The sequence below is a fragment of the Ixodes scapularis genome, unplaced genomic scaffold (genome assembly GCF_016920785.2).
Source record: "Ixodes scapularis isolate PalLabHiFi unplaced genomic scaffold, ASM1692078v2 PGA_scaffold3__209_contigs__length_174095766, whole genome shotgun sequence".
NCBI lineage: Eukaryota > Metazoa > Arthropoda > Arachnida > Ixodida > Ixodidae > Ixodes > Ixodes scapularis.
This window is the reverse complement of record NW_024609868.1, coordinates 101,719,913-101,864,091: the sequence shown is the minus strand read 5'-3', so window position 1 is coordinate 101,864,091 and position 144,179 is coordinate 101,719,913. Positions and strand designations below refer to the sequence as shown.

The following is a 144,179-nucleotide window of genomic DNA, read 5'->3' as shown; positions in this document are numbered from 1 at the left end:
ATGATGCATACGCAAAGACGATGGCGAAGTATTGGATATCATTATCGAAGTCATCGGACCGATCTACTAAAATTCTCTATTGTCTAAATCGCGAAGCTGTAGAAGTCATCAACAGCAAAACATAGTTGTAACAGTAAGGGGATAATTAAATAATAAATAAGGTTTGGCTCGACATTCTTCTTCCTGTGGATCTGAACAGTTCGAGCCTCACTTGAGACGTTGGTGAATAAAAAAAGTTTCCAGTATATAAATATAAGGAATAAAAGCAAAAGAAGGACACTCATAACAACAAGTATTAGAGCGTCGGTTAAAACAAGGAAATGTAAACGCACGTTTGCCGCGTGTACTTTTCATGGTGCCGTTCAAAAACGCACGGAGCACGGACCGACTGCCGTTTGCTCCGGTGTTCTCCAGATAGACGTCCGCTGATGCCACGGGCAGCAAAGAGCAGAGTACTAAGTAAACCGCGCTAAGGCCCCACTCATGAATTTCACTCTCTCCTCAAGCCCAGAATATCAAGTCTACGTCAGCCACCATTATGTTTTATTTGTAAAAATATCTGCTTGAGATAAGATGCGTCCTGCTGGGGCAAAAGAGGAAGAAGAAGAAAGGAAGACTATTACAATTTTATAGGTACTCGCAAAAAGCTGACTCACAAAAAAGGTAGGGTACGTAGACGGAGCGTTGTCTCGTGTTGTGAAAATGGTCCTAGTCACTATAACCGAGAAGGACATTGTTAATTCTTTTCAGCGCACTAACCGCCTCGAGGTTCTCGAAGAGGCGCACAATCACTGGGTGTCCTCCTCTCCCCGTCTTCGATCGCAAAGAAAATCAAAGGAACTAAAAAAAGCGGAAATGACTTGCCCCCCCCCCCCCCCTTTTTTTTCTTATTGTAGAATTGTTCATTTGGATTTTTTGACATTGATGTTAGGGTCTAAACAAAAGCTCGATTCAGGGGCTTGGTGTTGCAAAAAAAGGGTTTGCGGAACTGAAGAGTGCCAAGCCTCTCTTTGCGCTGGTCGATTCGCGTGACAGTGTCACTGCGCTCGACTTTACAAAAAGAAAAAACTTTATTTAGAATCGGGGGGGGGGGGGGGGGGGGGGCGGGTGGTTCTGACAAAAAAAAATGTAACGGATTACAAGGAATCCGTTACGTAAAATATGTAACGGAATTACTTTAAAATTACTCTAGAAAATATGTAATTAATCCGTTACTAAATTACTGATAAATGTAAGGGATTACAAGTAATTTCGTTACTTGTAACGGATTACGTACAAGTCTGGGAGGGGGGTCCCGTTAAAAAACCATTTTGTGCCTTAAAAAGCTCATCTGCGGGGTACGAAACAGTTTTCCTCGAAGAATGAAGCAGGCCGGTTACCTGTCCGTGGTCTCGACAGGGGAATGTCTTTTGCATTTATGAAGTTGGTGGCAGACTTAGTTTGAAACGGATAGCTAAGTTGAAATATGTTTCCAGCGTCGTGCGTCCCCCGCAAGTGGGATACTAGTCCTGTGGTATTTAGGCCTCCTCTATCTCGTTATACTAACTGCGGACGAAAACAGACTGTGTTTACTCTTTCATGTATACGTCTGCTACCTCGTCAGGGACTGCGCAATTGTTCACCACCCGAAGTACATCCGCGCCATATTTGCTTCATTACATAAGGAACGGACAATGTGACGATAGGAACAAAACTCCATATATGCGAACGGTTAGCGCTGCTAGTGGCCTTTTCGAAATGACCACATTTGAGCGGCCAACGTTAAAAAGTTTTACAATAGTGTAAAAAAACATCGCGTCAGCACTGAGTACGGCGCACGCAAGTTCTCAGCGGAACGCTGCTGAATGCATTAATGTAGAACTAAATGTAAAGGGGAACACAAACGCATACGAAAGTTGTTACAGAACTATCTAGATGTGCGTATGCAAACTGTTCCGAGCAATCCAATTCCTGTATTCAACCAAGCCTATCCCATCACACAAATCTCATGGCTACCTAAATGACGTGAATTTCTTTTTGGGTACTCCCTGTGAACATGCTGTCTCTTTTTTATTTGTATATGGCCGAAAGCTTAAAGTGCATGATTCGCATTTTTTTCCATTTGGGGAAGCCTCGCGCTGTCCCGCGCGTGACGAGAGAAGCGAGAAGGGAACGAAGAGGCCCGCTGACTACGCAAGGAGAAATAGATAGCGAGCATGCGCAGGTATACCTCGTCGCGTTGCGAGAGTATGGCGGATGCGCCATGGGGGGGGGGGGGGGGGGGGGGGGAGGGGGAGGCAACGCTAAAGCAAACGTACAGTGCCTGCTATATGAAATAACAAAACTCTATATTTATCCTGAAATTATCTGGGTGCATGAAAATGTGTTCATTGTGTTTTTGGCCTTTCCAGACTTGGGGGACGGAATTGATGCAGCAAGATTGGATTCTTGCTGTGCTAGAGCTGGCAAATTAAATTCGTAGCACCGTTAGGATAACTACTGCGTTCTTCGTTCTTTTAAATACACGCTCGCTTGAGTCTGATTGTGCGTCCTCCAGGAGAGTTCTGTGCCAATTGATCGTTGATTTTCTTTCTTGTAAAGAACAGGACGCGATGACTGATTCTTTTTAAGCATAGGTATGTTTCGCCAGTGTGGCGTCAATGCACCAGAGTTGACGAAATTGGATATTGCGGAATCGTGTTTGTGTCAGTCAGGACACAACTTAAAGTTGAACTTTGACGCAGCTCTCGTGTGACGGTCTTCAGTTACATAAGTGTCGAACCTGAAATGGTGGCGTGCCAGGCTTAAAATACATTTTGCGGTTAAAAGTCTCAAGCCAGACCGAAAACTCAAGAGGACCGCCTGTTGCAAAAAAAATTATAACGCTCAATTCTAAGGTTGCACCACCAAACACGACGTTCAACCCGATAATTGTCTCCACTGAGCAAGATGTACTATACGAAAGGGAGCAGTTTAGAAGAAAAAAAGTTACTGAAACAAGCTTGCACAAAAAGACAACCAACCAAGGACAGATATTTTTGAGTGAGAATTAGTCTTGTGCGAATAGTGGATTTTAAGTTCGAAGCAAATTCGAAGTGAATACTGGTTTTGGCCGAATATTTTTGATTCGAATCGCGAATAGTTTTTCCACACCTTTCACTAACATTGCATAATGCTTAGACGAAAACCCAGCTAAACTTGTAGATGTTGTTTCACTTGTTCATTTATAAGCTAAGTTTTATCTATCTGTATTAATGAACTGTGACCTCAGAAAATAGGGTGTCTTGGGATGGGAAGTAAACGACGGATTTTACATAAAATGAATCCTGTAAAGATGGTCAACTATACCCAATGGAGTGGATTCACAAATCTTGCTTTATAAATTATTCTTTATTGAATTTCGAGTTAAAGAATAAATCGTGCATGATAAACGCAGGTTGTACGGTCAGCTCTGTCTAACATCGAATACTCTTTCCCAACAGTTTAATTTTAAAACTTTTACTGCAATGTAGATATACACATTCACAAAGTTTTTATCTATTTCCTTATACAGTCGGCACAGGTGAATCATCCCGCTTTGAATGTATGCTTTACTAGCAAGCTCGCAATTACGATACTCACACTTTTCGAAGTGTTGATTGCGGCGGGTTGGCCCCGTTGAGTGCGCTTCTTACCATGCACTGGTGCGCTGCGGAGAAGCAAAACCCACATAAGTGAGCTTTGCGGGTGTTGCTTCTACGCAGCCCACCGGTGCTTGGTAAGAAGCGCACTCAACGGGGTCAACCCGCTGCAATCAATACTTCGAAAAACGCGAATAGTGCAGTTCCTCTCGAAGGGAATATCGAATAGTGTATTATTCGGAACTGCTATTCGAAATTCCGAGTGAGAATGTAGCCGTTTTTTGTCGCTTATTTTAAATTAAATTTTCATTTAATTGGCTTTTGAAAAAAAAGACAAAAAAACTAGCAATTTGTCCATCAATTCTATGTAAACAAACCTTTTCTTCCTGGAATAACAAGCGCAGAACCAGCTGTTGTGCCATTGGTAGCGCACAGCTGTGGGGCAAAAACAAGGTTCACAATGCGGTGCCCGAAAACGCATGTAAACAATCCCTTGCCGCAGCGAAGCACGGGCTCCTGTCTCCGTTCGTACCGGAAAAACGATGGAGGTCGGCATCGAGAAGTGCCTCTTCGGCGTTCTGATGGCAGCCAACTTGTGTCTTGGACTTTACTTGTCCTTTGTGAGCAGGGCGAGGAGTGCAAGCACTCCCGAGGAGGTCTTCCTCGGTAGTCGAACCTTGAAGGTGCTTCCCCTGGCTGTGTCAGTTCTGGCATCGATGATTTCCGCGATCGGAGTAGTCGGCTTCAGTGCGCACTACTACGCCTACGGATTTCACTACATCTGGGGTGTGCTGGCCTTTCCGCTGCTCATACCCGTAGTGGCGGGTGTTATCATCCCTCTGTTATACAGGCTTGAGGTTACCTCCGTGTTTCAGGTGAGATTTCGCGGTAGGCTTCATGTGCAAATCTTCGCAGTTATTTGAGTGAAAGTGGGATCCCGTATACACGCCGACAGCTTTAGAAACATCGAGCGTGGCAAGTCCCGCGCATCTACCTTAGTATTGCTTCGCCGCCAATGCGAGTGTGCGATTGGCAGATAACAACGTCTAAAATATATCTTGATACAAGAAGTTTGAGGCGAACAGCCGCGCACTGAGCTCCTGAAGCCATTAGTGATTGTGGTTGCAGTAATGTAAATTGGGTCGTATTGCCGTAGTTAAAATGATATTTTCAAATTAACAATATATTGCGTAATACAACAAACAAATATTCGTTTAACCTATCGGTATGAGCCATGAGATTGCAGTTGGATCCTTCTGGTCAAGGTTTAAATTATACATGTTCTTTGTCTCCAGTGTTTACATTAATAATGTAAACGAAAAAAAAATCCCTGTTTGCATTAGTCAAACATGCACAGAACGTACCAGATATTGATAGAGTGAAAAGAAATTCGCAATATAGTTAGAATTTACGTGTTTTTGGTTTAAACGAAAACGAGCAATGTGAGTACGCCGATTTTATTTTTCCGTGTTCTATTTTAGACGAGAAAGGTTAGGATCCCTGAGCAGTACGGTATACTAGGTTGCGGGTTAAAAACAGGACAAACTCCTCCCGCAAAGACCTCCACCCTTTCCTCCTTAGTAGAGCGAACCCTGGAGAGAACGAGATAGAGGTATTGAGTCCACTCGCTCTTCTCTAGCGTTGTTTCTACTAAAGTGGAAAGTGGAATAAGGCTTTGCGGGAAGAGCTTGCCCTGCTTTTCTTCAACTGAAGAAGAGTACATCAGTCGGTGTTAATCGACTTGAATGCTGATGTTCGCTTTTGCCCTCTCCTAACAGTGTTATCTATTTCATAAAGACGTCGGAGTGCGCTAGTTGCTGCTTGTCTTTCCGGCATAATTGATGCGATTTTTGTGAACGAGTTTTGTAAGCCAAGGTCATTGTGATTCAACCTTAAAGAGTGTGGGTTTCGGCATAGCCTTCTCCATACGACGGGAGACTCAGCGTTCCCCGCCAAAACCGGTCACCGAAAGTGTGAAAGGAAGAACGACAGAATATGCCAGAAATAGTGTTTAAAGTCTAATTTATAGTCCGACGTCAACGGCACGTTAAGACATGAGGATAACGCTTGTTAGGTAATTCCAACAGCCTAAATATATATTACAGAGGAGGCATAGCTTGCAAGATGGACACTGTGTCAGTCGTTGAGCTGAACGGCTCAAGTCATGAAGCACTAAACAATGCACGCTACAACAGTGAGGATAAGCTGTGGAGTAGACCGATAAACACTTGCAATAATATATGCATATAAGTTGCATGGACAGCATAGCTTGAAAGAATAACAGTGCCAGTAAACAAAGGACAAGTAAAACAGCAACAAAGCTAGTGCGTTCCACTTACACAATGCCTCTCGGTGCTCTTACTCTTTCCAGGTTTGGCATACCCAGAAAGGGTAGTCATCTATCTAATTGGTAGGCAGCCGAAGGTTATTACTCCATAGAAAGTAAACAAACGGAAAACAAAATATAATATATGGTGCAAAAACAAAAACAAGAAATGGTTGCTAAATGTACACACCTTAACGAAATTAATAGAACAGATTAATCATAAAAACAGGCAATTCAAAGACAAAAGTAAACAAAAGTATGGTACTTCACAACTTAACCTGAATTAAAATGGTAGCTTTAGAAATGTTCTCGCCTCTTTAGGTCGTTTCGTCAGCAGCATGGCCTCGGAATATGAAGTCCAAATACACTCGGACTCAATAGCCCGAAGCCACATAATTACATATGTAATTTTTGCAGAAACAACTAGTAAGTTTTTTCATTCTCAAACACAAACGTTATTGTGGTATATAAAAACCTCTGCAGGAACAAGCTTGACAATCAAAGCTGCATTAGACATACATGGCTTTTATCCAAACTCACCATAACGTGCTGCGCACTCAAGCAGAAGGAGTGTCTTTTCATCAAATTGTTCTTCAGTTCCTGATCGGGAAGTGAAGCACATGCCTGCTGCTTTAGAATATTAAAAAAAAAAAAATTTTTTTTTATTCGTGATAGAAACATTATTGTACACAAAAGTCCCTGAAGCTTTTTTGCCTTTCTTATGATAAAAACATTTGGTGTCACTAAAGAAAAGTGAACTAATTTGGCCTAAACATATAATTAAAACATGTCTTTAGACCCTAGGTTTAATCAGTTAAGCTCGAGTAGCACAAGTTTCACCTTCAGAGAATGTGGCAGTACGCATGCAACTTTTTCGATCTAGCCTCTTTGCAGTGTCTAACTCAACATGCTATGAAAAAGCCCATATGTCTACTTTTCACAAAAGCATGCATGAAGTCCTTCCGCATGACTCCCGCACATAAACGATGTGTCAGATCAAATTTGTGGCAAAATAAGGAGTCCGTAGCTGAATACCTCCAGTACAGTTCACAAATATAATCTATTAAATGTTTCAACTCGAAATTTGGTCTGTGCTATTTTCTCTGTTTATCTACTTCCACAATTGCGATACTTGAGTCTCCACATACTCATATCCTGTTCAGATATGAGAAAGTACTTATTAAGAAAAGGTTATGTAGTGTCTTTACCTTACCCACCTTACCCATCACGAGTCATTTCTTGTACAAGTGTTTAGACGAAACAACATCTACTTTCCCGTAGTAAGAAATTGTTTAGAGCTTGTGAAATGCTCATGAGATCAGCTGCAGAAAACGTCATGAAGAATATTCTAGACTAAGAATTTATGCGCAGGGAGCAAACCGAGGAACAGTTGGAGGTTCACTGCGAAACACCATAACTAAACAATAAATGTAATTATAATATAGAACCATGATTGGCTGAGTTTTTATATCAAACACTGGTGTCACATGTAGTATACGGGCAGCTTGTACAGTGAGGTTTTTAATGTGAGCATCGTATGTAGAAATTGTAATTTGCAGCCATTCCACCGGAAACTCACTAGTAGGAGCCCGAATACCAGAAGTGAAAAAGAAAAATATAGATCTCACCTATAGGTGGGATCTATATTCAATATATAAAAATTAAACTTTTTATATATTGAGTTTAGACATTACATAAAACTGTAATAGTTGAGGAGATAAAATATGCAGTAAAAGTAAGGCTGTAAAGGTCTTACACATATGCGCAGTGCAAGTTCGTCTGCTTCGTTTGCAGGGGTTGTGGTGATGACAGAACGCCGAGCTCTAATTGGCTCTGACTAAAGATTAGGGGGTAGACCTCAAGGGAAGCTGCCTTGAGGTCTAATCACTATTTTCCAATCAGAGCTAATCAGAGATGGGCGTTCTGACGTCCCCACAACCCCTGCAAAAGATGCAGACGAACTTGCGCTTTGCATATAACACAGATAATTGTTGCTAAAACTTCTAATACTCTCGGTGTGGCGGCAGTCAAAGTGCACTAGTCAATCATGCAATGTACATGGAAGCATAGTTCATTGGATGCTCTGGCAGTAAATGCTGTTTTGTTTGTGGATGCTGGCGCGGAAGCTTTGGTTAAATCAGATTTATTCTTACACTAACCCTGCTTTGCCTGCCTGTAAGTGGTGCTTCTCTGCAGTTAATTGCGGAGAAGCCACTGATTAGGAGGGCTGCAAGCAAGTGCTGAAAGCTTTTAAGTAAACAAAACAGTTGTGATACCACGAATGATGTGCGGCTTGTTTGTCACCGTATTTTGGGTTTTTTTCTTTCAGTTTACCCGATTTATATCCTCGGGGAATAAAATAGTTCCTCGACCGTACATGGTAACTTGTTTTGTAAGTCATACGTTCTCAGTAGGCAAGCTTTGGTGTTTTACATCAACCAAATTTGATGTTTACTCCAACCACGTCCTGATATGCTGAAATGTCGCCGACAGCAAATAAACACAAATAAGAACACGCTCGCGCGCTCTTACCATGAACATTAAAAGTCGTCTGCGAGCGATTGTGTTTCTTTCTCTCGAGGCCCACAGCAGGGTCGAGAATTAAGAAAGTTATAGACATATAAAACTAGAACTATTAAATCGCGAAGAAAATACAAAAATAACAAAAATATACTCACTTTCTCAAGTTGAGGCGGTCATTTTTCTTTTACGAAGTTATGAGGAGGTCAATCTGTTCCTTCGCTCCTCGCAACGTGAAGTTCTTTGTCGACGCCGCGTTTAAGCCTTTAAGTACGTCATTGCAAAGGGCTGCAGTAAAAAAAGGTTAGGGCCTACCACGTCCCGAAGTAAGAAGATATCATCTTCCGCTGAAAACCGTTTACGAGGAGGAGGGGGAGAGACGGAAGTAGATCTGTAACGGTAAGGATAGCAGACGATCACGGTCGTACGTCCGCGAACCGATCGTTGAGCCGTGTAGGGTACGACCACGAAAAAAAAGGAATAAAGGGAAACCTGTAACTTTAGTGCTGTGCAATTATTAAAACTATCACCCAATATTTAAAGGCCTCGTTTTATAGAATATATGTGATTAGCATTAGTACAAAATTTTTTAATTCATGCAACCTTTTAAACTAAAAGTATCCAGAGGCTTGATACAGAAGGCTGTTGCTTACTCTGTAGACACTACAGATAACCCTCAGTCATAAAGCAGCTGTGAAAACGGGTGACAAGTGCTCGAATTGTACATCCCAATGTTTGTATAAAAAAAGCTTAAGATATAAAAAAAAGCTGTATGGGCCAACTTGATTTGAACTCTCCACTACCGCTCCCCTACGAGCTCATGACAGCGCTCCACTCCACTGAGCTACTGAGCATATATTTTTGGTAAACAAACATTTATTTACAGTTATATACAAAACACTATACTATGTACCAACGGTTCACTCACTTGGAATATGATACAAGCTACTGAGCAGACGATTCTCGGATTTGCTAAACATTCATTTATTTCTATTGCGTATATCCTATTGCGCTTTTCTCTGTATTCTTTTTCTTATTTGCTGACTCCAACTCTATGCACTTGCAGTCACATATGGCGCTCCTGCCAGGGACTACCCCGGGTTATTTTATTCATGTTTTAAGCCACGACACGCTCTCTCCGCCAGCGAAATAGCCGTTTTGCTAACCAAGCGAGACTGTCCATGTCGGCCATTGGTCGTGCCGGTCGTGCCTTACGGTTCGACCAGCGCATTACGGTAAGATCGCAGAAGACAAGCGCATGCGCAGTTCGTACCGGAGGGCCCATCGTACCGTATCGGATGTGCAAAAACGGTTCTCTAAAACTCTCTAATGATAACAGCGTCGACAGCGAGGTGAACCGTCACCTCAGAGTAGACCAGCAGCGACCGTGGGGACGCACGAGAAAGGGGTCCGGGATGGCCGATCGAGTAGCTCACTGATTGAAAGAGAAATGGAGCTCGTAAGAGAAAAAGAACGGCTAGTGCGTCTAAAGCTTGAACTAGAGCGAGTTCGTGCAGAAAACAGATCCAGAAGCAGTCGAGGCGGCGCAGAACTCAACCTGAGGGAGGAGATGCTTAGCTCTTCCAGGCTCATGAAGGGTTTGTTGACGCAAATTCCGTCGTCCGAACTGCTCGTGCCAAGCAGGTTCGACGGTGTCGAAAATGTCTTTGCGACATATGGGGTGCCTGAGCGCCCGAGGGGCTCGCTCGTGTGACCTTGATTTACGGAGCGCATGCGGGCGCTGGTGAACAGGCTGCCTGTCGGCGAAGCGAGTGATTACGGTGCGGTTAAGGAGCGAGTTCTCTTCGAACTTTGATTGTCGCCGGCTGTGTACAGGAGGCTTCTTCTTAAAGCCACTAGAATTGAGAAAGAATCCTGGACTCAGTTCGCGACACAGGTCGAGAGCTGTTTTGAGTATTATGCTCGAAGTCGCTCGACCGACTCTCTTGAGGACTTGCTAGCATTAATGATATATGACCGCATTAGAGATTCCTTGCCCGTTGACATGCATAACTATGTAACGCTAAACAAGACTCAAAAATGGCTTAAACCAGCAGAGGCGGCTTCGCTGGCTGACCGTTTTGACGAGGGCGAGCGATGCAAAAAGCGAGATCACCCGTCAGGCTCTAAGAGCCGCGCATACAACAAAACAGAAGCCACTTTTCTCGAGGAGAAACACGAGCTGTAAGAAAATGGGACACCTTTCTCGTGACTGTCCACGGAAGTCGGCAGATAAAGTACAAAGAAATTACTCCGTGGTGGCTAACATCTCGACAAATTAATTATCATCTCAGGAGAGCATGTCTCTAGACATAAATGTCAATGAGAACGGTACGCGCGCTGAGTTGCGGAGAGTGGAGGGGAAATGCGGCCCGAGGATGGTGCAGGCTGTTATTGATTTCAAAGCGGAGATTACCGTAGTGCGTGATGGGGTGGCGTTTGAAGTGAAGAGGTCCTCTGAAGGGTGACACTGACTGGGGCGTTCGGGGACAGCATGAGCCCCGTTCTACGACATATACCGATGACTCTTCCGACAAGCTACGTTGAGTACGTCCCTCGAGAGGTGCTGCTCTTGTGCGCCGTCACTGAACAATTGGTTAACGGCATAGACATGCTGTTGACGCCCGATGACTATGACAGACTAAAATTGGCTTGCGGGAGGGTTGACTTGGAACAGATGCTTTGTGAAGCTGAAGACGCGCTTATTGACGAAGGTGGTTAGGTCGCAGACAACAGCCGTGGCGCTCAGCTACGGCTTCTACAAGAACGCCCTTCCCGAGGGCAAACCGCGCGTGGTGGTTTTCGTGGACATGGGCCACTAGGTGCTCTTGTCTACACAGACCGCATAGAGAAGGAGCGACTGATTTGTCAAACAGTGGTTTTTGGTTCGTCGCATAGGCGATCCAAAGTTATGGGCGTTTTTTTTTTTCTTTTTGTTTACATGGATTGTATATTTTAAGTTCTTAAGATTTTTTTGTTATTTTTTTGGTACGACTGAACGGGCAGTTGCGTGCTTTCGGAAAGTAGTCTGGGCCAGAGAGGGCATATGTTCCGTATAGGCCTTTGCTGATTTTTTTTCTGGTGCACGTTTCAGTTCATGCGATACAAGTCTTCAGGCACTTTTGGTAGCAACGGGGTGTTTAGAGCCCTGGCGGCCACATTCAATATCAGCTTACCAGAGTCTAACTGACCTGTGTATGACGGGCGAACTTTTTTGGTTTTTGTGTGTTATAATTTTGTGACATTGAGGCCGCACAATTATACTCGTTGGGGAGGTGTGAAGGTCAACGGAAACGACAACCATAAATCCAAAGGAGCGACATACGCAGGGTTTCGGTTTCGTCTTTCTTTTCGTTCAGTGATCATTTTAAAGTGAGTCACTCGGCTGTGGCTCGTGCGAGTCATAAAAGAGGAACAAAGGGGACGCGCGAGGGCCGTGAAGAACGTCGGTTGGGCAACGATTTTATCTATACTGTAAATAGACGTTTTTTTTATTTTTCTCTCCCTGATAGAGTCCTGTCAGTCACTTTTTTGACCACCAACATCCGCAGGCCAATGGCGTTCTCAGTCATCGGATCCCTGACGCAATCGTAAAAAAAAGAAACAACCTTCACTGTGTCACCTTCAATGATTGAGTTTCTTTTTTTTTTTTTAATCTTTCTGCCTGATCGATCTAAACTTTTTTTGGCAGAGGCAGAGCGGATAACGACTTGTAGGTGACCGAGATCAGAAGATGAGGGGCGAAGTTGCGGAATGGCTATGCGATATGTGCTGTCCCGGTACTACTAAAGTATAAGGTGGGTACAGTAGATCGTACGCTGTCATGCGCGAAAAAAAAAAATTAACACCTGCGCACAGCAAATTAAGCTTTCACCAATGTTTCAATGAGGGGATACTTTTTAAATAATATTGTAGAGCGTATCTTTCTATGCTTTAAGAACTGAGATGAACAAACTCGCCAGGGTTAACGGCGGACGGGTTTGCAGAAGACTGAGTTTGCGATGCTAGTAACGTATGGCGCCATCTCACAACATACGCAGCAAGCAGACTACAGAGCGCGTCATATATACACCGCGCCAATGGCAGGTGGCGCCACTCGTTACACATATCGCTAACTCAATCGTCCGCCAACCCTTCTGCCGTTTTGCTCTGGGATGTTTGTCTTACTTTTTCCCAAAAGAGAAGCAGTGTTTTTAAAAAAAAAAAAAAGTATTAGCTGAATGCACCACCTCAATGCACAAACGATGAAAGATTAACCTTTCAACGTGCAAGTGGCGGTTTGTTTTCAGTCTCGATTTACGACGTAAGATCAACTATAACCATTATATAAAATGTGCCGGGTATGTTAGGAGACGACCAATTCCCCGCCACTCCAACTTCCGGGCTGAAAGCTTTCCTACTCATCCAAATTAGCGGAATATAGTGTTCATGCAGTCATGGCAAAACGCATGGGCTAAATTTAATTAAAGTTAAGTCATTTTCAAAAGTCCATTGCGCAACATTGGTGGGCAGAATTTATTCTAGGCTCTAAGCATCCATCTCTCTATGGGGCGCGAAGTATTTTAGACGAGTCCTCGTAGAACGCTGGTACAGCACATGCTCTTGATTCGAGCACAGCCAAATTTACTTCAAATGCTGACGCAACCCCTTGTTTCCAGTACACGCTCAGAATACATCCCCAAACAATGTCGGACTCGTATAATTAGCGCAGCAGCTACTATATAGTACACACTTTTGAAAAAGGGCCAATGCCTAAAACGTAAATTCCACAATATGCACATTTCTAAAAATGCCTCTTCCATTTACGAAAAAAAAAATATTCAAAAGGAGATGTTGGATGGTGGAGGCGGACGTGAAGCATGGAGGCCACAATAGAAAGCTAAAAACCGCCAGCAAACTTTCTCTTTTTGTGTGTGTTTGTTTATGCGATGAAAATTTTATTTGGGTTATATTACTTCATCCATCGTGAAACGTTTTGGATAGTAAAATACATGTCGGTGTTGTCGTCGTCGGTGGCCCTTGGGGTAAATTAATTACTAGCGTAAATCTGCGCGGCGAATAAATGCGAGACGGCTATTTCTGCTCAAAGAAATTCTGTCTGTGTGAATGGCACGAACACATCCACGCACTAGCACGCACGTCGTTGGTAACCGAGAGCATATAGTAAACACGATTCTTTCGCGCATCTGATATATTATCCTGCCCATTTCCGTTCACGCGACGACAAGACATGGCGGTCGGAATAGAGCACTGCGTCTTCGGCGTTCTGGTCGCGGCGAACTTGTGTATCGGGCTCTACTTCGCCCTTGTCGGCCGGGCGAGGAGAATGAGCACTCCTAATGAGGTGTTCCTCGGTAGCCGAACCCTAAAGATGTTTCCGCTGGCGATGTCTGTTCTGGCGTCGCTGATCTCCGCCATTGGACTGATCGGCTTCAGCGCGCACTACTACACGTATGGATTCCACTTCATCTGGGGTGTTCTGGCCTCTCCGTATCTTGTGCCTCTGGTGGCGGGGGTTATCATCCCAGTGCTGTACAGGATGAGGCTTACCTCACTGTTTCAGGTGAGATTTCGTGGCAGCCTTTGTGTATAAAGACTTGCTCATACCAAGCTTTAAAGTGGGTCCTGTTGTAACCTTAATTGGCTCAGGTCGTGCTGCTACCCTAGTCAAAATTCTTATATGTATAAAATGTGTTTGTCCAATGCACGTATATAATCGAATAATGTCATATAAGAGCATGCTTCAGCCTAATAGAAAATGTAATTAAAATATAAGAATATATCAGAGCTATTAGACACTTCTCACCAGCTTCTTGTAGCTTTAAAAATATTTCTTATCTTGTTCTTATTAGGTTCTTCTGTGCTCGTATATGATCTTCTTTGATCATATGTGTTTAGTGAACAAAGAAATTTCTTTTACATTTAATATTTTTTCATTAAGGTATAGTTCGGAGTGTAACATTAATTGAACATCATTATTTTAGAGCAAAAAAATATCCATAAATCTAGTTTACTGGGTTGAGCCATGGCTTTTAATATGTTCGTTATATCCTGTTCAATGAACCGCTTATTCACCGTATGAAGAGGAGGTGTAGTTGTTTTTTTTTAATAAAAAACGACAAACAGGATGTTGGCAATTATTTCATTACAATGTACGCGTTACTTTTAGCATATACCGTGTTACGGTAAGATATATCGTAAAATAATATATGTAGGTAGTAACAAAGCGCCTGCCAGCCCGCAAAACCACTACTCATCGTTTTGGCGCGCTTCGTAATCCAGTGTTCTGCAAAGCGCTCCTGCCTCTAGGCGTTTGTAATCAAACGGATGTCCCTTGCTGGTCGTTTGGAGCAGCTAAAACTCTATACCTCAGTCCAGATTGCCCAGATCTCACTTGTCCGAAACTGCCAATTCGACTTGAAGCCGATCTCTGGGAGCAAGTATCTTCCTCTCTGTGTAGACACAGGATTAGTGCCGCACTCTGGAACGAACTATGCTTATCAAAAATTGAAATGCACCATGCCAGGTTTTCTTTTTTTTTTTTTTAATTGCATGACTGAACATGATATAGATATGTTTAGTGAACCCTGGCAAAGCGTTTCTTTAATGTTTTTGAGGGAGAGTCCGTAGAATTTGTGAATCATGAAAATCTGGGTCAATCGATTACCGTTCTCCTCCCTATCACCTGTTGTTTTTTCTTTGTGTCTTAAGTATTGTTGTTAAAATATTCCATACATGTACACACAGTACTCTCTTCTGCTGCGAAGAAGCAGAGGCTTGTGAAGCAGCAACAGTTGCTTTTTTTCCGTCTCCCTTCTCCAAACGGAAAGAAATAAGTATATCAAATGAATATGAAAATTTTTAACTCCTGACGCGCATTACATGCCCCAGGCGATTATGCGAACCGCTGACAAACAAACATGGCGGCGGAGACGGACAACGGCGTGATGGGTGAAAGTTTTTCTGCACGATTATATGAACAGTTCGATTACGCCGCTTATATTAGCTAGACTCCATTGCGCAGAAATGTGATTTCCTCATCTATAGATTTGGTGTTAGGAAGCTCAGTCGATGTCGTCTTGCTCTGTGGGGAATTGTTTTAATATATCTAGAGGACTAATTTTTCTTGGACGGCAGAGAAGGCTTGAGATAACTGGCAACCATTATTTTAACTGCCGCGATGACTGATGTGTCGTTATTCTGAATCGTATCTTAATTAGTGGACCTAGGCATGGCCTGCATCCTTCGGTGCAGGCTTGCAAGAAAGAATGTCCTTCTAACCAGTGACCTGCAACGGAAAAAGAAATTTAGCGTGTGAAGTGCAAAGATGACTTGCACCTTCCTGCCATTCACAACTTTTATGGACTATAGGGGGCGCGGAAGTTCCTATCAAAAAGACTGTGATCTGGATCATCATCTTAGAACAGCAGTACGAGGTTGGGTTTGCGACGCGAATGTCATTTTAATAATGTGAAATGCGAGCGATACAAGATTCGTGCCTGATACTTCCACGTCTGGAAGGGGTGAGCGAGCACCATCATTCAGAAGCCGATCATCAAGAGGCTAGGGTGTGCGATTCTCACACCACGGCACCACCTTCGCCAAAAGTTGCGAATTCATATATTTACATATCTAAGGCCCGACGGGCTATCTGCTCAGCCGAACCCGCGCCGGTTTTCGGCATTCGAAAGCATGCAAGACCTGTGCCATATGAAGATACAGTGTCACAGTGCGAACATTCACTGTCGCGCAATACGCGGCCTCGTGATGCTGGTTCCGATGGCACGCGCGCCCCATGTCATGCATTCTGGTGTCGTATGCTCCTGAATTTCTTAACCTATGTTTTATGAAGATTTTTTTTTTATGTGCTGTTCTTAACTGTAGCCTTTTTCTAATTTTATTTCTTCGTCGCTTTACATTAACAGTCACTTAAAGACGTTGTTAATTGTAGCTGATTTTGTACATCTTTCAGTGATTGTTTGTTCATCATATCCTTGACATACTTTTTTGCGCTTAAATATTAGGTTCTAGTCAGCTTTTTTCCTGCCTGCTTGTTCCATTATACTCGCTCCGTTCAACATCTGTGTATCATGTGCAGCTACCTAGCCAAGTGGTTTTCGAGCTCTGCTGCCATGTGACCGATCAAAAATACATAATATCCCTTCACCAACTGTTCCATAGGCGTCCTCTGTGCGTCGTTTCTCACATGATAACTGAGCGAAGCCGGCGCTGATCGTGGTGTGTTTCTCTGCTTTCCCTCCGGGGTGTTCAATCGAATAGAAGCAAATGCGCAGATATTGCCTGTAGTTTGTTGGGAACGCCAGATTCTAATAGGCTCCCGCCCCCCTTTTCTTTCCTGGCGGTGTTTCTGCGCAGAAAACTTCCTGCCCCTTCGCGTGACACCGCCCTGCAATATGGCCAATTTTGGTGTTTTGGAACAGTAGACCTAAAGGGGGACGTCCGAAAATGAGTCCACTAGTGCTATTGACCGAAACATATTAGACTGCGTCCGAGTCAAAAAAGAAAGGTTTAACAGGCGGACTTCATGCGTTAATTAGCTTCAAGGCCCGACCTAGAATACTAAGAGTGATGAACGCTTCTGCAAAATCACGAGGACTGAATTGACGGAATCACTTCAGCCCTTGATTGAGCACCTTCGCCGACGAACAAACAGCGGAACTGGTGGGCGGCTGCCTTTGAGGCGCATCTAAAAATAAGTTACTCATCGTGTTCAGCACTTCTGTTTTTTGCAACAGGGGATCAGCGCGTTAGTATGAGTAACTTTGGGGAGCGTGCGGGTGTTGAGTTGCAACAGCGAGGCCTGCCAATATCCAAATCTAAAGAAATAGTGTAAATAAGATTTGCGAGATTTACTGTCTTTAGAAACTGAAGAGTAAAGTCAAAGTAATTTTATTATATCTTAAAAGTAATTTAAGTAAACTAATGATTTTCGGTCTGCGGTAATTTGAATGTAATTTAAATTTTCGTAGCTTTTTCAGGAAGTAATTAGTAATGTAATATATTTAATTTTGAGTACACATTTTGCAAACTCTAGTAGACGCCTTGATTCTGGCGCGAGCAAGCGTCTTTAAAGATCTCGGCGTACAGAACCATGAATTTTTTTTTTTACGCAGAATAGCGGGCCAAAGATGGTGTAGAGTTATCATTTGATGTTCCTATATAGATTCCCTATCATCTTCGCGACCCTCCCTCCCCCTCCCTTTTTCATTGAACATATCACGGTCGGTGCTGTAGTGGCGACGTCTGGGAAATGGTAAACTAGCCCATTAGATTATTTTGGTTGAGCAAGAGGTTTATGACGTGAAGCACGAAAAAGAAAGGAGCCCCTACTGAAAAAAATCCATTTGAAATTCAAACGGGTGGCAAACTGGTAAATCAAACGGGTGCAAACTTGTCGACCCATTTGGATCAAACGTGATTATGGGATACGGGTAGCCGTTTGAAACGGTACCCGCTCGAAACGGTACCCATTTGATACAGGTGCCCGTTTGATATCGGTGCCCGTTTGATACCGGTGCCCGTTTGATACAGGTGCCCGTTCGACCTTGCACGTGACCACACGTTTGAACGTGCCATTCGAATCGGGAAATTATGCGCTTGCCCTAAACGGGGATCGTCTGGTAGGTTGGTTATCTTAAACTTTTTTAAGACGTTCCGAAACTCATAAAACTATTTATAACATGGAGCAAACACGTAAAACAAATGTACTCCCATAGGTGCTTGCAAATGGACAGGAAAACAGACACAAAAGATTGTTTTCAATTCTCCTCAATGTTTATTACGTCTTCTGTAGACAAGTACAAACGTGCAAGCGATCAGTGAAATGTGAGAGGCACTCTAAGCTTTTATACAACTGAGAAGATAGCAAACCAAACAAGAACCGAGGTAATTCTAGACTATGAAGGTAGACTTTCGGGAAATTATTCGCCCGGCTGCCGCGAGAATAGTGGCTGCATAATTATATAGATAATCTGGAAGAGTACGAGTAGAAGAACGGTCAATCGTTGCCAAGAAGTAGGTTGCAGTGCACTTACCATAAAAATAGCGGACTTGAAAAATGTAATCCGCGATATTTGTCGACACGTTCAAAGCAGGACAACCACACAAACACAAATGAGAGGGAAAGGCTTCTTGGAAGTTTCAACACGATGTGGCGCACAAGCTGTCAGTTGCCGAACCCAACCAAACCGCAAGAATTCCTGACTTCTTTGAAGCATTGCTTGTTGCCGATATAGACGTAGGACTTTTCGAACACTGATAGCTTTGGTGCACATCCAATACGTTGTCGAGAGACATCCTAATAAGACCGCAGGGTTAGGCGACAGATCGAATCAGGTGGAGGCGCGAAGTTCGAGCTGGAACTCACAACAAGCAGACAAAGAAAAAAGCGGCTGCTAGGCGCACCCTTCCGATCTCGATGCTTATCAGCGTGTAGCTCGCGCGCGGCTTTTCGGGTGACAAGAGAGGAGGGAGGGTGCGAGCACCACAAGGACAGCCCCTCTCCCTCTCCCCAGGCATTCCAGAGAGATGTGTTTTGGTAACCTCAAAAAAAAAAAAAAGAAAAAAAAAAAAAAACACGCGCGCTCGCGTTTTTGGCGCGTTTGAACCTTGGAAATGGCGGCGGGGCGGCCTGGAGCTCGGCTTGCGCCCGAGCGGAGAAAGTACTCAGCGCGAGCTCGTAGTTTGACTGCTGCAACGGCGGGCGTGCTCTCGCAATGCTCGATGTTCTTGCAGCCGCGTGTACGTGTGCTACCTTCGCTGCGTCTTGATTAAAGTGAAACGGAGTCTAGACGTACATTCTTTCACGCGGTCGCGTCTTCTGTGAGAGAGATTCGAGCTGAATAAGTAAATTGAGGCAACAAAGATGGACAAAGTTTTAAAGTTCTGTCAAAAAATATCGGCTCACCAACGGCGCGCCTTTAAGTAAAACAACAAAAAAAAAAGGTGTTAGTTTTAGTTGCAGTATAATTAAGCGAACATCAGCGCAATTGAAATATAAATATAATTACTTGCATTACGCGGACGATCTGTAATCGATGAACCGGCGCTCCCAGCCTTCCGGAAACATTGGCTGCCACGGCTGAAACGCTAGGCGTGCCTACGCCGCCGATCTGTACGTTCAGTATCAAACGGGCTCCGGAGAGCCGTTTGATTAAACCGGTGCAGTTTGCTACATGGTCACCGGTTTGAGCAAACGTGCGACAACTTTGCCCAAACGAGTCGCCCATTTGTCCAGACGAGCGACCCATTTGCCCAGACGAGCGACCCGTTTGCCAAAGGAGTGACCTGTTTGTCCAAATAGGTGACCGTTATGGCTCATACGGGGGACCCCTTTGAGCCATACGGGCGACCCCTTTGACAAACTGGTGACCGGTATGGTTAAACTGTTACCGGTATGGACCCGTTTGTTTTCATATAGGCGCCAAATGGTTTTTTCAGTAGGGGCTGTACGACTTGAGTTTTAATTCCGTCTTTTTTTACAGTCAGTTAAATAGACCTCTATTGAAACATCACAACTTTTGATCTTAGACTCTTCGTGAAGAAAGACAAAAGTAAAATTGTCGCAAGTACATTACTTGTGTATTTAGCAAGGATGTACAAGAGAGTGCGCGACCTCAAGAGACGTTGGCTTGCCTGTAACGGCGGTTGATTTCATTCGAGCGAGACAATTGAATGTTAAATCCAGCGTTAAACACATTATCTGTTTCTTTCCTACTGAGAAATCTGAATTGTATGAGAAATGTCTGTGTCCAAAAAGCACATATGAATCATAAAATATATATAAGAACATATAAGAACTTTATAAAAACTATATAAGAACGTATAAGAACCATATAATAAAATCTTGAGAAGTTTATTAAAAGTTCCTTCTATGGTTCTTATATGTTCTTTTATATCCTCAATAGTTCTTATGTAGTTCTTATATGCTTCTTATATGTCCTTGCATATCTTATAATATTCATATGTGTTTATTGGACACAAGAAATGTCTCATACAAATGGCTTTGTCACTAGGGTTTATTATTTATTTCAAAAACTGCCAACCTTTACGGGTTATTTCAGGAGGGTATGCAATATTATTTACAAAGATACACAGCCCAGAATGTTATACATTAAATAATTATAATTACCCTGCCATTGTACAGAGAAAAAGGAAACGCAACTAATCATCATCAGAGAACCAATGCAACATTTTTTTCTTGAAATGCTTTGACAGAAGGGACATCAATGAAGAACTCGGAGGTAATTTATTCCAGTCCTTGATATTCTTCACAAGAAAATTATATTTATAAATTTTAAGATTGGCGAGATATGGGTGAACTGATAATTTACTGTTAAATCGTATAGACCGCTTTCCACGAGAGGGAATCTTAAATAACTGTGCGTGTCAAGATTAACGTGATTATAATACAGTAGATAAAAAATATCAATTGCGCTATTTTACGCTTAGATGATAAAGAGGACAACTTGGCTTCTCTGATTAACACCGAAACAGACTAGAGCCTACTGTATCTAGAAAACTTGAACATGGCTGCAATCCTTTGTGTTAGCTCGACAACATTATTAATTTCAGATTGTTTCTAAGATCCCATTCTATTGACGGGTACGTAGCGTTGAGCGCATTAAAGCTTGGTAAACATTAGTTGTGACATCGGAATTTGTCCATCTTAGAGTTCTCGTGAAACCAATTTTTGATATGCACAAATTACACACATTTTGAACATGCGCGTTCCAGCTGAGATTACAATATATTGTGACACCAAGATACTCAAAAGTGTTAGAGCGTTACAAGGCTATTCCATTCATTTGATAGCAAAACCCCATATGGCATTACTTTTCAGTCACAATTAACAAAGTAGTCTTATCGAAATTCATTCGCATGTCGCACATTTGACACCAGTGGAAGTTAGTCGATAAGGACTGATTCAACAAGGCCTGGTCGTCAACATTTTCAATGGGGATGTAAACCAAACAATCATCAGCAAACTAATGCATTTGTACAGTAGAGTCAACATCATGTGCGATTTCGTTAACGTAGATTTTGTATAATGCCGGCCGCAAAAAAGAACCTTCGGGTACGCGAGACTAGACCGGTGAAACAGATGACGCTTCTCCGTCGATTTCGACATATCGCGATCTATCAGAAAGGTACGTTATGATTTCAAGAACCAATTTCGCATAAACAGCGGGAAGCGGTAATGTTTCAAGTAACTTCGCATGCGAGACTGTGTCGAACGCTTCAGATAAGTCTATAAACACAACCTAGACCTGGCCGGGATTGTTAAGAACTTTTCCAAAGTGCTGGGTTCATTCATATAGCAACGTAAAGTTTAAAGCTTCCTGCGAGAGCCGTGTTGCATATCGTAGAAGAGAGTATTGCTTTCTATACAGTCTACGATATATTTACAAATAATATGCTAAAGCATTATTGCATGTTGTTGATGTAAGCGATACTGGTCGTCGGAAGTTCCTTACTTCGAGATGACAGATTTTTAGGTGGTGGGTTTGAATCCCGGCCGAGGTTCCCGCAACCTGACGGAGGCTTGTCCTTTCGAAAAGGCGCCGTGTAACCAATATTTTGGTTGCACGTGACTAGATCCCCAGGTAGCTGAAATTAATCTTCAGTTCTCAAATTGGGCACGCCAGATGGCCGTCGTTGGTATGGCACGAAAACCCCCCACAATCGACTTACGTCAAGATGGCTGCCTGGTTTGTGAACGTGCATTAGTTTGGTGGTTAGTCAATCTTTTTGTGACATTTATCAAGAGATTTTTGGAAAACATCTGTCAGAAAATGAAACACGGGTTCACAACAGCGCTTCAGATATTCATTTAAATTTTTTTCTATTCCAGGCCATTTCTTTATGGCGATTTTTATTAATAAATCCCCCACTCTCAAAACAAAACTGGATAGGCTGGGCTAGGGAGTAAGACTATTCGTAATTGAGAACATTTACGGACATACCACTTGAAGAAACCGATAGAAAAATATAGTTCAATTCGTTTGCCACGGCTAGGGAATTCTCGCAAACAGTACCGTCCACGTAAACTTGTTTCACAATTATTCTTTTCGGTGATAAATGTTGCCAGTACTTGTGAGGCGACGTTCTAATGCGAAAGCACTATCTTTCTCGTGGACCGAGGCGACGTCATCAGCTTTGAAACCATGCAGAACAGCTGCTTAATGAAACCACACGCAAAGCTAGCCAAGGTCCCTTTTACATTTCGGTCCCGTTGGCTCGTCGTCGAGGCTCCCATTGGCCGCTGCGCGTCAGTTTGTGTGGAGTCATCCTATTATCGCACGGTTCTGTTATCATTGATCACCGCGTTCGCTCGCCTCCTATCGGCTGAACGGCGCGTGGCAATATATACGGCGCACGGAATAAACCAAATGGTTCGTTCTGCTGGGAACCACATTGCTGTATGTTCCTTCCTCGCGCCGCAAAGCACACGACAATTTGAACGATCGCTCACCCAATGGCACTGAGTGTCGGCGAAGCAGCGGCTCCACCGTTCCACGCCCAAGGTCAGCGCGTTGTACGCCGGAGGTTAAAGAAGGGAGTGAAGAGCGGCGTGCGTGCATTCGCATTCACAACTCATAAGAAGTGCTTAGGTGTACCTCGAGCCTTTTTAAAAAGTGTATTCATTACATTTGCAAATAAATTATCTTTGGCGTTTCTTACATTGCTTCTCACATCCCGGCTTAAAGAACCAATCGCGGAGGTGCTCCTTTGCTTGCATAATTTTTTTGCGTTTTAATCTGCGTTTTAAACGGATGATCTCGCTTGTGACCCAGCTGTTTGTTTTATTGATTTTTTTTTCACTCTCTGGGGCACATACGATGATACACAATAATTTACTATTTTTATAAATTATATCCAGAGGCATTCCAAGCTATCGTTCTGACGTAAGGAATCAAAAGAGTATTAAAGATAATCTAAGACTGCTGAGTCATCAATGTTGGCAAAGTTTTAAACGAGTGTTGTATTTTTTTCCTTTTTTTGTTAGGAGGCTATCACATGCTATTCTTGTACGCACCAATTTGTGATCCGAAATTCCGTCTACAACCGACAGTTTGTAGTTAGTAAAAATAAGGAAAGACAGAAAAGGTCTAAACTGGAAATTAGTAGGCCACAAGTTCTTGTGGATTCTCGATCTATTTTATCGAGGCCGTGTCTAGATATTACTTCTACCATCGTATCATTTTTTTGCTGCCCGACTTTTTGAAACTTCCTTGTGTCAAGTTAATCTGCAGAAAAGTACAATCCATAAGAACAATTAGTTTAGTATGTTCATTGACACGTAGCCAGACTTGGGAAATAATCCAATACAAATAACAGATTACGTGTAAAACATTACTTTTTTTAAGTAATTTTGTAATTGCCATGCTACTTTTACGGAAGTAATTTGTACTGTGATTTCGTTACAAAAATTGCTAACGGATTACTTTAATTACTCGTTACTTTTTTTTTAAAATAAGAGCATCATACAGTACCTGGACGCATACGGACGCAACATTCAATATCATAAAGAGGTCACGTTCAATAAAATAGAAAACATCAGGAAGAAAGAATAGTTGAAAAGAAAACCCGATTTTTGTATGACCGGTCACTGATACCACTAGAAAAGTGGGCAAGGCATGTGCAATACACGAAAGACAAAAGATCAAGTAAGACAACGCTGAGGACGCTCTCCGTCGCCATCCATGGTGTTTTTCTTTTTCTCCCGAACAGGAGAAAACTCCTCGTGTTTATTTGCTTTTGTCTTTTATACCCGTTTCACCCTTTCCAACTTCTTCGACGTCTACCGCCACCTGCACAGACATCAAACGCGGGTCCATACGCCCTAGATTCGTGCGTTCACAACTTGCATAACAGACAATGTAGCCTCGCGCGAGGGGGCCGAATTCTCTTTTTCTGTGACGTGTGCTACTGTATTCTAGCACGCTTTTGCGGCACGACTAAAAAGCGCCCGGCGCGAGGCTAAGAGCATCGTCTTCGAGGGTACGGACGACACTTCTTTTGGTTTACTTGTCTGGGCATGGTGCTCTGGTCCACTCCTCACTTTACTGTCAACTGTCAACATAAAAGAGTGGGGAGGGGTTAGGTTCTCTGTCAGCACTGCATCTAAGCAGTGCTGAAAGAAAGAGAGAGAGAGAGAGAGTGAGAGAGAGAAAACGCGTAAAAGTGGTATGATCCTCTCTTGTTTTGTGAAACCGATGATCACCGCTTCTCTCGCTCGCTATGCCCTCCCTCTCTTGACCTCCACGAATATTGGTATGAAGGCGAGAACCGATGAACAATCGAAAACCCGTAACCACCACTTTTCTCTGGCTGGTCGATTTTACGGTCATGGAGTGTCCGTCGTCTCGATGGCCATCTCTTAATGAGATGCTCAAAATTGAGAACATTAAGGAGAACGGACACCTAGAGTTTCAGAGCGTGATTTGCTTGAAAAAAAAAAGAAGAAAAAAGAACTTTGTCATTAGCAAAAAGAGCAAACTCTAATCTACAGAAACGCATCAAGGGACACCTGCATTCTGCATTGGCTACACATTGTAATGTAAGAACCAAGATTTTATTTTCTTGTGGATAACAGGCGAAACACCCGAGTAAAAAGGGAGCTTCCGTAGATCGCTTTTTTAGCACCGCATCTTGCAGCGGAGGTAGACACTGCTACTGAGCATGCGCACCGCTAGCTTTGTCTGCACAATTCCTGGGATCATTTCCGGAAGCCGTAAGCTAGCGGGATGGCGGGTGTGGTTGCAGCTTCCGGTACCTTGTCAGCTTAAAAGTGAACGGAGTGCACCTACACTTTTTCTCTTAAAGGGACACTGACAGCGTATTTACGCTCGCCGAGGTTTTCAGTTGTACGTGACATATGAGAGCCCAACTACCCAGGACAGTTTTTGCGGCTCGAAATTCGGTTTCTTTTCGCCCGAAGACCCCCGATTGAAAACTGGGCGGTTTGAGTCGCGCTCACTCTCTTTTCCGTGGTCATGGACAGCTTTCTTAGGTTTCGACGCGACCACCAAACTTAATCAGAGTCGTGGGTGATTGAAGGCACACAATCCTTACTAAAAAAAGAAAAAAATTATGAAACCTTTTTTTTTTTTTTGTGGCTTCCAAATAGCATCAAATACGCTAACTAAAAAAAAAAAAAGTTTGCACGGACAACCGGGAGTATTCTCTGCGTTCACTGCAGAATTCTCAACATGGCATCGTTTCGTGTTTCGTGGGACTCGCCGGTGGCAGCGGACGACGGGCGTGGGACCTGTATACCTCAGAACTGTTGTTCACGGTACCGGCCAAACTCTGTCTTCCTTCGAAAGAAAAATTTTTGACCCATCAAAAGAATTGATATTCATCCCATACGACACACCCGACCAGCAAGCCGATTGCACGAAGACGTCGCCGAGCTGTCGTCCTTCTCGTGGCTGAAGACGTCGCTCGCACAAACATCAAGAAAGAAGTGCGTACATGTAGTTGAATACGCACGCGTATGGTTTCTTTACTTGGTGCGAATGTGGCCAATGCGTGGTGCTGCCCGACTTCAAGCCGGGAGTGCTTGTACTGGAGGGAAAGCGGCAGCCAACTAGCTCTTCACGCAGCATCCTGGGAGTGTTCTTTTCGGAGCCGATCACGGGAATTCCCCACGGGCCCTCACTACTAATTGTTGTAATGTACAAAACAACTAATCTTGAAGTACAGAGCAGCAAGCGGAACAAACATAACTGCAAAGGAATCGCACGGCGAACGGATCCCGAACGCAATTTTTCTACTGCACCCGGAAGAAAAAAAAATCTCACGGTCGGGTGTAGCCACGTGACTTCCGCCCCACTCACTCTCTCTCCTCTCCACATCTCCGTGCGGTGCGTGGATTTCGGTTTCAGTTTCGAGCAGCTGCGTTTTTTGACTTTATTAAAAAAAAATACGTGACTCTGTAGGGAAATATTAATTCAATATGGTGTCGGATATTAATCCGACACCATAATAAATCGCCTGGCAAAAAATTAAAAAAAGATTTTAGGGGGTGTGAGTGTTCCTTTAAAGTTTAAATACAATATTTTATTTTTACAAGGACTAATATAAATACAGGTGTGGGAGAAATGAGAAGTAGTGTTGTAGAACATTTTTGAAAAAGATAACAAAATTGTTTATATATTTTTTTTCTGAATAAGGTACGGAAAAAAAGCAGTGTTGTACGGAGCGGCGTTTCAAGGAACGGCGTTTCTGGAACGCATTCCTTTTCGGAGGAACGAAGGAACGCCGCCGTTCCATTTTGCATCAGTGGAACTGGAACGGGGACGCGTTACTTTTTTACTGGAACGGAAAAAGGAACAGCGTTACTATTTTTTTTTCGTCCAGTGGGGTGATTTGTGATTTATTTCTAAAAGGGAAATTCTAAAATGTATAAAAACAATATCATTACGTAGAGCAGGGTCTCGTTAACTTTTTTGTTACTTATCTTAAGGCACACTTGTGCAACTGCGTACGACCGTGAGAGACAAGACCTGTTTTTAAGCAACTTATGACGGCGAAGGACCTGCTCCGCAGCAGCGCGTCTGGTCCTACGCCGTCGTAAGAGGCTTAAAAACCGGTATTGTCTCGCTGAGTCGTACTCGGTTACAAGTATGTGAATGGCACTTTAAGGCCCGTTCACACACTTGCACCTGAGTCGGACCGACCGAGACAAGACCGGTTTTTAAGCTTGTTGCGACGACTTAGGACGGGATGCGCTGCTGTGGAGCTGGTCCTAAGACGTCGCAAGAGGTTCAAAAACCGCTCTTGTCTCTCTCCGTCGTACGTGGCTGCAAGTGTGTGAATGGCGCTTTAGGGTTTATTTTGTGAGGTTTTCTCTTGGTAACAGTTAAGTGCAGGAAAGCTAATGGACATCGATACATTTTTTTCAGTGGCCGAGACTGCAGTGCAAAAAACCAAAACGTTTAGTCGAAAGAAAAGACACAGAAAGAGGGACGTCTCAAACTCAGTTACTTTCTTTGATTCCACGAATCCTCATACACCAGAAATCTAACGCCGACTACAGCCATCATTGAACTTTCAGAAAGAGATTTACAGTGACAACAGAACAACAGGTAACCAGACATCAAACGCAACCTTGTATCCCGAACATTGGTTACTTAAAGTATATACAAAAATTAAACTTTATTCATTCTCCTGTTGTCCCATACCTTAAAACAGAACAACGAATTCTAACCTTCACGAAGGACTGGCAGCTTTCAAGACTGGCGTTCCAAAAACCCTACCCTTTTCTTCACTTGCTCGTCTTGCGGACGGAAACATCGAGTACCAAGTGTTGTTAAGTTTGAACACGGAACTTTGTTAGATTGAAACGTGTAAGATTGTTGTAAAACACGCGTGCAACAGTACATTTGGCTCGTCTGAATTGCCCACCACAAAGGTGAATATGGCCCAAAGCTGAGATTTTTAAACGTGAATATATCAACAAATGAAACCTTTCTTTCGCTTGTCTTCTTCTCCTGTCCTTCCATCACGGCATTCAGATTCGTATGTTGCCGTTTGATGGGATAGATTAAAAAACAAAAAAGACTTTGTTCGGTCCAATTGAATATGGTAATCATCAAGATACAAATGTAACGTATATGTAACGGTACTTTCCATTTTTTAAACTGTAACGGGAACGAGTTCCTTGTTCACAAATGGAGCTTGTAACGGGAACGCGTTCCAAAAATCAGAAGGAACGAGGAACGAGCTTTCGTTCCTTTTTTTGAGGAACGTGTACAACACTGAAAAAAAGTAACGTAAAAGTGATTTGTAACGTAAGAATTAAGTTTTCCGTTACTTTTGAGTGACAGTAATTTGTAACAGTAATTCCTTACATTTGAGGCTCGGTAATTTGTAATTGTAATCCATTACATTTTTCAACTAACGAGCACAAGTCTGCACGTAGCGTTAATCAGTCATCAATATTTTCAAAATAAATAATATATGACGATGGCGGTCTATACACTCCACCGATAAGAATGTCGAAATTTCTTAAAAAAATATTTTGCACCTTACACTCTCATGATCTGAGATATACGTTACAGCCTAATAATTGAGGACTGCTTCATAACCAAAGCCACTCCCCCACCTTAGTTTCTCTATTTCGCCGTAAAATATCGTAATTAAGAGGGAAGACTCCAAAATCTGACTCTTTCAAACTTTGGTTTGGGCTATTTGGTCCATGGTAGGTATAAGGTTTAAAACGCAAACAGACAGGGACAATAGGAAATAATAAAAACGACCTTGTCCCTGTCGTTTGTGTTATTTTCTATTGTCCCTGTTTGTTTGCGCTTTTAAACCTTATGCCTTCCAAAATGTGATACGTAAGCGTACAGCCATATTTCTGTTATTACAACCAAATCAGGGTCATGGTCGAATATTACAGCTAGCAGTCGGTCAGTCTCGATCATGAGCTTTGCTCATTTAGTGCCACGATTGTAAACCTTGGTTTCCACTGGTGTCAATTTTGCTTGAAACAGGCCTGGAACTTACCTTCCCCAAGCATACGCCACATCACCAATGTAAAGCTTGTCATAAAAGGAGCTTTGCTTTTGCTCGCCTTTTCTTTTCCTCGTGTGCTGAATGCCACAGTTCCTTTCTCGTCTGCAATGTCTTTTTTGAATAGTCATCGGAGATCGACACAGCAGTTACCTTTAGTTTCCTACAATTTTCAAACAGAGGTGGTTTTCATTGTAATTAAATACCCTGAGAACCAATGTTAAGGACACGCCTTGCTGCTTGTTAAAAATGTCGTCAAGCATATCGTGCTCTAGAGTCGTTCTTTTCCCCAGGTTCTTCTTGTACGGCGAAAACCACAAGGTTGTTGTGGCGGGATATATCTTTGAATTCAACAAGTCTTCTGCTTTGGTAAAGTATAGTGTTCTTGAACAGTTGTATCTCGCTTTTCAGCATACAAACGTTTATTACACTTTTCGCAACCGATTTTAGAACCCCGTTAGTCTACCTTTAATGCTCTTTAGTGTCTCGTTTGCTTCAAGTTATCGGTTTCAAGTTCTTTTATGTCATTCGCGATTTCGGTCTGCTTTTCCATTGTATTGCCCAGCATTCCCATGGTATCCTGGTCAGGTCCTGGGTTTAATTCAACGTCCCCAGAGAGACATAAAAGTATTCTACTCAGAGCAAAACATTTACATACACATTGCAACAACCATCGCAGGCACGGCAGAAAAATCAATTAAACAAAATTTGTACGATAACCTTTGTCGTTGATGACCTGAATGAGAATTGCAGTCGTCGAATCAGCTAAAGCTTTCATGGCAGGATTGCCGTGCCCTGAGGACTCGTCGGTGAAAAAGACTAGCTTTTCTTGGGTAGCGAAGACGCTTCTTTTTGATGATCGGGAGCAGTGGTCGCTCTATCATCCAGCAGGTGGGAAAAGCCAGCGATGTGAGAAGGCAAGATAACGCTGCTTGCCGACAAGAGAACATCCGCTTGTGGTGGTTTCATGATCGTCGCATGTGCGATGCCGAACGGAAGCGGCACCTGAGCATGAATATAAGAAACCATAACAGCTGAAGCCCTACATGACGAAATTCCCTTGATACTTCTTTTACAAGTAACAACAACCAGTACAAATGAAAAAGCACATTCCGCTGGAACAAAATGTCGGCATTCAGTTCAAACCTCTGCTGCGCGCCGCCATTCGCTTCCTACAACCTGCACTGTCACGCAGTCGGCGCTTCAAAGAATGTCGCTACTTGTAGGAAGCTCTAATCTAGGGACTTTATCAACGACAGCGTCGACGTGCACTCTGAAGCCTGAAGCCCGGCGGTGACAGAAGCTAGCTTTCATCGGCATAAAAGCCCGCGATGCAAGCTAGCAGTGCGACGTTGCTTGCCGACAGAAAATCCGTCTGCGGTGGTCCCGCGATCGTCGGTTGTGCGATGCCGAACAGAAGCAGAACCGGAACAAGAATTACAGTGGACAAATCAGCTGAAGCTCTCACGGCAGGATCTCCGTGCCCTCCGAAGTGTTGAATGCTGCGTTCGCGATGGCCAGCTGCTCATTAAGATCATCTATGAAACATCTTTCACGCAGTTTTGAACATCCTTATCAATCTACTTCAGATATCGAATATCGAATAAAGTTCAGAAACTTCTTTCTTATGCGTAACGCCCCGTGTTCTTTAGAGGACATTTATGCTACCCCCGACTACACTGCCCGTATTCTTGTCAAATTGAATATAACTTCAAGCGGCGCGTTCCAGGCGTGTAACGGGGAAGGGGGAGGGGGGATTTGGAGACATGTACGTAAAGCATTACTAGTAACGATTTACTTCTACCTAGTTACTTTTTCCAGTAACGAGTAACGTATTTACCTACTTTTTAAAAAAATGAACCAGTAACGTACGTAGTTACCTTTAAGGCCAAGTAATAAGTAACGGTATCTTGTTATATTTGAGAAGTAACATGTACAACACCGCTTAAAAAGATTGGTTTTATTTATAAACTCAGTATGCGTTTATTGCGACAAAAGCAGATGGGAAACCCGAAAAACAACTAAACGGTATGCCAGATGGCAACCTTTATCATTGAACACGCCAGTCATGTCCTTCAGCTGGGAATGTCCTTCACCCAGTTAACACAATAAGTTTCGTTGGTCTTCGATTCTAGAATCGTGTACACAATGTATGGAAACCCGGAGGTTGCCATCACGGGAAGGCACATAACTTATTGTAATAATAACATATTATTACGTTAAATAATTGTAATAATAAACAAGAACTCATTGTTAACCTCGAATTTTGTAAAAAGAGATAACACAAAAGAAAGGGTAATCCCTGATTCCCCAGCTCTCCCTGAAGCACAGCAATACCGTTCCTTCGAGCGCGTCAGTAGAACCTTCCTTAGCGGCGCCGGAGATGTATTCACAATAAAGCGGGGAAGTATAACTGATAAAACCTTGGAGAGGCAGCTACTGCTTAAGTTCAATGAGATCTGAAAAGAAAACAATAAATCATGAAACAAAAGGAGTTGTGTATTTGGTCGTCAAAGGCATGTGAAAAGCAACTCGTTACATTTTAGGTAAACTAAGGCGTTATTTTTTTGAGAATCAGTAACGAGTAACGTATTCAGTTACATTTTGAGCGAGTAAAGAGTAGCATAATTCAGTTCCTTTTTTGGGGATGCGTGTCTATGTTTGGGTATTGGTTAACGTTGGGCTATACACTGTAAGGCAACGCCGCTCGCGCCAGTTTGTCTGTTCATCGAATAGGACGCTGCGTCGTCACACATAACAACGCGCGCTTGATGCGCCGGCATGCAGGCAGTGGGCTATGCGCGTACATCACTGGGGCGCGTGTCAACCATGGGTTATTACAATGTACGCTAGTGGTTCTACTGGCGCTAGTGTGCTGTGGTGAATTGAAGAAGGCATCAGTCAGTCGGAAATTGACTTCCGGTAAGGCATTTCAATGGGAAAAGCGAGTGTGTTTTCTCCCTGCGCTCGATTGTAATAGAAAATATCACTAATAATGCGTGCGTACAAGGGAGATTAGAACATTTCTGAGTCACGCAGACAAACAATTGCGAGTTAAAGCGTTTCATTTTAAATTCATGACATTAAACAGAGTTCAAGAAACTACTTTGTATACGTATTTATGAACACTATCGAACACTGTTAGCGCGAACACGGCGTCGGCGCTTTCCGGCATTGGGGATAAATGCGGCAAATGAACGAACGACATGTCGAAAACCAAGAGAGACGGCAAGAACTACGCAGTAAAACTGAGCCAGTAACTGCTTGTGCATGCAGACGGTCAAAAGATATTGAAGGACACGTAATGTAGTCCGATCTGCAGTAAAAAGGTGCTGCTTTATGCTTTCTGTGGACGAAGATGTGCAAGCGAAGATGCGTGTTCTGCGTTCAAAACATCACCCGCGCGCGTGGAATCTTTGAATATAGGGAGAAGCCAGAGAACAGGTGCCTGATACAAGATGTGCGATATAGGAAATAATAAAAAAGGCACACCTTTCATAGTCCACGTACTTTATTATTTACGTTTCGAATGTTTTTAGCCGCTCGTAAAGGTGCACGACGGGGTCATTTTCATATATTGACGGGTCGGGCGTATTAACGATATATAAGCATCACCGGAATATTCGCGAATTTTAAACACACTCTACGTTTCTTTCGATCGTTATTTTTCTTAGAATTGTCGATCGTTTTTACACACCTACTATGGCAAAGAGGTTTTGGCCTGGAAGGTAGTCAAGTTTAGCATCGTTCAGTGTTAAAGAAAAAGGCTGTAACTAAAGCAATTAAACTTTTACAATGTTAATGAATGTATGTACTATTCGGTGCGACCCAAATAGCAAAAGTTATCAAAGTTGTTTTACGGCCAAGGGACAAAATGCACGCGCGTTTTCCCATAGGAGTACACAGGAGCATCGCGAAAGCAGACTGGTATCTGTCTGCTTCAATTTGCAACCCGTTAATCGCATAGACACTAGCACAAGTTGAACCCCTAGCATACATTATAAAACCTCTAAAATTTTAACGTACCGCCCCCCCCCCCCCCCCCCCCCCCCTCCCGCTTCCTCCGTTCAAGCCTCTTCGCGGCGTCTGTCTGCGGCGGTTCATTCACACACCCCAGCGATGCACACGCAATAAGTCGCTGCGAAGCTTCATGAGGGTGTTCGGGGGGGGGGGGGGGGGGGGGGGTGTTAAAACGCGCCGTAGTATACACTCGCAACGCCTGCCGGCCGGCGCAGCAGGCGCGAGTTGTTATGCGTGGTGACGCAGCGTCCTCTTCGAGGAGCAGCCGATCTGGCGCGTAGTGGAGGGGGGAGGGGGGGGGGGGGGGTGCGGGTGAAGACACTTTCTGCCTTTACCCTCAGCGTCTTCGGAACGAGCGATGAATTACCGACGCCTTCATAATTATCTTATCTGCTGCAGGTGCATCCGTACGATAATGAGGAGAAAGGCTTTGGAGTAATTTAGAAGAAATCGCCAACGTGGCAATGGCTTCCAGTTTAAAGTTCATTGTTTACTCTACATACAAAAAGAGAAGGAGGAGGGGTAAAGAGCCGTCCAAAAACTGCTTGGCAAAGCCCCCTCCCCCGCAACAGTTGCAGTAGCGCAAATAGTGAAAAAATTCCATAAAAAGGTAACAAATTACCATACAAACACAGCCAGATCACTGAAGATTTATAAGATGGTGTATAAAATATACGTTAAGTGATATAAAAGAAAATGAAGAATACGCACGCGTATGATCTTTTCGGTTATGGTTTTGGAATTTCCTGTATATAAAGGGAATACATTTTAACAAATGCTATTGCCCGAACAAAATACTCAAGTGCTAAATAAATCAAGTATTAAAGAGCGTTGATATGAACTTACATAGTTTTACAATTAATGTTGCTTTCCGATTGTGTCACTGAACTGATAGATGGCCGTATGAATGGCTATCGCGATATTGATTTAGCTCGATTTTGGCGGTAGTAAATAAAGATTTCGCAATCTGTTTTGTTATTGGGCGCTGAACTTGTCGCCCGCTCGTAAGGTACGCTCTCTCGTATTGCTCTCCCGATGCGGTTTCCTCTCCACCTATGTCACACACAAGAAAGGGGGAGGGGGGGGGGGGGGGGGAGGACGGCGGATAAAATAAGGAGTGCCTCAGATTCCAGCACTAAGATGCTGTCTCAATATTCATGAAATAATAAGTATAGCCCGACCACCACACCCTGTATACTATAGTAGAGTTCCCCTCCCAAGGGTATACCTTCATATGCTATGTTTTAGGAGAAATGTAAAAAAATATAACCTGGAACAACATTGCATACACTGAAGTAGTGTATTATGGGTAGGGTTCCGTGTTTTCGGAGCTTATTTTGTGTCAATTCGGAGGGTGTTTTTCGGAGTTTATTTTTTTGCCCAAGATTTGGAATTTATCGGATTCTATCTGTCTTATTCCCATTTTTTTTTTTAAATCCGAATTTTAATTTTGCTGTCTTTCCTATTAAATAAATAAATTAATAATAACCGGATGTAAACGTATGCCAGATAAAAAAATAAAAATAAAACGCGCTTGTATCAATTAAAATTTCTTGAGTTGAATTTGGCGTTGGTGCCATTGCCATTGGCAATAGGAATTGTCCCACGACAAGATTCGCATAGAAGTGTTGCTTTCATAAAGGTTGATACCTTAAAATCAATAAACTCCCGGAGGCAGTCGCTAAGAAACTCGTAGTCATCCCATCCTATTCCATCAATCTGGCCCCCGCGGTCGAGGGAGGTGGAGTGGTTACAGGATGTAATAGAGAGGTTTCAACTGCCCCTCTTCCCCCTTTTATACAATCTCTATGGCCCATAGCTTTCACTGTAACAAAAACATACCCTCTCCTCTCTCTAAATCATAAATCCCATGGTCGAAACTGGAAACCGAAAAGACTGGATTTTGTCGTGACCCGAATGTACAATGACCTGATGCCCTGAATCAACCTTGACGAAACAAGTGGTAAGACCGCTTGTAAGAACGTTTCGAGATTTGAAAGATAATTATGGTGGCGTTTTCCTAGTACCGTTAACCCTGCGCTGCTCAAATTGTAAAAAAAAATGTTTTTGATTTTTTTTTTTTAATTTATAAATTAGGGGTTTATCGGATAAATCCGAATTGACCAAAATCTTACCGGCGGGTGTTTTCGGACTTTTTCGGATTTATCCAAAAAGACGGAGCCCTAATTATGGGACACGATGGAACAGGAAGTAAACAAATTAATGGGACGCGCCGGAAATGAAAATAAACAAATTATGGTCACGTACGCAGACGTAAACAAAATCAAGGCACGTACTCGGCACCCGCCTCGGTTCAACCGTGTAGCATCCTCCCACGTGACCATGACGTCAAGTGGGAGCACCCTGTTCCTGATTATGCTCCAACCGGGCAGCTATTTCAGTGCAGACTCGCTGAATCAAACTACTGATATTACCGCCAACAAATGCGGTTTACACCTGACTACGAAAAAAGTTCACAGTCACATCAAAGCCATCATCAGGAAGGAGACGTCCGAGCTCGACAGTGTGTCACAAAAAAGAACGCAGCGGCAGACCGAAATGTCTGAGCACGTTTGAAATATGCTCGGTATGCCGCTTAAAAAGGTAAGCACGTCGTACGCCTCTGTGACTCTTTCATGTAAGTGTAACTCGTACTGAGCCACATAATTATGAAGAGCGCACTCTTTTGTAAAAGGGAATGCTAGGCGAGGGAGGCACGATGTGAACAAGTCTAAGTGGTCTTGCAGTGAGTCTGCACTGGAATAATGCTGTTGGTCGTCGGAAGAGCACAGGTGACAAGTAACCGTGATGGGAATGAGGTGGCTAGACGATATTCGTAGATAGCCGACATCCAGGTGACGAAGTGGCTAGATGATCCGGGTCGTCTATGTATCGGTGACCTTTTCAGATGCCGGAACAAAAACTCCTATTAGGAAGGAGAACGTGTGGCGTTTAGATTGCTCACCTTGTCGTGCAAAAAGGGTGGGATGGCAGACCGAGGTGATTTTTCTCCCTCTCGATAACCCAATGCTAAAACAAAATGTTTTATCAGCAAGGAAAACGAGAGGCTTTTAGTCTGCTCACCTTGTAGCGCTAAGATCAGGAGGAAAACGTTGCGTGAGTCGGGTAGTTGGAGTGCGAAGCAGTATTATATGGAGGTCCAAAGCTGGAGTACGCACAGAAGGTCATATGCTTCGCAATCGCAGTAGAAGGTAAGCTCACAAGGTTTAACGCAGATTTTCCTCTAAGCAATGACCGTAGGACGCGCACGTCCGACGGCACTGCCAGTAAACAACTAAAACGAGAAAGTGGTTGGAAAGAAGCAAGAGCCTGTCAAACCACTTCAAGGTCGCTCTTTCAAAAAACTATTTTTTTTTCGTTTTTCTTTTTTTTGGTGCTTGCAGCGTGTCTCAACTTCAAGACGAACGCGCAGACACGTCTGAACTTGCTGCTTCGATAAGACTTTAATAGCGCACGCACGGTTTATCTCGAAAGAGCGACCTTGAAGCGGTTTTCACTGGTTTTTGCTTGTTTTCATTGCGAGGCCACGCATTAAGAATGCAAAGATAAATCTAAGAAGGAAAATTACAACTTCCTACGATATACGATAGGGCTAAAGCAAACGCTGCACAGCCTTTGTCGTTTCTAGAAAATATATCTCTGGAGCCCAAGTAGTTAAGAGAGTCCCTCTATTGAAGCCAAGCTAGCTCAATTAGAGTGTAGGTTTGGTGCCGCCTTTCTTTTTGGGAGGTCATGTTTTAAGGCTAGAATCCATGGGGAGAATCGCTGCGGAAAATCGGCGAATTGGGCCCGGCGGCTTTTGGAGTGTGCGTGGCTCCAGCACAATGGCTGCTACGTCGCGCGCAAAGCGAGCGTGCGGCGTCGGGCGAAGTTCGTGAGTTATTCGTCGTATAATTCGCTCCATAGAGTTCAGCCTTTACCGAATGTTTTGACATCATGCGGAAGCAGACCACATCACTGCAAACGGTTAAGGAGAGCTCAAAAGAAATAAAAGATAGAGTTTTTTTTTATATGTACGTGCGATTTTGCCACTTTTTAGAGAGATCAGAAAGGTGTCTTATTTAGTAACAAAACGACAAAAATGGCTAAGCTCATGTTTCTATAGAGGGTGATAATTTTTAATGAAAACATAATGTTGGTTTCTCAATAGTGTAAACTGCCACTTTAATTCCGTCTTCGCTTGGTGTTTCTCGAGTTCGGTAGACGTTGGTTGATGTAATAATCGTCGTGTAAGTAGGCTACTTATCTAAAATCTGCTAAATGCCTTCTTAATTATTGGTTTTACGGGCCATCTTGCATTTTCAGAAATGGCGATAATTACTATTACGGGCCGGACAATTACAAGAATTTCAAGAAGTTGCAATGTTTTAAATATTCATTATTAACATTTTACGCTTTTTACCTCGGTCTAAAACTGCGCACAAAAAGTTCGCCGCTACGACGCTTGGAAGAGTGACTACGTCATTCTTTCAGGCGTCATTCTGGGCACGGCTCGCAGCGCGCTTTTTGAGCGCGATTTTCAAATAAGGTTAGGCACGTGAAAATTGATTAATCCATATCTCAAACACTAATAAACTTTTGCAACCTTTTTTTTTTAAAGTCCCATGGCGTCTAATAGCGATTGCCGCCTACTTTGGAATAGCGGAATGATCCGTAAAAGCAATAATTAAAACTTTAATTAAAATATATATTACTTAAATTGTCATGACGATTATTCATTCCGCTAATGTCAGCCGAACTCAAGAACACCTTGAGAACATGACATTCAGATAGCAGTTGCACTCTGTTTTAAAAATTATTTTTCCACTAAATATTATCACCAGGTGTATTCTTAAGTCATTTAAAAATCACTTTAAAATGCACTTTTACTATCAAATATTTTCTTGCCAGATAATTTGGAAATGTGTCGCTACAATGTCTTTACTTTTTGAATTTCATAGTTTTTCTTGCCTAGCATATTTTATTGTTGTTGTAAATAGTATTTCTACAGAAAAGAAGTATGAAAAATCATTACTACGTGCATGCTTCGGTGTGAAACTGACTTCAGTGCAAGGTATCATAGTGAATCCTTGGCAATATCCACGTCATGAGATTTTCATTTTTATGATTCCGAGAGAAAATTAGCTTCGGCGATCACATATAGCTAAATGCGCCTCCCAAGAACATGAATATTATATAGGTATGTTTTTTCTACGTAAATATAAACAAAAATATTACCTGCACCATTATTGTATCAGCTCATGTGAAAACACTAGGTAGTGTTATCAAGAATGCGCATGCCTCGCAGGATACAAATTGTCAGCATTAAAACAGGACAAAAAAAACTAAGCAGTTCAACAGCCAGTGTGATATTCTGTGCATCCGGTCGTGCAATCAGAAAAAAACTGCCATCTGCCCTCCCCCCTCCCTTCCCTCTTGCAGGTAGAACTCCATCCGGCGAGAGCGATATCCGCGCTCTTCATTTTAGTCGACCGGCAGAGAGACATGCCAATTCATGTAGAGTACGCCACTTTTGGCCTTCTAATGGCCGGAAACTTGGGTATAGGACTGTATTTTTCGTTGGTTAAGAGGGCCAGAATCGCGTCCACTCCCGACGAGGTGTTCCTAGGCGGTCGGACACTGAAGATGCTTCCGCTGGCCGTGTCCGTACTCGCGTCCATGATCTCCGCCATCGGTGTGATAGGGTTCAGCGCGCACTACTACGCCTATGGGTTCCACTACAGCTGGAGCCTGCTGGCATCTCCGCTGCTCATACCCGTGGTGGCCGGGGCCATCATACCAGTCCTGTACAGGCTAAGGGTTACTTCTGTTTTCCAGGTGAGCCATGGGCTGGGGACATTTTCGTGATTCGCGACAGCGGTGACAGGAAGTTTAACTTTAATTCAAATGATTTGAGTACTTCAGAAAGACATGTATAACCATTTTATCATGTTTAAAGATGTACAGCATACACGTTGGAGGAGCAGAGCCTAAAGCTTAAAGTTGTACAAGAAACATTTGTTCCGAATGTGTACAACCTACTTTCAAAAAGAGTGGCCTTCCATCAACTTTTGCTGAAAGTCAAATCACTCGGAATAACACTGCAATATAGAGAAGAAGTTTGGGTGGAATGTGGGCTGAAAGTACGGTTGGACATAAAATTTACGTTTGCGTTGTGATGCACAGTAGCCTTCACAGGATCAAACATGTTGAGCAAGGCATTTGATACTTAATTTTTAAGCTTGGGAATATTTTTTTTCCTACCTCATTCACTGACCTCCCTTCGTACGTCGGCTAACCCAGGTATAGCTGAGGCGAACGAAAATTTCTGATCCCAGGTAGCACGCCAGTGAAACGCCTAACCTTGCTTCAGCTTGAAAATCTTGGTCGTAAAGGGCTTTTCTTTTTCTTTTTTTTCAAAGCGTTAGTTAGGGCTAAAATGCTTTGACGTTTTTAGGCTTTTCTCTGGCTCGCAACATATATGGTGAAGTCACTGACCTGAACCAAAGATGCTACGTACACACCGCAGTAACAGCAGTGAAGCCAAAATCTGACACATGTTTAGCAATTTAGGTCCGCAGTTGCCACATGAAAACGGAACAAGGCAACCCATTCCTTAGATACACAAAAAAACAAAAACACATTGCGCCTGGTTGTGATAGGGTTCACTTTTTGGAACGAGCTGTCTTGCTCCAAAAAGTTTTCGATCACGTTTTTTTTTTTTGTTTCTTTTTCTGAATGGGCTATGGAATGAACGTACTTGAAGCTAAGCGTGGCCAAATATTTTATCATCAGGTTTTCATTTCTGGCCGATCAACTCTAGTGCTTGTACTCATCATGACGAAGAACTATAAACGTAAATCTAGTTCTACGTTATTAGAAGACTTGTGTGATATACTCTAAAAGCTATGGCAAGGGTAGGCACGCCGAAAATCCGTGCTAAACTAAAAGTCACATGAATCAAATAATTTGGAGCTTAGGATTTGTTTCGTTTACGAGGAGTTCATAAGTGCATATAAATAAACGTTTTTACGGTCCAAAATAATGTTCGTGTTATTTTGATTATGCATTACATCCAACTGTTTCAGTATTACCAGGCATAAACATAAGGCAAATACACTCGAGTATTTATTACAGCACTTAAGAACCATGGTGAAGGCGAACGTTTATCCGCATTATTTCGAACGGTTAAGAATCTCAAAGCAATATAGATATGAATACCATACAATTTCGTGTTCTCAGTGTTCACAGCACGTTGTAAAATACAAGGTCTCGTCCTGGTCAACAAATTTGGCCAGGCTTAATGTTTGTTTTAGCAACAGCTAGCCCACAGATGACACCAGTATATTGTGTAGGGCTTTCGTTAGGTTTCTAAAATTCCCACATTTTATAATTGTGTTTAAATGACACATTTCGCTTTCATTCCTGCGTGCCAATCACGTTGCAACCAAGTATATCAGGCCACATGTAACACACAATCTGATAGTTGAGTTAGAGGGCCACTAAGCTAAAGTACCAACGTCCCAGTGTCGGTACTCTTTTTGGTCTCAAAAGCATGAAAAGCGCGCGGTACGCCTGAAAAAGAAAAAAAAAAAAAACATTGCGAGAAACAAACTTTTTGCGTGCCATACAGCCGGTGAAATATCTGCGTCCTTCTCCTCCGAACAAAACGATGAAAGCGGAAGATGTCCCTTTTTTTCTTACTTTGTTATGACTTAGTTGAGAAAGGTATTTCTCGGAAATTTAAGGACGTAGCGAGTTGTGTGTCTGTAACAACAATGCCATTCGACTAATCCTTTTTTTTTCCTTTTTTACGAAAGTTGTAAATGCATTATGCCTCTGACTTCAATATATAAAAATGCAGAGACGGAAATTATTAGTGACGAAGCATCGGCCATCTCCCGCCTTTTTTTTAATATATATATATGATTTGGCTGCGCTAGACGGCTGTTCAGAGGGCTTTGAGGAGGATGAGGACTTAGGGAAAGTCGGCGAAGGTTCAAACGAGCTGTTTTTTGTTGTTGTTTTTTTGGTCTCGGATTACTTTTCGGACGTTGAGAGAGCAGTTTTCTAGATATCAAGAAGTTTCGGTTATTCTTCGCCTCATTCTCCAAAGTGTGCAACACGCCATTTACCTCTTTATTTTTGTAAAGAGTTGAGGCCCACTAAGCAAACCGCTGCATAAAAAATATAAAAAAAAATATTGCTTCTTCTGCAAGCTGAGGAAAGTCCCAAGACAAGAGTACTATACTCGGCGACAACTTTTCTTGACAATGCAGTGGAGAGGAGGAGGGCCCGCGCACAGCTTTATTCAGCGCTCAAAATGAGAGATGGAACGTGCGCCTGTACTCTCCACTAGATTGCCGAGAAACGTTGTCGCCGAGTATAATCACTAGGCTTTGGTTGCCCGGTTGGCAGAGACGTGCGTTCATGATTGCCGTAATCGATGAGTGGGAAACATAAAACGTTAGACGACACTTGTTGTTTGAGGCCATTCAACAAGGCAAAGATTGCACCATTTCGCCATCCGCGTCAAAGATTCGGGCGGAATGTTTAAATCAGGTTACCTGGATATAATTATTTCTCAAAACACGCAGTTTTCAAATCTTCAACATATTTAGGGCTGTGCCAACAAATAATTTTCAGTAGTTTTTAGCAATGAAAAATAAATGGACTATGGGTTATCAGTGGCATTGCAAATAAGCTGGCTAGAGTTATGACAAATTGTGGGTGGTGATCAGGCGCCCGTTTTTTCGCATGTGGTTTTACTTGTTCTGCCTTATATTCCATCCACACGATCATCCCGTGGTATTACCATGGAGATGATTTTCGGTGAGGGATGTGCGTGAGGTTAAAAACCGACGGAACCAGCAGGACTGCAATCCGACTGCAGCGTTCACACTAACGGTGAGGAGCCGAGAGGGTTTTCAGTGACCAAATTTACGTATTGAGAGGTCGCATTCTCCCAAACAAGGCTCAGTGAGCGCTGTCTAGTGTAGACAAATCGAGACGCACATGAAGTTTCGACAATCAATTATGGCAGCAGTGCCGTTGGATGCAGAAGACGACGAGCTGCACCCTGCTAAAAAATAAGTTGCACCTTGAATTCGTGGGGACAACACAAATAACGTTGAATCTAAAAGAAGTTGTACGAGGAACGAGTTGAGGACGTCGGTGATGAATATCGAAGATTTCGTCGTGTGCCTCAGACCCACGTACGACTCTGCTGAGACCAAGGTTACTAGATGAAAGCCAGTTTACATGTTTCCTAGAACGTTTGACGCCTTTTCATGGCGCGTGCGCTCTGTGGAGCGTCGTACAATATCTGCCCGGCAAAAAGACAGAAGCGGCGAAAACGGCGAAGTGTTGAATGCACATTACCTGCGGTTGAAAGGGATTCCATCGTCACTTTTATGGTAACCACGAAGTTGGCGCAAAAAGAGCGTGGTTAGAAAACGGTCCTCTTTCGTTGCCCATGAAGGCCTTGACGCTGCTGGCGTCAGAAACGATATCCTCCCGTATACCTGCTCGCGTACAGGCAACCGACAACAGATTTCGAACGCCGCGCTTTTGTAGAGCTTGTCAATTGATACGTCTGAAACGCTGCCTCGGACGATATACGCAAACAGTGCAAACCATAAGTTACGCCATACTGATACAACCACCGGTATCCCGCTGAGCAAACTCTGTAAAGCTGCCGTACATGCAAAGAAAATACCGTACCGAGAATTGTGAAGAAATCCGACGCCAAGGCGGGGGACTCTTTGTGCAGCGCAAGCAAAAAGCCCCTACATGCCCTGAGATGTCTGCGTCAGAACGGCTCCGCGCAAGGGCGTGACACTGTTGCCACGTGATGCGCATCCCGGGTAACAAATGGAGGGATTCCTTCTTTCTGCGAGTACCCCTTAAACGAACCTTTGGCTGAGGTACTTTTATTGTGGGCAGTGAATCAATTCGGGATCCTTCGCATGTGGCATATTCTCGCAACCGCAAAGCGCGGGCTGATTCACCGTTTGCAATAAGATCGATCTTAAACATACGTTAAAGCCGCTGTCTCGCTGATAGCACACTAATACAAAAGACAGTTTGCAGACAGTATGTGAGGCGTGTTCCTTTTTTGCATGGCACACCTGTTACATTGGTAAAACCAATGTATGCGAATTGGCAGGCCATTGTATCGCGTACGTGAAACGCTCTATAGACGCTTTCAGCGAGTCAGTTACTCGAGCTGTCACCAGTCGGCGCGCCCTCCGGGCACTTTCCGTGCCGCCATAGCCGACCTTCAGTTTCTCGCTGTTTCTCCGCGCTGTGTGCTGCACACGCCGCTACCAGAGCTTCATTTTCGTGTTCTTTTACGTTCCGCGTTGAAATCTTGCATTTTCTTTATACTCTGTTTCATACTTAGCGTGCAACGCTGTCAAAGCTACTGGCGCGAGCGTGGGGCTTGATCTCGTTGATAATTTGCGTGCGGTCTCGCGCAAACAATACCATAGATGAAGCCACGCGCTCGCGCCAGTAGTTTGACAGCGTTGCACGCTAATTATAAAACAGAGTGGAGGTCTTTTCAATATTTAGGACTTTCATTTAATCATTTGACATAGCTCTTGTATTTTCTTATTTACGGTATGGAATCGGACAGCGAATGGATCGACGATACAAGATTATGATACTTCAGTGACCATGTAAGTTCATCCCATTCTTACGTTTTTTTCACTAATAAAGAGCAGTCAACACCATTGCGACATATGTAAATTTCAACTGATACAGTGAAGCTATCGCAGTCGTGCTTCTCACTGCATGTGCGCGCTCGTTTCCGTAAAGCCGACCCGCATCTAAGCGATTTAGCGTGCGACGAGACGAGCGACGGAGATTTCTCACTGTCGCCCGTCGCATCACTCGGTTTTGGGATTTCTAGAAAACGTCGCTCACCGTCTTGGTCGCTTGCTCCGTCGCTTCCATGCGGTTTGCCTCGTCACGCGACTGACTGAGGGACAGCGAAGCGGGTCGCCGTCGCTTATCTCGTCGCTCGCCAAATTGCTTACGTGCGGTTGATGCTCAATTAATTTACAAACACACAACATTGAACCATTGGCGCCTCAATATGAAGTATAAACTGCAGGCAAGCGATTTGGCAAGCTACGAGACAAGCGACGGTGACCCGCTTCGCTGTCGCTCGGTCAGTCGCGCGACGAGGCAAACCGCATGGAAGCGCCGGGAACAGGCGACCAAGACGGTGAGCGACGTTTTCTAGAAACCCAAAAACCGAGCGATGCGACGGGCGACAGTAAGAAATCTCCGTCGCTCGTCGCGGACTCTCGTCGTTGTCGCCACCGCTCGTCTCGTCGCACGCTAAATCACTTACATGCGGGTCGGCTTTACGGAAACGAGCGCGCACATGCAGCGAGAAGCACGACTGGATAGCCTTACTGCGTCATTTGAAATTTGCATATGTCGCAATGGTGTATACTGCCCTTTATTAGCGAGAAAAGCGTTAGAATGGGATGAACTTATATGGTCTCTGAAGCCATAATCTTGTATCGTCGATCCATTCGCTGTCCGACTCCATTTCATAAATACGCAAATACAAGAGCTGTGTTGAAATATAGATATCAAATGATTAAATGAAAGCGCGAAATATCGAAAAGACATAAAAAATACAATTACAACGCAGAACGTAAAAAAAAACACGAAAACAAAGCTCCGGTAGTGGCCAGTGCAGCATACAACGGGGAGGAACGGCGAGAAACTGAAGGTCGGCTATGGCGGCAGGGTCATGTGACGTCAGGATGGCGGCGCCCATGAAATGTCGCCTGAAAGGGTCTATACTCCGTCTCACCCTACGATGGACAGAAGCCCAAAAGCTGACGGGCGGAGCACTACCTCAGAAAAGCTTACCTCCGCATAGCAAACCAGTGCGCGAGATAAATTCCGATACGCAGAGTACGAAGAACACTAATCTTACTCATATGATTCTTTTGCGATAGCCCGCTATTTTATATTGATCAAATAAGGGTACCTGGTTGTTAGTTTCATAAACATTCATGGCCACATTTAAAAAACAACAAAAAAACAACTGTTTAGAGAAGCTGGAGGGCGCGTAGGCAGCACTCACATAAAGTCGTTTGGCCTTGGCCATAACAATCCAATCTTATCTCCCTTCAGCACGTGGTTCCTACATACGCTCCCATGTCGCACACTCGATCAGACTTACCTTGAGTTCGCAATGCCCACGGGCGCTGATCGCGAACTCTCATAGCCATGTCGCTTCCAGACGCTATGTAATCCTTTCAGTAGCCTTCAGCAGTAGCAAGCAAACGGAGCTTCCGCGAAAGCGCGATAAGGAGACGACAAACTCGGCTTCGTGTGATGCGTCTAGGAGCACTGATACGTACGATGGAGAAAATGTACAACGTTGTTTCTAACAGGCTCGTGGTTGGACCCGGCGACCTTTAGCATTGGAATTTAGTCCATCGTAGGGTGAGACGGAGTATAACATCGCAAACATTTAGCGCGACTCTGAATTTCACGTATGCAGGGCTGATGGGCCTAACGATCTTCCAGAGCCTTCCATACTCTCGAGTTCCACTCCCTCACTGCGTACAGGAGGTCGAGCTCGTCCTCGCCGAGCTCACTCCTTCTCGCCAACCCCTCTGGTCACGTGACATCCCCCGTTAACCAATCAGCGGCGAGCTTCGCCGCAACTTTTATCAAGCTTCACTTATGAGGCTTCGCGAAATGCTGAGAACCTGGCCAAAATAACGTTTTATATTAAAAATCTGTCTGCAGACGCGTTCCAATTACACAAATGTATAAAGCAAACTTGCTTCGAACACGCTTGATGCGAAGGTCAAAAGATACTCCTGTCATTATGCCCGGAGGCAACGCCGTGCTTTCGTGTAATAGCGGCTATAGACTGCCCTTGTAAAGTGGGAATTGCTTGCCTCTACAGGAATGCCCGGTGAAGAGGAGTGAACGAATTTTCTCCATCTCCAAAGCTACGGGCTAATGAGAAATACTTCAATTTCTTTTGTACGTTTAAGGCACATGTAATAGAGTTAAAGATTAATTCGCCAGGGCTGCCCTGTGGCTGCTCCTTGTAGCTTGTCTGAATTGACAAATGTCAAGTCACACTGCGAAATTTACCTTTTTTTTTCCTTAGAGCAATGCGCTGTAACTTTTGAATCAAGTGAATATATAAAAAAATCGTAAGCTTGCAATAGGTTGCCTAACTTGTACAAGTACGTTCGTGCTAAAAGCACAGCGACGTGGCAAAAGACGTATGGGTGATTGATCCGCCAGTTTGCTTCGCAATCACTGGAGAAAGCTTGGTCCGAGGATAGTTGTCCCGATACTCATATTGGCGACGTTCGTGACCAAAATCATCGCTGTGGTCGGCATTCGTGATTGGCTAAACACCCACTACCTCGTTTTTATCTGGATCAATCTTGCTTTTATCGACGGAAATAAGAATAATGTCAGACCTTCAATTGGGAAACTAGGTTTCAAGGTGAAATCAATCGAAGTATCTCACGTGATGTAAGGTTTAAAATGCACTTAAAATAGTTCATTCCGACCAAGACAACGCGGGCTGTTTATATCAGCATAAAAGAGCAATGTCGTTTAGAAATCTAGCTACGCTGAGCTAGCCTATAAGACGACATATTTTGGAATAGTTACAGTTAATATTTCTTTCAGACCATATTGCGTGCTTTATTTTTTTTTTCTTTTCGGTGCTTAAAAACAGATGTGAAAAATGGTGCTTGTACCTTTGTTTTTTTTGTGTGTTTCGGTGACGTTAAAAATTGATAAATGGACTAAAACTTTCGATTGGTCTAGTTGGTTCATTGTGATCTAAATGACTAAAAAGCGCAAACAAAACACAAACGAAGAAGAGACACAGACAACACGCACTAGCGCCAGGCCGTGTTGTATATGTCCCTTCTCCCCCCCCCCCCCCCTTTTTTTTTTTTTTGCGGTTTCTAATTCTTTTGATAAATGAGCGCGCGAAGCAGAAACAAAACCAATACATTCGGTGCAGCGGTACTCTGCACCCTATGTTGAAATTTCAATCAGCACATCTTTAGGCGTGAATCTCAGTGCACGTGAGAGCCCTTATTTTCAAATGAAACGGTCATGGTGCCGTTTCAGATGGTACAGTTTCAAATGGAACGGCAGCGTCAGTGGTTGCTTGCGCAGTCCCGGTATGGTGCCTGGAGTGCACCTCCGACTGCTGTCCCAAAGCAGCAACAAATGACGTCACAGAGGCCGAAGTGTCATGCTGTCGAATGTTGCGACCCCGGCCGTAAATTGTACAAATGCCAGCAAAAAAAAAAAAAAAAAACGAGCGGACGTGAACGTCGCTATTGGCACGGCGTCCCAATTCTGTGACGGCTACGCGTGAATCCCACCGCGTTTGATTGTGATTAGTATGTATGAAAAGGTTTCTACGTGTTGGGCAACATTAGGTTTATTTTAAATTGTTTTAGTAGATACTGCAAGCCAAATAGAAGCCAAGCGAGGTGGAAAAAATGTGAAACGAACTATGTGCAAAAGAAGTCCCTTTAAAACCACATTAGCAACAACAGAAAAGGTTGAATCACGTTCGCACACACCAGGACCTGCATGTTATAGCTAAGTGAGATTAAAAGCGTACAGGAAGCCTACATTCATTTTGTTGCAAAAATTACAAATATTTCAACCATCCCGGTTGAAATATTTGTTATTTTTGCAACAAAATAAAAGTAAAGTTAAAGGTTTTTTTTGTGGTAATTTTATTAGTTTACGCTTAAGAAACCCAAGTTTACGAAATTCGGATAGGCACGTACACATTTTCAATATGAGCATCCCAACACAGGTTTTTAGAAATTCTAAGTTCAAGATGTTTATGTTGCGAAATTTCAGAAATCGGTAGGCTGCCCTCAGGTACGCCGGAAAATTCGCACAGATTATTAGATAATTTACAATTAATGTCAACAAATTTTTTCCGTCCACATAAATAGGATTTAACCCCATTGCACGAAAGTTGTAGAAATACTCACACTTTCTAAATTTCAAAGTACTTTTTTTATGTGGAACCCTATCAAATGCTTTACTAAAATCTCGGAAGATTACATCTGCTTGTCCTGACTTATCAAGGTTAGCGGCAATCTTATGAATAGACCAATACAAGCTGAGTGGCACTGGGAAAACCCCTTTCCCAAGCCATAATACTCTGATCCTCCAAGAAAGAAGAAATGAAATTCGAGACAGTAGACGTTTCCAACAATCGCTACCTGTGGGGTGCCACCTTTGCCTACTGGGCTGTGCAATGCCTTTAGGTTCCTTTCGCAAGATATTAGACGCAGCGCATGCGTCCCCAGCCCAGTTACTCAACATTTTTCGCCTGGGGGATAGGAGCTGGAAAGGTCTAATGCTCCACAGATTTGCAAGATGTGCCCGTGAGGGAAATACAACCTTGGTTAGTTTGCCATGGGGCGCCTCCTTTTGTGAACACAGGCACAAACACGTGCCGAGAGCCAGTCATTTAGCCACTTACGAGAACTAAATAATGTTTGGAGTATTTCGGACAAGAAATGTACTATTGACCCCTCGTACCTTCGAAAAAAAACAAAAACGTTAAGGTTTTATCGAGGACGAAGCGAGATTTAGTTTTTGTAATTAATGGCATTGACGAAACCCCTGCGCAGGAAGTTAAATGAGGAGTCATAGATAATGACGAGGCGCGACATTTCTAATGGTCTTGGCCCTAGAAAATATTTATAAAATGATAATTGACATGCTAGGCAATTTTTTTTTTTTCGTCTGAAACAAGATTATCGTTTATTTTAAGCTCTTTAACAGGCTTATTCATATCGTTAAGGTAGCGGCAAATATTTCTGGGTCATTCTGCAAAAAGCATAGATATAATTTTCGAAACACCATTCTGTAACGATATTTAACTTAAGTAAGGGGTCTCAAACACGTGACCCGCGGGCCACATGCGGCCCGCGACTTGCTGGGAAGTGGCCCGCAGGCAACCGGCAGCGAGGTCCGGTTTCCGTGTTTCGGGCGCTAGAAATTACATGCGTCATTGTGATTTAATCTCGTCGATTGTTTTTCGCTCGAAAAGTAGCTATTCTGTTTTAGCGTATTCACATAGTTTATAATTATATGTTTTCATTTTTTTCCTTTGTTTCGCTTTATTTCTCGCTTCCCAGCTTTTTGTAATATACACAAATTTCACTACTGGTCTATCAGCGCGAGCTATTCGTTGAAGAATGCATATCGGCTGCGCGAAATTTTCGGATTAAAAAAAAACATTTCAGCATTATAAAACGATTATTTGTTCAGAGTATTATAACAAAAATTGTGATCAATTCAAGAACTGCCAAATTAACTGATTGAGTTTTAAAGACATCTTGAGCTGGGAACGACAGATAACTAGGTCTTTTGTTTTATTAAAAGTGCCAACACGTTGGCGGGGCGGTGCCATTTTCATTTTTGTTATTACATCGAGACAGGGCCCGAGGTAGTCATATAAACAAGTGAAAGTTAAAGATGTCACTGCTAAAACTGTGAGTTTACAAAAAGCATAAGTCACGAGGTCTCTTCTCATTCAGGTCTTCTAAAGCCCCCTTCCGTTGGCCCTCGATCTTTCCGGTGTGGGCTACCTGGCCCCCACACTCGAATGAGTTTGAGACCACTGACTTAAGTGGTGACTCTTGTACACATAGAATGAAATATATTATTACTCTTTATTTTTTAAATTTTCTTAGGCATGCGTTTCTTTCTTAATCTTTCTATCGTTGCATGGAATCGTTCTCTTTAAACATCTTTGTTTGTTGGGAATGAATTTTTCAAAACAAAAAGGGCATATTAGCTTGAAGCTTTGCCAATGAACAGACACATCCGAATCATTTTCTTAAAATTAATAAAATGACGACTTCCAAAGTTTAACGACACCGACGTCATCATCACGACCTTAGGTTTTGACGGTCGTCACGATGTGCTTTTTGATAGCTAAATGTCCAGCCAAAGAGTAGCAAAGAAAAAAAAAAAGCAACTTGTGATCAGGAAAAAAAAAGACGTTTACAACACCCTGTAACGCCGAATTAGAGCGCAGCTCTTACGGAGGAGGGAACAGTAAGGAAAGCAGGGCATTCCCCTCCTCCTCGTGCGTACCCTCTGAACGTCCCCTTCTCCTCGTCTCCTCCTCCCGTGCTCCTCTCCTCCTCTGCTTCTACTCCTCCCCTCCTTTCCTGGTTCTCTTCTTCCTTTCTTGAGGTATTTTGATTTTACGATATACCGTGCTAAACAATCTGAGATTGTGATATTCTCGAGCACCGCTTGTCCGGAGAAAGGAAATATAGCTTTCACGTCTGGAAGGTCCACTCTGTCTAAGTTATGCCGCTGCCAGGAAACAGGACATAAGGAGCAAGGCGGGAAAATGAGACAGCGTTAGAGTCAACACTTTAAAGAAGCTTGTGATACTCTCAATATCATCCTACTTGTTCTCAGCCCGGTCAAAGACTGCTCCGCGTTTTTTTTTTTTATTTCCTCAGCATTAGTCTTGTGCGTGCTCCCCCGAGATGGAACAGCAGAATATCCACTGCACGTCCTTCTGGGCCCATGGGATGTTTTCCTGCATAACTGGTAGAAAGTACTTTGTCTTGCATGAAATATTTGGTGAATGCTGTAGGCGAGAGATACATAGCTACCACGAGCAAGTCGTTGTCCACCTTGGTAGCACACAGTTTACCAACTTTGTCTGACGTGCTGCAGAGGTCGATGGCTACACTGCAGACCCGTACCCATGTAGATTGCCACTTGTATAACTAGTACAGCCCCTTTTCATAGTGCCTCCCTGTGATTTATGAATGGTGATATCACTTGCCTGCAAAACGGGTAGTTCGCATCTCCCCTCTTCTTCCTCCTATCCTTCTCCTTTCTTCCTCCCCTCCTCCTCCTCCTTCGCCTCCCCACCTCTCCTCCTCCTCCATATTCTTCTCTCTTCCTGCTCCTCCCCTCTCCTCCCTCCCCTCCCCCTCCCTCTTGCCCATCTCCCCCCTCTTGGTGACGTAACTCGTGCCCCTCGTGACGTCACGTGTGACGCCATTATCGGAAACGTCCCATAATGCAACGCGCGGATACGTCGACGGCGACGCCAACGGTGACCGCGACGCCGCTTAAACCGGAAACGGTCACATAAGGGCTGCGCTCTAAACATATTAACTTGAAAATTCGCCTAAGAATTTGCCTAATTTGCCTAGTCTTAGCCGAATCATTTTATTCGAATTAATAAAATTCCATGTTCAGATATTGAATAATGCTCTCGTCATTAGCGTGACTGAAATCGTTGACAGTCCTCATGGTGGGTTTTTTGTTAGTTGAATGTCCAGCCAAAGAGCAGAAAAAGAGGGGAATCTCGTGATCAGACACACCGTATTCAACACTGAAGTGGCACTCAGAAAAAGCACTGCTAAGGAGGTCTAGAAGGGAACAACTTGCTCCGTGTGCACATGTGTACTCGAGTACAACCTGTAAAAACCCCACGCAAACATTTTATTAAAAACAAAAGAACTAAAGCACTCTCAGCAGATGCATTCGACAAAGTAATCGAATTGTTTCTAGGAGATTAAAGTCACCGGTGAAAATAACAATGTTATTTAAAGATTTTAGTACGTACACACTAGAAATTCAAGAATGAAACATGGGGGCTTATAAATAGAACATAAGACGATACTTGAACCGTATACATTCACTCTCTGAAACAAACTTTCATGATCATTGATGGAATGTAATAAAACTAAATCGATAAATGATTTCAGTGCACTGGCTACACCTCCCCCACGGGGTGAACAATCTCTTGTGAACATTTTATGTGACGACTAAACTACTTCATTATCATTGCTTTCATGGTGAGCCCTGTTTCCGTGACGGCCGTCACGCGTGGGTCGTATTTAAGTAAAATTTAAGTTTTTCCACTTAGTATGCAATACCCTGTGCATTGAAATTCAAGAAACGTAACTGCGCGTCACTAGCTTACGAAACTTTTTGTAGATTTTCAGCATGAACAAATTGTGGCGAGGAAAAGCAAAACACGTTAATTTCTTGCCTCGTCCCAGATAGAAGTCATCATTAACTCGAAGCTTGTCGTTAACCAAAAAGTCCTTCTCACCGTTGTTCGCCTTGTCTTGTCTAGCATTCTCCCAGAACATTTTTTTTACGGTGTGTGCTTTGCGAATAATCATTCTGAATAAAAATGTATAGCTTCTTGGAATTTTTATTTATTGATTGCTATTCAACGAATATTAAAAAAAAAACTTTTAATTAGTCTCTTGGCGTCAATTCTTCCTAGTTGCTTCATTTTGCTCCCTGACGTTCAAGGCACATCTCGCTTGTCGAAAAAAAAAATCTGAACTAATTTTAATTCTCAGTTGTGCGTCAATTTTATTCGACGACCGCGACAGCGAGTACAATTGAGTTCGAACGCTGGGAACGGTCCTCAAGGTTAAAAAATATTGCGTTTTGTTGTAGCACAATGCTTTGAGGAGAAGTGACCACGTTCTGAATTAGGTCAGTACGACTGCAATTCTCTCATATTTTATTCAATCCTTTGTGTATTTCAGCAATTCTTAGCATATCGACAAATTTTTTGTCGGCAGCAGTTTGCTGATTGCGAAAATCTTTTACATGAAACATTTCCTGAACATAAGGGGCAGGACTAGGCTCGACATCTCTGCACAATAGTAACAAACACATGAGAAAGCAGACGGACGCATGCTTTTTTAACTAATCGAAGTAACCAAGCATAATTCATTGGTAGAAAAACACAGACCTGTGCCCGTTCAGTAAAACAAAAATAATGATTTTACAAAATAAAATAACATGTTACTCAGTACTAAACGTAATGGATTAGCATTACTGATCAATCAGTAAAAACGTAGTCGATTGCATGGCTTCTTACGATGTAAGTTACTTTGACTTTAACTTGATCTAACACTTCTCAGCAAATAAAAAAAAAAAATGAATATTTCCAGAGACTACATTGAATTCCTTCTATCAACATCACAAATCACAACTTTACTAGGATAGCTCTGAACAACAATGATGTCATTATTCCTTGACGAGGATAAGAATGCAGTAGAAGCCATGGCTCCAGTTAGCGCTCGAAATCTTCTGTCGCGCTTTGTTTGCGTGGATACGGGATTCCAAAATGTTATCGAAGGCAGAAACTTCGCATTGAAGCGAGACAAGCTTTTGCAAAAGTATTAAAAGTTAATGAGCGAAGGTGTAGAGTTTTGTGAGAAAGATAAGTTGGAGTATAAACTTAAGGCCATATATATAGTATATCACTTATTTAAATTCGCACCTTGTAGGTGTGCCAAGTTCAGGTCTGAACCGAAAAGTAAAGACATGTCAACAGACTATTTCAGGTACACCAATGAAGCATGCATTTAACTACAGTATCAGAGGTAGGGCTGCATCACATGTGGTTTCACCTCCAGTTTTCCAAAGAAAAGTAAAATAATGGAGAAAAAAGCAAGACCAAAATATCGTGGTTCCTTTGGATACGATCACTTTCTTATTTATGATTGCATACAGTGCAGGTGTGTTGTTTATTTTATAATGATGAATTGGCCAAAACATAGTTTGAAATGGCGAATTATGCCTATATTTTTATAAAAATAAGAGTAAAGATAAAAACAAATTGTTAAAAATATTTAGTAATTAAATTACGTTACAAACCAATACCGCGAATATGTAGCCCTCCAATTAAAAAAATGTATTTGAAATTGTAATACATTTCAACAAATACGCGAAGTTTGGTTGATTATTTCTTCAGAATAGAGGTACGAAATCTTTTTTTTCCATTCCAACATTATTTAAGTCAGAGATTGTGGCTTCCACGTAATTTTGGCCAACTCGTGCGGTGCTAACTGCATAGCTGCCGCTGCGGTTCCCCGTGGGGCTTTTGTGCCTCGGCAAGTTGTTCTAGTCACTGACAGAACAGATTTTCTCTTGAGCTGAGGCTCTTTGAAAAAACATAGGCGCATATGATTATCAGAGGATCGTGTTTTTAAAACAATGTAAACGTATCGAATTTCGTGCTATAATACGCGGCTATACTCTTTAAGTTAAAATTGTACCGTTGTGGAGATATTCTATGGGTGCAGACTGTATTAGGATACTTTTTTTCTTTTAATATGTCTGCTTATAAAATGACACTACGGAGTTTGTGATATATACATTTCATTAAGGATAATATTTTGCTTCTATGATAAAAAGATTTTTTTGTGTGTGCGCTAATAAAGCGTGCATTTTCAAGGAATATAATGCTGGAAAACTGTTCTGCCTGCGGTTTTTGCGCTTATGTAGGGAAAATAATTTTTCCGGGCGAAAACTTTCCAGGTAGATTATTCACCATGTGCGGGCTACAGTGCAGAAAAAAAAACACATTAGAAGCGACGACAAAAGAGGTCCTCAATCCACTTTACAGTTGGAGATGATACGACGCATCCTCTGGTGGCTATAAACACAGAGATAGTTTGATCGATGTGCCTATGTAATCTCCATCCATGGTATCACGGATGGAGATTGCTATCAACACTGCTATATCCAAGCATTTTGGCCAAACCTGGACCATCGAAAATCTGGTTGGCCATAGTGCACTGGCCAGGCGATGGGTCATTCACAACGTGCTGCTTAGGACCGGGTTAAGTCACGTGAAATGCCATAAGAGCGCTTTACCCGCCGTCCCCGCTCTTTTTGCGCGTCGCTGAGGCGCCTTGAGCGAAAACCACGCAGAATCGCGCATGCGCACGTTACCCTCGAGAGAGCGCGATGTAAAGTATGCTGCGTCGTAACGGCAGCAACGGCAAAATGCAGTTTGATATGGCCGTAGGTGTGACATTTCGAACGCAGAAATTCGGCGTCTCGCATTCAATGCGTTTTTTTGTCGCCGCATAATGGCGCGTTATACACTTACGAATTCACGAGCGGATGCGCACAGGTGGGAAGTGGATTTTGGATCAGAGTGGCGAAATCGACTGGTCGCTGTCGGAAAGCCTGAATAAGGGCCCGGACTGATGCAAATTTTCTGCCGGCGACGAGTCAATTTCGCCAACCAGCTCCGAAGTCCACTTTCCGCCCGCTCGGATCAGCCCGCGAATCAGCAAGTATAAAAACACTATTAGGACTTTGTCGAGAGCGCAGCTCTTATGGTACGTTTACATCTGAGAAGAAATCCGCTGCCGTGGGAGCGGATCCAGTCCCGGCGGCGGCGGCGACGAGCGGGTTGCGTTTACATCTATTTCCTTCGAGCGGCGGCGGCGAGGCCGGCTGCGGCATCTGTTCTCGCAACATCCCGTCAAATATGACGAGAAGGCGCGAGAGTTCCCACCTCAGCTGTCTCTCCCGGGAGTTGCTGCTCCCAGAAGAACGCGTACTCATGACGTATGCAGAGTCGCGCTGCGCTAGAATGTCACTTCCGGTCAGCGAAATACCTTGTTCGGCGGCAGATTTTTTGCGTCCAGCGTTTCGCCCCAGCGGCGAAAGCTGGAGCGGATTCGCTGGCGGATCCGCAAGTGTGAACCTACAATTAAGCGCGCGTTTTCGGCTTGAGCGGCGACGCCTTCGCCGTCTCCGTCCGTCTAACGAGCATCCCTTGCAAAATTCTTGAACACGTAATATATTCACATCTTGTTAATTTTCTTGACTCTAACTCTTTTTTCAACACAGCTCAACACGGTTTTCGAAAGTTTTATTCCTGTGATACCCAACTGCTAACATTAACTCATCATCTTCACCTCACTCTAGACCGGGGTTCTACGACTGACTGCATATTCCTGGATTTCTCAAAAGCTTTTGACAAGGTTTCTCACCAGCTACTTCTTCATAAACTTAGTAACCTTAATATAGATCCCAATGTCCTCACATGGATAAAATCATTCCTAACGAATCGCTTCCAATTTGTTCGAACTAATGACACTAATTCTTCGCCCTCACCTGTTAACTCCGGTGTCCCTCAGGGCTCCGTACTCGGACCACTCTTATTTCTTATTTATATCAATGACCTTCCTGTGCATGTTTCTTCCTCTATTAGTTTGTTCGCTGACGATTGTGTAATTTATAAAGAGATAGTTAACGACTCTGACATTTCCGCCCTTCAGGTTGATATTAACAACATCTGCAAATGGTGCAAGGAATCGCTCATGGAGCTTAACATCACTAAATGTACATCTATGAGAGTATCTCGTCATAACAACACTTGTCCTTCCTACTTTATTAACAATTCTACTTTAGTTTCTGTGTCCTCCTATAAATATCTCGGCATTCACATAACCAACGACCTCTCCTGGAATATCAACGTCCAATATGTCACTAACAACGCAAATAGGCTTTTGGGCTATCTCAAACGTAACTTTTCGCTTGCTCCTCTTTCGTTAAAACTTCTCCTCTATAAAACCCTAGTTCGTCCTAAACTGGAATATGCAGCTTCTATCTGGAGCCCCGGTATCACCCTTGCATCAGCTGTCGAATCTATTCAGAATCGTTCTGCCCGTTTCATACTCTCGAACTATCATCGTACAGCCAGTGTAACTTCCATGAAATCGTCCCTCTCCTTACCTGATCTCTCTCTCCGAAGAAAAATATCTCGTCTATGTTTATTTCACAAGATTTACTACTCTAACCCCGCTCTCCGTCAAGCATTGTTTTTAGAACCATCGTACATATCATCACGTGTAGACCATGACCTAAAGGTAGGGATTCCCCATTGTAGCACATCCACTTTTAATGCTTCTTTTCTACCCCAAACCTCCATTGATTGGAATCGCCTTCCCGCACATATAGTCTCAATAACTAACACTGTTTATTTTAAAAATGCTATTACCAACTTTTTAACAGATGATGCGTAGCGCGTGTTTTTGCTGTGTGTGTGTGTGTGTTTTTTGTTTTTTTCTATTTTTGCCTCGTTCAACTATGTTATTTTTATCTGTCGACCGCCCACTCCCCTCTGTAATGCCTTCGGGCCCTGAGGGAATAATAAATGAAATGAAATGAAACCGCGTCTTGCATTATGGTACGTTTCCCATAATGACGCCGCACTTGACGTCACGTGTGGCGTCACGTGACGCCACACGTGACGCCTTTTGATCCGGGAAATATTTTCTGTTAACTTTAATGTGAAACTTTTTTCTCTAAATTAGGCGGGATAATTTTTCTTCGAAATCTAGCTAAAAACTTTTCCCGCTATATTTAGCAGAAAAATTTCCCCCCGAACCTAGTGGAACGATTTTTCCGCTAAATTCAAAGGAAAACTTTCCTTGCTAAATCTAACAGAAAAATTTTCTCGTTAAGAATGGCAGGAAAATTTTACCATCGTGACGTCACAGGTCACGTCACGTCTGACGCTACGTGACGTCACACGTGACTTTCCCATCCGTACCCTCCTCTGTTCCTCCTCAAAAGCTGGGCTCTGATTCGGCATTACAGTGAATTGTAAACATCTTTCAATTTTTGTTTTCTTTTTCTTTGCAGTACCTTCGAATGCGGTACGGAAACAAAGTGGGACTTGCAGCATGTGCCATCTATCTCTTCCTCAGCGTGAGAAATGTTTTCTTGATTGATATCGCCTTATGCTTAGTGTTTATATGGTCATAATAATCGTGTATATCTAATATTTCTTGTACGTATTGTTCTTGTGTTCGGCGTTTCTGTTCAAACGACAAGAGTCACGACGTCTTTAGAGACGCCGGTCGTGACAATCGATTCCTGGGCATTTCATGATCCTTTGTCAATGATATAGCGTCGTTAGCCCATAAGAACGCAGCACAACGAATTACGAGGCAAAAAATGAACATAATATGCCTTACCGCGCATCTCTCAAAATGTCGATGTCTAAAGACGTGGGAACTCGGCGCTTCAATTATAACGTATAGGGTGGTTCAAGTCACCAGGCTCGATCTAAAATGAACCGTAAAAATCGACGCCTGCACGTAGCAATCTAAACTTTTCGTCTAAGGTGTAATTCACAGGTCGTTTTTTTCTTGTAAAATTACAACGCGTAGCTCTCTTTCCGTAAAAAATAAGGCCAAGAAACTTGCCAGGGTCTACGACGGGCAGCAACGCAGACGACAGGGGTCCCGTAGCGGGGTGTGTTTGGCGTTCGTATTGATAGATGGAGCTACCTCCTTATCGCGACGGCTCGCGACCACCGTGGTTTAAAATAAATATAATCTTTTTGAAATGTACCTTCGGTTAAAAAATAAATGCGAAAATTACAAGCAAAGCTTAATATAAAAAAAAAATAAAAAACGCGTCTGCATAAAGGCGGCGCTATAGCTGCTAACGGATTTCGTCTACGTGTCGTCTGCTATCTTTCGCTGGTCGGTCGCACCTTTAGGTGCTGCTCCCGACGCCATCTATCAATACAAACGCCAAACACACCCCGCTACTGTATTTGGTCGTCTGGGTCGCCGCCCGCCGTAGATCTTGGCAAGTTTCTTGGCTCTATTTTTTTACTAAAAGAGTACTACGCTTTGTAATTTTACAAGAAAAAACCGACCTGTGAAATACACCATTGACGAAAAGTTTAGACGGATGCGTGCAGGCGTCAATTTTTACAATCCGTTTTAGATCGAGCCTGGTGACTTGAACCACCCTATATATTGAAGTAAATCACTGCTTGTTCCACATGAACGGAACTGTATGCAACGTTTCACCCTAAGTGTACGAGCAGCCGACGCTGTCGCAGAAGTGGCTTACGTTCGTCATGTTTCTGGACGTGTTCTATCCTCGTTGAACCAATCGTAAACAGGAAAAGGGCTATTGGAGAGTTTTAGGGAACCGTTTGCGCACATCCGATACGGTACGATTGGCCCTCCGGTACGAACTGCGCATGCGCTACCGCAGATGACTCGCACATGCGCAGTTCGTCCCGGAGGGCCCCTCGATCCGTATCGGATGTACAAAAAGGCTTCCTTAAAACTCTCTATTGACTGGCGCTTTTGACGCTGCTCCATAGCTCCCATTAACGGGTAGCGCCGGCTGCGTCTTGACTTAAGGTGAAACGAAGTACTTAAGGCGAAACGAAGTATGTGAAAGGGCAGGGTTTCGGTTTTTTGGTGACTTCTTTAACGAATTTTCCGGTAGAGATTCCGCATTTATGACGTAGCCACTGAGAGCTCGCGAAGCGCATGGCCTGGAAAGTTGCGAGTATCTTGTTATCGCCACGGAGCTAATGAGATTCATGCAGTAGCCGATAAAAATGGCCAAGGAAAAATTACGACGTAAGAAACGTGTTCATACTTGACTACGCTTCGCGTTTCATGGCCTGGCAGGGACGATAGCCTAGAGAAATAATCATGAATAGGCAGGCATATCATAAATGCAGAATATATTTCGTGTCAAATGAATGTTTATTTTTTACTTTTTTTCTTTTTTAGCAAACCATCGGAGCAGTTGCACTTTTTTCAGCTTCACTTGCCACTGCGACAGGTAAGCTTAGGGTGGTTCTGCCTAGGATTCCATGCCTCCCAACTATCATCTACTGTCGTGATCGACACCTCAGATGCAGAATTGTTTTACGTCATTTTCAGTTTTCAACGTGCCTCTGATATGGACGACGATGGGAATCGGACTGGCCGGAACAGTATACACTGCTCTGGTAAGCATGAAGTGTCACTACCTAACACTCAACGAAAAATTCGGCCTTCGCAACCTTCAGTACCTTCACAACGCTTTCTCTTTCTGTTAGGGTTACCGTACCCATGTGCCCGTGTTGTCCGCGTTTTGTGAGCTGCTGCTACGTGCTTCCGCGACTGAAGTCTCGAGCAAATGGCGACGCGACGAGCTCAGTACGACGCCCGCTTTGAAAGAAGTGCAATTACGATGGCTGAGGATATCGGAAACTCTACCGCGGCTCGACGGTTAGATATGACAGAATCGACTATTCGTGGGTGGAGGCTCCAGCGTGAAGTGCTCTTCAAGTGTGAACCCGGCCGAAAAAGCTTCCGCGGACCACGTTGTAGTACTTTTTAAGGTACTTTTTTTCCTCTCACTTAACTCGCGTTACATTCGTGTTCTTCTTTTTTTTTTTTTTTTTGCGCTGTGAAAAGTTACCTCTCGCGTTACAATCTTGGTCGCGTTACATTCGAGTAAATACGGTATGTATGCATTTCTGGCGGCAATTGCTCTGTTTAACGAGCGTCTATAAAATAGACATGCCATTAAAGAAAAGAAGAAAAAGATAATGGAAAGAAAATTAACTAGAATGTCAGAGAAATGGTTCGTAGGCACTCTGAAGTATCACGAGTGGACTTTCCACCATGCCTCGAGCCTTCTCTTTGAGCACATCAGATGTTTGTTCTCCTCCGCAAAACCAAGGGCCTGCTCAATGCGGGTGCCGACGTCTGTCGCAGGTACGATTGCTGGACACTCAAGGAGCAAATGTTGGATAGTTTCTTCTACCTCACCACATGCACTGCACACGGTTTCGGTCACGTTCACATCGTACCGATGCCTGTAGATGCGGGTCCGTAAGGCACCACCGCGGGCCTCGGCCAGGAGTCGGCTGCCCAGTGTGTTTCCACACCAGCGGACGGCAGCGATGTCGGTCTTGAAAGCCGCGTATAGGTGCATGCTGGAATGTTCTTCCATGTCGGCTCTCCCCCGATTCGTCTCGGCGGTGTTAATCTGTCTTCTCGCCTTCGCAACCCAATCTTTCTTTGTAGAGGGCTCGTCGCTCATCGAGAAGGCGCTGTACTTTGTCCCGAATCGATTTGTGCGCCCCCTCCATGTCGTGTGTAGGTTCTTTAAATGAATGTATAAAAAAAACCTTCGTGCCCAGCGATGTCCGTCCATATGTCGCAGTCGGGCGTAATACTCCAGCTTGCTGCTCGCCTCCCATGCCTCAAACGAGGACCAGCAAAGGTCACCCTGTACAAGTTGATTAGGCACTCTCCCTTGACATCCCAGCGCCTGGCACCCGATCTCTCTTTGCCGTCGCTCAAGGCATTCCCTAATTTCGCTGGGGAAAGATGTAACAGCATTTATGAAAGTGAGGCCTGGTACAGCGACAGCTTTCCACAGTTCTCGGGTTATTAAATAACGGTCGCAGCTCCACAGGCTCTTTCGACGAAGCACATTGCGCTTTCTCAGTGCCGATGTCGAGGTTTTGGCGCTGTCCTGCCAGATAATCTGCTGAAGTAGTTAGTGTCACCCCGAGGTACTTGCCCCCTGTTGGTACTTGGTACTAACAGTGAGTACCCCGAGGTACTTGCTCCCTGTTAGTACTTGGTACTAACAGGGAGCACAGCGTTTCGAATGGTTAGGGATTCAAGACCCTCCATGTCTCCGGAGAAAAGTACCATTTCCGACTTTTTGGCATTGAACCGTAGTTGAAGTCGAGCCGCTTCTGTTTCACAAGCGATGAGCAGCACATTCATGTCTGACACGCTATCGGCCATAAGAACAATGTAATCTGCAAACGCGAGTCCAGGAAGCCGCCAACAGACGACGTCTCCATGCAGAGTGTGTTGCAGGGAAAAGCCAACGCCCGTGCGTTCTAGTGCTCTCTCTATATCGGATGTGTAGAGCATGTAAAGAACAGGTGAGAGTGGGCAGGGCCCTGGACGTAGTCCTCTGCACACCGAAACGTCATTTGAGGCAACCCCGTTGAACGTTGCCATCACGTGATTGCCATCATGTAGTCGTTGTATTAAGCCTACCCAGGGTTCAGGCATGTTGAGCTGTTGAAGTTGTTTAGCATCAAAGAATGGGGGACATTGTCATATGCCTTAGCAACGTCTAGAAAGCAACAGATCAGATTCCGCTTTTCCGCCCGCGAGATCTCTATGCACTGCGTCAGGATGAATACGTTGTCATCAAGCCGGCGATCCTTTCGAAAACCGTTTTGTAGTTCTGTGAGGGCACCAGTACTCTCGGCCCAATAGGATATGCGCAAATTGAGAATGGTTGCAAACACTCTATATGCCACAGCTGTGACAGTGAGAGGGCGATAGTCACTCAATCGTTGTTTGTTTCCTCTTTTCTTGGGAATGGACGTGACTCGACCACGTCTCCAATCACTGGGAACTGGATCCTCTCCGCGAACTATGCGACTAAATAGGTCCGCTATTTCATCTCGTGAATCTGATTTCAAGCGTTTCAACACCTTAGCCAAGATTCCGTCCAAGCCCTGCGATGTATTCGCGTGTAATCTCGTGAGTGCGCGATTTATATGCACCCGCCCCACAAGGGTTACATATTCATCTGTAGAGACCATCGATGGGGAGTCTTCTTTGAGCCAGATTTGGTCATGTCTGTCTTCTTCAGGAATTTCCACATCAGAAGCAAACAGAAGGTAGAGTTGTTGCTCAAGCAGTTCTCCAACATTTTGAACTGGGCATCCACTGTCCCAATAAAGGAGTTGAGGACCACTGTCTTTGCCATCTAGAGATCTCATATTTCTCCCGAATTTTTCTACAGCTCCTTTTCCGCCATCTCTAATCTCCGCCGTGACCTTGCATTCGCGTGTTTGTTTTTTTGCTTCCACAATGTCTTGCGTGATTGCCTAGTTCTTTCGATACTCCTCCCATAGTCGTAAAGTAAAAGGATTCTTCCCAAAGGTATTTACCGCTTGTCTATGTCGCCGGTTAGATACCTGTCGCATTTGAATTGCTTGTTTAATTTCAACATCCCACCATGGAACAAGGTTTCGTTTTCCTCCCGTGTTCTTTACGATGGAGTGTTTAGCAATGGTTATCCTAAGCTCGGCTGCAAAATCATCATAGCTGCGGGCATGCGCACGTCGAGTACTATCTTCAAAATTTTGGACAACAGTATCTATGTCTTCTTTGCGCAGTAGGGTTGTAACCTTGCGCGGCGTGCAATTCCGAGTTTTTCCAACAGTACCAAACTGCAGGAAGATGCTGTTGTGGTCGCTGCTGACACTGTTCTCGCCCTCTTCATCCACAACCATTTTTTGAAGATGCCTGCCAAGTCTGTTTGACACGAGTGCATAATCTATGCAGGTCCGATGGTCTCGCACTGTCCATGTATATTGTCCCTCACGCTCTTCCCTTACGTTCAATATTTCCAGTTCGAGATCCTCTGCCAATTGTCTCATCATCCTGCCGTTGCAATCTTCCCGCATGTCTAATTCAACAAGATGTCCGTTAAAATCCCCCAATATAAGCACGGAGATGCCTCGATCCAATTTGTGAATATCTCGTCGAACACGCTCAAGGACGTTTCTATTTTCTTCGTGGTGGTTGCTACCCACAGAAATATAAATGATGCACACAGCTGCCAATACGTTGCCAATTTTTCCATGCACCCATAGGTGTTCCCGGCAATATTCGGATGTTCGAAGCCATGTTTGTCCATTACTGAACCAAAGGAGTCCAATGCTTCCACCTCGCCGCTCTCCTTCAACTCTATTGCAGCCAGTCCAGCACCAGGCTGGCTCTATAGGGGGTTCTCCATATCTCGCAAGTGGGTTTCCGCTACCCCAAATAGAGAAACACCCTTATTGCAAAGAACCGCGTACAATTCATGCCACTTTCGCTGTCGCCTTGCACCATTCACATTCAAGAAGCCTACCACCACACTTCGCTTTTTTCGACGGCGTGTTTGGAACGTAGACGTGATCGACTTCGTATTCCGTTCCGAAACCCCGACTTCCTATCTCTTCTGTCGGTACATGTCCTCCAACTGTTGTCGCACCACTTGGTGCACGAAGTGCATCGCCTCCATCGATGGAAGAGAAGCAGGGTGCCGAGGGAAGTCCCCGGTGATCCAATGGTGAGGCCGGACGTCCGGCACTGGAGCAAAACTGTCGGTCAGTTTCGGTTCCCTCGTGGGTGGCAGAAAATGGTTTGGCAGGGTGACAGTTGTAGCCTTCTGGGAATAAGTTGTTCAGCATCTTGTCGCACCCAGAACGAAGGCTGTCCCTGTGATCCGTTTCCCTGCGGAGGGGTAGTATGGAGCATTGTCTTTGTGGGTGTACAGGCCACATCGCACTGGTAGCTTGAGGCCGCATCTCGAGTCCCGCCACTGATGGGTATTCCTTCAGGTACTCTGAGGAATACCCCAGGCCTATCCTAGTCGGCGTTTGATTGTATCCAGAGTCGCTGGTCATCACGTGTGGTCTCATGTTGGAACGAGAACGGGGTGAGCCCGGAACCAGTTGTGTGTAGTCGCGTCTCGCAGCTGGCACGCGATGTACTGGTGCCTGGTTCTTCCTGTGCCTGTTGTTCATTAACCAGCTTTTCTGCTTGCTCCATCGTGACCGAAGCCCTAAAAAACGGCTTGCCGCGGTCCACAGCCGGTTTGTCACTATTTGTACTCCTAACTGCTGATAGTGAATCCCATCTTTCTGGATTACATTTGTATTTTCAAAGTCTAGGGTAAAGTCTATAAACCGTGCTTTGATGCTTTTGCACAGCTGCTTTAATTTAATATTAAGCAGCATTATCTCAGCTTGCTTGGCTCTGCTGTGAATCTCCGGAACTGAGCAGATGGCAAGTGCGTTTTTACGCTTCGTCCAATTCAGTCTCAAGCATTCTATTATAGCATCTGATTGACCACCTTGTAATATATCGTTCATACCCACATGGAGGATGTACATACGAGGAACTTATCTTGCTCGCTCTACGTTTGTTTCAATCAGCTCATGAATCTGCTCGAGCGTTCCATCTCTGTTCAGTATTATTTCCATACTCCGGTAATCGCCGACGCCTTCAGAAAGCGCTCGAGCAAACAGCGCCACATTGCTGTCTCCAGCCAAAATAACTTCACGGTGAACACCGGATGGCGGTCGGATCTGTTCCTCTGTTCTACTTAGTTGAGTAGTGTCTTTCGAAGTCTGCGTCATTCGATTCGTTGTACTCACAGTTGTCACCTTCGATCGCTGAGATCCAGTTGCGTTCTTTCCGGCTGCGTGAGCTTGATCTTCCATATCACAGTTCAAAACTATCTGACTCTGCGTCGAGTGTATGTCGCAGTAAGGTAGCAATTCACCCAGCTGTGTTTCATATAGTGAATCGAATGATTGACCGCTCCGCCGATCAGTGGAGCTGTTTCTCTCTAAGTCCACGATATCTGCACCACGCAGCATGGTGCAGATATTTTTTTTTCCTTTTAGAAAACACAAAGTTACCTGTGTACCAAGATACACACTGTATGATATTTAGGGGCGCGTAAGAAATATTAGCATATACGAGTCGACGAATTTGGGGCATGTTTTGTAGTTCCATAAACGCAGCATTTTCAGTAAAGCGCTATATAAATTATAAAATTGTATTATAAAGTCGGTGTTTACACCTGAAAACCTCGTATGCCAAGGTCCGTTTTGAAGCTGGTTCTTCGGTAGGACCGCCATTGGATAAAAGGGAATGACAACCACCGAGATATGGAAAGTGCTCCCAATAGTTATTTTACTCAACTGTTAATAAAACAACAATTGGAGAGAGAATTTGGAAGAAAAACGACGTATTGTGGGCCAGATGGCCATCAGGGCACCGAAAGAGTCAAAGGCTCGGTGTAGACGAAGGTCTTATCTCAACGTAAATTTCCGCTACGTAAATCAAACGCTGGCGCTGCAGACACGTTCATCAGATTTTAAACGGCAACTCGAGGTTTTATATCAACCGGTATTGTGCCTTGTACGTTCGTGTGATCACTGCTGCGCGATGCACGTTCAAAATGGTGCTTGTACGGCATTATATCTGCCACAGCGTATTTCTAGTGTATAGAAGTGAGACATACTTATTTTTATACCGGAGTTTCTAGTTGTAGGTTGTGACTAGAGTAAACGGCAGATGCAATGATTAGGCACGAAAGACTCGCGCATGTCAGACATGCATACTTTATATGATAACAACTATTTCTTTAGGCATTGAATACACAACGCATATATAAAAAAACGCCAACCTTTTCATTTGAAAGTTAACCCTTTTAAGGATATTACTCTGGCGTACTTTACTCCTTACAAAAGAAAAAAAAAACTGGTGGCTCCGAAAAATCATACAACAATTTCTCATTTAAATATACTTGCCTTGCGCAAACGCCGGACGAACTCGCCTTTCACGGTTATACTTAGGTGTGTACATCAAAACTGTCCAACTAAGCATAATAATAATTACGTTATGTTTTGTTAAGTAACGTTAAGGCAAACCTTTGAAACGACATGATTCATACTGAGGATATCAAAGAAACTCTTTTGGATACTAGGTTATCTAACAGCTCAGTCACAGCAGGTGATAAGGAAGAGAGGCTGATAATCTATCACTGTCATTCGCCTGCTCTTACAGGGTGGTCTACGCGGCGTCGTTTGGACAGACTGTGTCCAGGCAGTCCTCATTTTAATGGCACCCGTCACTGTCATTGCCAAAGTAATTTTGGATTCCTCGCATAAGGACGTCCAACTAAGACCGCTCAGTGATTTTGACATCAAAGAGTTTTCCTTCAGGTGAGTGACTGACTTATAGAAAGAATTGACGCTCTCTAACAGCTGCCGATTTTATATCAAATAGTTATGCACCCTATGAATCAGCGAGGCTTACGTTAAGATAGTACAAATGTCGTAAAAATGGTCCCGCAAATGAACGTATAGAACGTGCGTACTTAAAGTAGATAATAGTTCTGTGCCAGGCAAGGAGGGATAAACTTGGTTTTCGGGAAACATGGCCACTGTCTATTAATATACTATTTCACGACAGGGATGGCCAGCATAAACAAGACGGATAGAAATCTAATTAAAACTACGCAGGTGTTTTATAGCGTCTCATAAACTTGCACTTTTAACTCTGTGGCCTTCCGGCGTATTTTTGAGCGCTTTTTTAACGTGTAACAAGCTTATAAGTCCGCTGTCCTTCTCACCAATGTTCACTTGTGTGAGAAAACAGATGCCGCTTTTTGTACATCCATATTCGAAGAGGGTCCACTTTTCAAACAAGATGCGTGACACCAACAAATTAATCTCATTTCCAAAATTATTCTACCGCGTATACTGCATTTTTGCGTTCGTTAATTTTATACAAAAAATGAGCGTAAAGTTCGGATTGTAGGTTGTAGCTAACGGGCGATAGCATTGAATTCACCCAAACGATTAACCCACGGCTTCAGTGGTTTAATCAGCCAGGTGCTTTGGATTTATCATGCATCAGAAATTATTAACATCCTCTTGTCACAGCCTCGTGTTCTGGCAACATAAGTTTGTAATACACTCGTTTCAAATCAGGAAATTGAGAAAGCAGTCGTTCGCTCGCTACCCTGCAAAATATTCATAGCGGAAGGTTAGGACAGAATAACGCAGTAAATGCCAATTGTAAAATGTTTTTTCAGAAAAAAAAAGACGAACAATTTTTTTTTTCACTGAAACTGTGTAGAAATTAAATAGGTAAACATAATTTTCTGACTATACGCGAGAACGTACAGGGCGTTTCTCCAACCTTCAGCCTAATCGTTACTGGGAAATGTGCGCATCGCACAGAGAAAGCAGGTTAGTCATATTTATCTCTCCGAGACGGCACATTTGGAAATATAAATAATCGACGATTGCCTCATTGATTGCGTTCCAATAAGTAACTTTTTTAATCAGTGAATTGAAAGGTAGGATTTCAGCTAGGAAATAGCAGTGTGCCACCGCATTACAAAATCAACTGATTTTAGAAATATAGGAAGCACGTACAGACTTTTACTGCATTCCGAAAAAAAAAAAAGGAACCGCTCAGTTCGAAAGCGCCCAGGCCACGGTGAGGGGGGGGGGGGGGGGGGGAGGGAGGGGAAACGGGGGCAGGAACTATGGTGTATAGATAGATAATCAAAATCTAAAAACACGTTCAATTTGAGCGTCTTTTTTTTTTAAATGCCGTAAGATTTTTCATGTGCCTTCCATATTTGCGAAATTAGTTGATTTAATGGTTTTCGGTGATCCTCAACAAGTTTCAAATTGAATCCATACCAATAAATTCAGTAATTAAAGAGTCATTATTTCGAAAATATTCAATAAACTAGTTATACATCACGGTAAAATATTTCTCAAATGGGCCCTTCCGCAAAAATAAATACGACATTAACTTTTTTTTTTTTTTTACGTGCGATCGCAGGAAGGTGCTGGCTCACGTTTCGGGAAAAACCTTGTTGACGCTTAAAGCTGTTCATTTTACGCAGTGAGGTCTATCATCAGGTGCTGACTATACAATAGCTGGTTTTCTAGATTGTTCACTATGACAAGATATGGCGATATTTCTGAGTCGCAGTGTACGTTAAAATGGATTTATTTGTAGTGACTGCTCCTTTTTTAGTTAATAAAGCAGGCATTTGTCAAAGTCTACTGTCTGCAAAAAATTTTGACGTGCTGAGTAGGCATCAGGGGAGGACTATGCACTGGCTGCAAAATACTCACGAGGTGCGGATTATTTAAGGAAACACATTGCTTATTTTCTACCGTAATTGTCATCTGTGGAGTATTCATCGGGTGCGCACCATATTGCGAAAAATATGGTACTGGATTCAGCCACCCTCAGTTGATTACGTCCAGCCAATCCATTGCGACCCTTTACTTAGAACTCACCAATTTATTGAAGTAGAAAACCGTCCCCCCATTTCGATGGCTTTAGTAACTAACATGGAAACACATGTTCTAATGTTCTAAAGTTTACGACCGTCAATATTGTTAGAAATATGAAGACGACGACGGGGCAGCGGCGCGCACAACCCTGTCTCGCCAGGCCCCACGGGCGGGCTCGGCCTCCATAAATCATTCTAGCTCCTGTCGTCACCTGTCCTGTACTCAATGTTACCGACAGCATTATCCTAACAGTATGGTGGAGGTGAATTATGAATAATTTGAATTATGAAGCGGTTTGGCCTCGACATATTAACTTATGTTGTCGATTTTTTTTGGCAACTTGTTTGTGTGTCATTCGCGGCAGAAATGATTTGAACCTTGATGTGGCACACGTTCCGACACGTGAGCTTGCGCTTTCAGTATATTCCAAGAATTCGTAGACTAAGGTAGTCATATCCCGAACTTTCGTTAAATCTCGGGGTTGGACTGGGTTCGTCGACTCTTAGAATATTTTGAAGATGAAGGAGTTCGACTTAGTAAAGGCGTTGCCCAACACAATTTTTTTTTAGCAAAACTCTAACGGTATTTTATTATATATTGTGTAACTAGCAATGTTTGCGAAATGGGGCGACATAAAAAAAGAGACAAACTAACTTTGATGGTCTGATCAGCAATTTTGTGGCCAGGAGCAAGTACTAGTAATCCAAGATACACGCGTTTGAACATAGTGAGCGAGGCACGGTGCGGGTTTATACGGAAAAATACTCAGAAAACGTGGAAGGCAAGGCTAGGAAACTAGATGACTTAGAAAATCAGAGCCGTTGACAAAATCGTATTCCTTATGGTATTCAGGACCGTAATCCACTTGAGAGTTAGTAAACAACTGAAACTTGGATTAAGCCCTTTTGCCTGGATAGGTTGAAGGTATTGATTGGGGATATGGAAAAAGATTGGGAAGTATGGGCCCAACCAAAATCGCCCGATTTTTGCGAACTTTGAATCATACAAGGACACCGACAAAATTCTTAGCAATTGCAAGAAATTGAAAGGCACTAACTACGGTATTTTGAGTGACTTTTCACCGCGTGCCAAACATATTCGACGTAAGTTATAAACTGTTGGCGAGGCAAGAATGCAAAGCAGTCAGGAGAAAGTTTCACTGGTGCACGACATAAATCATAAACGTTGAACTCGAAGCATAGGTTTGGGATGATGATATAAAATATGTGACAGAAATAAATGGACAATGACGACATTTAACAGCGCAGAGTAGCATGGCTGAGTGCACTGTCCTCCTTTTAAACTGTCACAGTATCAGAAATAAAGTCGATGGCTTCAATGACTTACTGCAGTTTCTTAATCCAGATACCGTCTTGGCAACTGAGTCATATGGTAGGACGATACTGTGAAAGACGATGGATTATTTCCTAGTGATTATCATGATTATAGAAAAGTTAAGAAGCTTGAGGGTGTGTATGCTATAAATAAAAGAACTGCTGGGCAGTGTTGCAATGGATATTAAATGTAAAGATGCCGAGTCTGTGTGGTGTAGGTTAGGATTGTACGTGATAGAGGTACAATATGACGCTGGGCTCTTTTTATCACCCTCCCGGAGCAAGTGCCGCAAATGTCACTTTATTAGATTCTATGTTGGCCTCATTTCCCGATCACCATATCACATTGGCGGGGGATTTTAATTTACCAAGCTTTAAATGGTAAGTTTATTAGATTCTATAGTGGCCTCATTTCCCGATCACCGTATCACATTGGCGGGGGATTTTAGTCTACCAAGGTTTAAATGGTACAGAGCTATACCACTCAGTGGAAATGTTTCAGCGTTTTATGATGTGATCAGCAAATATTGTATTGTGCAGTTAATTTGGCCCTCTACGGGGGCAGCCAGTATATTTGATTTAGTACTATATAAAAATGCAAGCCTTGCTGGAGATGTGAATGTTTTACCGGAAATAAGTGACCATAACCTTGTTACTGCTAAGTTCCTCGTGCCTCAATATTCAATGTTGGCTGTAAAATAAAAAAGTGTACATGTAAAATAAGGCCATTTATAGCGAAATAGTAAGAAGTCTTGAGAGTGAGTTGGGAAGGCATATGGCTGAATTGTTGTCTAGAAATTCTGATTCATTGTGTATTTGATGTGGAATATTCCCTTTTAACGCCAACAAGCCAAAACCTGATAAACCCTAGATGAACAATAAAACGACAAAATAGTAAAACAGTGCTCCCGTATGTATAAGAAATGTAAAAAACGAACCGACACACACACACCAGTTTTGAAGATCGCTTAAGAGAAATGGAAATAATTTACAAAAATATTATAAGTCGCGCCACGGATGAATATTTTTCTTGATTAGCGTGGGCTATCAGTACAGACGCGATTTTCACAAAGCGTTCGATCCTGTTTCTCAGCGTATATCGTTACATAAAATGAGTGCTCTAAAAATAGGTAATACAATATCGACATGGATAAAAGACTACCTGATTACGAGAAAATTATGTGTCGTTTTGGGAAATGAGAAATCTAAATATGCGAACGTAAATTGGGGTGTCACATAGTGTTCTGTTTCGGGGCCACTATTATTTTTAGTCTTCGTTAATGATATATCATCATGTGCCTCCTCTAATATCAAGGCATTCATGAATGATTTCGTACTTTACAGAAGCATAAATAATACAGCTGATGTGTGACTGCTAAAACAGGAATTGGATCGCGTCAGTGTATGGTGCCAGAATCGGCAATTAATTTTAAACAGAAAATTACGCTCATGACACATTTAGTAAAAGAAAAGTGGTATTGACATATATTACGTCTTTGGAAAGGATCCGAAACAAAAAGTGTCTGAATTTGAACATCTAGGCGTTATTATTTTTGTAAAACTGTCGTTTAATCTATATATTAATATAATGCTGAATAATGAAGGTAGGGTTCTTCGTTCAATCACCTGGAACTTACGCACAGCTTCCCAAATTCTAAAAGAAGCGGCATATCGTACATTGGTGAGACCTCATTTAGAGCGTGCAAGAGCCGTGTGGGAACCGCTCCAGAAATACTTAATATATCGAGGACATCGAAAACCGAGCAGTAATGCTTATTCAAAAAAAAATAAAAACTCAAGGGAAGAAAATGTCAGACAAAGGAAAGCTTCTATCTAAATGGAATATATTCATACCAGACGTATAAAAAGCCAACTAAAACCTATTTATACTATTTATAATAATCTAATTTATAATAATCTAACAACTTGAAGCTTTAATTTGATCCACCAATAAAAACTCAATTAACAATGTTGCATTCAGGGATAGGCAGCACCGGCCCAAGTTCAATACCCGTCGTCCTGTCTCCGGCCACGGCGTTTATTCAGAACTTCCCCTCGTCGCTCTTTCTTTGCTTTTGTACTTTTCTGCAACAGCACAGAGGGAGGCACAAGAGCCTGAAGGGGTGGGGGGGGGGGGGGGGGGGGGGGGAGGGGATTGTCGAAGTGTATTTAACACTGAAAGGGTACGCAAATGGTACGCGGCTCACATGGTCGACAGCTCGCCACCTGATAGAATTCTCCTAGTTGTAAGAGTATAAGAGTAGTAACATCCTATCCATTGCAACAGTGACCCGCCCACAAGCACACACCTGCTTTTGCGGGCCTAGACATTTCATGCACTGGTTCATGACGTAATAAACGTATGCATGTATTTATGTCTGCTGCCATTGTTCAAGGCCACGGCGCAAAATGGACACTTGTGACAGCTAGCTTCTGTAAAGCAGCAAACACACGAGCAAAAAAAACAAATGCCGCTCGACAGTATTCATGCCAACCGATGCTGACTTCCCTAAGTCTTTTATCGCGGCACCGTGGCGCTCGCATCTGCTCGGTTCCAAAAAGGCCGCGCGGTGCGACTGTGGAGCACCTAGCGGCGTACGGCGAGCTTCGCGCGGCACCCAGTTTTACCGCTCACGTGTTCTCTGCTTAACAATCTATTCTGCATTCAAATAAATAGCGGCGCATTCATGTACGTCAAGATTTACTTCTTCGCACATCACTATTCAAAGGAAACAACTGGACGATCGCAGTGTTAGGGAAGATTCTGGGACCGTTCGCAATATCGCCAACAAGATAGCATCAAAGGAAACGAAAACTATTTTCTGTATACATTTAAAATTTGTGTTTTTCACTTACTCGTCGTAGAATGAACTTGGACTTCACGAGTGATGAAAACTTCTGGTCCTGCTTCCTGGGACTCTACGTGCACAACCTGTTTCGAGCTGGAATGGATCAGACGGTAGTTCAAAGATATCTGGCCTCCAGGACCCTGAGGGACGCACAAAGGCAAGACTTAAAAAACTCCTGCATCGACAATAAAAATTAAAAAAATAAGCACGAAGGATTCAAATCATTTTGCTGCTCTCGGTATTCAAGCCAGGCGAAGTCCGACGTTATAAGATCAACCCAAGAGAATAACCCTTAAGGCGTAATTCCCTGCGTGCAGTACCAGCTTCATACGCGGTGAATAAAACACTTACTGCAACTACAATGCGTCGTTTGACGGTTCCTCTGACCGATTTGTACAGATAATACGCCTTTTCATCGCTATTTTTTGTTGAATGAAACCATCTGCCCAAACCGCTCATATGAAGAAAAAAGATAGGAGAAATATCGATAGATGTATAATACATAAGAACTGATAGTTTCACAAATCTATAAATTTGACAAGATATCAAAAGTAAACTCAAATATTTTCACTGTGATAAGCCACTTAACGACGCCTTATCAAAATGTGTGTTTAAAAAAATATATCTCAAAAAGTGCATTGAGTACTGTTTATTTATGGGAGCGATAGAATCACTAAAGCACAAATTGATGGCAAATGGCTAGGCATTTGTGTGGCCTACATAAAACGCTCTAGCGTCACGAACATTTAGCTACAGTCTGAGTTTGTAGACTGCAGACGGATAAGGTCACGGCGCTCTTCATCCGATAGTTTAACGCGTACCATGTGTACGCGTAATAATTGTTCTTAAAATGGAGCGATACTACCATAATCAGGCTTACATACCTTGCAACATTCCAAGGGTGGTGGAGCTCCTCCTCGCCTACCTTTACCCTTCTCGCCCAGCCGTCTGGTCACATGACCTCCCCGTTAACCAATCAGCGTCGAGCACCTCGCTCTTCCTCTCCAAGTTGTCAGCCAATCATAGTTGAGCCTCGCGGCCACGCTTTTATCCGGGCTTCACAAAATGCCAAAAACCTAGTCAAAGAACGTTTCACATTAGAATACGCTATAATTTAACAAACTTGTTTTCTTCCAAGAACCTCTTCAGCTTTCCTTAAAAAATATATATCAGTGAATATAACCAGCATGGCGTCATTATAAAGTGTTTGTTTCAGAATTATGGTGATAGGCATCGCCCTCAATGTCTTCTACATGATTGTGATTGGGTTCATGGCACTCGCACTAATTTACTGGTACCGGGACTGTGACCCCATGCTGACTGGTGCCATCAAGAAATTTGATCAGGTAATGCATTTCGCTGTACAAACCTTACTTTTAACGCGATTAAAAAAAAAAAAAATCCGGCATCGGTGTCGGTGTCGTCATCGCCTCCGGTGGGACCGGGAATACTTGATTGGTCGAGAGGGTCACGACGTCACAGCCACTTGTGAAGTCATCTGATCTCACGCGGAAACTTCAAACAACCCACAACGGTCACGTGTGACGTTTTCTGAAAAGTGACGTCCCACGTGACGTCACATATGTGACGTCAGATGACGTAACACGCGTGACGTCATGGGCTACTTCACACATGATGTCACGCTACCGACTAAGCTCCGCACACACGCTTGCACGGCTTGGGAACGAGCTCGGGTTTACATAAGAAGGCTTTGCGAACGTGGCCCGATAACGCTATCCCGTTCCACTCTTACAGGCGAAGCTTAAGCATCCTCCAAGTTTTCTTTCGTTTAATTTATATTAAGACTATAGTATATTTCTCACAAATAAAAATGAAGATACACAGTCCGCGCTATGCTGAGGCCGGCATTTTGGTCAGCACGCTCCGATGTGATGTTGCTTTTTGCGAAACCCTTCTCAAAGGCTTACTCATCCTTGCCTATGTTCAACGGAAGGGTATTTACTCTGAGGCTGTGAATATAGGGACTTGATTTGTGGCTACTCAGGCGAAACCAATAATAAGAGCTATGGTGTTTATTTTCGGTGGCAGATACTTCCATACTACGTAAAGCAAAATCTCTTGGACCTTCCTGGATTTTCTGGGTTGTTTCTAACAGGTGTTGTCAGCGCCGCCACCAGGTGAGCGGGCATGAACAACATAACAGTCAAATTTTAGAGAGTGTGACTGATTTTATGTTTGTCTTATTCTCCCATGTTTTTCTCCTCACTGGTGTCCTGTCATCAAAATTAAAACGAATGAAAAACTGGCGTCATTTCTGGAACATCAGCACCATTTCTTCCATTATTAATTCGCAAGCGGCTGTCTGTTACGTAGATGTTGTGTCCCAATACAAGAAACTCAGTGATTCGCACGTGACATTGCTAACAAAAGGCCTTGGTAAGTAACTGACGCACTTATTTCAGGAAGTATGTAATAGTGTAGAACACTTCCTTGGTTCTTCAGAAGTCGATGACCAAAAGTAACATGAAGCAGCAATGACACAATTATACATATTCTGCGCATGTAAAATCACCATTATCGGCATTATAAGCTTTGCACTGACGTTATCGTATGTTGGTCTATGTATGACATGTACGCAATATTATTTTCTTAGAAGAAACTATTGCTTATATTTTAAATAAAACATCATTCATGGCTTATGAGTCAAATAGCCGCCACGTGGTTTATACAAGATGGAAACAATTTTAGCACATGGTTACTCCAAAGTAATACATATGGTACTATCTCTAGTCACGCTAAAATTTAAGATCACTATTTCACACTTTTCATTACGCATTCTTGTGTTTCTACAAATACCGAAGACGTCACCAATCTGCGAGTTTGAGCACTAATGTCAAGCAAAATATTTTATTAACCTAATTCTTAGTCTTAAACACGCGTGTATTTTTCTAATGAAATCCAGTCTGCACACAAGAAAAGTAACCGGAAGGCAAGGCTTTGTCAAGACTGCACACGTCGTAGAATGCACGCTGGCCTCAGGTGCGATGCGCGCATTAGGTATAGCAGTCTTTTTAACTAGTTGGCAAATTAAATATATATATAAAATAAACTTGTATTTTAATCTATTGTTAGATGTGTACAAAAATATAACTGTGATCTATACTCTCGAACACTCAGTATGTGAAGCGAAAACATTATTTTTCTTCTCCTGATATTTAGAATAAAAAGTATAAATTTACGGCGTATATCAAGATAAACGGTTTTGTATATACCAAACGTTGATCATTGATTGCGAGATCTATACTGGATTGGTACTTTAGTGCTGGGGTAGTGTATCGCGAAATATTTTTTGACAATCCTATATATGTCTAGAGGTTTTTTGCGCGACACAGGGGACAATCACAAGCGAGTAGACACGGACAAGCGCAAACTTTCAACTGTCCGTGTCTACTCGCTTGTGATTGTCCCCTGTGTCGCGCAAAAAACCTCTATACTGCATCATGAAGCAACTAGGCCAACAACAAGTTTTAATTGACTAAATATGTCTGTTTACGCGTAATACGTAACACTTGTAAGCAATTTGAGAGTGAGGAATACGAAACGTGACACAAAATAAACAGTTTAGGAAAAGAACAATTGTTGACACATTCTGCTTGTGGTCTCTTGGTGGCCCCTTTCGTATTTCTCAGTTGTGGACTGCTTCAAAGTGTTCATTGTAGAGCACATCACTGGTGCCTTTACGTTAAGTCCGTAGAATACCTAATCATATAGCGGACATAAAACAATTTCTCAAGTCAATGGTTCACTTAACACCCTTGCCTTTTTCTCAACAGCATTTTTGTTCGGAATTATGATGACTGTTTACGCCGTTGTCGTTCCTTACCTTGGTTCGGCAGTCAGGGTAAGTTGAAGTAAATATGAGCCAAATGGCTTTATCTGCGGAGATACCCCCGGGGACAATACGCGCTGAAACAGCCGATGCGTGCTTTTCCTAAGTCTCTGGTTCCAAATTGCATTATGTCTCAATCTCCGAATTAGTGTTTAAAAAAAAATTATAGGGATGTTTTCAATGCAAAAAATAAACTATGCATCGCCGAACGCTAATTTTCCCCCCAAAAGAAGACCTAGGGGTACAAACCTGATGTCAAAGTTGTAAAACTAGCCTTTCTTTTACAAAATAAGTACAGACGATTTTCTAAAATTTTCAAAGTTAAAACGACGGCAGCGGAGCTCATGCATGCATGGAGCTGAATGGCGGCAGTTACCGGGAAGGTGCGGAACCGGATCCCATGTTTCCATTGAAAATTCAGAAAATCAGTACTTTCGGATGAGAAAACGGTTCCTTTCGCACTTTTCGATCTAACTTGGAGTGCTAGCGCAACATTTCTGCAAAGAACGAACGTTCGGTGACAGAGCTGCGTTTGGACCGCGGCTCTCTCAAAAACAGGCAGGTACACTAAAGAAGCACGAATGACTGTTGCAGCTCATATTGTCACTTATAGTATATCGAGTGACAGCTAAAGAAACCCTTGGCTTGGTTTACTCTGGTCAATTTTATGCGGAGGGCAAGTTCGTCTGCTTCTTGCGCGGGGGGTAGCGGTGACGTCAGAACGCCGAGCCCTGATTGGCTGGTCGCGACCCCCTCTCTGAGCGTCGTCTGCTCTTTTGCAACGTCGTCTGCTCGCAACGTCGTCTGCGTCAGTCTCACCTTTCCTGCGACTTTCGGAAGTGCAGAGCCCAGATTCACGAAACGATCTTACGCCAAAAATGTGCGTAAGACAAAACTTAAGAACAAATTTGTATTCACGAAACGAAATTTTCGTAAGTTTTGTGCAGGTTACGACGAAATCCTACGACAGCTCCGAAGCTGTCTTAGGCACTTCTTACGATCAAATCAGCATGGCCGACCGCGTCGCAGTCGCCACGACCCACGGACGTTTATTTTTCTACGCGCGCTTCTCACACGTCCCGACTTCAAGCAGCAAGAAAAAAGTAAAAGTACTTAAAACAGACCACGACGAACAAGAACGCTGGATCCACAAACACCCGGGAAAAGTTCCAACGGCGACGATTCCACCGAACGCGACCAAGCCAGTTTAGCATTTAGGCCTAGTAGTCACTCCGCGACTCGGCGACCGACAGCCCACGACCGGCTGGCGTGCTGAATGGAATGGATTATGCCCGCGCGACCCATGTGAACCCTTCCCCTATTATACTTTGATTGCTGACCTCAATTTTAGATTAAGAGGTCAATCTCTTCCTCTTGTTATCTCCTTATTTCCCGAGGCAACGGTGACTCTCGCCGGTGAAAAAGCGGTGAATCTCCGACAGACAAAGCAGCCATCGCTTCGACTAACAGACGTAAAGCAGACGACGTTAACTGCGCCAACCCGCCGACGCCATTAAAGAATGAGGGGTCTCGCCGCACACGAAAGAAGGGAAAAAGTATTTGGGAAGGAATTTGCGGACACTAACCACCCTCACTCTCGGTTCTTAGCAAACAAACCTCGGCGCCTCGGGACACCTCGCCAGTGAGTCCTTGGACGTCCCTCCTTGATGCGCGTCGGCTACTTGTTAGACAAAAACAACGTACCGCTCGAGTTATTTCGTCTGCCCTCTCTGAAGGGCGAAGTCGAGTTCGCTCGTAAAGACCTGCACTTCCGAAAGTCGCAAGAAAGGTAAGACAGACGCAGACGACGTTGCGAGCAGACGACGTTGCAAAGGAGCAGACGACGCTGAGATAGGGAGTCGCGATCAGCCAATAAGAGTTCGGCGTTCTGACGTCACCGCTACTTCGTTTCTCATGCGCAGAAGACGAAAATGAGCCCACTTCCGAGGCGTATACGCCTCGCAAGTGGGCTCATTTTCGTCTTCTGCGCATAAGAAAGGAAGTAGCGGTGACGTCAGAACGCCGAACTCTTATTGGCTGATCGCGACTCCCTATCTCAGCGTCGTCTGCTCCTTTGCAACGTCGTCTGCTCGCAACGTCGTCTGCGTCTGTCTTACCTTTCCTGCGACTTTCGGAGCGAACTCGACCTCGCCTTTAAGAGAGGGCAGACGAAATAACTCGAGCGGTACGTTGTTTTTGTCTAACAACTAGCAGACGCGCATCAAGGAGGGAAGTCAAAGGACTGCCTGGCGAGGTGTCCCGGGGCGCCGAGGTTTGTTTGCTTAGAACCGAGGCAAGTTCCCTTCCAAATACTTTTTCCCTCCATTCGTGTGCGGCGAGACCCCTCACTCTTTAACGGCGTCGGCGGGTTAGCGCAGTTAAAGTCGTCTGCTTTACGTCTGCTAGTCAAAGCGGTCAAAGCGATGGCTGCTTTACCTTTGCTGCGTCTGTCGGAGATTCACCGCTTTTTCATCGGCGAAAGTCACCGTTGCCTCTGCAAACAAGGAGATAACAAGAGGAAGAAATTGACATTTTAATCTAAAACTGAGGTCAGCAATCAAAATATTATACGGGAAGGGTTCACAAGGGTCGCGCGGGCATATTCCACTCAGCACGCCAGCCGGTCGTGGGCAGACGGTCGCCGAGTCGCGGAGAGCGACCTAGGCCTATCTGCCCAGCTCGTTTGGTCGCGTTCGGTGGGATCGTGGCCGTGGGAGCTTTTCCCGGGTGTTTGTGGATCCAGCGTTTTTGTTCGTCGTGGTCTGTTTCAAGTACTTTTTACTTTTTTCTTGCTGCTTGAAGTCGGGACGCGTCAGAACCGCACGTAAAAAAAAAACGACCGTGGGTCGTCGCGACCGCGGCGTTGTCGGCCATGCTGATTTGATCGTAAGAAGTGCGTAAGACAGCTTCGGAGCTGTCGTAGGATTTTGTCGTAACCTGCGCAAAACTTACGAAAATTTCGTTTCGTGAATAAGAATTTGTTCTTAAGTTTTGTCCTACGCACATTTTTGGCGTAAGATCGTTTCATGAATCTGGCCTCTGCACTTCCGAAAGTCGCAGGAAAGGTAAGACAGACGCAGACGACGTTGCGAGCAGACGACGTTGCAAAGGAGCAGACGACGTTCAGATAGGGGGCACGATCAGCCAATCAGGGCTCGGCGTTCTGACGTCACCGCTACCCCCTGCGCGAGAAGCAGACGAACTTGCCCTCCGCATTGCTTCGCGAATCGTTCTACGGCGTTCCTCTTGGCTCCAGTGGACTCGCCATGCCGAGCCCTTATGGTGTCCCTTACTACAGAGTTACTGAGAGCTTAAGGAACGCTAGCAGTGGCTTGTCCTCAGAATTTTATTATCACGCCACAGCCAGCCGGATGTGGCGTTAACTCGTAAAAGCTACGAAGGACTAAGCAAGAATCGAGAACATCATGAGCCACACCCTATATATCTTGAGCTGTCGGTGGCCATTGGGAGCGAGCGGGGGCTAAAGAGGTGCAGCTTCCAAGACGCAGCATCTTGGAATCTGGTTGGCAGTGCCACTAAGGACAGCGTCTGCGTTGTGTTGCAAAGTGAGAGCTCCCCGCTCGGACCTCTTTCAAAACGCTTTCTCATACGATTCGACGTCGAGCGTAGCAAATCACGGCATAGTGCAGCGCGCACAGATACTCATTGGTCGCAGACATCGAGTTCCTGCTCGCCGAGCAATGAAAGGCACACGTTCTGCGCTACGCTCAACGCTCACCCTGCTCAACGTCACTGTATAAGAGACCCTTAATAGGGAGTTCTAGGGAACGGCTTTGGCACATCCCGTACGGTACGATGGGCCCCTCCGGTCCACACCGCGCATGAGCTATCAGAAAAGACTCGCACATGCGCGCTCCGTAACGGACGGCCCGTTCGCACCGTATCGGACGTGCAAAGACGGTTCCCTAAAACTCACTAATAGGGAGACTTAGGGAATCCTTTCTGCCCATCCGGAGCTCCACGATGGGCCACTCCGGTACGAATTGCGCACGTGCAACAGCAGAAGACTTGCATATGCACAGTTCGTACTGGAGGACCTAAGGTATCGTATTGGATGTGCAGAAACGGTTTCCTAAAACTGCCGAATGTGCCCCCAGCGTCTTGGTCGCGTCTGTGCCTTCCCGCAGCCGTTTTTCACTATCTCGATCCGGACTAAAAGTTTGACGTCATGAAATTCGAAAACCTACGGGTGTCCACTGTTTACGCTGCATTTTTTTTTTCACGTCAATCGATTTGGAGCAGTTGCTCGGGGCTCGGGTTCAATCCTTTGCCCCGCAGTTGCAAACGGCGACGACGTCAACACACCGCCATGTTTTTCGTTTATCTGCGCTGGAATGTACCTCTACAAAGCGTTTGTTTGCTCGGCGGTCCAGAAGTCACAACGAACCGACTTTCACCAATACCAGTAATTAAAAAACTTAAAAAAAAAAAGTTTTTTTTTTCATTTATTATAACATTGACCGTTTTGCATAGCGCTGTGCTGAGATAGGCTGTCACAAACTAAAAAAAAAAACGATTTTTTTTTTGCACGTGATTTTAAATTGAGTACGCAGGTCCCCTACATGCGCTGGCGAAATCCGCCGCAACCATCTCGATCCCAGTACGTCTACAAGAACAATGTTATAATAAAATGTTTTTTTATTGTAATAAAATTTTTTTATTATAATAAAAATTATAATAATTTTTTTTTTATTTTTTATTTTTTTTTTAACATTGTCCTTTGCCCGCCAGCGAATCTAGTAGACGTACTGGGATCGAGATGGTTGCGGCGGATTTCGCCAGCGCATGCAGGGGACCTGTGTACTCGATTTAAAATCACGTGCAAAAAAAAAAAACAAAAAAAAAGTTTGTGCTGAGTGTGGCCTTGACCGTTTTGCATAGCGCTGTGCTGAGATAGGCTGTCACGCATTAGAAAAAAAAATTAAATGTTACACATGTTTTTTTGTTCTGTTTCGCTTTTATGCTGGCACCGTTTTCAATGCTAAATGCTTTTAGCTGGGTGGCTTCATTCAAAACAGAGCACACCTGTTAGGGTAAATCTTTCGGCTTAAAAAAAAAGTATACGTAATTCCCCATGTATGTAAAAAAATAAAACCATTTTAGAATTTGTCTTCTCTTTACAAGAAACTGTAATGGAGCAGGATGAAATTATATTTTTACTCCCCGATTTTTCTACCCAGTCCTGTACGCCGGTATGAATTCGGAAATAATACAAAACTAACACTAATGTTTTGTATTATTTCTTTTGAGTTCAAATGAAAATCGAAGAGTATTTTGTTTTACTGAGGTAAAAAATGCGAAACATCGTCTTTTTGGCAATCTGGTGGCATAATCAAAGCCTTGTATCTCCTGAGTTATTATGTTTGTTGCTACCAAATACTATTCGGGTATGGTTCTATACATGGGCTATCGACGGGCATAACTTTGGTTTCTTTTAATTTCACGACATATTTAATACTAAATCTGAAATATTGTCAAGAAATAGATATGGAAATATTTTAAACACGCTTTATTAAAAAAAAAAAAAACTGTTTTATTCATTTTGTTAAATATTTTTATTCTTGCTGCCGATCATATTAACTTTCAATTGGCTTGATGCGATTTCCCCTGTTTTGTTGTATCTTCTCTAGACGTGGTCAGAATCGCATCCGCGCTCTCTAAACGTCCAAATACAGTTCCAGCAGGTTGGCTTCGCTGCAAAGATTATACTGGTTGTTTTTGTGTTAAGATGCAACGGGAAAATTTATTTTGATGAGATTACTCGTGCTTGGCTACATATTGTATTTCATTGATTTTCTGATGATAGTAACTGACATTCCTTTGTCCGAGCTTTCGATATACAGCGAATGTTCCATTATCAGATGTATCAAGCAAGAGCACAAATTTGGAGAAGACCGAAGCCAACTTGCGGTTACTGCGCTTGCCCGTTTTGAGAGCCAGAGAAAAAGAGCGGAGAAGATCGGTCTGCACGCAAGACTCCCGATCTGCCGCAGAAATCCCCGTTTTTCCTATCTCGCCCCTCAAGTGTCCCCACGACTTGCCACTGAGACGGGCGTTATCAGGCCTGGTGTGACCGAACTGACCACCAAGCTCGCTGCACATGTCCGGCCTTGGAACCCCCGTTCCAAGGAATTTGTTCTTTCAAGTCCGCCGCTCGAAGACGTTGTTGACATCTCTGACATGAGAATGCAGAGGCCAGCCGCTTCATGTGGGGGTCCGAGACCTGCAGATGTCGTCGTCTCTGTTGCCGCCACGGGAACAAACGTACTGACAGCCCGTAGACTGAAGACTCCGTGTGTAATTCTCGGATACCGATGCAAGGTCGAGCAATGAGGGACGGCAGCGGGTGACATTTATCCTCAGGTCCTGGCCTGGATCCCACAGCGTAAAGAGTCAGAGTTACGTGCATGGTAAAGTTCCCACGCCGAGCCTTTCTGCCTCCTCGCCCGAAGGCTGTACAATCTTTGCATTGAGCTCGGTGCGACAAAGTGGAGAAACTAGAAGTCTACAGAGACATTAAGGGTACACTGACAGGGTTATGCTCGCCGACGTTTTTAGTTGGTCATGACGTATGAGAGCCCAAATAGCCAGAATGAAATTGGCGGCTCGAAATTCAGTTTCTTTCAGCCTGAATACCGCCGATCGAGAACTCACCGGTTTATTGAGTCGCACTCACCCACTTGTCCGTGGTCACGGGCCGTTCTCTAAAATGTAGACAAACGCACCAAATCTAATCAAATTCGTGCGTCATTGAAGGTATGCACTCAATATTAAAAATAGTAAAGAAGATGAAACCCAGTTTTGGCGGCTTCTAAAAAACTACAAATGCGTTGATTAAAAAAAAAATTTCACAGAGAACCCGGAAGCATCCTCTGCGTCCTGTCGCGTAATGTGGGACTCGTGGGCTTGACGGCGATTGCGTCGGACGACAGGCGTGGAACCTCTACTTCAGAAGTATCATTCGCCCTACCGTCTAATTTGTCTTCCTTCGAAAGAGAAATGTTGAACTGCTCAAAACAATTCGGATTCTTACGACACGACCGACCACCAAACTGATTTGCACGAAGACGTCGCCAAGTCGTCCCCCTTTCTCGTGGCTGAAGACATTGCTCTGGCAGTTGTCTCCTATTGGGTCTCGTACAAAAAGATTTGTCAAAATGACTACTTAAAGCTGTAGAGTAGCTTTAAAATAAAAGTTGCAGCGCAAGCAAACGTTCATACTTAAAAAAAAAAAAAAAAAAAAAACATTCGTGAGAGGGAAAAATAAGAGGACAAACACGCAGCGGACCCAGGTTCAATCCGGATATTGGGCAAACTGTTTCTTTTTTCTTTTTTACTTTTTTTTGCGATATTCATAATTTTTTTACAATTACGACTAAAAATAAAAATTGTGGACGAAATTCGCCAAACGATATCGTATGGGATTCCCTTTTTGAACACTGAAAGCACAATGTAGTCAGCTTCCACAAAATGCAAGGAGCATATAAATCGGGTAGCGTCCGCTTTCCGACGTGCCCTTAACTTTTCTGCAGGAACTGCAGCCAGCCATTAGTCTACATCCCGTTGATCTTTCGTAAACTTATGCAGACTCTGCCGCACGACGCCACTTCCGCATGCGGAACCTGACAGGCAGTTTTTCACGCAACGTCTTGGCGACATTTTTTTTCGCAGTCGATCACGGGCATACACCACAGGCACTCACTACTCCTTTCCAACTCTTCAATATACTAAAAAAACTCATCTTTAAGTGCAGAACAGCGAAAGGAACAAACATAATTGCAAAAGCAATCGCACGGCAAACGGTTGCCGCAACGCATTTCGCCTGCTGCGTGCGGACAAAATAAGAAAAGAAAAAAAGCCCGCGGTCGGGTGTAGTTAACGTAACTTCCGACATTCTCTCCTCTATATTTCCCAGACCTCCGTGCGCAGGTTTCGGTTCCGGTTTCGAGTAGTTGCGTTTCTTGGATTTATTAAACATTTATGTGATTCTGTAGCAAAATTGGGTGTTCTTCTGACACCATACTTAACCGCCTGGCAAAAAAAAAATCGTTTGAGGGGTGTTAGTGTTGCTTTGATTCGCTGCTTTCGCCGCCTTCTGTGCATGTGGTAATCGTTGCTTCTTGAGGGTCAGAGATACCTAACAGTCTTGAACAAAACCCAACACTTTTATTTTTCAGTGCACACACTCGTTCAAACAAAAGAGCCACCGTATCGGGTTCACCCCTCGCTCTTGTTCCAGCTTTCGTTCTGTCCGTCTTGACTTTCCAGGCTGTTGATCTTCTCGGCTGCATCCGACCGTTGGGGTAGAAAGTTCAGCTCGTCCCTGAGCTCGATCGTCTCCGCAGAGGCAAGCCGATGCCGTTGTCGAAAGTTCAAACAGTGTATATTGCGTACCTCGTGAACTGGTATATTTAAAGGACAGCAACATATTGTTTTGCAAGTGCATTCTAAACCTAATATATTAGCCTGAATTAATAAAAGTGACTATTTATTGCGAATTGGTGTTTGGGGCTCGGAAAGAAATTGTCTTCGCTTCGTGTAAACTCAGTCCGTGTTCATGGTTTTCCTTTTGTAAACTGCTTTTGCTTCTTAAAGTGGGCCATGCGATTTTAGATATTCTTTATGTACACACTGCCGATAAAAAGCAGACACTTACATGGTTATTTGATCGCACGCGACAACACATATGATTTGGCAGCTCATGTTGGGTGCTTCCGGGGCGTGACGGAAACGAGCCTATAGCGCGAGGGGACGTGCCTTACAAGCTGCGTATAGCACATACAGTTATAGGACCCCGGACTGGCTACATAAAAAGCTAGTTCCGTTTTCTCCGCTCTTTATGCCCTGGCTTTACACACCAAATAATGGAGCATTTTCTGCACCGCACACGATCGGAGAAAGGAATGTTAGTTGCCATCTTTACAAAATTAAGAAAATACAATATGTAGCGAAGCACGAGTGTTTTCAATCAAAATAATTTTACCCGCTACATTGTAACACAAAAACAAGCTGTATAATTTTTACAGCAAAGCCGACCTGTGGAACCTGTATTTGGCCGTTCCGAGAGCGTGGTTGCGATTTCGATCACTTCTAGAGAAGATACAGCAAAAAAGTGGGGAATCGCATCAAGCCAATTGGATTTTATTATGATTGGCAAAAATATTTAAAGAATTGAACGAAATAAAAATAATTAATAAAGCGGGTTTAAAATAATTAATAAAGCGGGTCTCATTTTTGACTATATATCAAATTAATATGTAAAATATTTTGTGAATCTAAAATAAACTAAATTGATGCTGTCGATACCTCAGTTATAGGACTACATCCGCATAGTATTTGGTAAGCAACGAATATAATAACTTATGAGATACAAGGCTCTGAATATGCCACCGGATTGTCAGAGAGACGATGTTTGTCAATTTTTCCTGAGTAAAACAAAGTAATAAAGTATTTTCCTTTGAACTATAAAATAGTGGGCAAGGTATACAAGCACAAAAACAATACTTTCAGTTTTGTATGCATTCCGTATTCATAGCAGCGTACATAACTGGGTATAAAAAACACTGAGTAAAAAACAAATTTTCACCTTGCTCCACTTAACATTTTTTGTGAAGCGAAACTTTTTTTTTCTTTTCTGTAATCTTCTGAAAACACGGCTTGGTTGTTTGCAGATGTGGGGCAATTACATACATTTGAAAGAAAATGAAAGATCCACCCGATAAGCGTGTTCGATTTCAAATGTAACCAACCTCCTAGGAACCGCACCGTGGCGCCACTGTCTTGTCGCACGCCTCCGATAATCCAAGTAATATAAACACGTCTAGGAGTAAAAAAAAAAATTTGTTCGCATATGCATTGCAACTTATTCGGGACAATAGATTATGAAGTTTTCAACAAGTGAACTGTGTGAATGTTCTTTCCGTTCCATATTTCTACAATGTATAAAATGCATCATAAATACATTTGTCTGAGAACTGGCTTATGTTTAGTTCTGCATTATATTTTATATTCTACTTTGAAAATATTGAATTCTTTATTTTATTTTTATTAAACTAGAGAAATGCTTCATTGTGTTTTAGACGCCCGGCACCCTACCACATGCATAATATTCCAATTTCATTCAAGCGATATTTTATCTATTTGAATTTGCGAATGCTCGTCTCTAGGTTACATAACATTAAGTTCAAGGTGATGGTAATTATGATAATAATTATCTTCATCATTATGATAATCTAATTATATTAATCTTAATAAAATCAACACACCACACAAAAAACGAATAGGAAGTAGCAGGGTGTATACAAGACAAGCGCCGTGCTCTCAACTGAAGTTTTAGTGGGAAAACTACCACCAAAATAAACAAGAGCACACAACACCATCACGTCAAATCAGAAGGTGTCCAGATAACTAATCTATCTTCTATGCAGATGGACAGATGTTTGGCTTACACAATACTCGGCCCCTTTTTCCTATTACGTACGCCTCTAAATATTTCCTGGTCATATGCCCCCCCCCCCCCCCTTTCCGACAATCATGACGTAATGGAAGTTGGGGTGGCATGCACAATCTGCAGAATGAAGAGCCCAGTGCGCTGCCACTGTCGACCGCAATGTCCAAGCATGTTCACTCAGCTTCTCATTGATATACATCAGCCAGTTATCTTACTGCCCGCCAGCGGAACCCCTTACACAACACATGTCGTACAGTCCACATATTTTTTGTTATGCTTTACTGAACAAATGAGCTTCGTCTCTCCTTTGTTGACTACTCTTCGACACGGTTGCGCCAGTTTGTACAGTGCAGAATACAACCATAGGTGCGCCGCATCGCATCGCTATGCTAGTTTCTTTAGATTGCGGGATATTTTGTGAAGGTATATTGAATGACTAGCACTCTCTAGTAGGCTTTTCTTTCTGAAACTTTTGCTCTCCCGTCACCTCTTAAACCAACGACTCCGCCACGGGCAACAGCAGTGATGTTCGAAACCCGGCAGCGACTAGTCGCTCCATCTCCCTGCCAAATCTGCAGTACGATGCATGTTGGCACGGCTTCTCCAAGGCCGCTTGAAGGGAAGACGAAGCTATACCTCCCTTAACTAGTTTCGACATAAGACAGCGCTTGTTTTGTGCACGCCTTTCTACTTCGTCTTCGTTTTTTGTGCGCTGTGTTGATTTTACTAAGTATGAATCAATTAGCCTGTATCACCTCCCGAATTCAGTACGATAATCTACCGTTATTTTCTTGGCTCATGAACAGCTAATTGTTCGAATTGCTAGTTGACAGGCTCGGTGGCGCTTACAAGCATATATGTTGACCGAAAAAAATGCTTCTCTAATGGCGAATTCCATTCGTAGATCCGGAGCAATTTCCAAAATCCGCGAGGGAGGCAAAATTCCGCTCAGTGGGACCCACTCTGAATCGACGAGGGGAAGATAAGCTTGCATTTTTGGATCGGCCTTGCCCACACCCCTCACCCACCGTTAGCCCCTCCGTCGTTCAAAATGGCCGCTGCTCGAACTTGACAAGCCCACCAACGCCTGACCCGACTGATCTTTCCGACGACCAGTGACAACTATCATTGCTTAGCTGCAAAAATAACACGCCACACATGGCGGGCGAAATTATGCGTACCACGGTGCCCATGTCACAAATAACGAAGACGTCCGCGTTCGTTAATGTCGCATACCTTTCGGCCGCCTGGAAGCGGCGGGGCACGGACAGCGATTACGAGCCGTGGAGTACAGATTTCTGGTACGACTTCAATAAACACAGAGGTAACAAACCATCACTTGCACGGTTGTTGCCTCATCTCTTCTTCATTTATTGCACGGGAAAACGCCGACGGAGTGCCGAGTAAAAAGGTAAAGAATCATTGGCTGCAGAATGAACAGGCCTAACCTTGCGTCTGCCTCCGGCTTTTCTGTCGTTCTTTTTCTCGTTCTTCCTCTCACGATCACAGACGTCAGCGCTTACGATTTACCACGCTCCAGAGTCCCGACTTTGTATCTCTGATCTATGCGAGGTAGAAGCGTTCGAGCCGTCACAATCTCGCGTAAACAACCGACACACCCGAACAGATCCAACTCGACGACCCGACCGTGGCCCGACGGCCCGACTGGCCCGCCCACGGCCCGCCGACCTCTCCAACCACAGTGCCTCCAACCTCATCGCGCATGCGCAGTGCCGATTTAGAAGGAAATCACGTGGGCCGCTGTGTGAACTTCCGGAAAAGTCAGTGAAATCCAGCAGAGCAAGTTCGGCGGGGTTTGGGGCGCTCCGTGGAGCGGGCGTTGCCAGATATCTACGAGCGGAAGATGGCCAGCTCGAGCCAGATGTGCGGGCTGAATATGCGCGCTCCACATGGAGCGCTTTTGGAGAGCTCGAGATCTGCGAGCGGAATTCACCATAAAATACACCGCTCTACATTAGGAATCAGAGAGTGAATCCTTAAAGGGATACTGAACCAAAGAATTTAGTGCCTATAATAAGAGGCGCACATTCTTTCCACGAGCCAGCAGCCGCCGGTGTGCGCGAGCACACGGAACGAAAATCACGTCACAGGCCTCCATTCGCGCTTAAGAGGACAGTGAAATGCGTGGGCTTCGGGCCAAAGGAGAATAAAGGCAGGCTTTTCATCTCCACATGTGAAAGCTACGTGCTCGCTAGAAAAATTAACCGCTTACCTTTTACACCAGAGACGACTGTGTAGATGAAAAACTTGTCTTTATTCTCCTTTAGTCCAAAGCCCACGCATTTCACTGTCATCTCAACCGCGAATGGAGGTCTGTGACGCCATTTTTGTTTCGTGTGCTCGCGCACACCGGCGGCTGCTGGCTCGTAGAAAGAACGTGCGCCACTTATTATGGACACTAAATTCCTTGGTTCAGTATCCCTTTAAAGTATTGTTTGCTGATTTCTTAATGTTTTTTCAAGTGATGTCTGTTTCGAATCGTATTTCCGGCACATAGCTTTTTAGAGTGACAAAATTATCATTTATATCAATACCTTTCCCACAACTTAACAAACGTGTCTAGCCTTGTCTACTGCTTCAGATACGGGAGTAGCCTAAAAATATACCAAACATGAAGCGTTGAATGCGTCACAGAGAGACATGGGACGTGCAAATGGCTATAGATTAAAAGAATCATACTTTGTCTCATCCTACGATGGACTAAAGGCCAAAGCCACGGACCGCGAGGTCCAATCACGTTCCACGCTATACTATAACACGCTTAATATTGATTAGGAGTGGGCGAGTAATGCTCGATTCCAAGAGCGCGGCATCATCTCTATAGCTTCAACCCTGCAAAAAGCCTATATTTTGTGGCTTCCATTGCAATGTAAAATTGTTGAGTCACTCAGTGCTCCACGATTCGAAGCACTGTCCACCCGTCCCCTTATCAGCCTTATCAGTGATCCCAAACGCCGGCACCGATGCGTGCATCGAAGCGAAATACCGCACAATTTCTAAGTAGCTCGTGATTGGATCTGGCAGTCCGTAGCTTTCGCCTTTAGTTCATTGCAGGATGAGACGAAGTATAGTATGAAGTACGTAAGAAAAAATGCACAAATAGGAAGTGGGGTAGAAGAATTACACAAGGTGTTACTCTACTGAAAGTTCCAAAAGACAGAAATGTAACTCCTTATAACATAATTTACTCAGTTGCAACACGAAGAAGTTTGAAGGCAGAAACCAAAATAGTGTTTGACGCAAAATAATACCAAACAAAAATAGATCACAGAAGGCCATGTCCCCACTCAACCTGATCGCTTATGCCACGCGGTAGCGCTTAGGTTGGGCTATGGCACCTCTCACTCATGTAACTAGTGGTGTCAGTCACTACATAAAATCTGGTACATGGGCACAACCCCTTTTTTGTCCAAAGGAGTCGGGTAAATTTTTAAATAATTTTTCATTCCTCGTAATCTGAGATTAAAACCTATACGTAGGAACACATGTTTTTCTCCATTGTGAAAAACCGCGTTTGCTGGGAGGTGTTTCTTAAAGGGACACTGACAGGGTATTTATGCTCGCCGGGGTTTTTAGTTGTACATGACATATCAGAGCCCAACTACCCAGAACATAATTTGTGGCTCAAAATTCGGTTTCTTTCCGTCCGAAAACCGCCGATCAAGAACTGGCCGGTTCGAGTCTCGCTCACTCACTTTTCCGTAGTCACAAGCCGTTCTCAAAGATTTTAACACGACCACCAAATTTAATCAAAGTCGTTGGTCACTGAAGGCACACAGTCAACATTAAAAATATAAAAAAAAAAAATATGAAAACAATTTTTTGTGGCTTCTAGAAAGCTGCAAATACGTTGATGAAAAGAAAAATTCCACAGAGAACCGGAAGCATTCTGTGCGTACGTCGTTTCGCGTATCGTGGGACTCGCGGGGACGGCGATGGCAGCGGACGACGGGCGTGGGACCTCTATTTCAGAACTGTCGTTCGCGGTACCGGCGAATTCTGTCTGCCTTTAAAAGAGAAATTTGGGACTGATCAAAAGAATGGGTATTCATCGCGTACGACACGCCCGGCTACCAAGCCGATTTGCACGAAGACGTCGTCGAGCCGTCGCTCCCTTCTGGTGGCTGAAGACATCGCTCGCGCGAACGTCAAGCACCGCACGAAGTGTGTATTTCGAGTTGAATATGCACGCGTACGGCATATTTACTAGGTGCGAATGTCGCAAATGCGTGGTGCTTCGACTTCGACCCGGGGGTGCTTTTGCTGGAGGAAAATCGGCAGCAAACTTTACAACTTATAGTTTATCGACTGTATTAGTATTGAAGCTGGAGTTCCCCCAGTAGCTCAGTGGAGGGACGTCTGCTTCACATGCGACAGGACTGCGGCAGAAAAAAAAGTACGGTTTTAATGGGGATCGCCCCATTAAAGCCGTACTTTTTTTTTCTTTTTCAGACATGTTGCGATATTTGCATTCATGTTTTACAATTATTACTGAAGAAACAAACAAAAAAATAAAAAAAATAAAAAATGTTATGGACAAAATGTCGCTGAACTAAATGGTATGGGATTTCCTTTTTGACACCTGCGAGCTCAATGTAATCCCTCCCCACAAAATGCAAGGACCACCTAAATTAGGTAGCGTCACTTTCCGAGGTGCTCGTAAATTTTCCACGGGGATTGCAGCCAGCCATTGGTCCAGATCCCGTTGATCTTTCGGAAACTCTGTCGCACAATGCCACTTTTTTTTCGGACGCACGACATGTGAGCCAGCTCTTCACGCAGCATCTTGGGTGTATTCTTTTCGGAGCCGATCACGGAAATTACAACTCATCGCCAACTCCTCAACGACGAAAACAACTCATCTTGAAGTGCAGAACAGCGAGCGGAACAAACATAACTGCAAAGAAATCGCCTGGCAAACAGTTCCCGCTACGCCACCACGCATGTCGTCTGCTACGCAGAGGGGAAAAGGAGAAAAAAAAAAAATGAAAGCCGTTTAACACTCCCTGTAACACCGAATTGGAGCGCAGCTCTTGAGGAGCCCCCCAGAAAACGTTTTCCGCTAGATTTAGCGGGCAATTTTTTCCGCTAGATTTAGCGGGGAAATTTTTCCGCTAGGTTTAACGGGAAAATTTTTCTGCTAGACTTAGCGGGGAATTTTTCCGCTAAATCTAGCGGGGAAATTTTTCCGCTAGATTTAGCGCGGAATTTTTTTCTGCTAGATTTAGCGGAGAAATTTTTCCGCTAAATTTAACGGAGAAATTTTTCGGCTAGATTTAGCGGAGAAATTTTTCCGCTAGATTTAGCGGGAAAAATTTTCCGCTAGAATTTTTTCCGCTAAATCTAGCGGGGAAAATTTTTCCGCTAGATTTAGCGGGGAAATTTTTCCGCTAAATCTAGCGGGGAAATTTTTCCGCTAGATTTAGCGGGGAAATTTTTCCGCCAGATTTAGCGGGGAAATTTTTCCGCTAGATTTAACGGGAACTATTTTCCGCTAGATTTAGCGGGGAAATTTTTCCGCTAGATTTAGCGGGGAATTGTTCCCGCTAGATTTTTCCGCTAGATTTAGCGGAGAAATTTTTCCGCTAGATTTAGCGGCGAATGTTTTCCGCTAAATCTAGCGGGGAAAATTTTTACGCTAGATTTAGCGGATAAATTTTTCCGCTAAATCTAGCGGCGAAATTTTTACGCTAGATTTAGCGGGGAAATTTACCCATAATGCACCGTGCGGTTACGCTGACGGCGACGGCGACGCCGCTCAAGCCGGAAACGGGCCCCTAAGAGCTGCGCTCTAAAAAGTGCACGGTCGGGTGTAGCCACGTGACTTCCGCCACTCACTCTCTCCACTTCTCCGACCTCCATGCGCGGGTTTCAGTTTCGGTTTCGAGCAGTTGTGTCTTTTGACTTTATTAAAAATATGCCCTACTTTGTTGCAAAATATCAATTGGGTAGTCCTCCGACACCATAATAAAGCGCCTGGCAAAAAAAAAAATTGTTTGGGGGCTGTCAGTGTCCCTTTAAGCGAATTGCTCTGGCCAGCTCTTGCGACGCCATCGTGAAGACTACCAAAGCCTCTCGAACCAGCAATTTTTGAGCTTGGTAGATTGTGCGAAAATATACTCATTTGATGTGCTTTGCCCTATCAGGAACAAAGTTTTGAATGCTCAAATAAGATTCAAGTGATAAACACAATCTTCTTTCATAATTTAAGAATTTTCTTTTTTTTTCAGATAATCATGGTGGTTCACAACGGAGCGTCTGGTCCTTTTGTAGGAATGTTTTTATTAGCACTGGCGTTTCCATGGACGAACGGCAAGGTGAGCTGAGCGTACTTAAAGTTAGAACTGTAGACCCAAGTTAAGCTCTACTTCCACGAGTTTCAACAACCTGTGTTCCAGCTTGCTATAAACCATGCGACTCCAGTTTAGAACATTTTATAGTCGTGGACTATGCAAGCTGAACCAACCTATAGCCTTGGCTGAAAGGTACCGGTGGCGCTGTCTCGACGCGAGAAGTTGAACAAGCAGCGACAGATGGCATGCGGTGAAGGCTGCCAAGACCTTTGCTCTCCGACTCAGCCTGTTCCTTTCCATTTTTAGGAGTACTTCGATGTGACTCGCCTGTACCTCATGGTACCGCTTATTCACTCTTGTCATCGTTTTCGTTATCTGAGTGCGTGGTCTCTGCGCCAATAAAATTATTTCTCCGATGTTTACACAAGCAAGAGTGACTGTAAATATAAGAAAACTGAACAAGCCCCTTAGCGGCACGGCCACAGAAACGGCGTGCAGTTTTTAAACACGATCAGACTCAATCAGCTGAAATGCCACTGCTATCCCCTTTGCATGTTACTTCTCCTTGTTAGTTCAGCTTCTCTTGCCGGGGAAACGCTACCGGTACCTTTTGGTCATGGCTCGGTCGTTTCAGCTTGCGCCGTCCCCGAGTAGATCCTTACTTCCTCACACGCAGGTGTGCCTAATGTTTTTTATTGCTGTTTTTTTTATTTTAGGGAGTTGTCATGGCTACAATACTAACGACGGCCGTACAGTTCTGGCAGATGTTCGGAAAACTTGCCTATAATGTTCATGCTCCGCGGATGAAGGTTACGCTTGACTATTGTCCTAAAAACTTCACATACGCCAGTAAGCAGATCCAGAATTCAACCCTGTTCGACGGGTCAATTCCCAGGTATGTATTCGGCTCATTGAATGCTTGGCGTAAATGGCGGACATAAACTAGAAGCGTGTACCCCTGTACCTTTATTCTGACATTTAGACTGCAATATAATTGAACCTTATAGTACCCAGTGAATAATGAAAGGGCAAAATTGTCACAGCATAAAAAACCCAATTCTCTGTAAATGAAGGAAACAAATAGTTTTAATTACGTTGAAGCATTTACTACACTTATATTTCTCCGCTTTTATAAATTATGTCTTAGAGTTCTACAAAGCAGTCAGAAACTATATCTACGCGCTAATATTTACACACCAGGTGCAATACAATGAATACCAAAAGTCAAAGTTAAAAAAAAAACAGAGTAGAAGAATAGGCGAATAATTAATAAAAGCCGATCCCAGGGCTGTCGCAATTTCAAACTCAGACTGTCAATCAGCTCCCGTTAAATATGTTTTTCGCCGATTAGGAAACCCAGATTACAAAATAAATTAGCAGTACTTCTAATGACGCAACATCAGAAGGTGGTCGATGCATAACTAGTAGTGGGTGCCGTTAAGCCCAAATTTAACTCACCATATGATGTTATGCGCTCAGTTCTATGAACTATCACTCTATGAGACTACTCGCCCTGAAACAGCGTGCCAGAATAAGGTTGAGTATTGATCGATGCACTTATCAATAATTGTTTCAGACGGGACATATTTCCACTCTATCAGATGTCTTCGAACTGGAGCGTCCTAGCGACGACGGCCTTTACAGTTCTTCTTGGGATGTTGATCAGCTTGCTCACTGGTAAGAACTCTGCATTTGGCTGAGAGCTAGAACGTAAAACATAACTTTAGTCGAACGATAATCAAGACGAAACACACAGCCTAGCTGCAGGATCTGCACTAATGACTAAACTTTGGACGTGCCCCCCAAAAAACGGTGGTCTAATCATTATAACCCTGTCCCAACGTACCGTTTTTACAATATCCTGCTCGTTGAAGATAAAAGAAAAAAATGAATGCCTTTTAAAACTCCCTGTAATGCCGAATTACAGCGCAGCTTTTGAGGAGGAGGGGGGGAGGATATGAGGGGAAGCTATGCCCCTCCTCCTCTCCTGCTCGCCTCCCATATATGGGAAAATTTTCCGCTAAATTTAGAGGGGAAATTTACCCAGAATGCACCGCGCAGTTACGCCGACGGCGACGCCGACGCTGCTCAAGCCGGAAACGGGCGCCTAAGAGCTGCGCTATAAAACAAGCCTTCGTACAGGAGTTCGCTTAAAAAGCGAATGTATAAAACTGCCGGCAAATTCTATGACAGGAGACGAGTCCTCTGCCTGCCCGAACGTTTCATATAAGCACAATGCTGGTAAGTATATAGCCGAGGGGAGGTTTATTCTGCCGAAGCGTTGTCATCCAAATTAGGCTGATATTATTCATAACATTCAATTATTGATAAGTTCCCAAGTTGAGTTCTAAAAAACATAAAGAGAAGAACCAGTGTCAATTAGCAGGCTAATGAACGCATAAGGAGAAATTATTTATGCTCCAACTTCAAAGCTGGTCTGTCTACAACATCTTTATTTCTTTATACTTCTTAAATATTGTCCGCGCAGTGAGAAGTCACATTATGTGGTTAACGTTGCTTAGATATTCCCGTCCAGAATACCTGTCAAATGGCTTCTAATTGGCTAAACAAAGTCAGTCTGTAACTCGCGTAAAATTCTTTACTGTGGTTTTATAAAGCGCTCTGTCTAAGGCTACGTCGGACGTATCCGGAACGCGGAGCCTAAAGGTACGTCGGACTTGCCTCGAACTAGGAGCCTGAAGCTACGTTGGACGTATTCGAAACGAGAGGTCTAAAGCGCCGTTTACATATATGCGACCGAGTAAGACCGAGAGAGACCAGACCGGTTTTTAAGCCTCTTGCGACGTCTTAGGAGCGGATGCTCTGCAGCAGAGCTGGTCCTAATAAGTCGCAGAAGGCTTAGAAACCGGTTTGGTCTCTCTCAGTCTTACTCGGTCTCAAGAGTGTGAACGGGCCTTAAAGGTACGTCGGACGTATCCGGAACGAGGAGCCTTTAAGACACATGTCGGATGTGGGTGGAACCGGGAGATACGTCGGACGCAGCCGCGATGGGGAAGGGTCGTATCACAGCGGGTCATAGCCTGCCTTACTGGGACCCAGTGGCAAGTTTCATTCCATTTTTATTTCTCACTGCTACCGTAATTAGTTCATTCTAAACACTCCTTTCCTTTCACACCCGCGATTTTCACTAAGGAAGGTGTGGGTGTTTACATTCGGGAAATGCTCCGAAATTAAAAAAAAAAAATTCTGCAAGAAATATAAATTTATTATAGAAAATTCTTGAGATAAAATCCACAGAAAAAATATTACCAACCATGAAGAAAATGAGTCCGCTCGCCTTCAATTCTCACCGCGCAGACGGCCAATCAGTTGCTTTCACTACGACTCGACGAGTCCTCGGTGGCCCCGTCCAGCTAGCTAGATACAAACTCACGGATTTTTTTCTCGAATTCCAGATGTCGTGTCTTGCATTATTGCGTGGTCCCGTACACTTTTTTACGGGTCGCGGTGCCCTTGTATACCTACTCCTGCCGTCTTCTCCAGCGCATCACACGGTATCGCAGAAGGCTCTGCAGTGCCGTGGTTCCCCTTTTCTTGCGCGTACGTGATCACCGTTCGCTCTAACTTCACTGTGTACGCAGTTCTCTTCGCACTCATAGTGGACAGCAAAGTTCTGAACGCCTAAAGAAATAACCTAAACCACGCAAAAAAAAAGAAAAAAAAAAAAGACGGCGCGTTTGCAAGTCAGACGACAGAGTGAACGAAAGGCGACGGAACTGAAACAGAACACACAACGCCTTACTTGTGCCTATATTCTAAAGGCCCATACACACATTCGCGTTTGAGCGCGGTGCGTTCCGTAGCGGCAAGCGGACGCGTTGCGTTGCGAAGACCGCTTGCGCCTAACTTGTACGCACAGTTGCGTTGACACGCAGTCAGCCGCAGTCAAGAGCCAATAAGAACGCGCTATCGTCGCTAGTGGCTCACCAATAGTAAGCGAAATCCAAGGCAACATGGCGGTGCACAGCGACATCGTCGAAGTGTTCGATCTTGGGACAATCTCGCCGGCTTCCCCGACGTTTTGTCAGGCTTGAACCATCGCAGCCTTGGAAAATACAGTCACCACCGCTCCCCAAAACGAAAAAGCAAGCACTGTGGCCGGCGAACCGGATACGTCTCGCCGAGTCGGCCGGGTGGGGCGAGCGAACACGTCACCCCCTCTCCTCTTTCGGCTTCTGATTGGTCGAACGCACCCGAACGCGCCGCAACGCTTCGGAAAGTTGAACAAGTCTCTACTCGCTTGCGTCGCGCTACCGAGCGTTGCGGGGAGGCGTGCGTCGCTCCGCAAGCAACCGCGCCTGGCCGCAAGGACTCCGCAACGCACTCAAACGCGTTCAAACGCGAATGTGCGTATGGGCCTTAACGCGTCTGTGCGGTAGCGCAAGTGCCGTTGTGTGCCGCCATCTACCAACTTTCGACGAAACCGAGTGCTAGAGTCTAAAATGCGGTGTGCTGCGGGTACGTAGAGGCGGCACAAAACTAAAGGCGTGGATAAGAGGCGCAAAAAGAAGGGGAAAGCAAACAAGCGAAGTTTCGGACGCTCAGCCTTGATGCAGAGCAGACATCGCATGTCTCCGATCTCTAATTTCTTGTAAAAAATTGGGGTGCTTACAATATGTCCGATGTATCTCTAGGCTCGACATTCCAGGTACGTCACACGAACCTTTAGACTCCGCGTTCTGGATGCGTCCGACGTACCTTTAGACACGGCGTTTACAAAAACGTATGCTCGCGAATTTAAGTTTAAGACGGCTTGTAATGGTTCTTAGGAAAGCAACAAAAAGAAAACTTGACATAAAGAAGGAAAATATCGGGGCAAACTGGCTGGGATACAACATGGTTTTTAACAAGCGAAAGTGTTCAGGCGTGCTGGTCAAGAACATAATCTTCACACCGAGCGGAGACTAGCTACAAGTCTTGTCTTTTAGTAAAAAAAAAAAAAATATTAAACATATATAAAGTAAGAATAAAAAAAAACTGAGAAAAATAGGCGATCACTGCACTATTTCTCTCAGGTCCCTTGCCTTTATATATGCCGAGCTGATTCTATCCACAAGAGTGTCCCAACTTGCACGTTGTGTCTTGACGTCTTCCCATCTTGACTTCTGCACGGGAAGTGAATGTTAAAAGGGAGCCAAAGGCCCCGTTTGGAAAGGCTCTGATTTACCCCAAATAGGTTCAGCGCAATAATATACACAAAGAAACTAGTAACCAAAATTACACTTCATAACATGTTTTTTTTTTCTCGGTAATCTTGAAATATTTATTTTGGTCTTAGTGGCTGAGTGGCTCCATTGTCAACACTGGCATCTAATACCAAATATAATAATATGAGTGAAACTCAGCATGTGCCCGGCGGGTTCCATGACTTTTTATAATTTATAAAAAAATGCTAAAAGTGCTCACGCGAGCAAAACAAAAACAAAACCCGCAAAACGATATTTTTTGTTGCCTACTCAACAGGTAAGATACCCAACTTGTGACGTTACCCCACTGAAGTGTACAGGAGAATATTAATGTTTGTTTTCGGCATAACCTTCAGTTGCTGTTTTCGCAACAGCAAGTTTAAACTGAGATATTCTGGGAAGAATCAACCATGAGTGTTTCGCAAATCTGGAAAAATGGGGTAGCAAAAAGACCGCCTGAGTTTTTTTTTTCACAACACAATCTCAGATGAAACACTCGTCATCCTTAGGGTAGATAACGTTCAACATTACATTTTTTTCGGTAATTGCCCACCTTTGAAATGATCATTCGCTAGCACAACCTTATGCTATAAAATGTAATTAAAGTTGAAACTTCAAAATATATATGCGCCGACTTCTCGCGGAACACGTACAAGTCAAATATATGAAGAAACAGCCATCGACAGCATAAAAACAAGGCCATATATCTGAAGTGCTTCGCTGCGTACTACTTATTCTATAACGAACATACCCTGATTATTTTGAGACGAACCTCGTTCTCGAACTCAGCACTTAGTCGTACCAGAACGAGCCCAGATTGCGTCTATATCTCCAGCCTAACGCTTTTAAATATTTTCCAACGTCTCATTGGCACGACGATGATAATAATGCTCAGTGGAACGCTGCTTCCGTTCAGCGACGCTCTTTTTAGTCCTGAATATGGGGAAGGGACAAAAGAACAAACAACAACGACGAACGACAACTTCCATTGTCGTTGTCGTTGCTGTCTCTCCGTTTGTCCCTTCCTCATATTCAGCACCCTTAACAACACGTTCATCCTTTACGTACCTCTTTAGTCCGTTCCTTTTTCACGAGGCAATGTGATGACGACCAGGGCGCCTCCCAGCTAGCGTATATCTTCTATCATGCGATGAATGAATAAATAGGTGGTATTGAAATTGATGCTTTGGGCTGTAGATCCCGCCACCCAGTCAAGAAAGATTTACACCATTCCGGTTTATTTTATCGCATTTAAAAACACAGGGCTTGGAGTGTCCTGATCGTCTGATCGCTCCGCCGAGAGTGATATAACTGTATTATAATAGACGAAGAATGAATCAGAAAGTGAATGGCGGGACTATAATATGTCATCCGCCTTTGTCAAGATGTCAGTGAGTACAGAGACACAGGTCAGCAGCTAATAAAACGACAATATTATTTGGCATGAAAATACTATACTGCTTCAGACAGACAACATCGTTTTGAAGGGTGTATGCCCAGGACTTGGTCCAAACCGTATTTTTTATTCATCGGCCGAAACAAGTTTTACCTGCGGTGAGCGCTTTGCTCCATCTTTGCATTATAGCAATTGGCTTTCTACCATCTGTCCGATGCTACTCTACTCCTGGAGCTCCGTTTCTAAAGGTTTACCGAAATCGATATAGGTGCGTCGTAGACAAAAAATACTTCTAGTGCGGAATCATGATTTAAAAGAAGAAAAAAAAGATATAGCATATATATCTTTTTACCGTTCAGAGTTGAGGATGACATACTGCTCTAGGAATATTACTAAATCTAAGACCTTGGAGCGTGTCGACCATTGCTGCCAGGCCCGCATTGCCTTTCTGACAGTCAATTCAATTCAGAGCGGCGGGCAGGGATTCAACAATATATGTGCCTTTTCTTTGCCGTGAAACAAATAATAATAAAGACTGCTTGTAAAGCCATTACAAATTAAAAAAATGGCCCACATTTAAATTGGAAGATTAGAGACTTTCGCAACACTTTCTATGCTTCCGCTTGAGGACCTTGATTGAATGTCTGTCGGTACATATAATCAGGGCTGGGGTCATATGTACCGACAGCTTAATCGAGTTCGTTGCTCATATTTACACACACTGCAGCACACTGCTGCAAATGTACACTCACACGGTACACTCGTAGTCAAGCAGAGGAACCGCGCTGACTTATAGCTCTTTTTGTATACTTTGTCTTCTACGTCTAGAACTACCGAATTTTCCGAATCGCGCGCACATATCTCCTAGACGCACATACCGCCAGGAATTGTGAAACGTCATCTTTGAACCTGACAGAAGAAGAACAAATTTTCTTGACGTCTAGGAGATAGGTGCGCGTGATTCGGGAAATTCGGTAGTTGGTAGTTCCAAATGTAGAAGACAAAGTTTATAAAAATGACTAGTAAGTCAGTGGGGGTTCGTCTGAATTTTCCTTTCTTTTTCGTGTGTAAGCAGTGAGTGTACCGTGTGAGTGGACATTTGCAGTAGTGTGCTGTAGCGTGTGTAAATACGTCAAATTACATTTTCGACTCGAATAATGGCCAGTTCATTCACATGCATAATAGACTAAACAAAGTCAATATTACTTTTTTTTTAAGATGCGAGAAATGGCGCAATTTACAATTTTGAATTTTAGATCAACCTTGAAGTGTAGTTGACCACAGTCAAAAGACAGCCACACTCACAAATTATTACTTCAGCCGCTGAAAGAGTGTCGTTCTTTGGTATTATTCGGTGATAGCGACCTCTCTCGTTTGTTCACAACTGAATTTGCTTCGCTAAACTGACACTCGCACAGCGTTGAAGTGGCCGGGACAAGCATAACATTCTCCAGTGGTTTGGAGTCACAAATCTCGCCCCTATACAGTTTACTGAAGGTCAAAATTTCACATAAAGCTTACCTTCATACAGGTGTACTTGTCCACGTCTGCGTGGGGAAAGGTTTTTTTTTTTTTTTGTACTTACTATTTTTAGTCTAAGTTTAACCGATCAACCAGTTAAAGAAAAACTTAGTCGCAATTAAATCCTTAATGGACTAATCTGTAGCTTAATCGGTCAATTTCCTCGCTATAGAGTTAACATAGAGGCACTAAAAGCGTCATGCCGCGCAAAGAAATGTAAATCCTCATACGAATATTTTACAATAGCTACTGACATAGTGAAAACGGCAGTTTGTGTATTCCGAACGCGGGGGTTTTAGATCGCGCTCTACGCCTTCCGCCGTGCATTAGCCGCTCGTGGTCGCTCCAGGTGCACGAGATGGTGAAGAGTTATCGAATGTCTACGCACACGTGACATGCACGCACTCTTACGTCATCGTCATTGTGATGACCTTATCAGTGACGTCACGTGTGACGTCATTGTGATGACGTCATTGTCATCGTCATCGGTGACGTCATCAGCGTGCGTACCACACATGATGTAACAAATGATGTCATCACGATGACGATGACATCATCGTCATCGTCACGTGACCTCACAGGGGACACGTGACCCCAGTGATTTTACATGACCCCGGTGACGTCACGTGACCTCAAAGGGGCCGCCTGACCCTCGTGAGGCGACGGCGACGCCGATCGGAAGGAGGAGTAGCAGACAGGAGGAGGAGATGAGTAGGAGGGAGGTGGAGTCTACCTTCCCCTCAGTACCCTTCCCTCCTCCACCTCAAGAGCTGCGCTCTTATTCGGGGTTACAGGGAGCTGTAAACGGCTTTAATTTTTACACTGTCAGTATCTAGAGCCTACTTAATATGCTGATAATATTGTACATTTATTGTGTAAACAAAGTCATGTTTCACTTAATAAAATCAATCAAATTGTGGGATCGTTCAGCGAGGCCGCCACGCTCTTTCTGTTGTTGCTGAAATCATTGGGACCCAGGTTTGTATATAAAGGCCTAGTTTTGGCTTGTTGTTCCGCAGTACATGAAGCGGGCATTTCCTGGCTTGAGTTCTTATCATTGCTTGCGACATGGCAGTGTTTCATAAGTAGCTAAGTTGCAGAAGCACTGGCCACCGGCGGCTTGTTACATCGGAAGTCCGTGAGGTTGATTGGAACCCAGGATATTGTAGGGGAAAGAGGCACAAGCGAATAACATGACACATTTTGCCCTTCAGGTGGGGCAAAAACGTGGAAGCACAATATCCACCTGACAAGCCACATTTTCCTTCGACTGTGGAGTAAACTGAATCTCCTTCCTTGTGATATTGAGGTAATTATTGTCATTATACATGTGGATTACTACTTTCTATCAATAAATCGGTTCTTCTCCTAGACGCAAATTTATCCTGCGAAGTTATGAAATACACAAAAATTTCTTTTAATGTAAATTAATTTAATGTAGAATATATTTATATTCCGATCTAATTTAAAATTAAATCTCACAAAATATGATGTCTTGTGGCACGCTTCTGCAGTATTGTAAGCGGAAAGAATAACTTTAGTGTTGACTTAGAAATTATATCATACTTTAGGCGAATTAGAAGCGGCTAGTTTTACGTAGATAGTGATAAGCCTTTGTAACAGAGCTGAGATAGTGTAATGATTACCTTTGCCACACAACCCATTCTCGCTGAAAGTGTGTGTACGTGCAAGTCGGAATTTCAGCAAGGTTTTGCTTTCCAGAAACAATCCATGGAAGAACCACTCAATGAAGGTCCCATGAGGCGCAATATCGTACTAGGTCAGCCCCTTCTTGAAAAAGACTCTGCCGCATAATACCAGCAAGAGTTGAACAGAGAAAAGTGTAACACATTCTTTTGCGTTTTTCTTTTCTTGTTTTATGTGCCATGGGGGTCAATACAGTTCTCTCCATCAATGTGCAATATCCTAGCCTTGGCTCACCCGTTTTTTTTTTCGCCTCAGTAAATAAACGTTGCTACCAGTTTCTTCTGTTTAGATCGGGCTGTGTAATCAACATTGCATTGTACATACTTCATTCACACCGTACGATAAAAACTTTTGGAAAGTACATCCTTAGTTAAGGCAGAACGCGAAATAAACTATTTGTACTGAAAAAATATATTGAGAAGAATTGCCTATTGTTTCTTTTTCCACAATCCTCCTTGAAAAAGCCCATATTCTGTGTCATTTTAGCCCGACCACAACGGACGCCACGAGCCCATTGAGCCAATTAAGCACCATCACGATTTCATCGTTATAACGCTTGTCGCGTTTCTGCACTTTCCTATTAAGGCTCGTTCACACTCTTGCAACCGAGCACGACCGAGAGAGACGAGACTTGTTAAAACCTCTTAAAATTTCTTTAAGCTAAGGAGGAATAAGTAGGAAAATCGTTTCATGGAGCCTTTAAAAGGGGGATGCAACGATTTGTGTACTTTGCGCGAATAGCACTTAGACCAAGTTTTTGTCGTTACTGCCCTATTAGCGGCGAGATGTTTCAGTGGCGCCCTCGTTTGTTTACCATTCGTGACATGATTACCTTGTGAAAAACAAGTTCAATGGTGTCTGTAATGAGCATTGTGAAAGCCTGAAATCATAGCGCTCTCAAAGTAACACTGCCCACACCGTCAAAATTGAAGTTCTTACATTGCTCTTAAATGAGTCGATTTGGTATCCTTTGCAGACGTTATAGTCAGCATTCGATCAATTGTGGTTGGCCGATCACAGCGATGCTTTCGATCGCTCACGTCGCCAATAAAAGACGCGTTCAATTTTCACGCTACGCAAAAAAAGTCTAAAACAAAAAAAAAAAAAAAAAAAAAAAGAACAGACAGCGTTTATCCCCTCAATTCGCAGCCAGAACAAGCGGCCACGTGGTGTCGAGCCAAAAATATGGCGCCAATGTTAGTCATGGCCATGCGCTAGGGTTAGCAAAGCACAAGGCACGCGCTGAGTTACAGACATTGTTAGGATCGGCCATTGTCGTCACATCAGCGACTGAGCACGGACGATTACATCGGTTGCTACTCGAATACTTGCCGAGCTATTGATTATCACGAGCCCGAATCGACTGTTCACGCAATGCTGAAATCCTATCTATGAGCGGCATTCAAATTTCGTCCCTGGGGCATCCTGCGAAACCCCAGGCTACGTCATCTAGTTTTGCAAAGTAGAGATTAAAAGCATACACTCGCTTTTGTCCGTGAAATTACACCGCAACAAAGGAGTTTCTTAGTCAGTAGCGTTGCATGTGAGTACACTTGGATCCCACTAGTGCCAGTAAGCTCGTGTAAAGCGAAAACCCTTCCAAGGTAATTTCGCAGCACCGCCCCTTTAATTACATCTATGCGGCAACATTTCGAACCTAGAAAGTTGTTCGGTGTAATTATCGTGGCCGAAAAACACACAATCTGATAGAGGCTTATAGGCTTCTTGCACTGACGTCACATCGCACACTTTTGAACACCAAGTAAGAGGAGGAGAGGGAAGCTGCTTTTGTAAGAATTTTGAGTGACGGGTTAATCTTCTATAATCTTCTGGGGGGAGAATAGCGACGCCTGTACAAATCCGGGAGGCACAAAGGAGGATCCTGATAAGAGGAGAGCTCCTTCTTCCCCTCTTCTTTGGAGGGCAACGGAAGTGACGTCCTGTGCAAGGAGCCTATAGATCTTTTTTTCACAAGGGCGCCGCCATCTTCAATTGTCGTCACTTCCTGTATTGGCGAGAATATTGTTTTGCCGTCGCCACGCTAATAGAAGATATTTAGAATGTCAGCTAACCGTCACACAATCTCGTTTTGACTCCCCTCAATCTTTTTTACTGGTTACAGGTTGCAACGTTTTATTATTTTTTCGTCGCCCGTACCAGATACGCCTATTTGGTGGCTGAGTACGAGAGTACACAAAAAAGGTATATAGCGAATAATTCGCAGGACAACTTTGTTGTGCTGCGAATTATTGTGTCCTGCATGTTCCTTTTCTCTGTCCTTGTCTTTGTGTGTGCTCTTCTGTTCATCATGTCATCATACCAACTCGCCCAACTTACAACACTTCTACAACTTTGTTTTTCGTGGCCGGCAAACAATTCCAAGATGACCAGAATTAATCTGAGACCTTCTTTGCGAGGGCAGATGACCATTGTTAGTTTGACACGTACAACCGCCAAATACGGTTTGCTCAATTTAATCAGCCACTTCATTGTCACGGTGGAGATTGAAGCGATTTTGTTGCAAGAGCGGTTGCGGCTAAAGAGAGCGGTTATGTTGCTGGGTATGTGCTCTTCTAGCAGGAGGACGTGGCAAAGAGCAAGAAAGGCAGGGCTTAAATACCGTGCAGGATAATTGGCACCGAAGTAAGGTTTAGTGACGATAGCAGACATCGGGACCTGGAACAACGATCCGGTCGTACGGGGATCCGAAATTTAGTGGGCTCTATCGCAACTCGGGCGCCAGGAGCATGAGATGGCGGCAAGCTGCGTGACCGATGCAGCGTCATCCGCGGAGGTGATGCACCGAGTGGAGAAGAGATGCCTGAGCTAGCAGCGATGAAGAGGCCCTGGTCGGCCAGCGACGTGTCATGTAGAAAACAGTGTGGTATGCCGCGATTGCCATGCCCCAGGGTGGCGCTGTGTGACACGCTCCACTAGTTGTGGCAGCGCACGACCGTTCCAGTCCAGCACCACGCCGCAGAAATAAACACAGTTTCCAGAGCGACTTCAGGGACTGTGACATTAGTGCATATGTCGACCATCACTTGCCGAGCCGGCGGGGTGAGCGAGGTGTTGCTGCCCGCCGGTGTGAGATACCGATAGCAGAAGCAACGGGGCAGAGGCTCCGGATGCAGAGGCCTTAATAGTGGAAGATGCGTCTACCGCTTAATCGCCCAAAAACGCAGAGACGTTCATGTCTCACCGATCGCGGAGAACGGTTCCGTGGATAACAGGTGCTCGAAGTCGATCATCAGGTCCCGGCCCCGTGCGTCCGGATCACCAATTTGCAGCGTAATCGGTGTGGAGGAGGGAAATGATGAATCGACCTACACCGAGGTTGGGTAAAATTATTCTGTACAGGTATAGCACACAGAGTGGAGCACACGACAACATTTGCCTGGTCTGTAGTGGACGTGCCTTCTTAACCATTTTTTGAATAGTGTACGTGCACTTTGACAAGGCATTTATATACTACAATTTCGGGTTTTTAATCTTTACGTCCAATCGCATAGTTCCTTTCGGAAGTGCCACCTTTCACATGACAATTGCACATGCCCCATGACAGAACAGCGCTAGGCAGAAATACCCATAATTAATCGCTAGCTCCCAAACAAAGAAACAAAACAAACAAAAAAAAAACGGAAACGAAAGATTTAATGCTATCTAGGGTTGCTAAAATCTACAGCAGATATCACAGACAAAAAAAAATCAGAACATTTTAAATCGCAATAGTATGAAAAAAAAACTTGAATAATTGCTGTCTCGCTAGAAATAAATACAAAAACGTCGAAAAAAAAAGAGGAAACTGCCATTGCCAACCCCTATTTACGTCGCTTCTAGCATCTGTGCATATGTCACGGCACACTCACTGCCAAGTGTATCGTAGATGTTTTTTGTCATCAACTTCGGCTGGCAGTGGCTTTAAGCGTCGGCGGTTTCAACTTAGTTTCCCCCCGTCGGTCCCCACCAAGTAAGACCTTTGTTTGGCTTCTCATGTCTGCTGCTGCTGACTGTTCTGACTGTCAGATAAAGAAACTTCGCTTCCCGCCTTCCGCTCAAGAAAATATATTGGCGCCATGTCGCCTGTCAAAGCCCTTCCGCTGTTTGTTCTTGAAGTTCCTTTGTCGCCAACGCTTTAAGGCTGAATTCCATGGAGCGAATTATGCGACGAATAACTGACGAACGCCCCCCGACGGCACGCTCGCTGTGCGCGCGACGTACCAGCCGCTGTGCTGATGCTCAGCGCAGACCAAAAGCCGCTGGGTGGAAGTCGTTGATATTTCGCAGCATATTCTTCCCTGGAGCTCAGCATTTAGAGCAAGCAATAGTCTGAAGGCGAAGTTTTGAGACGGGGGTATACGCATCTGAAGGCGTCTGCCCATAATGATATCTGCTCGTCTTTTCCCTCTAATGTCAGGAATCGCCTTGTTAGCTAGTATAGCTAAAAAAATGGCCAAGAGGCTTTGGAGGCTAACGCCTAATTGTCTCTACTTTTCAATTGCCTTATGTGCGCCTTGGACTCGAGATTTTATCATTGGAGGCCATACTGCTTAGCAAACTCATTAACGTTCCAACACTCGAACTGCGGGCTATTGTCAGATGCAAAGGTCTCTGGCACACCAAAGAGAGCAAATATCGAATATGTTTTCAAGTCACTTTTCGAAAACTGATACGATCGCGGATGGAATTACACAAGTTTCTGGCTTTGGTAGATTGTTAATGATAATTTCTATTTTTATGCTGCACAAGTCTATTCCTATTATCCCATGGGAATATTGTAGTGACAGAATCCATCATTAGTCAGCACTTTGTGCACCAACCTATACACACACGTTGCAGATTTTACCATCAATACCAGCTGCTTCCTAACTAAGAGCAGGTATCCAGACTCTTGTGCACTAGATCGATGCAGCTGGGTTGTTAGAGACCGTCGCGAAGTCGTAATAAGTATTCGTCACGACGCACTTGTGAATAAATTATTTGTACCTTAAAAATAAAAAAGATAACACTTTCTTCATCGTTTTAATTAACCGGAGAAAAGTCAATGTATCGTGCGTGCACTGCAGGTGTGACACATATTCCAATGCTTGGTTATGAGGAGCTTTGGGTGGTTTCCAATCCGTTGCAAAGACGACACACTCTGCCCCCCCCCCCCCCCCCCCCCCCCCCCAGGTTTATAAGAAAACTTAAGACAAGCTTACATTGATTCAGGAGTAAAGTGTGGGAAGAGCATGTTTTCATTAAAAGTTTTCATGGGTTCTTCTCTTTCCGAGGATGCATGTAGTGTCTTCACTTATTATTGTTTCTTCGAATGCAATTCTCTCTTTTTTAGTAACTTATGCAGCCGCGGGAGGCAAAGCTTCAAATAAATCCTCTTGATAAAATTCAACTTCTGCGATTATTTTTAGTACGGAGAACGCTTATTGTGCAAACCTGCAAAATACGGGCCTCTATCAAGTGGTGCTGTACGACGCCACTTGCCTCGGAGGGCCACGTATTTCGTCGATGTGTTGCTATTTGCTTTCAAGAGCGGCACAAGGCGCAGGCCAGGTGCTTATAGTCATATTTTACGTTGCTTTCACAAACGGGAACACATACAAGTGTTTTACGTTCATTTAAAACGCCCTTATTGTATTAAACTTTAGGTGATCATTATAAAAAAAAAACTGCATGCACTTATTGGGTCGTGCCTGCATTATGCGTGCATTGTGATTTCTTACCGTTGGTTACGGAGAGCTTAGAGTGGTTTCGAATGCACTGCACAAACGACACACTATTCTGTTCCCCGGGTTTACGAAATTGATCAAGACACATTTTAATTTATTCAGAGGTAGAGTATGTCACGAGCGTACTTCAGCGAGTTGTTTTTATGGGTTCAGCATCTTGCGTAGATTCGCGAAAAACCTTGAATTCTTAGTGTGCTTGAATTGCGAGGAACGCTGTGTGATAACACCCTTTAATTTATCTATTTACTGCTCTCGAAAGCTGTTAGATTATACATCCGATGCACTACTTCTTAGTGCGTTAACATCAACCCCGTGATGTCGAGGGACTACGTAGGGAGCTAGGCCTGTCATTCCGGAGTCAAAAGCGCGCACTGACAGTCGCCTGTGGATCAAATATGCTGGCCTAAATATAACTAGACATTGAGAGTCGTCTGCACATCTTGTATGCTAGACTACGTGTGGCTTACCGCCGGCAGTTGCCTGAGAATGAAGGCCATGTAAGCTGGACTACAGTGGAAGAAGAGAAAGGTGTCGAAGCAAGCAGAAAAGGGTTAGAGGTCACCGGATTGGAGTAAGCAAAGAGCGATCCGTTGTCTTACCAAAATACGGCACAACAAAACTCCTTAGCCTGGCCAGAGCCGCATATGGGGAGAGTCTGGCCAGTCTATGATATCGCCGCCGTAACGCCCTCCTCCCGAGTGAGCCAATCAGCCCGCGGCGCAGAGCGAGAGGTGTGAGCCCATGCGCGTGACGGCTGAGTGGTGAGGGCCGCCATTTTCATTCATTCACCCGGTGGAATGCATGGGATGGGCATCTAAATTTCAGTTATATACTTTTATATCGCTCGCAGTGGCGAGAAAATAATATACTGTTATTCCTCGGTGTGTTAAAAACCTAACAGATGATGTTTTTCTCGACTTCTGGCCACACTCTTTTAGCGAGGCAAAAATTAAGTCGGCCCGTAGCAGACGACGCGTAGCCTAACTGCCTATCTATGCTGGAACGCAAATTGAATGATGTAGATAACTGCATCGTGCACTGATTGGCTCTTCTCTCGGGTCACGTGATATGACGTTGAAATGTAGTTTTTCCCTATGCAGTTCGAGCTATGCTCGTAAAATGATGCAGTTGGCGGTGACGTCAAAATGTCGTCACGATGCACTTTGACGATGCAGTTAACTGAGTGGTCGATGCGAAGCCGAAGATCAATCTGCATCGTAAAAAATGGCGACCCTAACATATGCATGTCTACTGTTGGGTTCGCCAGCGGATCGAGTTTTTAGAGATCACCGGGATGCTTTCGAGACGAGCGATATAAGGTTTGTGGGCGAAGACCGGCTGACCAAGGGGGTGACTCGCTGGCTGTGTGACCAGCTTCGCGGAAAGCTCCAGCGTTGTCTTGAAGGGCCCCGTGTGCTGACTGTCGAACAAGAATTCCTCGCAGCTCTACGCTTTTACGCCGCTGGCGGCTTCGAGGGAACCGTCGGGAGTGGCGAAAACATTGGTGTGAGTCGCGTACTTGGTGTGAGTCGCGTACTTGGTGATGTCATCAACGCTATCATCGATTGCCTCGGATCGAAGTGGCTGTGTTTCCAACAAACTCAAGCAGAGAAGACGCTCACGAAAAGGAAGCTCTTCGAGCGATGCAAGTTCAGCGGCGTTATCGATAAATATTCTAAATACTCTTACACGATTTAACACGATTGTGTTTTCATTTGAGTGCACCCCATATAAGCGATTTGGCTGAGCGAAGAGCCAAGCAAGCAACGGTAACAGGCTTAAGTTGAGCTAGTTCGTTCATACTTCAGGTAGAGAAAGAGATATATATACTTCATTTTAAAGCAACTACTTCAGGTCAGGCCAGCTGAAGTAGAATAAACATAAATACAAAGAAAAGACCATACACACGTACCGTGGGACTAACAACTGATTTTCTTCTTCCCCCTCTTCTACTACGAACCCAACTTGAGGGAAATATTGTCTTTTCTTCTTTTTTTCTTCCTACTTCACCGCAAATTTAACCCCCGAAGGAAGATTTTTTTCTTTCTCGTGCAGCACGAGAGAAGTTGCACTAACGCAGTCAAACATAGTCAAACAGTAAAATTTGTCGTTAGTTGTTTATACAACAGGAGGTTAGTCTGCCTCAACATGGCGACATTGTTACCCACTGTAGATAAACAATTTAGCCAGTGCAGTACGACTGCTAGCCCGGGGTCTTTAACGTGCACCGCGCAGTACACGACCACATGCCGGTACGATGCTCATCTAGCAGATCGAAACGGGCAGGAGCGGGGCTCGAACCCAGGATCCCTGGGTTCTGCAGCGCGAGCTTTCGCTCCACGTGCTCCGAGCTGGTGTGCGCTAGACCACTCGGCGATTCTCCGAAATTCCCTGTAGGGAAAAAAAGAACGATGTAGTTTCAACTCAATCGCCACTGTTCGGCGACGTCACCAGACACGTCAGGGTGCAGTTCTCTTCCGATGTAGTTTGTTGGCGATGGAGATTAGGCTCCTCCCACCGGCGACGTCACGATGCAGTTTCTCCACCGCTTTTTCCAGAATAGACAGACAGCACTGCTCCGACAGCGTTGCGCCAAATAGGCAACCTGCAATGCTGTTTGGTTTGGCGCCATCTAGCGACTGAAACAAGAAATATTGGGTACCCCTGGGAGTGGCGGCTGCATTGTTCAAACGTGAGCTTTTACTCTGGTGGCGCCGCTGATCCTAGTGTCTGAAGCAAGAAATATTGGGTATCCCAGGGAGCCGCGATCGCGTAACGTGCCGGTAGAGCGGAAGCTACGGCCCTGGCGGGCCAATCGGAACGTGACTGCGTATCACCGGAGCGCGCCTCAACTCCGAAGAAGTATCAGGCTTTTCGCTGCGTCATGCTCCAACGTGCGTGCCTTGCGCTCGTATACGTCGCGCACTTCGAAGCCTTCGGCACGCAATGTGGGGCTTATCGTTCGCCGTTTGCCAAGTTACAACGAGACAGGGTATAACCGGGGGCTCTCACCTTGCTGGCGCCGCCTGGCCGTTGCCGGCTGCCTATAGAGCCTTTTCACATGACGTCAGACCGCCTTTTAATGTCGAGTCACTACACACAAGCATGGCCGCCGAAGGCCATAGAGGTTAGCCGAGTGGCGAGTTTGCTTCGCCTTCTTTTATTTTTCACCAAGCTCACGAATAAAAGTTCCGCTTTATCGCTCGGCGGCCATGTTTGTGGGTGATGACTCAGCAAGTGAATAGACCCTAATTCGGACGTCTTCTCTTTGCTCCCTCCCTTCTCTATCGCTCCTTCTGCACTCTTCTCCTTGTCCTTGACATTTCTCCTCTCCTGCACCTTCGTCGCCACTCTCACTGCCCAGACTCTCCCAAATATACGGCTCTTAGCCTTCCCATTGGTTTCTTCCAACAGGGTGTCAACACGGCAATAACGAAATAAAAAGAATATGCGAGCACAGGTGTCACAAATAAGAGGCCATTTTTTTTGTCTTCCAAAAAGCATGCAATAAGAGTTCCGAACGATACAACACTACCTAAAACAACCTTAAGAAAAGAACAAAATAAGGCGAGAACAAAATTTATGACGTCTTTTTTCTGGCGAGCTAGGACAAAAGCATAAAGAACAAAGCTGTGAGCACAATAAGTTATTACCCCGTTCGACAATATCATAATTGAGAATTTTCCCCAATCTAAGAGGCTCCCCCAGCTTTGAAGTGTGAGATATTAGACTTAAGAGTTTGCTCTGAATTCCTTACTAGAGGCCCAAGCTTATCTTGCGCAAAACACCGTCATACCGTCACGAATGACAGACAATGAGGCAGGAGAAAACAGAATTAAGTTAAGCTTTAATGGGGGATAAACTTTTGCCACAACCAAAAAAAAAGAAAAGAACTTAAGCTTTAATGGGGGACAAACGTGTGCCACAACCAAAGAAAAAAAAAAAAAAGAACACACGTCGAGAAAGCAGCAGCGAGCGTCGGCAGCAGCAGCAGACGACGGTGCGTCGGTCGGCGCGACAGGCGGAACAGCTGGCTATTGCGATGGAGAATCAGAAAATGAATCGGCAATACAGGCTCGGTTCTTTATCTACGATGCTCGTCATCTCGAATATTGGACTTTGGACCTAGAATGTTCGGAAAACAGTTAGGGCGAGGCTGACTAGGCAAGGTCATATGGCCTAACCCTCTTTTAGGCTCGGGTTAAGTGTGTACGCGAATCTTCTAGATAAATGGAGAAGCGAACCTCCTCGATCATACAGGCGGCATTACCCCCCTCTTTTTTTAAGAGCACATCCCGCCGATGCAAAACCAAACGAAACGAAATAATGGTAAGCTAGAAACAACTGAGCCATTCCACTCTGTGCAGGTGGTCGGCCAACGAAGCTGTAGATTATCGCCACAAACGATTCACCCAGAGGCACACTAATGCACTTCACTAAATGTGTCTCTACTGTATAATTATACATGTTTTCAAAAAAGGGATTGACGATTCCTTTGTGATCATTGTACATCTGTACATATCATGTTTTACATATGTAAAAGCTATGATTTTATATAAGTAAAGCAATGGCGTCACCTGGCTCGAGGGGAAGAAGGCCCATTATTTTCGGATGTAGCTGCATTATCACACGTTTCGACGTCTTTCCTCATCAGAAAGGCATAATGAGGTGACGGGAGCGTATATGCGTTTCCATACAATGGAGTGCTTTTACATGTAATTTTGTTTCTGCATACGGAAACTAAAAATGCTTGGAGCCCTAGCCATAAACAGCTTGGCTGTAAATATAATCTGGAAAACGAAAGGTCCTCAGTGCTACCAAGCGTAGAACGGCTTAAGTCTAGCGACGTGAACCTCCCCGAGGCGACGAAGTACCTTTTATGGTCCGAAGTACCGTTTAAAGAGTTTTCCGCTGAGGCCGCGATGATCAATGGGTTTCCACATCGAAACCCTGTCTCCGAGATGGAAGTGAACGTCCCGACAAGGAAGGTTGTAGCGGGCAGTGTCGACACGCTGATGATCTTGGACCTGGAATTCGGCGAGGTGGCGGCGTTCTTCGGCCCGTTAAGCAGCTACCTGGGCGACGTCGCTCCTATCGTCAGCTGGCTCGTGAGGCAGCATCGCGTCCAACATGGCCGTTACTTTACAATCATGCACCATCTGGAAAAGTGCCTCTTGAACTGCCTTGTTGTAGGCAAACGTTACATAACGTAACACCTCGTGCCACATCTTGTGCTCCACGCTGGCGTACATGGCTATCGTGTAGGCGATGGTCTAATTTGATCGTTCCCTCAGTCCGTTGGTTTCAGGGGGGTACGCCGCGGTTCGGGGGTGGTCGGTGTGGCTGAGGCGGAGCATCTCTTGCGTCAGTTGCGCAATGAACGATGAGCCTCGGTCCATAACCAGAACTTGGTTAGTGCCGTGTAGGAGGACGATTGACTTGACGAAGAACTCGGTTACTTCCACCGCGGTTCCCGATGGCAGATCTTTTGTCTCGGCGTGTAGGGGGATATAATCCGTTTTCACGATTATCCAGCAGTCTCCCTGTGTCGACGGCGGGAAAGGTCCAAGTAGATTCATTCCAGCCTGCTGGAATGGGGCAGTCGGGGGCGCGATCGGTTGCAGTAGGCCTGCCGGCTTCGTTGGCGGCTTCTTCGGTCGCTGGCACTCGTAGCACGATCGTGTGTGGAGGAGGACAGTCTTCGGGAGCTACGGGGTAGTAGTATTTCTCTCAAATCCTCGCGAGAGTCCTGCTGTAGCCAAGGTGACCAGCTGTCGGGTCGTCGTGGCAGGTTTGAAGGATCTCTTTTCGAGAAGTAGTAGGGATCACCAGAAGACAAGTACACTGTTAACAAAAATAACACGGCCAGGCGTGTAAACCGTTGTCCCATAGCGCACACGTCAAAACGTGTTTGTTTTAGCCGCAGCCATGTGTGTTATTTGTCTACACATAAGGTGCAGTGTAAACTTTAACACGGTACACCGTGTCTGCCTTCCGCAAAACACGGCTGAGCGTGTTGCTCATGAAACATGGCGGCCAGCAGTCGAGAACGGGCAAGAGACGAGCCCAGCGAGCTGCGCGCCTTTCAGCCGAATTGAGAGCACACATGACGCGTTTCTTTTTCGTTAGATTTCTTTTATACACCGTAACAGTCTCCGAGCGGCGGACGTAGGTACCTACGTTCAAAGCTACGTATGTGCGTCGTCGGCGGTCAGCGGCGTTGGTAGCTACGACGGAGCCGCTAGGCAGAAAAAAGAATGCCGAACTTACATGGAAAAATAACTTGAGCAAACTATTTGGAATCGGGCGGTAACTTCCTTCACCAACCGAGATTTCTAGCAGCCTACGCAAAGAGAAAGTGTCTGCTAATACGAGTATACTGCGACCCATCAGGAGTAGACAGCAACCCTACATACACCGCAGACAACACAGCACCGACAGATACAGAAACGCAGCAAAGACACTGCGCCCGACACTTTGTACTCAACATGCTTTTCTCCCCGCGGCGTATATAAGCTTGGCACGTGCGAGTGAGCTCTTTTGTCGCTGACCGTTAGAGATTTATAGGCGAAGACACAAAGCACGGCCCACTGGACAGCCATATGTAATAACTGTTTGCATTTAAAATGAATGGAGGCAAAATCTATAATGTTCGTCCGTTGCAAACAATAACGATGTATCAACAATAAATCTTTAATAGGTCATGAAAAGTTCACTTTTTTGTTATTTTCAAGCTAGAGCAGTGTTATGAGCAGTCGGACCAGCTTGAATCAGATAAAAAAACAAATTATCGGGATTTTATCATTTTGTATACAATAAAAAATGGAAATGATCCTTGCGCAAAGCATTTTATTATATATTCTTATGAAGGACACCCGCCCAACACTTCACTTCCGCTAGTTGCTGTACGGGAGCAGACGCCTTCACTTTTCCCGCGTTTTGATGCATTTTGTTGTCGTATGTCATGTCGGTGTCAAGTGGAGCGGTAGGGCTCGGGAGTTTGTGACCGGTGCTATTCGTTATCATTAATGTAACGCTGATGCGTTCTTTTTTACTTTATTTTTTTATTAAGTTATTTTCTTAACTTTGAAGATTCACGTGCCCGTGGCACTACATTATGCTGAATCACGAGTTCCTTCTGTGTTAATGTCGTTTTCTGGTACCACTAGTGGGTACTGCAAGCGTTTAAACAGTGTGCACAGTATCACCTACATCCCCGGTGACGTACTCGACCTATTGAAGCTTACTTCTTCCGACATTTTCGAGTACGCAAGGCAGTTATCTCGCTGCTCTGGTTTCGGTTATAAAAGCAAGGCAAAACACTCGTAGTTCACGCCCTCAGTACGCGTCCGACATCTTCCACACTTTGTCACCGGATAACAGGATGAACGAAGATTTACATTTACTTCAGAGGTCACTCTCGCAGCTTCCTCACCGTTGAGCAGCAGTATGAAAGGCTTGAGCATCAACAGCCCAAGTGCACTCGGTGCCGATGTGGGCGACGCGGGTTTCTGTCCACCGGTAGGCCAGCACAAACCGTGTCTGTTCCAGCTTTTTGTCATGACACGGTGTTGCAGAGAACAGGGTAAATACAACTACATGGACCAGTGAAGCAAACGCACTGTTATCGTAAATCTTAACTTGTGATCGCGCCTTTGCAGATCATCTTATTTGTTTTGCTGGAGAGACGCAAACGACGGGCATAACAATATCCATTTGCATATTCCGCATACCTCGCAAAAGCATTTACCCAATCACCTTGCGAAAAGCGCGAAACACGGAGTTCGCACCGTCCTTGCTTCCCCTGTCTTTTACCTGCTTTAGAGCAGTTTGTACCTGCTAGTATAGGTATGCCTAATAAAACTGAAACTTGAAACTAGGGGCAGTGCAAGAGAGAAAAGGGACAAAATTGTGAAAACTTGCTCGCTCTCGCCAATTTCTCAACTCTCAAGGGATTGCACCATAATAAATGCACCAACACCTCTTTTCAAAATAAAAAAAGCACTATGTTCACTACGCAAAAAAGGGTCTCAGTTCATGCATCTGTGGGCAGGTAGTAAATCATGTCCTAATATATTCACACCGCATGATTAGCGAAAAAGAATAGCTCGCACGAAATTTACAGGAAAATATTGGTGGTGACTTAGGCTTTCCTGAAGTTCTGTATAACCGGTCATTTGCAGGACCGGATCATCTACTCGACCGGTGTGCGTCGCTGTGCAAACACGTCGCTGTACAAACGCAGTCCAACGCGAAGCATAAAAACGGCAGATTTAGGACAATAATCCGGAGTCCATTCTTCAATTAAAACAAAGTAATTTTGTTGAAAACGCCCGCAGCTTTTTACTCACGGTATGCGTCGGGATACTTCCACATTTTGAAACGGAACGATTGGAAGCTTTACTTTTAAAGACGCTCGCTGCGTCCCCCAGACCAGCTGGACTAGATCAGCTGACGACGACGGGACTGAACCCGTTGAACATCAACCCCAAAACAACCAATTTTTGCTCCGTGTTAGTGTGGCTTTCTACCTCCAAGCACCGCACCACACACCACGAACGTTTCAGATCTTTGTCGCATCGCCGTGTTGCACAAAGCAGAATGAGATCGCCGAAGTCAACGCAGCGCTGTCGTGACCCTTGGCTTGCGGTGGCGCCCTCGTGGACCCTGGACCCCCTTCGCTTTCCAAGCACACACGACGATTACAAATGGTACTCTCCGCCTCCCAAGAACATCACAGGGGCACTTCTCCGGTCACGCCTTCACTACATGTGCTCGCAAATCGCGGCACTTCTCCCATTTCTGTACAACCAAAACAATTCCAGCGCCATGTTAAACATGCGTTGTTGCCAGATTTTCATCAACCAAACAAAAACAACGGAAGCAAACGGCTCTAGCTTCCAGCGTATATCACCGCTGCGCAGAGTCCAGATTTTCTCTGTCAGCTCTAACTTAAAGATGACCTACAGATGCAGCAAGACTGGTATAAAGTTTTAATATCTCGCCCACCACGGAGCGCCGTAAATTCTGAAGGGGGGCATGGCAAGCGGCGGCACTTTCGCTTGCAGTGGCACTCATTCTAATAACGTTGCTTTCAGTTTAAGGGTTGAGGCCAAAACGAAACCGACTGCACTGTCACGTGTTAAGATCGCAAGCACAGTTTTCATATTCATTTTAACTGTTTAGAACGAGTAATAAGACGCAAACTTTATTTGTGGTGTGTAAGAAACAATTATCAAGACCCCTAAAATAAATAAAAACATCGGCGACATGAGGAAAGCCGCAGTGCCATCGACCAGAATCAACGGCAGCAAGCAGTGTAAGCGCGAGCTTCGCCCCGTCCAGCGACATGGCGTAATTACGTTTGGTGCATATCTGTCTCCGAGATATGTTTCTTTCCGCGGCATTTGTCTCCACGGTCCTTTCTAGGCGTATCCCCAAGCATCTCAGCGCTTCTATAGCCGGTAATGCTGCGATCGTCGTCGGGGGTGATGCGGGTTTTCGAGGTTGGCTACACGGTTATGCGCGTATGACCGAACTAAAACACGTTTTTTACAACCTCGCATGATTTTTGAACGAATTATCCGTTACACAAGGTGTAAATTAATGGTAATTTGTGTAAATAGCGTGTTTTTCACTCCATATATTCACCAAATACACGGGACTTTCTAACAGTGTAGAGTTGCTGTTCCCGAAGTTTTCTTCGTAGAGAATACGTTGCCGGACGGCGAATGTTGACAGGGCACGCGAGAAGGTTCGGGGAATCGTACCTTTTTGTTCCTCCAAGCGGGCGAACAGTGCGCGCAGCGCGCACTGATCGCCCGCTTGGAGGAACGAAGGTCGTCCCGCGGGAGCGTTGTCATGTCGTTAACGCTCACGGCGCCAAGAAAGTGATCATCGTCATCCTTGTCGCAGCCGGTAGCTGACTCGACAAGGGCTCTGGACAGGTAGTCGGCGTCGCTGTGCTTTTGGAATGACTTGTCGACCACGGTCAAGTCGACCTAATGCAGTCGTATGCTCCATCAAGCAAGGCGTCCCGATGGGTCCTTCAGGGTCGCTATAAGCATGGCGAGTGGTGGTCGGTGACCACTCGAAAGAGGCCCTCATATATGCACGGGCGGAATTTCGTGACGGCCCGGACGACGGTAAGATAAGATATTCTTTCCGGTAGCCGAGTAATTTCTTTCCGCGTTCGACATCATCCAACTAGCGCGATCACGCGTCGTGTACCCTCTTGTCGTGGTCAGTTCTGCGCTCAGTCCTGTATTGGTGACATCAGTGTGTACTTCTGTTTCGGCTGATAGGTAGAAGTTGCCAATAATTCCTGGCGACTGGAGTCGTCGCTTTAGCTTGTCGAATGCCTGTTGCGGTTTTTGTCCCCTTTCAAAGTTCACGATGTGTTTCGTGAGCTGCGTGAGCGGCGCAGAAAGCTCGGCGAAATCCCGAAGTCCCACTAATAATTGGAGAGCTTTCTTGTCGGTGGGCGGTGGAAATGCCACTACGGCGCGAGTCTTCTCAAAGTCAGGGCGAACACCGTCGTTGCTCACAGCGTGGTATAGGAACTTGAATTCGCCAACGGCGAACCGGTACTTCATCGGCTTGATGGTTAGTCCGAAGGGCATCATTTTAACTTGAACAGTCCATCGGGCGTTAGTATCAGTTTTCTGTTGGTTTTGTTCGTCTACTCTGATCTGCCAGTAGCCACTCATCTCCATCGAAGTGAGGTATCGGGAGTGGCGCCGCCTGTCCAGTGTGTCGTCGATAAGGAGGAGCGGATGGACGTTTTCGCCAATGCGTTTATCCACCGGCAATCAACGCAGCATCGAAGCGTTTTGTCCTTCTTTTTCACCAGTACGACTGGAGAGGCCCGCAGGCTGCTCGACGGCTGGATAACGTCGTCGTCAAGTATTTCTTGCACGTGCTAATGAATGGCCTCTCTTTCCTTTTGGGAGGCGCGGTACGGCGGCCAATGCACTGGGAGCGCACCGTCGCTGGTAACGATGCGATTTTTCGCAAAGTTCTGTTATCTGGCGCACTTTCGACGTCGTCGCAGAGCAGTCGCTGAATTGAAGCGGGGAGGTCTCTGAGCAGTCGCCGTTCCGTGGCGCTGAGCTCGGGGTTAACGTCGAGCTGTGGCGCCGGTGTACTGTAAGTCTGAGATAGCGAGGGTTCATCGGAGATAGTAGCGATTTAGGCGGCGTTTCGAAGTCCGTCGACGTGACCTACAGCGGCACCTTTCGTGAGATGCTGAAACTCCTGTCGAAAGTTCGTCACGAGAACCGCAGTGCGTTCATCTTGAAGCTCCGTTACGCCCCTTGCAACGCCTATTCCTTTTCCAAGAAGCAGTTGGACGTTGCCTTCTAGAATAACGTACAGGCCGGCTACGGCATCGGTCACAACGGGCACGAGGACACTTGAAAGTGGCGGCAGGTTCACGTGATCCGCAATGAATCAGAAAGCGGCCGACGTCGTTTTGGATCCCTCCGGGGGTAGGACGGGCGTTCGCAGCGTCAACCTGTTCGCTCCGAGGTCGACCACGGCACTGTATTTACACAGGAAGTCCATGCCAAGGATGACGTCTCTCGCACAGTCCTGAAGGACGGCGGACTTGCTGGAAATGTCTCCCCCTGAATCTCGACGCGAGCAGTGCACCTCCCAACAGGCGCGATGCGGCGTCCTCCGGCGGTACGTGTTTGCGGGCCGTCCCAGGTCATCGTAACTTTTTGAAGGCGGCCAGCGAGCTTCCTACCCAGAACGGAGTAATTTGCCTCGGTGCCCGCGAGTGTCGACGCGTGGTGGCCGTTGATGACAACGTCGAGGCTGCCTGACACCATTCCAGATTTTTCGCTCCGATACATGGCTTCGGTCGAGTGAGAGGTCTCCGACGTATTCTGAGGGTGTTTGTGTCGCCGGTGTGCGGCATCTCCATCTCTGGAGGTTGCCACGCTTGATATTCCAGGCGCGAAATAGAGAAAAGGCTTTTTCGGAGGGACCGACGGTGATGCAGTTCTTGATGTCATAGACATGGCGGTCAGAATCCGGGGGAAGAGCCTTGCACCGGAGACGGCGGACGGCGCAGGTACTCCTTGATCTCTCTTGGTCGTTCTTCGCTAACGATTCTCAGCCCAATCTGTCGGAAGCTGCGCCGTCGGTACGCCTGACCAGCCTTCCCGCAGTGGAAGCATAGTGGAGGGTGGTCGGCCGTTCTCTACAGGTCGGGCTTCCTCGGCGAGGGTCGTTCTGGGCGGACGTACTGGGCTTGTTCGTCCTGGCGTCGGGGATACCGTTGCATTGAAGTGCCTCCTGGGGGTGGCGCCGGGGCTTGGCGGGGAGCTTGCGACGGTCGTTGGGCCATGGCGGCGTATGTCAGTGTTGGGTAAAGTACATCTAAAGGGTACTTCAAGTAAAGTACAAAGTAAGTGAGACGTGATGTACTTTAAGTAGTGTATTAAGTACACTGGGTGCAACGTACTTAAAGTAAAGTACAATAAAAACAGTGTACTTTCAAAGTAAAGTACAAATATTTGAACACAATCATTCATGATGCCCTTTCATACCTCTAAAAGTGATTTTTTTTAAATTTTATGTATTGCCCAAGGGTAATCAGGGGGGCATAACCTATTTTCAAAAGCAACGGCGAATATTTGATAAAGTCAAGTGGCCACAGAGTTGTTATTTTCAGGAATAGAGCCGAATTCAGAAGTCCCTCTTCTTAATCTGGCGCCCCTTGCACTGGATTGTTGCACCTAGGGGGTTAAATGTACTAGGAGAGAGCATGACGTCAGCCCCGTAGCTTCCGCAAGCAATCCCCTCATAGAGGAGTGTCCTCTCTTTAATAAAAAAAACAGTCAGTGTGCAAGCGAGCTCGTGATAGCTAATCAGAATATGATACCTGAGATTTGGATGCGAAAAAAATTAAGGAGCTTTGAAATAGAAGGATATGACACAAGAGAATGTAGCAAAGAATGACGTTCTCCTCTGTTGTCTTTTATTAAGATAGCAGTTTGGGGCAGCTGGTTCATGATCGAAGATAGGCGCCGAAAAAGGCAAGTACAAAAAGCAACGTAAACACCAGCGCCAGTGTTTACGTCTCTTCTTGTCCTTGTTTTTTCGGCGCATATCTTCGATGTTGTCTTTTACTTCGACTTGAAAATTTAATTTTTCCGCATCACTATCTCAGGTGCTGCATTATGATTATTTTGGTCTCCTAATATTTTAAACCTCCTCGCTTGCGCTGACCGACCGAGAAGTAGCAAGAGCTCAAAAAGCTACGGGAAAGCCGCCCCCAGAACAAACGGAGCGATGCGTCGCCTGCTCACGTTTCTTGTGAGAGTAGAATATCCCTCCCAGTATTTCTTTAGAAATGACAAAGCATCATCTCGTGATACAAATTTAACAGAACCAAAATTGGGGAATGTACTTTGAAGTCGGGAAATGTATTTTCCTAGGAAAGTACCAGAAAAAATACTTTAAGTAAAGTGGAAGTACAGTGTGCTCAACTGTTAAACATAACGCGGGAGCGGTGGCCGAAACTGATAGCAGGGCTGTCTAGTGATTAAATCAATGATGCGGCAGAGAATAAGCCGGTTCTTCTTGGGATTGTCGCCAGTCCCCTATACAATTATCGCACGACCTCCTCGTTCCTTTCTTGATCACCCACGCTTTAAATTTTTACTTGTTTGTTTTGTTGTTTTTTCCAGTCTGTTTAGTGACATCTACGCAATTACCATGCCGGGCTACCATATCTCTGTGATCTTGCAGTTTCTCTAATAAAGGCCACCTTCTTTAAACAACAACAGAAACAATCAAAAAGCGATAATTTTATCGCCGAGTCACGCATCGGTGATTGTTTCGGATCTGGGAGTGTAACTCCAGAAAACAACAACGGCATAAGCTTCCAGACTGAGCCGGTTGATGGCGCATGCAGTCTCTCCGGCCACCGCTCCCGCGTTGTTTAACAGTTGAGTACACTGTACATACTCACATAATGTACTTTAAGTAAAGTTCAAGTTTCCTAAGCCTACTTAAAGTAGCACTTTAAGTACGATGTACTTAATGTACTTCCCAACATTGGCGTATATCAGCATCAGCTACTCGCGCGGTGCATGGTTGATAGGAGCCCGTGGTTCGATGGCTCTCTGAAGCTCTTCCCGCATCACTTTGGCGATGGACAGCCATACCGGGGGGTCGGCAACAGGCAGCAGTTTTTTTATTTCTTCGCGAACGACGTCGCGGAGGATCTTGCGTAGCTCATCGGCGCCTCTGCCGATCTCGGAGTGGCCGAGGCCATAGTTGAAACGTCGTTGAGCCGATGGTAGTGGCGCACTCGGGCCGTTAGCGCCTGCTCGATGTTTTTTGCTTCGGCAGCAAATCCTTTAACGGTCGTCGGTGGGTAGAGAAGACCGCCGAAGATTTTGCACCTACCGCCTTTCATGAGAAAACGCAACTGTTTCTCGTTGGAGGATTCCGACTCGGCGCGTGCGCTTGGGCGTAGGACATCTTCAACGAAACTGATTATTCTTTCGTTGGGGGCCTGAATTTGTGTATGAAAAAGATGCTCCTCCATCTGCCGCCAGTGGTGGCTCATAAAGGCCCGCTTTAACTCGGCAGCGCAGATGTCCCAAGACGTGAGCGAAGCCTCCTGGCTGTCGAACCTGTGTCTCAACTACCCTCGGCGAAAAGAATAGAGGTTTTGGAGGTACTGCTTGACAGTTCATTAGTTATGGCGTGCCACGCGCTCGTAATGTTGGATCCAGTCCCCGACGTCCTCGTGGATCTTGTCGTGGAAGGGCTTGGGCCTACTAGGGGCGACGGACAGGTAAACGACGAAGGAGGCGGCGGCCGGAGTCTGCCACGGTTCGCTGCTCATCGTTGGCTTCGTCGGCTGGTGGGTCGTCGGCAGTAGCCAAATTCCGGAGGCAAACCTTGAAGACGGCGGCTTCCTCAGGTATCGGTCGTTTCCACGGACGGCCTTCTTGAGCCGGGAATTGGGCTTGCGCCGCGAGGTGTCGGAGGGGTGCGCTTCATGGGCTGCTATACGCCGCACCTCCACCAGAATGTCCCCAACGACAGACGATGAGGCAGGAGGAAACATAATTAACTAAAGATTTAATGGGATGCGAACTTGTGCAGCAAACGTAAAAATGAAGAACACAGGTCTAGAAAGCAACAGCGAACGTTAACGGCGGCGGCAGCGGGCCACTTTATGTCGGTGTAACATGCGTTAAGAGCTGTATATCGCGAGAGAGAATCGGTGAATTAATCGGCAGTACGGCACTCGGCTCTTCATCTAGTATGCTCGCCTTCTCGAATATTCGACTTAGAAGGTTCGGGAAAGAGCTAGGGCGAGACACACTAGGCAAGGTCCATCCGGTCTCCTTCTCTTTTACGCTCGGGGTGAGTGTGTAAGCGAATCGTTAAGATGAATGGAGAACCCTATCTTCTCGATCGTGCCCGCGGCAAAATACATTTTCTTTGTCTTATGAGGTGCCAGTTTCTAATATTAATGGTATTAGAAATTGCAAATCTTTACAGGTTGCTTGCTTCTCAGGTTTCGTCTTGTGCGCACCCTAAAGTACACTCTAAAAAAAAAGCGTGCCAACTAGCACCTTTTAGGGTTCTTTCGCTTGTCCAATGGGCGGCACCCTTAAAGGTGCAGAAAAGAACCCACAAAAAGGGTTCTTTCTAATGAACCCTATTTCGGGGTTCTTTTCGGATCGTTTATTGGTTCTTCTTAATGAATCCTACTTTTGGTTCTTTTCAGAACGCTTCTGGGTTCTATTTAACGAACCCTATTTAGGGGTTCTTCTAGGATCCTTTTTTGGTTCTTCCTAATCAACCCTATTTCGGGTTCTTTCCCGAACCCTTTTTGGTGCTCTTGATGAACCCCATTTCGGGTTCTTTCCAGAACCCTTTCTGGTGCTCTTAATGAACCCTATTTCAGGTTCGTTCCAGAACCCTTTTTGGTGCTCTTAATATACCCTATTTCAGGGTTCTTTTCGCATCCTTTATTGGTTCTTCTTAATGAACCCCATTTGGGTTCTTTCCAGAACCCTTCTTCGTGCTCTTAATGAACCCCATTTGGGTTCTTTCCAGAACCCTTCTTCGTGCTCTTAATGAACCTTATTTCGAGGTTCTTTACGGATCCTTCTTTGGTTTTTCATTATGAACCCTATTTCATGTTTTATTCGGAACCCTCCTTGGTTCTTTCAATAAATCCCGAGTTCTTTAGATTATGTTGGCGTTATTTTAGTAAACCGTATTTTGTACTTCTAACCCTCTTTTATGACAAATGAGTTTTTTTTACATTCCTAGTTAGTTTTAGTAAATCGTATTTTGTATTTCTTACTCCGCAAGGTGCATTTTTTTCTACCAACCAAAGTGTCTTTAGATTGTTCATTAATCGCTAGCACTGGGCCTTTTCGATAGGTTGACAAACATCAGTCTGGCCAGAGTCAACACACTTCATTCCTGTACGTAATTAACTAGGTGACAGGCAGAACAGTAAACATCATGTCCAATTATATACTTTATTGGAGTAGCAAAAATTGATTCTTCTGTTCCCAGTAAAAAAGTTAACAAAATTCGAAACAGTTTCAAGACGAGACGGGTATCACTGCCAGCAATGTGCACGCAGCTTCTACTGTCGTTCTGATGTCGCTCACTGTCAGGACACCGTCCAAAAAAGATGTCAAATTCATTTTCCTGGAGATGGATGAGTGGCATCAGTGTCCGGACTTCCTACAACAAGAAAGCAAGAATATGAACAGATGTATTTTCCTCTGTATTATTATGCTGCGAGTTGCTCATTCGCCGCGCTTTCAGATCAATTATAATTGTATAGGTTTCACTAAGCATTTTATTTCTCGTTTAGCCTTACGCTCTAAAACATACCCGCAGATATGATTTCCTTCAAAACATTTAGTGGGTCAATCAGTGCGATCTAGAGAGCGCGACCAGCGGATGACGAAGCGTCCCCTTCGAAGCCCTCTTCGCTACAACAATGTGTAAAAGCGAAAAATGGTACGCAGCATCAAGCGTTCCCTTTCCATCCAAGAAGTAGTAAAGGAAGAAAATCGGAAGTCAATGAATTACAATGTATGTTCAGTACACACGTGAAACAATGCCCAACGTGCCACCGCATTTTCTCTGCTTTTAAAAATGCCCGTGCGTCCACTTCCCTTGAGAATAGACGAGGGGCCGATCAATGCAATCTACGAAGAAAACTCGGCCAATGGAGAAGCTGAAAATATGTTTGACTTAAAAATGAAGTCTGTAACGTGACACTGAGCATGAAGTCAGTACGTGAACCGTCATGCTCAGTGACATCTCTCGCTTCATTCATATGTCTAAACATGCTTTGGCCTTTTTATTCGCCGAGCTCTCTTCGTGGATTGGTGTGATTGGCTTCTCGAGTGTTCTGCGGGAAGTAGATGCACAGGAATTTTAAGCATGTTTCAAGAAACGTTGGTTCTACCCATATTTAATCGTTCTTGCCCTACAGTCAGTAACAGGTTAAGAAAAAATCTACGAGCTGGAGAGGAGGAAGCGGACAGAAGCTTGTAGGGGAGAGGAGAAACCTTCTCTCCATTTCTAGCGTCCATCGGCTTTCTTCTTTTAGATTTTCCTTAACCTGTCATTGACTTTAGTCGCTTATATTTCCTCTATATTATTTTTAGAAAATAAAGCAAGGATTTGTTTTATATTACTAGCTCGTATATTGAAGATATAACCCTGACCAGCTTGCATTACCATCTGTGACAATGCACTATACTCGGGGGTGACTTGGGCAACTTTTTTGGCAATGTAGTCGAAGTTAAAAACGCCCGCGCATCTTGAGCGCGAATCAAGGCTATGCACACGCAGTCTTCACTTCAGAAACGCCACAGAAAGTTGTTTCTGAGTATAAGTTAACCCTGTCTTAAACGAATGGCCCCGATAAGCGGTCATCAGTTCGTAATGAGGTAGTAAGTTAACCCAGCATATTTATGGTGGACGAAGGTAAACCTCTGCGTCGTCGCAGTCTGAAACTTGTGATAGATTACAAAAACACCAACTAAAGTATACCTTCAAGCAGCTCTTCGAGGTTCAGAGTGACGTTCTTTTCCTTTGAGGAACACCTGTGTAGAAGCTGTAAATGCCTCAATCTTGGCTCCCATGTCCTCCGGATGTCTTTGCCGAACGGCAGTTTAACGTCTTGTAGTAACTGAAAAATAAACAACGAATGGAGAGTGTTGCTGGTTTACAAAAGTACATTTATGCGCTATGAATTTGTGCACACGGATAGTTTACACACACACACACACACACACACATATATATATATATATATATATATATATATATATATATAACGGGCATGGTGGCGGGAGGCCGAAGGCGTGGGTATATAACTGAGAAGAAAAAAACCCTTAGTGAAAAACAGCAACAACGGACGATTTAATCTTCGACGTTTCGGCCGGAGTCCGGCCTTTGTCTTCCTGACGAAGGCCCGAAGATTAAATCGTCCGTTGTTGCTGTTTTTCACTAAGGGTTTTTTTCTTCTCAGTTATATATATATATATATATATATTAACTAAATGACCACTTACTGTCACTATAGTGGAGTAGGGCTTGGCGTCAATTAAAATAATTTCGATTTACGTTTTCTTTTATATTGACTAGTTAATCAATTTATAGGTCCCGCTGATCTCGAGGCAAGATATTGTGTCCAGAAAAGGCCTAGAACAACCGATTTTTTTTTGACAAGTTTTTACTACGTCTTATAAGGCTTAGTACATAACAACTTGTCATTGTGCCTCATACAGAAGTAAGGCATGGATAACATTTAAAATAAAATATATGTACATATTTGTACAATAACAAGTTCAAATATCAACTTGCCGTTGTGCTCATACACAAGAAAAGCATGGAAAACATTTAAAATAAAATATTTGTACGTTATTATTTAAACTTCAAAACCACTCTAGATAATAATCATATAAAACACTCAAGTAGCCATGAGAGACAATTGTGTTATAAACACACAAAAAGAATTAAATGAATATTCTTTTTACTTTTTTGTTTATAAGACTTTTCGTAACTCTAAATCCAACCAATATGCCAGTTAAACTCACTTGATTCAGAGTAAAACAATAGTTAATTAATCGGAATGTTAACTAATTGATTGCCTAGCCTTATTACGAGGTAAAATTATTTAATTTAACACGTATCAAAAGCCCCTATCTCATTCACAGGCGATAAAACGGGTAGTAAGAAACTTTTGAAGTCCTGATGACCTGTAAAAATCTCGAAACTTTAAGACTAAATATAAAGAAGATAATACTGAGTTACCATTCCGGGAATCGTCATTGCCGGAAATTCCTCAAGGACTGTGAGGGCTCCAGCATCGCTGAGGATCCATTCTTGGCAAGACTGAAACGTCCGCATCATGCGGTCTTGTATCAAGTCGACGTTCAGGGGCGCTTTAGTTATCTCTTCGTTCATGAGCAAAACATGACGGCGAGCACTCACGGCGTCTTCACATTTGTGAGTATCAACGAATCCCTAAAACAAAAACAATTTGTTACGTTGATGCGCCGTTTACGCATGTAAGCTATGCGCCGTTTACGCATGTAAGCTATTTACATAATAGTTGCAACACTGAATATAGGACCAAGTAAAACAGTTATTTTTATCAAACATACATTCACATTTGTGCAAACACAAAATGCACAAAAAGTTCGCGCCTGTCGATTTCCGCACAACACTCCGAGAGCCAATCGTTGCAACCTGCGAAGTCCTCTCAGCGAATGACGACGCGGAACATACGTTTAGACCAAGAAATGCAATCTGCGCTGTTACATTAAGCAAAGCAAGCGGGACGTTTTGCAGTCCCTGATGTCGCAGACAGCATCTTTGGGTCTAACCAAATGTTCGGCATCCTCATTAGTTGAGCGGTGCCGTAAATTGCAGTGATTGGCTCTCAGAGTGCCATGTCCCTGGCCAGTCAAAAAACAAAAACGTTTACAGCACCTATTCGCTCACGTTTATTGGGGCCATAAATACGGATACATTAGCTAATTAAAGCCCGGGAACATACGTTTTTACATTTACGAAGAGATATCATTGCTCATTTCATTCGCGCTGTAAATTCGAAGTTCTGTTCTTGAGATCTTTCTGGCGGAAAGCTTGAACTCAGTATTTTGTCATATTATATATAGTCAGTATTGTAGTAATGAAATCAGTGTTCGCTTCAAAAACGTTTTTTTCTTGTGCAGTTCAACATACAAGACTGTAAAATAATGTTTTTTGATTTTTTTTTGCAACGTGCTTGTTTGGACAACTCCAAGTTAAAATAGCATAAAAACAAATTTCAAACGACAAGTAGCTTAATTAATAAGAAGCCGCCCCCTGTCCTACTTATTCTGCCCATGCATCAAACAATTTCCGGCCATATTGAGCACTACTGTACTTTTAGCAATTTTCAAGATAAATTATAAATATTGCCTGATTAGAAGAAGTTTTACCTTGAAATGATGAACAGGCCGATTGCAGTTCGTTTTCAAAAAGCCACCAGCAGACGTCTCCAATCGTCCATGTGCTCACGTCCGCTGACATGTTGCAAGTGATGGCTAAGAGGAAAGGGAGGAAGGTACTTCCTTCTAGAGCTTCAAACCCAAAGGGAGAGGAGGTCAAACATTGTTCGGATCCGCCACTCGTACGAGCGAGTGTGGCACTCCCTCGAGCAACGAAACTAGATCCTGTTGGCTCTAGTGACCTTCAGCGACCCATTCCTGTCCACCGCTAAGCTGACAGCGCGGTGGAAGCTACGTGCTTGCCGGACCAATTAGTCGCCTGGTTTTTATCACCTGACACCTTTCTCTGCGGTTGTGATCACATGGTGCAAGGCAGAAGGTTCACTGGTCGAACGAGCATGACGTTCCCAACGAACTGTCAGCCTAGTGGTGAGCAGATTAGCCCCCGAGACGTCGCTTTTGAACACATTACGGCTTATCTTCTGGGGTGCCGTTGAGCTGCCTGAACCATGGTTCGCTGGCGAAGATAATATGCAGATGTCACCGCTTTTCCGTCCTTGTCTGCCAGGAAACACGGCGATCACGTCACCAAGCATGTCCGTCAGCCGCCGGTAAAATTGTTGGCAGTTCACTCTCTTGCCAAAAAAAAACACAAAATAAACAAGAGAGAAATTCTCGATTCGGCGTGACACCTTCTGGCAACGGAAACAATCAACACACTGTGTTGAGCAACGCGTGTTGGCCTATTTGGTGGCTGAGCGACTTTTGTGCCGGCAGTACGACAACGCACCTAGATTCGATGATTCAGTGTCCGGTCAGTGACGTGTTTTTTATAGGAATTTATCAAAATAGAGGGCCTGGAAACAAGATTGAATGATAATCGAGCCTATTTTGGAACTCGAAGGAGAAGTGATAATAAATCAATTAGAGAGAGCAAATTGATGTCGCTGACAAAGAATTTTTCTTCCAATCGGAGCCACCTCCGAACCGTCGATTGCCATTTCTGAACAAATATTAGCTCAGTTAAGCGCCACGTCACGCAAATGCTGGGCGTGCCGGCGGCGCTTATCCCTTTTACACTAGAAATGGGAATCGAAAACATAGAACCAGCCCAAAAACCGGAAAAATGGCCCCGGACAAAATTGTTCGAATAGTAAACTCGGACAAAATGGTTCAAATAAATATTTTCGTATTTTTTCTTGCTCCTTATTTTTATTAGCTTTAATTGGTACAATCCCAACATATAAAAAGATAAATATTCGTATAATGCAATACATTTTTTTGTGAAATAAACATTTCATTACACAAAGAAACTAGTTGTAAATGTGTGCTACGTTTGGCTTCACTCAAAACGTCTTCTTGTAGCTCTGTGTTCAACAGAGCTACAAGAGGGAACTCCTTTAAAGTAAAACATTAAGTTCACAAAATGTAACTGTACCGCATCAATTCAAAGCTTCGAGCGGGAGATCGGAAAGAGTTGTATCAAGCAGTAAAATAGATTGTTGGGATAGTTGGTTGATCGGCATAATGAAAAAGAGTGCAAAATAAACGGTACAAAGTCGAAGAAAAACACACACGAGACAGGTGCCTGCCCTGTGTGTGTGTTTCTCCAACATTGTCGCGTCTATATTGAGCTTTTTTTTTGTAGTCTCTACAAAAGTTGCATTATAAGAGCATTGAATGTACTTAACAGAACTTCAGAGTAGCACCTTATTAAAAGATGAGTGTCTAAAAATCACTGGGGACCATTCTCTCCGGGATTGCACTTGGGACCATTTTGTCCGGGGCCGTTTCGTCCAGGGCCATTTCGTCCGAGGTCATTTGTTCTGCATCCTATCATGCCATATTGCTCGCGAAAACTACGAGAACAGCAACGACCACGTTTCTGTGTTGTTTTTTTTTCCTCATGCCATCCCATTCTCCTAACTCTTGGTGGGCGACCTCAAAGTAGCGAGCGGGGTTCAACGGCGGACGGAGCACTCACTTCTTACACTGCACATAAATTTGAACGCACAACATATCGAAGTTTAGTCTTGCTTCACTCAAAACGCACTTATAGAATATGCCTATGGGATTATTTCGGGGTATCCTTCTAGACATAACAGCTCCTTGAAATCGAAAAACCACCATTTACAGTCTGATTTATTTTTGAAGATAAAGATGACTGCAACACATCACTTGAACCTTCCGCGCAGCAGGATTTTTGATGCCCCTCGCGGATGGGTCCCAACTCTATTTTTGCGGCTTGACGCGTGCCGCGAAACAATCAGAGGCGCCGTATTGGGAGACGGGTGGTGTCATGACTCATGACCACAAGCTAGGACAACTGCATTCTATACTAAAACAAAAAAACAAAAAAACCTTACTCTGTTCTATTTTTTTTTAATTCATACGCGCAGTTATACGTATATTGTTTAAACACGAAAGCAAGTTAAAAAATAGCTTTTGTTACTAAAAAAACACGACGCCGCTTAATCACCGTATCACTCATTCATCGCAACATGCACTTTTTTGTGTGTTGCTCATTCATCGAAGTTTTGCACCTTTGAAAATTTGTATGACTTTTTTGGGGGTTGAGGGGAAATAAACTACACAATCGATTTCCGGAGGTACATATTTCTTCAAATAAACTTTAATTCAATGACCCGTTTGGTTTATACAAATGAGTGCCTAGGAGTAGCATTATACTAACATTTCTTACTAAATAAAACACGGCGAGCAGTTACGCCTGCAAACGAACGCTAGTGTTCAAACCGCTGAAGCAGGTGGCCCGGGAGTCAAAGGCATCGAAACCTGTTTCATCTGTGGTCCGAGGCGAAGATTATCTCGGTTTGGTAAATAACACAACGCGACTTGGTAAATAACTACGACATTCCACCTCTCTAAGCTTTCAAGGACTTGACAGCTCGCACGCGCAGCTTTGTTTCCACAGAATGGCGCACCCAATTTCTTGCGTGCAAAGCCTTTCGAGCCTGGTCATTGTGTCCCTCTATCCGGTAGAAGACTTAAGTGACCTCCTTTTTCCAAAGATCGCTTTATCTCTTTCCTGGCTGCAACAAGAACCCTTTTCGCTCTCTCCAGGCCGGAAACTAGCTCTGCATTTCTTTTTTTACTTTGCGAGGGGTGCTTTTGGTTGAGAAAGCACGCTTCTAAAGGATCTTCCCCGAAAACGGTTCTTGTTTAGCGAAAAGAACCCTTTTTTGCTCATTTGGCTCCTTTTTTTCTGAGAGTGTATGATCTATGTAGCATTTTCTGAATATTAGACCTTGGTGCGCCTTTCGTTATTCATTTTAACAGATGGAAATGCGGGGTCGCGATGCGCTTTTCTTTGTTGGGTATAATGCATTTTTCTGCAACGCGCAGCGCGATACGTGCAGCCATATTCCGTTTCGGTCCACTTCGAGTACGCCCGCGGCCGAAGCTACGAACGGATGGACCCAATCGAAATGGGCATCGTTAAGGCGCTCGTTTTCATTAGAGAGTTTTAGGGAACCGTTTTTGCGCACCTGATACGGTACGGTGGACCCTCCCGTACGCACTGCGCATGCGCTACCACAGGAGACTTGCACATGCGCAGTTTGTACCGGAGGGCCCACCGTTCCGAATCGGATGTGCAAAAAGGGTTCCCTGAAACTATGGATTCTTGACTTGATAACACCGGCCTAACCGATCACAGACAAAGAAAGGGGAAACGCAGTATCGGAGCGGCTTTACTGAGGATGATAGGGTTAATCGGCGATAACAAAGATGATCAGCACAGTGACGAGGCAATTTTGGTGCCGGTTGATCGGCGTTATTAGATCGTACCCTAGGCTGGGGTAGGGTCGTGAAACGGAGGATAAGGAGTGAAGTAAAAATATTTGGCTACTGTACTTTTAACACACCCCATGTCTCTCCCAACTACTCAAGCCTGTTAATTCAAAACGTTTACAGGTACCGTCAATGCCTTCGTTGAGTTTCTTTCTTCTTTTTTGGCAGTGTTGTGCAATTGATAAATGCCACGTCTTTTCTTTTTTCACGCTGAATGTGGTTTATGATCCGATTCCCACTGAGTTCAGTACCGTTTGCCTCTAAAAGCCGGCTGCATCGGGCGCTTGGAAAGAAAAGCCGGCATCGAAAAGCGTTGCGCCCGCGGGAACCATACGAAACGGCTTCAGTTCGCTGGCTGGATTTGAACTTACCACCTTGCGATTTTGAGTGCTTTGTGGACTGAGCTGTACGGGGAAGGTGGCATGAACCACGCAAGCGCGAGCTCATTCGCGCGTCACGTTCTCGAGCCCGCACTCTTCGCGGCCTTTCTAGTCATGCAGCGCCATCTCACGGCGAGTGTCAGCAATGATACAGGAAATATTTCGTAGGCGGTGTCGTTCGGACGCCCTTCTCTTGGTCCCAGGAAAGCCTATTAAACACTTGTGCTTACCAGCCTTTGTCAGCATGACCAAAGTTGTATTACTTTTTTCTCAGTCACAGCTCGGTGTTCGCAGTAAACTTTTCCAAAGACATTCCTCCGGATCTGATATTTCTTAACCAGTATTGAATACCTTCCATTAATCGATGAAAAACCAAAACAAAATATGCATTTTAGAGTGGCGAGATGACCCTTCAAAGGTTGGGGCACTCAAGCTCCCATACGCTGGGCTGCTGTTGAGTGAACTCAATGGAAGTAAGGTTTGATCGGTCTTCATTCAAAAATTCATGCACGTAGCCGGATTTCCTGTTTTTCCTGAACCCTAGCAGGGTAGCCAGAAGTATATTTTACACGTGTCCCCGTCGGATACTCTTTTCCGGTGTATTGCCTTGGTGCGACAGAGAATTAATCGTTTTCCAAGTTTTATTACACACAAAGTTTGTAACCTTCACGCTAGCCTTGTCAATCTGCCCTGCTACATCCTACGAAGTCTAAAAAAATATACATTTTACGAAGTATATTGCAGCAATCAGCCTGCAGGCAAAACGACAAAGCGGTGTGCGCCTTCACGGATGCGTGGTGAACAGCTGCGGCTCCACATATTTTTGCCTGTTCACTTCGTAAATAACACACATCCACCGAATCTTCGTTGTACCGGAAAGTGTTTACGCGACCCAAGTTGCCGGTCATCTGTCCTCCAATATTTTCGCCCACCTGCAGCAATAAGTGTCGTTTTTCCGCCATCAAGGTACTTGCTCTTTGTTTTGTAAAATATAGAATACGCGCATGGTGGAGAGTGCAATCTATTTGATTTAAACTTTTTTTTTTAATCCGGAATATTTTACTATGACGGTTTAAATACCAAATTGCCAGAAAAAGTAATTCAGAAAATATGTTCTTATTTGCCGCTCGGTGGATGCCTATGTGCCTTTGTTTACTACTTAAATCGAAGTAACATAAAGCAAGTATATTTATACAAGCCTCAACAGGAAAAAAAAGGTGCTCTTCGGGGCGAATCGGAGCGTTGTACATTCTTTGTGCCTTACATTTTGATAACTATTTCGTTCCCAAAATCAAAACGCAAAAAAAAAAAAAAAATAGAAAAGCAAGAAAAACAGGCATCCTACCCCCGAAAGTCAGCACTCGCAAAAAAAAAAAAAAAATAAAATGAAAAGATGTAAGAGACTTTAGCAACGTAAAAAAAAAAAAAAGAAAATAAACTTCTTTTGCTCTAAAAAAATAGCGGGGATTGCAACAATACAAAAGTGTTTAATTAAACTGTACTCAGCGGCCTCTAAACTCGTCAAACATAAATTTGGGGTTGAAGTTGATGGAGCGCACCGATTGGGCCTATCGCAACGATGACTTCGCGTTTTTTTCGCCGACGTCTTATCGGCGCGCTCCGCCAATTTTCGGCTCCAACTTGGTGTTTGACGAGTTTCGAGCCCATATATACACTAATTCTTTCATCTGCATTATTATCAGTGATGGTGTGAATCGATCAGTCAATCTACCATGTCCAAAATACATGTAGTGATAACAGTCCTGTATTTTCTAGCCGCAGTGATTTGAACAAAAAGTTTCTTTTGTGTACGTCAAATAAGTTGGTCTTATTCGGTTAAAACACTCATGCATATTTACACTTTGCGCGTCACAGCAAGCCCAAAAGCTAACTCGGCGCTTTTTGACATTTTACGGATTGACGGACTGGTAGACACTATACTTTATTGTTTAAGTTAATGTGCTAAGTGAACACTTGCCACCATTCTCATGGTTTTCATAACAGCTGTTCAATTTGTCGGAGAAAACGAGAAACAATGATGATCGCTTATTGGTACTAGAAGTCTCGCGCTGTGAGCATACTTTCGCAATAAAAATTTTGGGTTGAAGGCGACCTTCCGACTATCCCTAAAGCAGCATTTATTGATACCTTGTTAAACTTTCTCTGCTGCCTGAAGTAGGTAGAGGCAAACGATCTTTGGAGGCAAATATATTAAAAAAAAAGTATTTGTAAGCAAAGTAAAAAAAAAAAGTTATTCCGAAATGTTTTTTAGACTGAATATCGCAATTTCAAAATATATAACATGATGCTCTTGTCTTAGGAAAGTACTTGATGATTCGAAAATTCTGGTACGAATTATTAACATGTATTGAGAGGACGTTTATTCACTGTGGAATAAAATGCGCCTTCCTAATCTGCACTGTTGTTATTCTATCAACTTCAAAGTATCTGAAAATATCAACCGTCGCAAATAGGTCCGTGAATTCCACAGCACAATTAATAGGCCCTTTCCGAAATTCAGTGCCATCTGGTGGTTTCTAAAGCAGTTTAGGTTTTGCCATGTCAATGGCGGAAATGAACTTGTATTGGCACCGTCACTTTCGCAAGTGAACGGCACGCGAGGAATCGTTCGGTGTGAGTTCTTTCTCGATCACTTTCAATTTGATGGTGACCAAGAACCTGCATTCAGAATTAAGCTCCAACCCACTCAGATGCCTACAGAACATTCTATACACCAAAGGGCTTTAAAGCCGATTGTGTGCCGCCGACAGATTGATTGAATCTGAGTTGTTAGAAATAAACGCTTATTTAGCTCTTGTGTTCCATTCCTAGGTCGCGTCATACTGACCCCCCGAATGCACAGGCCTCCCAAGATCCGCTTAGGAGCATCTTCAACGTCTTCCTTTATCAGTCGCTAGAAGGCCGCCATTGGTATGGCACAGATGCCGTTCCACAGATGATGCTAGTGATCAAAGTGGCCAGACAGAACTTCGGAAAGGGTCTATTGCTGTGGAATTCTTTAAAAAAGATTATAAAAGGGGATAGACCACCACGCTGCAGATAGGCGTTGTAATATGTGCAGCATGGGCAGCAATGCTATCTGACACGCTTCAAAAATTATTCCTAGGGAACAGCTCTGCACACAACATTCTAATTTACCAAAAAAGGCGTTGCCAGCATGTGAATTTTGTTTCTCAAGCATTTTGACCTAAATACTTGACCGAAATAAAGGGCCAGAAATATAATTAAAACTTTCCTATAGATTGATTAGCAGGGACGCCTTACTTAATATTAAAAAGAAATATATACATATTTTGGGGCAATTGATACATTTATGAAATTATAATGTGGGCGTCAAGATTCTAACTGGCTTTGCTCCACCTCCTTGTTCTGGTCATGGAATTACCCGAGTTTACGCTAACAATGTTTTCTAAATTTTGCGAGCAAAATGTCAAACCCAACTCCTAAGTAAGTTTTTATTTATAACTGTCTATAACTGCAGCTATTGAAGGTCACAAGTTTTTTTTCTTCTAGATTGCCAGGAGTGAGGCACGAAATACTTATTTAGACTCTTCGGGTGAATTATCGTGTTGTAAACTAGATAAATATTAAACTATAACTCTTATAATGACATAGATATGGATATTAAAGCAGTTCTACGACCCTTTATCCCGTGGCTGAGAAACTACAGATACCATGAGGAGCCACAGTGAAAGGTTTAAGTGTCATGCTCGTGTAAACACACTTACGCGATTCCTTCTTCAATGTACTCTTGTGCTTAACGTTGCCATGAAATGAAGCTTGAGCTGGGATAAATAAATTTAGATTGAGATTTTGCAAATAGCGCATCATTTAGTAGGCCCAAAGAAAGAAGGTATAAAGTCAAAAGCCTTTTTTTTGGTACGAAAGTAGCACATAGCAGACTACTTTGTACAGTCTTTCCTTGCAAAGCTCTCCGCTTTTTCACTGTGATTCATCCGCAAAACACAAAGCATGTCAGCCTACCTCGGCGCACCCATTGGACACAAGCCCTGCGTCAATCTATTACTCCGCACACCTTTAAGTTGACAGTGTGGTGGGAGTTGTGCGCTTACCGGGGCTATTAACCGTTTCCCTTTCATCACCTGACCCCATTCTCTGCACCTGGGTATGCGCGAGGGGGCGTGATCTCGTGAAAAAAAATACAGAAGTGTGACTAACCCAACGAGCAAGTAACTTCCACGGCACTGTCAGCTTATAGTAAATGAGGAAAGGTTGCTCGCAATACTGCGCTACCCATGGGCTGGAAGAGGGGGGGGGGGGGGGGGGAAGCAACTTTTGGCCGAATTTTGAGCGACGGGCTAATCCTGGAGGGAGAGAATGGCGACGTCCGTGTACACAAACGAGGGTCCGTGCAAAAGGGGAGTTCCTCCTTTCCCTCCTCTTGATGGTGACGCTTCGCGATTTGTGAGATCAGGAGGAAAGCTAAGAAGAAAGAAGATAACCAACTGTTTCATGGCCCCTTTAATTCATGCAAAACTAACAAAATGTTTAACTTTGAACGCATTGACGAATTTAGTACAATAATTCGCCTTCTCCAATTAGTTGCACCATGTTTTATACACACTTAGAGCTCGACTAAAATCTTTATGAACATTAAGAAAACATGACGTATATCATTGTTGTTTTGCAGAGTTATATAAAGCCAAGTACAATGACTCAAGGCGCTGTTCACCCGGCAGAATATTTTGTGTTTGGCATGCTGACAATCTCGAATGTGGTCCTCGGTCTCTATTTTGCGTTCTTCAAAAACCGACGGGTGACCACGGATGAGCTCTTTCTGGGCAACAGGTCTCTACGAACGCTGCCACTTGCTTTGTCTGTGATGGCGACAATGATGTCGGCTTTGGGACTCATTGGACTTACGGCACACTACTACTCGTACGGAATGCACATGGTCTGGATGTGTCTGACTTATATCATATTGCTGCCGTTCACGGTTTACGTGACCATCCCTCAGCTTTACGGGCTCCGTGTGACATCTGTATTTGAAGTAAGTGAGTTCTTCCCTTTCTTTTGCAATGTGGGCACAAGGGCATTTAAGGACGAGGCTACTATTGCCTCGACTCGCGAGAGCCCTATCCCATTTATTTTCACTAATTTAAAAGCGGATCCGTGGTACGACGCGTAAGCAAATTGTACCTGTTCATATTCTTTTATTAAAGCTAACTAAAATGTACGTAAGAGTCTCAACCAATATGAAATACTAAGAGCGGGTAGGGGGCGCAGCACACGTTTTCGACACTTTCATGTTGCTTTCACGGAAGTGACACTCGATAAAGCAGCCTAACTGAACCGTTGACACTTGACGAATCGCCTTTCCTTCTCTGCAGGAGCAACATGAAATTGCCCAAAACACGAGAAGCGCCCACACCTGCCGCCGTCTTGGCCACGCGCTCCGAATAGGTTTTTAATATTGGTTAAAACTACACCAGCAAGTGCGTCATAATTAAAAGAAGCAAGATATTAGAAATTAAGAATGCATTAGGTTGCTTCGAATTAGTCACCCTATGATTTTAGAGATGCGTGCCACCGCTTGACAGGTGGTGGACACCCCTTGGAAAATTAACCCTCGTTGCTTCTTGAACCATTTCATGACCACGTAGTTATCTTCCTTCCAGAAATGAGACCAACAAACTTGCCGACGTCAACGGCGGACGTGTTCGCAGACGACCTAGTTTGAGATGGATATAACTGTGGCGCTATCTCCCAATAGGGTAATTGACTTTTCCGAGGTGCAGTGAGGGTGAATAAAGCTTGGCACGACGGCGGTGCCCCGCGAAGCTGTATGTACGGGTGCACAGACCAGGTGGGTTATTATTTTTTTTTAACAGGCCTTCGGCAGATCGTCGCCGAACGTTACTTCTTGTGGAAATGAACAATGCAATGAATTTTTTTTCTAGGCTTCTAATCGTGTAATATAACGAATTACTTTCAGGCAATATTTTTAGAAAGTTACTCATTACTTTTTTTTTTTCAATTAGTTTGTACCAAAAAAGACAGTTCGTTTGCGAGCGTTAAGAAACAAATATTTTGCATGGTGAGTTATCGTAAAACAGAGATCAGAGAAAATAAATGACGGTGATATGAGCGCGAAGCCTCGTACGAGAAGCATGAAGCCTCGTACATGGGAGTACGACAGTCGCACAAAGGCGGGCTTAGCAATAAAGGAAATGAAAAAAAAAAAAGCTTCTATGAAAAGACATTGCTGGAAGGCCGTGGCTCAGGAACTCCAGGCAAGGCATATTTACGGCGTCGCGTCATCAATACGCTACATTGATACGTTCATCAATAGGGAGCTTTCGTAGACCGCGTTTCCCCCTCCACTACGCCCTCAGCAACGAAGAAGCCGCTACTGCACCTGTGCGGCGATGGCCTTGACTGTAGAGCCTTGGGTATCGTAGCGGGTTGCGGAGGGCGTTGCGGGGGAGCGGAAACGGTCTACGAAAACTCCCTAATAAGCTGACAGTGCGGTGGAAGCTACGTGCTCACCGCAACCAATTACCCACCTTTCTTTAATCGCCTCACAGCTCTGCGCGTAGCTATGAACGAGAGCGTGGTTACATGGCGAAACATAGACGGCTGACTGCTCAAACGAGCTCATACCTTCCACCGCAATGTCAGCTTGGGGTAAACGGTTTACGGGTTAGAATTCAAAGTGCACACCAACAGTGAGGGCACGCAAATCCCCAGCCTTCTTGGTCCATCGTAAAGAAAGGTAAACCCGTAAGATTCCACCATGTTGAACAAAAAACGACAGCAATAAATCGGTAACCCCAAATTGATTTGTCAAGGTCCTAAAATGTATCATACGTATCCTTGGCCTTGGTAAGTAAAGATGCTTTTTGTAGTCGGTCAAATACGGGAAACGAGTAGAGCAGGTGCCACTCGCGGTATGCCTTGCTGCCTTTGTTTGGCGTGTTGATTCGGGAAGACGCAAACAAGAAGATATCTCAACCGTTTGATTGGAAATGACAAAGATTATGAAGCTCGCACCGTCCCTTTCATCAGCTTTAGCCCAGCAAACGTCCAGCCCCTTGTGTGACAACGCACAATAACTTGGGCCCTTTGGGTGATTGGGAACAGTACTCATCGAGGGGAATGACCGGGACTGTGTCAGCCTGTGCTCTTGGGAGAGGGGAATTAGACCGCCTTGAATTCGGAAGGGAAACATTTAAAAGGACAACTTCTTGTAAGAACGAGCTACGGTGGCCCGACTTATATTACTGACATTTACTATAACTTCTTCAAAAATCTGGACGACGGAATCGTATCAGCGTACAACTAGGGTCCTTCCCTCGTCGTTTTATGAATAGCGAAACCAGTGAGTCGATTGTCTTTGAGTTACATCTGAAGAACTCATTGATCATGATTAACACTTCTGTCGTGTGCGCCAGCGGAACGACTGCTCAGTACGGTTCACTTTGAGGTGCATGAGGCTGTTGCGTTGCAAACAGGATGGTATGAGTTCTGGTACTAATAATATGAACAAAATTAGCATGAATAACTGCCTCAAATTATTTAGTAGTGGCGCAGCAATTGAATTACTTTTGGAGAGTAATTGTAATGTAATGTGATTACTTTTATTCTGCGAAATTTTGTAAATTAATTTAATTATATTGTCGCAGTTTTGAGGAATATAATGGGTCATATAATTTAATTACATTTTTGAAGTAATCGTCATCTCCGGTTTTGTGGCATATTACACGCTGTGCATGCGTTCACATCTCAGTGACTCAGCATTTTTTGCCCGTGGTGATACGCGTCGGGAGGGTCTATAGAGAACGCTTTGTCAATGGGGAAAACTGGCGGGAGCCAGCGCTGCGTGGTGACCATGCAAAGTAAAGAGAACCCAAGATAACCTTGAAGGAGACGGGTATCTCGGCGCAGGTATTTTATTTATTCTATGTCTCTGGATGAGCTTGAATGAACAGGAATGGATAATTGTATGAGATTGAAGGAAAAAAGTAGTTTCAGGGTACTGAGTGATTTTACTGAGCCAAAAAAGGTGGCATTGACGAGTAATATTTTCTGAAACATAAGGCACATGGCTAGCATGAAGTGCGCGTTCGTAGTTGGGGAGAACATTACCATGAAGCCGAGTCCACTGTTTTCGCCGTTCACTTGGTCGGGGCCCCGGCAGTGACGACAACGTCATGTTTTCTTCACTTGTTATTTACAAAGTGTACGAAACGACCAACTCTAGCCTTCTAAATTAAAATACTTAAATGCAACCATGCCTACAAATCGTGGTAGGCGGGTATAAGTTAAGCTCATGGCTTCCGTTAGGGGAATATTCGTGGCGATACTCCTTTAACCCTTAAGCTGAAACCAGTCTTGGGTAAGTTACTCTTAAAAAGTAATTCGGTAGAGTTAGCTACTTTCAGAAAAAAGTAGCGAAGTTACCTGTAAGTTACTTTTAAAAGGTAACTACGTTACTTTCAGTTACTTTTTTTATAACATAAAAAATGTAGGAAAAACTCGAAAAGGCCTTTCACCAAGTTTTATTGCATAAAATAAAAAAATACGCTTTTTACTTTATATTCTAACTTAGCAGCCGTTACTTCTCGAAATTAGTGTCTCAAAGGTTCCCATGTTTGATGGCGAACACGTCCCTGTTTTTGCTAAACAGTCCGTGCGCCAACAGAGCAACAAGCAAACCCCGCGCAAACAGCAGTAAATTTTGCCTTGACTGTTGGCACCATAACAATTTAGTGGCGCAAATCAAAATAAGAAGCATCCTCAGTGTGAACTAGTGGCGCTAATCAAAATACGAAGCATTCGCAAAGCCTTCCCTGTGTGTTGTTAGTCAGGGTTCATTCACCCGATCAAAAAGGGTTTGCGCAAATAAAAAGGACAGCATCAGCATAGATAGTGCATCAAGATACTAAGATGTAAGTGTTCAGTCACAAGGTACAATCACGTGCGTAAAGATAACTAGACTTTTTTTCATCACGTTTACACGTGGCTATATTTGGGTCGTGACTCGCGAGATAGAACGTATTTACAAGTTTGTGGAAGGCCAACTTGACACTCAAACTTCGGAACAGACAATTTGGAAAGTACAAGGAATAGTTAGGTTGTACTCGCGCAGTGATATATAATTCATAAAAAACTGGAAAGTAATGTCAAAAGTAACATCGTTACTTTCATTGTTATCTGAGAAAAAGTAACATAACTACAGTTACAAGTTACATTTTTAAAATGTAACTCGTTACAGTTACAAGTTATCAAAAATGTAACAAAGTTAGAGTAACGCGTTACTAGGAACGCGTTTCTATTTAAAACTGGCTGGAACTGCAGCCAAAGCTACAAGTGAGAGGTAGCCCGCGCTCCTGGTATTGAGACGTGCATTTCTGGGGCGAGTGCTCGTTCTGCCGAAGAACGCTTCAAAGCAGCGACCTCAAGCTTTCCAGCTTGTGGCCTTCGCTGCGTTCACAGCTTAAAGGCGTCACGCTTTTCCCTTTCGCTCCTCCTCCTTTCCTATATCCTCTCCACTTTTTGCCTTGCCCCAGATTGGCTCCGCTCGCAGCATAGGGGACGAAAGCGCTAAGTGGTTTATCTTCCCCGCAGAAAAACCGAGGTTGTACGTCGGCCTTTAAGGGTAAACAGAGTATACACCAACTCATCTTTGTTACGTCACGGCGCGGTGGTGGCGCGTCACACGCACTTCCGGTCTGGCGCTGTGGGCGGATGTCCCCATGTGAGACGTGTATTCCTGCGTTGTTTTCAAAGAAACCCGACAAAAACCTGCCTTCTCGTCAAAACGCCGCCACTGAGGCAGTACCAAAAGAGTCGAGAAAAGCTCTAAGGTCAGTTTTCATGCGCTGGGTTCGTCCCTCGACGTGGAAATGTGCCGTGAAAAGGGAAAACCAGACGCCGTCGGACCACGATTGCTTGGGCGAGACGCACTTTGGGTTGAATTCACGGATACTTGTGGTCGTCAGATTTATTTGTTTTGTTTCAACATAAACGCCGGAAAACCGTCAAGTGGTACGGACCACTTGCGAACTACGTTCAGTGCGCATTCAAGTTCAAGCGGCCGCCTGGTCGTTCGATCTGTCGTCTGCTCTTTCAAACGTTTCTGCTTGTCGTCTGCTCTTTTAGACGACACCGGCCCGTAGATCAAATCTTGGCTCGGTACTTGCGATAAGAAGTAAGTACAGGTTTTAAAAGACTTAAGTTTTAAGGTTGGTAAGCAGGCTCGATGTAAACAGTAGATGCAAGGAGATGTTGATCATTGTTACTAGTGGCCATCACCGACTTGTTATGCCTGATTCACTTGGTCCGTCCGATTCTGCTTGCGATTTTCAGTATCGACGTCGACGATCTGAGCTACGGTTCACGCTTTTGCAGTCCGAGTGACGTCGCGACTGAAATTTGCGAGCAAAATGTCATCATGCGAATCAGGCTTTAGCGTCCATTCTGCGGCGTCCACGCGGAATGAATCGCAGCATGTCACATTATTCACGCGACGTTTTGCGGTGTACCGA

The 144,179-nt window shown here is 44.2% G+C and overlaps 1 protein-coding gene across 1 annotated transcript; it reads left to right on the top strand.

Annotated features, from left to right (window-relative positions):
• The first annotated feature begins 38,514 nt into the window (after positions 1 to 38,514).
• LOC8035120 (sodium-coupled monocarboxylate transporter 2) lies at positions 38,515 to 103,323 on the top strand. The gene is made up of 15 exons (XM_002411044.5): positions 38,515 to 38,847; positions 57,529 to 57,594; positions 59,436 to 59,487; positions 59,589 to 59,656; positions 66,306 to 66,463; positions 72,766 to 72,906; positions 73,966 to 74,095; positions 74,799 to 74,887; positions 75,037 to 75,146; positions 76,544 to 76,611; positions 93,322 to 93,408; positions 94,101 to 94,279; positions 94,961 to 95,061; positions 102,723 to 102,817; positions 103,231 to 103,323. Exons 1-15 carry the CDS (start codon positions 38,515 to 38,517, stop codon positions 103,321 to 103,323), a joined length of 1,770 nt encoding a protein of 589 aa, XP_002411089.5.
• Positions 103,324 to 144,179: the final 40,856 nt, after the last annotated feature.

Excerpts from the sequence above, each read along its gene's own strand:
- LOC8035120 (XM_002411044.5), top strand. The coding sequence starts at position 38,515 with ATGCCAATTCATGTAGAGTACGCCACTTTTGGCCTTCTAATGGCCGGA. Across the intron at positions 59,488-59,588 it reads TTCACTTGCCACTGCGACAG|TTTTCAACGTGCCTCTGATA; the intron begins GTAAGCTTAGGG and ends CGTCATTTTCAG. Across the intron at positions 94,280-94,960 it reads TTCGACGGGTCAATTCCCAG|ACGGGACATATTTCCACTCT; the intron begins GTATGTATTCGG and ends TAATTGTTTCAG.